The following is a 136,725-nucleotide window of genomic DNA, read 5'->3' on the forward strand; positions in this document are numbered from 1 at the left end:
TATATATATATATATTAAACAGTAACATCGAGACATTTTATTTTTATATTGTTTTACACTATTTTAAATTATTTAAAAGTTTCAGTATGTATGTATTCATTTATTTATGTATTTCCTCATTTTAATAGTTTTAGGTTCAATTTTTGTTAGCATTTTTTTATTATTATTTTTGTTTATTTAATTATATTTTAGTCATTGAACTACATGAATTTCACTATGGGAAACCTACAACGGACTATTTGGTGAAACATGAAAAAGCCTAGATTTCAATAAGTGTGTCTTTTTTAATATGTTATCAGGTGTGTGGCTTTACTCTAACATGTTTATTTATTTATTTTGAGGAATGTTCTACTGTACCTTGATAAGCATCAGGATGTTATTGTAATGAAATACAGCCGTTTACATCTACATCTACTCAAACATCTCCAGGGTTTGATATAGTCTCAAGTGCTTTTCAGGTTCCAAATATAGATTGGACTGAAAATGTCAACCTGCAACTACAAAGCTGCTCTCAAAAGTTGTTGTGTCATGATGAAGAGTGTGTGTGTGCGAGCACTCCATTAAACCAACCCGCAATAATACACACCTGCAACTGTTTAAATATAAATTTAAAGATAAAAGCCTTCAATCAGACTTTAATTAAACAATTTCCACCTTAATCTTCAGTGGAGCCAGTCATCACTGTGTTATTAAATGATATTCTTGTGCCCCACTGACAGATGTTGTGAAATGACATTGACTGCTCTTGAATTATCTGGCAGAACGAGAACAGGGTTTGCCTCGGCAATGACTCAAAAGTAAGGCCTTTAAATGTGACCGCTGATGGAAGATGATTTCTCGTTTTGATCTCATTTATTCAGCTGATCAGATCTGCGTATTACCTTTTGTCTTCTTGTCGCACTTGTCTTTGCATTTCATATACCGGTAAGATTTTATGCATACTTACAGAAATGCAAAATGCACATAGATTTGCATTATGGGTAACAGGATTACTTTGATCCGGGAAGACTTGAGGACATCAACAACAATCTCTCGAGACCCCAATCTTCTCATTGATTATGAGTGAGCGTCTCCACCAATCCTTTAACCTGAATTGAAATGTTGTGTTTGATTGGACCCTGCAGATTGTTAAAGTCTAATTGTAATGGGCAGCAGCATCATTCTCAGGTAATATGTCCATTGTCTGCGGTAATATGGTAGTATATTCTAAAATGCAAGTTGACTCTACTAAAGCATAATATGCTAAGTTAACATACAGTACTTACATACTATACTTGTTTATCTGAAAGACAGTGCTACAGTCAGTTATTCTCCTTTGAAAATGTGTTTCGGGCCAGAATGTCGGTCTCTGTGTAGGTTTGTGAAACCAGCCCACTGCCAGTGTACCCAATTGTATTTCGGCAAGCCGGGTTGCCATTTGGCGGAAAACACAGTGTATTGCACTTCATTCATCGTGAAGTGCCTTTGTTCCTGTTGGTGTCGTCAATCTGGTAACCTGCGTGTGCGTCAAGTTTGAGTAGGAGGGGCCAGGTGAAAAAAAAAACCCTCTCCAATATTTTTAATTTGGACTGCAATACCTTGTTCAACCACTGGGTGTCAAACATTCAAAAGGGTGCTCGTGAGTGCTTCTAGACTTCTACCCGACAGTCAAAGTGACATTACGTCGCAAAAGTGCGGACTCAGAGGAAAACTGTGAGGGTTTAGGGTGCTATTTGGGACAGGAACATATTTTAGCAGTCATTACTACAGCATTCAGTGTCACATGATCGTTCAGAATGTTTTTTTTTTCATGTTTTTTTTTCAGTATTCTATGATTAATAAAATTTTGTAAATAAAATACAATTATATTAGTATGTATATATAATTATAACTTATATATATATATATATATATATATATAATTATACATATATATATATATATATAACTCATAGCTTTGGCACCCATTTGATATGTCAGCCCTACTGGTAGTTGGTTTTCTCCCTCTGACTAATCACTTGAGCTTGTATTATTCACATTTAAGTCACTTGGGATCAAAAGCATCTGCTAAATAAAGAAATGTAAATGAAAACCTCTTATATGTAGGATTTATTCTCTTCCAATGTCTCTGAACTGCTTTATCATTCTAAAAATGATCATTAAAAACAAAGACGTAGAAACAGAAGTGGATCTCTGCAGTGATTTATGAGAGTTTATGAGAAAGAAATAATGAATAAAAACAGAGAAATATGAGATACAAACTAATCCCTGCAATTAACCTTCACCTCATTGGACTTTTACTGCATGCAGTGTGCCTAGAGGAAAGCACAAAACATGGAGAACACTGCATCTCTCTCCCTCTCCCTCTCTCTATCTCTTTCTCTCTGTCACACACACAAGCCGTCAATTCTAACCTACAGTATTCACACATGTAAGACATGCATAGTTCCTTCCATTCTAAACAAAACACACACACACAAGCTTATCATATCCAGCCTCTGCTGTTTCATACCACTCATTTGCTCTGACGTCCTCTCTGAAGATGGGAGGGGTTTAGTGTGTGTGTGTGTGTGTGTTTGTGCATAGCTGAAAGAAAACTAGTGCTTATACACTGGTGTCAGACAAGAGCCACTAGTTACTGTTGCCATCTTAAAGCCACACCTGCTTGAGAGAGAGAGAGAGAGAGAGAGATTGTGGACAAGTGCATTAAAATCCTTGCAGTTACCAGCAGAGCACAGTTCGCCGCTGTCATACATTTGTTTCTCATCTATATTCCTGTCCTTCCCATGATGCTGTGATTTTTCATGTCATGGATTTTCCATTTTGGGGTATGTACTTCAGAAAAACCTGGGGCCGAATAGATTCAAGTACTGAACAGATTCATATTTGCATTTAGAAGAGCGTCTCGGACTGCCCAACTTACAGGTGGATTGTTTTTTTGAAGACTACAGTAGGTACTGTATTGGGAATAATATCTCAAGCACGCTGGATGCTACAGTGTGTGGCGAGATACAGTGGGCTGGTTCTGGGTTCAGGGGAAGATGCCTGCTATCCTGGTGGTCACTAACATGAAGTCTGGACTGCCGAAGCCGATCCACAGTGCCCTCCCCATCCCGCAGGTGCCCACCAGAGCTGTGGCCCCCCGGCCCTGCTTCGCCAGCCACCCACAGAGCAGCGCTCACCTCCACCTCGGGAGCCAAGGCGGGTGGGCAGCAGGCAAAAACTTCCATCCTGCTGACAGTGGAGAGGACACACAGGTTAGAAAGATATGTGTAGGTGTGTTAATAGTGTTTGAGTTTAGGTTGAGTATTCTTTTCCTGTAATAAAGTGATTTATATATATATATATATATATATAAAACCATATTTTTGGTACCCTGGTAATACTTGTTTAAGGCATGGTACATTGTATTGTCATAGACTACTGCATGATTTCAAAAGTTTTCCATCTTATGGCTCTGGAGATACCTTATGTATCAGAATTAAATCTGTGTTTTTACATTATATTGCTCTTACAGAAGGTATTGTAGTAGTACTATGGTATAGTGAGGATATACCAAGGTACTGTTTGATAATCATATCATATAGCATAGTATTTTCAAGGTTCTTCAAAGAGTATCATGATAAATATGCTATAACTGAGCGCTACCTTTGTATGCGTTTAAAAAATATAGTATGACCACGGTATGTTTCTAGAGAAATCATGCTGTCAATAACACTGTAAAGAAATATGTTTTTAAAAAATATCAGATTAAAACATAATAAAATATGACACTAATACCTATATATTATCAATATTTTAACAAAATTCCATATTATTTTATATAAATTTTGAGATTTGTTAAAGATCACATTCAACAGGAATGAAATTATTAGTGTTTTTAAAGAAGAACTTTAGTTAGCGTTAGATGACAGCAAATATAATAGAAATATTTAAAAAAGCACAATTAAATACATGTGTAATATCGGGCCGTTACTGCTAACCGATAACCGATACACTGTAATATGCATCCCTAGTAAACCTTTGCCTTATAAGGTGATATTCAGATGCTCATCTAGATAGATCTAGTAAATCTGTGTGTGTTTTTCTTTCAAAATAGTACTGTGGTTATACACTTTAATATACACCTTAATGCTGAACAATTACTATATCCTTTGCCATTTTACTGTTAAATACTTTCATGATATTCAAATCATGAGAGTGTACAAAAAATGTGGAATGTCCATGGTATATTTTATGGTGACACCATTATTCTGTGAAAGGCTATTTGATGAGTGTTTTGATGAGAGCCTACTGGTTCTGAGCTATTGTGTGTGTGTGTGTGTGTGTGTGTGTGTCTTTGTTCTCATTCATATCTAGGCAAGCCAGGGTGGCTCGGTTTATTTTTGAGTTAGTAAGTCTGCTAGGCAACCCAGGAGACATCTCCCTCTCTCTCTCCCTGCAAACATGTTCAAATGCCATTTAAGGCTTTGTCAATGGAAAGGAGTGTGTGTTCTTGTGTGTGTGTGTGTGTGTGTGTGTCATCTCTGATAGGAGGGTACAGATTGGACACAAACTGATCCAAAAGAACTGAGGAACCAGAGCTTGACCTTTAGATATGCAATGTAATGAATAATAACACAGACGTGGTTTTGAATGTGAATGGTTTGGCCGAATCTGACTGTGGTTAGTATTATTTATCACTGCACAGCATTGCACAATAATTATGTTGACGATTTACATTTAAATCCGCAGCTCTGGCTCACAAACACAGGCTTTAGCAGAATCAGGTGTTATACTGAGAAACAGTAAGTTTAGCCCTGTGTGTGGCGATCAGCTGCGCTGGCAGTCTGTGTTTAGAGATAGTAGATGATGCATGTGTGAGTGTATATATAGTACATGTGTTTGTGATATACAGTCAACGTAGTAGCTGGGTGTTTACTGTACATGCATGTTAAAGTTCTGGGGTGCGTTCTCCGAAACTACCTTAACGCTACGTCGTTCTTAAGTTGTACCTTAAGAAGTACCTTATCGTTAATACGTGGTTTCCGAAACCTTCTTAGTTAAGTATACCTTCTGTAAGTCATGCGTTCGTAAGGTTGGTCTGGAGCGCTCTTAGCTATACCTTATCGCTGCTTACGGTTCATACCGCTAGTGGCCACCACTACGCAAAAAGATTTTTTACATCGCAGTTTAATTACACATAGAAAATTTTATATGAACTTTTAATATAAAATCTGATTTAGAATTAAAATTACATTTTTACTTTACTTTAAAATTATACACATAAAATACTTAAGTTGTTATAGCCTACACCCAGTGTATGGAAGTGTTTTCATTAATAAAGTTTCCATACACTAATGGTTGTTAGCTTTTTTAATTACTATCCTAAGGCACATCAGCTGGCGAACCATTTGACAGAAAAGGCTTAGGAGTCTATATAAAGAAAGATGAGTTTACACAAACTTTATAGCTATGGCAGCGAGACAGCGAGTACTTGTTTTAAATCAAAGACGGCGGCGTCCGCGGAGCCAGTTAGTGTATGTCAACTACTTTATAAGAGAAGCAGCACGGAGCTCGACGGAGCTACCCCCTCAGCCCCGAAATTCAGCTGCTGGCGGCTCTTCGTTTTTATGCCGTGGTGGAGTTTTCTGGAGGTTGTTGGGGATGGATATGGGCTGAGTAAGACCTCAGTGTGGCTGGGCGATCTCTTTTTGCGGACTTTTTTCCCCCACATAGTGAATGTCGGTATGTCTCTCATGCTTGCGCTTTTATTGAGGAAATCATCCAATTACACAAATGAGCGATTTACGCCAATAATGTGATACGGCTGGTGGATAATCAGCATACGTTGTGGAGAACATTAACACACTTATGGCCGTGAGGGTTTGGGATTGTACACTTGCTAAATTATAAACACATACTCGTATTTATTTCTGCATGTACTTATTTCAATAAGCCCCGATAAATGCAGTTTGTACTATTTCTAAAATGCTTCTTTATAAAGAACATTGTTTTCTCAATACTTTACCTTTACCGCTGTGAAGGAAAGAGCGCACAATCGATCATCGAGGCGTCGATATCAACCTATTCAGCGCCTCCACCATGGACAGCAACTGCTAAGGTCGAACTTAAGAAGGTTTACCTTAAGCAACATCCAAAGGTATAGTTCGGAGAACACACGTAGCAAAGGTATACCTGTAGTTAAGGTGTACCTTTTGAGTATTCGTAGCGCGCTAAGAGACAACGTTATCGGAGAACGCACCCCTGGTCTTGCTTTAGCATTTCAGAAAGAAAGATGCTGTTCTTTTGAACTTTATATTAATCAAAGATTCCAGTTTCCATAGAAATATGATGCAGCACAATTGTTTTCAACACTGATAATAAGAAATGTTTCTTAAGCAGCAAATCAGCATATTAGAATGATTTCTGAAGGATCATGGGACACTGAAGACTGGAATAATGATGCTGAAAATTCAGCTTTGCATCACAGGAATAAATTACATTCTAAAATATATGCAAATAGAATAAAAAAAAATGCAGCACTGGTGAGCACATGTATATAAATGTCGGGTATATTCAGGAAATGCGTTCTGTTAATAGATCAGTTTGTCATGGATTATGCGTAAGTCCAATGTAAGTTGCCAATCAAAGTATGATACTAATCCAACCAATTAACTCAAGAGGTTCTTCTGTTCATACTGTTATTCAAAAAGATCTGTGCGTGCAGAAGGCATATTCAGTCCATGAGCAGATGATCATGATGTAGTCTACAGCGCTCTCTAGTGCTTTGAGTATGTACTTCTCTCTATCTCTCTCTCTCTCTCTCTCTCTCTCTCTCTCTCGCTCTCTCTCTCTCTCGTAAGTAATAATTCAGAAAGATATAAATGATTTAATGTAGTCATTATGATCTTGGCTAGATCTTCACAACAAGTACAGCCAAAACAAAAAAAGGGTCATGTCTGGTTTGTGTGCATTTGGATTCAGGGAATCATTGTATGCATCAAATAAACACTGGAAGTGAGAAGTGAATGTGTAAACACATTAAAAACACTGCAGATTTCCACCATTTGTGGCCATCTGGTAAAGAGATTGGATCCATTTATTAAGGATGTAACAACTCTAAGCACCTCTGTGTTATATCTAAATAATGTTATTATGCATCACTGAATCTTTGCCTCTTTCTCCATATTGATTTGCAGGTGAGAGTGCTTTTAATTTGCTAATATAGTGGACTGGCTGTCTGCACTATAGCACTGAACAAGATAAAGGATATTAACATAACAATACAGCCATGAAAATCTCGTCTTGATGCCTTCACCTGATGGTCACTTGCATTTACTGTATTGGTTATATTAAAAAAAGAAAGAGGATATATATATATATATATATATATATATGTGTGTGTGTGTGTGTGTATAATCACAAAAGTAGGACAAATTGAGAGTCTTGATGCATTTCAGAGGATGCATTTTTTTATTTTTATTTGTTATTTTTTTAGCAATCCTAAATTCTGAATGGCATACGTTTGAGTAAACTGATGATTTTGACTGAACTTTTCCTTTAAGGACATCTATAATGCTGTCCAAAATGCATTGCTCTTATGCATAGTATGCTCTCCGTTTTTGCTTGCAGAGTTTCTAGTCAGATTTTTATGAATCAAACACAACGAGCATCCCAATACTGTCAGGATATGCAGAGAGTCAGCTAAAATGAGCAAGATTTGTTCACAGCCTGTCACCATCTGTTTCTACCTCCGTAACACACCACTGTTTCCTAATGGCATGAAGAGTCCTAAGCAGATCTCTGTGTGAGAGTACTTTTAAACACTTTAGAAGCTTGTTTTCACTATGTGTGCACAGCAGGTGTCTTTAATGCATGACAAATGTCCTCCGTTATTGTTTGTTCGATTGTACGTGTGCGAGCTTCCTTTGAGGCCTTCTATCAGAAACGCAAAAGAAAGACTGCAGCCTGTCCTGCTGGATAAAACTCAGCAAACATCTAATCTCAGTGGATGAAATAAAGCATTGATTTTTTCTTCTCCTTAAAGTGTCTTGCAAGAATTTGCATATGAAATAGATGATGTTGGGCATAACGAACAGACAGAGACTGAAATAGATTAAAGAGGAAGATGGTTTAGATGTGTAGATGTTTGCATATCTTAAAACTTTAGATCTTTGATTCCTCTGAGGACATTTACAGCACAAACATGATGCTCATATTGTAGTTTTAAAATAGAAATGCATGCACAAGGACTGTTTTACTTAAGTTGAGCTTTATGCATGTATGTATTTATTATTTTTACTAAACATTTTTTGTGGTACACACTGAAAAACGTGTCGTTATGTGTCCGCATGCTACTTGGTAATTGAACCAGACATATGCTGTGACGTGGGTGAAGTGAACAGTAAAGGTCAGCATGCACTTGTGTACAGGTTGAGGTGAAAGGTCACAACTGATGATGCTTTCAGTGCTTGACCTTTGTCGTTTGATTTTGCCGTATGAAATTATCGGACACTGGCTGCTTTGACAGAAACTTGACTGAAATTATTTAGGTCCTCACTTTGAACAGGTGGATTCTGGGTAGGATCAGTTTCTATGCATTTAGTGTCAGTAACTGACCCAGGCTGGCTTGAAGGTAGCTCAGATTGAACGAGTAGAACAGTAGAACTGGCACACTAAACAGTTTTTTTATTAAAAAGTCTGGGTTAATGGGTAAATGATGGATGCTACATTAATGCTAATTATAATAGCCAATTGGATTGATGCACTTTTTAAAATGTAATTTTTTTTGTTTGTATACACCTTTTCAGAACATATTACCTTATTTATACGCATTTTTTTACCAGTTATTATTTGTATTATTATTACTATTACTGCTGGCTGTGTTGATGTTCATTGCACATGAACTGTAGCAAAAGAGGCTCATTATGATGCAGGAGAAACACTGCAGGAGGATCTTATTCTAACAGCATAGTAACATCTAGATTAAACACTTTCATTAGCCATTTGGTAACTATGGCAACCACCCACAGATGTTACTGTGATGTGGATGTAGGATATCCTAGTCCAACATCACACTAACATTTGGATCATGACGGACTCTCTTTTTTTTGTCTTAAATAATTGTATAAGAAAATATTTTTTTTTTTAAATAATATTCAAATTTATATTATTTTAATCTAGATTAAAATAATATTAATGTAAATAATATTATAATAAAAATGTGTTGATATATTTACATAATTTTTATATTTTATTAAGGTTTGCATGTATGTATTTAATAGATTTCTGCTTTATATTTATCATATGCTTATTATATAAATTATAACTTTACATCATATGTAATTTATATGTTTAGATATTATTTTTATATTTTATTATGTTTAAAATATAAATTATATTTTCTAATTTTATATATATGTATGTGTGTGTAAAATGTTAAATATTTATGTATATATTTAATATGATATACATATTATGTTTATTATAAATTATTTTTGTAATTAATAATATAACTTAACCTTAACCACACTCATCACAAAAACAAGTTTCTGAAATATTTATTTTTAAAATATTATGAAATAATATTATCTTAAAATATTTTTATTTAACATTTATAATATCAGTATTTTACAATTCGTATAATATATTAATAATATTTATAATCATTTTATTTTAATATATCTGTTAAATATTACAACCAAATATTAGGCTATATATTAATCTTAATTTAAAGGTCCTATGACGTGAAAATTTCACTTTCTGAGGTTTTTTAACATTAATATGAGTTCCCCTAGCCTGTATATGGTCCCCAAGTTTCTAGAAATTTTAATCGGTGTAAATCGAGATTTTGCTATCTTGAATCTCCTCTTTGTGACGTTGTAAGGAGAATTGTAAAATATTTACATATAATTCATACATATAATTCAGTTGCAATGTCAGCACAGGCGTTAAAAGCAGACTTTTATGATATGGATTCGACAGCACCGGCACAAACAGTGAGTAACAGTGTTCATTAATGTCTGATCTGTGATCAGTGATTTCTGATGTAGTTAATTATTCAAGTTCACACAGACTTTCTTTCTAACTCGTTTATGCATCAGTGAATCAAGCCAGTGACTAAACGATCAACTTCACGTTGTTTCTCTTAGTAGCATGAAACAAATCTGTTATTTAAATTGTGATTTAACTACAGAGAGCGATCAAAGAACGCTCCCTTTTTTTCGGAGCTGTCACACATTGCGAGTATATCTGCACACTTGCCCAAACTGCCGTTACAATGAATGACACTGTTATGCTGCACAACAAAGCTCTTACTGTATTCATGTGTTTGCTGTTAGTTGTGGTGAAAGCATTTTGTGAGAGAAAACGTGTTGCAATAATGACGAGATGACTGCATTCACCCGATAAACAGACTCTGTCTACTCCATGCTCATCACTGCAGCCTTTCATGTGAAGGGAAAAGAACGAAAAAATAATTATATAATCAACAATTCCACGATTCGTTAATCACGACAGCTGTACAGTCGTGGCCAAAAGTTTTGAGAATTACATAAATATTAGTTTTCAAAAAGTTTGCTGCTAAACTGCTTTTAGATCTTTGTTTCAGTTGTTTCTGTGATGTACTGAAATATAATTACAAGCACTTCATACGTTTCAAAGGCTTTTATCGACAATTACATGACATTTATGCAAAGAGCCAGTATTTGCAGTGTTGGCCCTTCATTTTCAGGACCTCTGCAATTCGACTGGGCATGCTCTCAATCAACTTCTGGGCCAAATCCTGACTGATAGCAACCCATTCTTTCATAATCACTTCTTGGAGTTTGTCAGAATTAGTGGGGTTTTGTTTGTCCACTCGCCTCTTGAGGATTGACCACAAGTTCTCAATGGGATTAAGATCTGGGGAGTTTCCAGCCCATGGACCCAAAATTTCAACATTCTGGTCCCCGAGCCACTTAGTTATCACTTTTGCCTTATGGCACGGTGCTCCATCATGCTGGAAAATGCATTGTTCTTCACCAAACTGTTGTTGGATTGTTGGAAGAAGTTGCTGTTGGAGGGTGTTTTGGTACCATTCTTTATTCATGGCTGTTTTTGGGCAGAATTGTGAGTGAGCCCACTCCATTGGATGAAAAGCAACCCCACAAATGAATGGTGTCAGGATGCTTTACTGTTGGCATGACACAGGACTGATGGTAGCACTCACCTTTTCTTCCCCGGACAAGCCTTTTTCCAGATGCCCCAAACAATCGGAAAGGGGCTTCATCGGAGAATATGACTTTGCCCCAGTCCTCAGCAGTCCATTCACTATACTTTCTGCAGAAGATCAATCTGTCCCTGATGTTTTTTTTGGAGAGAAGTGGCTTCTTTGCTGCCCTTCTTGACACCAGGCCATCTTCCAAAAGTCTTGGCCTCACTGTGCGTGCAGATGCGCTCACACCTGCCTGCTGCCATTCCTGAGCAAGCTCTGCACTGGTGGCAGCTGAATCCTCTTTAGGAGACGATCCTGGCGCTTGCTGGACTTTCTTGGACGCCCTGAAGTCTTCTTTACAAGAATTGAACCTCTTTCCTTGAAGTTCTTGATGATCCTATAAATTGTTGATTTAGGTGCAATCTTAGTAGCCACAATATCCTTGCCTGTGAAGCCATTTTTATGCAACGCAATGATGGCTGCACGCGTTTCTTTGCAGGTCACCATGGTTACCAATGGAAGAACATTGATTTCAAGCATCACCCTCCTTTTAACATGTCAAGTCTGCCATTCTAACCCAATCAGCCTGACATAATGATCTCCAGTCTTGTGCTCGTCAACATTCTCACCTGAGTTAACAAGACGATTACTGAAATGATCTCAGCAGGTCCTTTAATGACAGCAATGAAATGCAGTGGAAAGTTTTTTTGGGGATTAAGTTAATTTTCATGGCAAAGGACTATGCAATTCATCTGATCACTCTTCATAACATTCTGGAGTAAATGCAAATTGCTATTATAAAAACTTAAGCAGCAACTTTTCCAATTTCCAATATTTATGTAATTCTCAAAACTTTTGGCCACGACTGTAATAGTAAATATATATATATGTATATATTTGAGAATGGTTCCACATGTAATACGCATTTCAAATGCAAAGATGTCAGCCAATCACAACAGTTGTCGTTTACTCGGAGTCTCACAGCAGACACGCCCCTTCAAACAGAGCATTCAAGCCAGAGGGCTAATATCAGGATATAAAAATGCTTTTTATTTCTAAATTTTAAATGTAAAAATCATACTAACAATATAAGTACACCTAAGGAAACATTAAAAAGCATTTAAAGAAAAGGAAATAATCCATGTCATGGGACCTTTAAATGTTAAATTTACATTTACATTTTAAAAACTTTTTCTTTTTACTTATTTGCAGTCTCTCCCCCCAGAATTAACCATTTGTGTTGGTATTTCAACAAAACCTGTATCACTGCCATGGTATATTTTTGTAAGATGAGGAAGAATCGAAAGGAAATGCTAAAATGCTAGCTAACAGAAGCATGACATTAGCAGTTGGACATTACTTACAAGTGTCTTTTCATGATTTGAGTTCAAACAACGACTCCAGCCTTTCCACCACAGGCTCTGTTCTCTTTCAGGATATGCAGGGTGCCTCTGAATCCCTCATGATTTTTGGTCAGAGCCCCAGAAAGCCCATATGTCCCACCCACTCCCTAACAGCCTGGCAGTAGGGACCTAAACGTCCCCAAACCCCCTCGAAAAGCAGATGATGGGGGTCTCCAAAAACAAAGAGCCTCTCCACAGGGTGAGCCCCCACATTGTCCTCACATACTTGGATTTATTTTACCATCTATTGACACAATGAATGGCTGTTGTTTTTTTAATGAGCTTGTTCACTATTGCCTGACACATGTAGCGTCTGCCACACATCACTCGCAACTACAGAAGCAAAATAAATCTGCTCAAATGTTCAGTGTGTTTTTCTCATAATTTGATTGAGTTATAAAGAGGCAATTAGCTTTTTAAAAGGCCGATTTAGTGAGAAAACTGTTATATAAGTTATTTGAGATATACAGGAAAGTTGATCCATAATAAAAGCATCCTAAAATCCAGTGTAGAAGAGAAACTAAAATGCTATGGGAAAAAATAGCATAATTGCTATTTATGCATATTATAGCATTTATAGCAATAATAGCATAATGGCAATAAATGTGTTGTTGTTCATTAAAAAAATAATAATTAATAATTTTAATTAATTTTAATTAAGCTGAAATCATAATATAATTACAATATACTATTTTGTGTTATATTGTATCAAAATATATTAAAACATAAACGTTTTAAACAGGAAAAACTTGATCTTAAAAAAATTGCATTGGCCACTGAAATAAATTAGTTTAAATCGAAGTACTTAAATTGCTAAACCTAAAACTGAAATAATAAATGTAATAAGGACGTAATAAGGCTAAAAAGAAATATTGGTGGGGGGGGGGGGGGGGATGGGGGGCTAGTAAAAATCACAAAATCACATAAAATTACTGAAACATAAATGTAAATTTAAAATAAAAAAGAAGAAAAATATAAACAAAAGTTAATTAACCATTTTAATAAATACTATAATAGACATATTTATTTATTTTTTATATTTATTAAAGTTTTGAATTAGCTTTTTCTACTATATCAATAATACTAAAGTAACACTGATTATTATTTGTTTTTAATGTAAATTTTATATTTATATAAAATTGGTTTGACTATCCAGTGTACAATAATTAGATATTTTGTGATATTAACCTGTAGTTTAACTTTCCTTTTTTTTTTTTTTTTACTTTTATTGAATTTATGTTAAATGGTTGTATAATAAATAATAATAACACTGAACGGTAGTTTTGTCAGTTGTACATATTTGGTGTAAATGTGTAGCTCTGATTGTCAAAATAAATTCTTTCACATATAGATTTTGTTTTATAATAAATAAAGTAAAACTTTTTTTAAACCTGTTTTAGCTTTAATTTAACTATATTATGTTAAGTATAGCTTGCTTCAGTTTCACTGTAGCGTTGCCAGCACTGCTAAAATCTCCTCAAGCTCTAGTAGATCCCTTCTGTCTTAGTTGCAAAACATCTGCTTGAGTAAGAACCCCTGTGTGTGTTTGTGTGTTGTATATTTTTAAAACGTGCTTCATTTTTCAGCCTCTAGGGTACTTTAGTGTGGGAATGAGGGCAGTAACTTGGCCGATCCCCAGAAACTGAATTTTGGCTTGTAATTTGTGGTTTGGATTGGTTTTAGCGAGAGCTTGGACATGGGGAGCACCTCGTGTCTCGCGCCGCAGCTCCTGCCAGCAGTCTGTAACACACACTCCAGCACCGCAGCTGTGGAAGAAGGGAAAGGAGGCTCTGACCTCTGTGTTTTCAGACCCTCGGGGTCTACAGGAGGTTGGCGGGGTGCGCTACACCAATGCTGCGCATCAGCACACAGATCTGAAGTGTAGATCGTCATTAGAGCGATCAGCCCTTTTCACACTGAATGCATTAATCATCTTGACAGTTTTAAGACATTTTCTTATTCATAATATGATTGACTGTCCGTAATTTCACTGACGTGAAAGTGTGTTTAATGAAATTGGCTCACCTTGTTACAATCAAATTAGCGGAATTAGACCTTTGAGGATTTTAAAGAAAGTAGTTAGTGAGAAAATCTCGATCAGTGGTTTTGAATCCTGGTCCTGGGGACCCACCACTCTTGCACATTTTGTGTTACTTCATACTTGAGTGAAAAGTTATATCTACATATTTTGCTGAAGCTTTAGGGGCACATTTTAAGTCACCTTTAATTATATAGTGCTTTATCCACTTCTGATTGTATCAAAGAAGCTTTAAGGTGTCAAATAGTGTCAAAATAGTTAGTCAATAATGCAAGAAGACAATAACAGTGAGACATTTTTCCAGCTAAATTCAGTTCATTGATGATTCAGTGATGTCTGTGCAATCAGTCAAGCCAAAGACGACAGTAGCAAGGAAACAAAACTTAATCTGTGACAAACCAGGCTCAGTTGGGGGGCCAGTTCTCCTTTGTCCAAATATTAGGTCAGAAAGCATGTATATACTGTATATTGATGCATACTTACAAAATCCACAGATTATAGCACACTTCCAACTGTTTTCAATGTCCTTTGATCTTGAATGCATTAATCATAACCTGGGATACTATGTAGGATGAAGAGTATGTGGTTTGGGGTTCAGCCTTTACCCACAATATCATTAGAGTGGAGGTTTTCTGGGATCTTTGCAGTTCTTGAGGCAGAGCCCCACCTCAAGAGCATCAAGTTTCTCAGAATACCACTACATCTCGTTTACAGAATACAGAAAATACTGTACTTGTTACTCAAGTCTGTGTATAATTTGTTTTGAGGACAGATTTAATTAATAGTTCTATGTCATTCTCATGTTGTTCCAGACTTTATGTGATATAGATACCCGTTCACAACAGACTATTTATTATTCCATTGAAAATTAAACAGTGTGACCAGAAAGTGTGCATTGTGCATTGAAGCTACTTGTGTTTAGGTGATGCATTTGATTTCACTTGTTGATAATTGTGAGGTGGTTAATAGTTGAATAGTACAAACACAGGTCTCTCATGCTTGGCTAATAAAGAGCCAGAACGGTGTGCTGCCAGGACCTTTCAGGGCAGGGATGGATGAATGGTTGCATGGTTGGAGGGAGAGGGTGTAATGTAGGGGTGGTGTGGGGGAGGTAAAGAGGGATTCCCCCGCGCACTGCCTGTCTATCCAGCTGGTGTCTCCTCCCCACCCCCTTCAGCTGTTTGGTTTGGTTCATGTGAGTGCTGGCTGGTGTCTCCTCCCCTGAGCTTGTGTTTCAGACTCGGAGGCAGCTGCCCTCAGCATGGCACATTAGTGGTGAGAGCTCTGTCTGCTTCACTTTCTCTCGATCTGTGGTACCCATCCACTCTTCTCAAACTCTCTTTCACTCTCTTGCATTCAATCCAGGTTCATTTGAACTTCCTTTTCTCCATTAGCATGGACCTAGCATTCTTCCTTCTCCGTCAGACCTTTCCTCAGCTCTTCTGAATCGCTCTTTCTGTGGATGGTTGTGATAGATGCTTCTGTCCTCTGCTGATGGATTGTAAATGGGATCTGTGTGTCTGGACCGCCGGCATCTGAATTGCAGAAGATGAGTGTAATACTGTGGCGCTGGGATCAAAAAAATCATAGCATGAAACTGGTAAAATAATTGATTTTGGGTTGTGGGGTTCAGTAGCTGTTGGGTATATTGTTTGTCATTTAAGTTTTGAACTACAATTTATTGCTCATTTATTCCACTAGAAAACATACGACTATATATGTGTGTATAAAATAATTTTTTTCATGTTGTATAATTAATGAATAATAATTGTAAATAGTACAATTGAAAAATTTAATTGAAATATATAGATTTTATATTTGGAATTAATACAGTATGTACATACTAACATTTATACTATTATTAGTTATAATTATTATAGTATAATATTATTATAGTATATATATAATTGTTAATTAAAAATACATATTTTAAACAGTGTCAACAATATTTTACTAATATATATTACATTGTTATGTTGTTTACATTATGGTTTCGTTTTTATGAACAATCATGTTATTTAAAATCTTTGTCTAACACGTAGCAAATCATGCATTTTATATGCAAACATTTTGACTTGTGTCAAATGTAAAAAAAATGATTTACCATTTTTGCATATTTTGTGTATTTCCTATGACTGAAAATACTTGATGTACTGTAGGTTTTTGATTTTGTGAAACATTTCTTAAATGTTGGTCAAATTTTGTCTCACCTGATTTTTTTTTTAATGCATTTAAACTTCTTTGGGATTCAAGACTTATTTATATTCTTTTGTGTTGTGCCAGAAAGCTCGTTTGTTGTTGCACATGATGTTTTCCGTTACTAGACTTACCAACTTAGACTGCAAGGGGTCACTTGTTTTTGATTTAAGAGCTATTCAGAGTCACATACTGGACGTTAATGCAGAAGTCTTGTTTCTGGTTGGTTATGATTTTTTTCTGTTAACAGAAAACTGCAGGTCTTTGCTATTATTTGCTATGATTCAGTGTTTATGTTAGACCATCTGACAGATAATAGTAAAGCAACAGCTCTGCTTATAATGAATTTATTTTTATTTCTGAATGCACCCTTTATATTTTCTCTTTATTAATCCATGCACACCCACCGTAGTCTTTCCTGTGGCTTGTGTGGTGGTCTTATCCTCTGCACGTCAAAGGCACAAAGGCAGGCTGCCTTATTGCTTGTCTGGAGATGAGGTGATAAGGGGAGACGTTTAATTATGGATTACATGTGGAGCCCAGCACAAGTGCCAGTGAACTGAATATGTTTAAGGTCGGATGTGTGCATGAGAGAAGGAAAGGAGGTGATGGAGGCTGAAACGTGTCCGTGTGACCCGATAATATCAGCAGGGAATATTGCAGTGACACTACAAGATGAAAGAATCAGAGCGAAGGCTAAAAGCACCTCACATTCATTCATTCACTTCATCATCGGACCTTTAAATATCCTGGTCTGAGAGAGCGAGATACACATCTCGGCTACTTAATTAGAGACGTCCAATCTCAACCAGACTTAATTTCACATACTCCGCAGGAGACTTGCACTTGAGTTATTTATTCAGCTTCATTGTTTATTGATTTTTATGACCTTATGAACTGTTATGTGTATTGCAATATGGGAGATTTTAAAAAGAGCACATGATTTACTGTTGAGAGTCATCAAACATTGACCTCAAAGGGCAGAGATTTCTAAATCATCTCTATTTTTCTTTCACCTTTCTTTCCCCTTACTGCTCATTTTATAGGATTATTTACATTTACTAATTTGCCAGACACTTTTATCCAAAGCTAAGCTTTTGGCAGCATGTATTTTCCTTGGGAATCGAAGCCATGACCTTTGTGTTGTTTGCGCCAACATTTCAGCATCAATATTGAATATCTGCCTTTTCCAATTAGTGTTGAGAGCCTTTTGTCACTTTATTAAGAATAAACAGGAAGGACACACACACAAAAATACCATAGTGCTACATTTTTTTTTCTACATTATATCATGGTCATTTCATTGGTTTTGAGACCTACATGGTGCTATCTAGTTTTGAGACATATACTGTGCTAGTACCATGGTATTATATTAAGTGCTCTGGAGTACTGCTATTTGTAAAAACTACGGTTCATAAATTTCAGTACCACTATATATTTCAAAGTACCATAGTAATGTCATTTGATAACATTACCAATGTACCAACACAGTTGGTTTTTGTAACAGTACTGTGATGATGTTAGCATCTCACAAACCCTCTGAAGTTCCCCTACATCCCGAGTTTAAGAAATCCTGTTGTAAGAATGCGGAATTATGACTTGATGCATTCAAGATTCGAACCCACATTGCCCATTTGAGCACCACAGACCATCTGGAGCATATGTGCCAACCGTTTAGTCTGACTTGTCTTTTTAATCTGCCTGTAAACTAATGTTTCATCAGTACACTAGCACATAGGAAGGTTTATTGAGAGGTTCGACTGTAGTACTCAGAGAAGTTATATTACATTGTGTTCAGAGCTGAAGCAAAATCGACCAATGTTATTATTCATATTTCAGCAGAACAGAAGGGAAACATTCATTTCTATCAAATCACTTATTCATACAGCACAGGCTGAGCAGACTGTCTGTGGTTGAAGGTGAGGAGTAGTTAATGGTTTTTAGGGACAGACCCACATCAACCAGTTTGTTAGAGCTGATGGTGCTTCAGTAGAGCCTGGATGTGTCTCGTAGCCCCGGCCCTGCCGATGGCAGATTGAATGTGTGAATATATGAAATCTAGAAAGCCGAAACATTCCCTGCTTTCTGTTTGGTCTGAATGTGGCTCTTAATCCCGACTGAAGTCTCACAGTCCCAGAGGTCATATTTGGCATATATAATGTTCACGCTTTCATCTCCAAGCCACAGACATGGCAGCAGTCAAGAGCCGCTCTTGGAGCTTGTCATGTTAGCACAACGCCAAAGCCACTTGAAGTGCTTGTGGAGCTCGGCGGACACGACCAAAGCCACACGTGCAAAACACTTGTGGACTCAACTAATGTTTCTAATTTTAACGTAAATTATTTTTAGCTTTTCATTTATTGTTATCATGAATTATTAATTTTAACGAAACAATATTTTATTTGTAAATATGCTGTGCTCTTAGTTGTACTTTTATTATCCTATTAATATTTCCAATGCTAAAATTATGTTATTAACTGTAAAAGTTAGAAGAGCTTTCCTGACCAAAAAAAGCAATATACCGTTTATTATTGATTAGTATTTTTGACAAGAATTATTTTCATGACTAATGACTAGTAATGACTAATAACCTATAAATGGCCAATATTAAAAACCTTTAAATTATTATTATTTTTTCTATTCTATATATATAAATATATATGTAGTTGATGAAAAAGTAAAAATGTGAAAACATCTTTTATTATAAAAAAAAAATGGAATGGTCTTCCAAAAATCTACTGCTAATTAAGCACTAAATTATTACAGAACCCATATAAAATGTAAAAAATAGGTACAAATAAGTATCCACAATAAAATATGCAATATTGGCTAAATGTTATAGTAAATATATATATATAATCATACATTTTTTTTTGTTAGCTAATGCATTATATGTTCCTGGTATTATATCTTGCATGCCTAAAAAGAATAATTCAAAAGAATGATTTGTGTGGGATTCACACATCACCAGTTCAAATCAAGGCCACAATCTCCTACTAGATATTTCACACTGACACCTTACAATCTATCAAATGTCATTTTAAAAATGCTATAATGATACTTTAGGTTGGCCTAGTGTAGGTTAGCACATTTTAAGTTGGCGGAGTGTCTCTTAAGAGTGTCTCTGTTATTTCTGCCATTTCTCTGACTGAGAAACACTCGGGCATGTATTTTTCCTCTCTCGTCTTCATGCTTTTGTGTGGTAACTGTCTAAAATGGTCCATTCTCCTCCAGGAATCGAGGTTTCCTTTCCCTGATGGGTAAGAGGAAGGCTAATTTAACTAGGCAGAAATCTGATCACAGGCTGAGGGAAAACACTTAAAAGCAGGGCACTTTGAGGTCACGCGGGGAGTATAATTACGGTTTAGGGGTCACAGCAGAGATGCAGGGAGCAGGCCATGAGAACTAAGGACAAACCTTTTTCAGTATTTACAAAAGCTCCCAATGTGTGTGACTGAGTTTGATGAAATGCATCTTTTTTAGTAGTCATGTGGGTGAAAGGATGGATGACTTTTAGAAAAAAATCTCCAGTAATATTTGTTTTATTTAAAAATAATTTTCGCAGTGTCTCAATTTTGATCTAATCTACTCTTCTGGATAAAATCAGGCCGCTATTGTTACTAATAATCAGGACAAAAGCAAAGAGGTGGATATTAATTTCCCATAGAGCATCTCTCCTGAGCGGGTTTCTGTCAGTCTTGGGTAATAGATTTCTATTCATCCCAGCTACAATGGTTGTCCTAGTTCTGGATGGTAATGACTAACACTGGTTTGTTCCTGTCCTAAGTGGCTTTACACACATTAGACTCACAATAACAACAGTGTGTGATAATACACAGTTAACACACAGCATCAAACGTAATTTGGTGGAATACAAATCCTCCAGTGTTGGGGAAGCTACTCTTTTTTTTTTTTTAAACTGTTAACAGATTTTACTAATAGACCTAACAATCTCTGTGTGAAAATAAATTAATGATGGTCTCTCTTCTGTAATTTTGACCCAAATCTCAGGTGAAAGTTTTTATTTTGAGTCCCTTTTTAGAAAATAGATTACTCAATAAATATACATTAATGGCATATAATATTTTGGCATTTTGGCATACTATTTATGTTTTTCATTCTTCAGAAAAAAATTAAATAAATAAATCAAACATTTTAGACAGGGATGTTTCTGAAATTTGTATTTTCATTTGAAGAGTTTGGTCCCAAAACACAATAAATCCATTTTGATTAATTTGAGTAAAAATGTGTTTTCTTTAACAAGAAAGTGACAAGATAAAAACCACTGTTTCAAACTTTCACATAGCATCTTTAGGTTACAATAACATTCAAAATTCAAATCCAGGTTTTGATTTTCAAAGATTTATTATTAAAAAAAAAAGATTCCCCAAAATGTAATCAAAGCATGATCCTTTTTTTTCTCTCAAAATGAAATAAATCCATTGAATCAATATGAAACTTATTTTCATATTGAAACTGATGAAAATACACAACACAGTAAGTTGATCCACATCTGAACTTGGTCAATACTAATCTTATATACAGGCACTGGACTAAAAATACATCACTTCTAAATAAATTCAACGGGTCATCTTGTTAATGCTATGAATTAATTACAGCAATAAAATAAAATTTAATCATGAACAAGAACATGAACAACAATATCACATTAGACCACAGAAATTCCAAAACGCCATTTAGAGTAGCGGCCCTAGTACTGAGCCTTGAGGTACTCCATACTGCACTTGTGATCGATAGGATACATCTTCATTCACTGCTACGAACTGATGGCGGTCATATAAGTATGATTTAAACCATGCTAATGCACTTCCACTGATGCCAACAAAGTATTCAAGTCTATGCAAAAGAATGTTGTGGTCAATTGTGTCAAACGCAGCACTAAGATCCAATAAAACTAATAGAGAGATACACCCACGATCAGATGCTAAGAGCAGATCATTTGTAACTCTAAGGAGAGCAGTCTCAGTACTATGATACGGTCTAAATCCTGACTGGAAATCCTCACATATACCATTTTTCTCTAAGAAGGAATATAATTGTGTGGATACCACCTTTTCTAGTATCTTGGACAGAAAAGGGAGATTCGAGATTGGTCTATAATTAACTAGTTCTTTGGGGTCAAGTTGTGGTTTTTTGATGAGAGGCTTAATAACAGCCAATTTGAAGGTTTTGGGGACATATCCTAATGACAATGAGGAATTAATAATAGTCAGAAGAGGATCTATGACTTCTGGAAGCACCTCTTTTAGGAGCTTAGATGGTATAGGGTCTAACATACATGTTGTTGGTTAAGATGATTTAACAAGTTTATACAATTCTTCCTCTCCTATGGTAGAGAATGAGTGGAACTGTTCCTCAGGGGGTCTATAGTGCACTGTCTGATGCGATACTGTAGCTGACGGCTGAATGGTTGCAATTTTATCTCTAATAGTATCGATTTTAGAAGTAAAGTAGTTCATAAAGTCATTACTGCTGTGGTGTTGGGAAATGTCAACACTTGTTGAGGCTTTATTTTTCGTTAATTTAGCCATATTACGCACCATATTACGCTTTACTGACGAGATGCGCATGAGAATCACATGCTTTTTTGTTGATCAAAAAGTACAAAGTAGATGAGGAAAAAACTAGGATGCTGGGGGTATTCATAGCCCCGCCATTTCTTTTTACAGTGCGTGGAATGTTGCGCCGTGATTGGTTGTTACAGTTTGCAGTGCGTGGAATGGTGCGCTGTGATTGGTTGTTACCGTTTACAGTGCGTGGAATGGTGCACTGTGATTGGTTGTTACCGTTTACAGTGCGTGGAATGGTGCACTGTGATTGGTTGTTACCGTTTACAGTGCGTGGAATGGTGCGCTGTGATTCGTTGTTACTGTTTACAGTGCGTAGAATGGTACGCTGTGATTGGTTGTTACTATTTACAGTGCGTAATATGGTGCGCTGTGATTGGTTGAGCGGATGCATCACATTCAGCAAAAAAGGGAGACTGGTGTTTGTCGCCGTTTTTAAAAAAAGGGAGAAAACATTACCTAATATCTCTGCGAATATAGCTTTTTGCGTAAAATAAAAAATGTACTATTCAATACCGACCAGATACAATGCTGATTTTGGCAGAAACTTTTTTTTTTTTTTTAATGGAACCAAACTCTTAGTTTAATCTGTTTAATGCAAGCATTTCCACTTCAAATGATGCATCACTGTTAGACAACAAATACTTGACCATGTAAATAAGCCGAATGAAAGAGGGCGCTCTCTGTTACTATGACGATGTAATTGATTACACTCCTCACCTCAGCTTGACTCTCCTCGTTATAATGCTTGACCTCAAGAATCAATCACTGCTCACTGACTTTCACTGCAGTCCGCCACACCTTACCCCCATCAACCAGAGACATTCACTGCACAGCTCTCAGGAAAGCAGCTCATTATTTCAACATAAAACTTGTAATTATTACATAAAATGCATGTATTTGAAATTCCCTCAAACTATTAAAACACAAAGTAAAAAATGTAATTTAGGATTACACTGACGTTCAAAAGTTTACAAAAAAAAAGTTTAAAAGAAGATGATGAGATGATGATGAGGCTGCATTGATTTGATCATAAATACAGTCATACCTGACCATATCTACTCAATACTGTTCCTATGATAAAGACCACCTTTTGTGTATATGCTAGTGTTCAGCATACAGTCTTATTTGTGAGTAAACTTGGCAGGTCTAGACTGGAGGGTCTTGTATGATCTAGTGCATCTGCTCAATTTTTGAAACCTGCAGAGTGTGTTTGTTTTTGAGTGTGAGCTCAAGTTAAAGAGGGGATGGAGATGTGCAGAGGGGGTTTGTGGACCATCCGTCACCCTTCTCACCACCCCGACACACAAGAAGCTGTCAGATCTCTCACATGCTTTGTTCCTCTCTATACTTGTGTGTGTGTGTGTGTATGTGTGTTTGCATGCATTTGTGTGTATATATATATATATATATATACATTCTGTATGTGTGTGTGAAAGAAAGGTCAGTTTTAACAATCAACAGTAAACCTTTAGAGACCAGCATCAGCAAACGTGATTTCAGTGAATGAGGCAGGAAAAGAATTAAAGCATTAAAGTATTAAAAGAATGCATAAAAGTTTGCACTTGTTGCAATCATTGTTCAGATGAAAGGAAATGGGAAAGATTTGTGAGAAACTAAGGAAAGTTAGTTGCAATCATGAGCAGAACAGATCCTTAGTTAATCTACAGGATTCCTATACAAATTATAATATATTAGAATTGTAGTATAAATTATTACAATAATAATTTTGAATTAATTTCATGCATGCAGACATGCACTGAAATTCTGAAAAAATATTTGATTATTTTTACATTTTAGGATTTTATTTTATTTTATTTTAGAATTTTATATTACTCTGTAGAATCATATTTAATTATTTAGGGACTTTTCAGGATTCTTTAGGATTGGTTACAAATGATGGTTATTCTAATATAATTATAATGTATTATAATTCCAGAAGGAATTCTTAAGAATATATTTTTATTCTATTAGGATTGTTTAGGATTATTTTCAAATTATGATTCAAATGTAATTTAATTTAACCAAAAAAAAAAAACAAAAAAAAAACATTTCAAAAGGAATGCTGTACTCTTTTTTTTTTTTTTAATATATATATATATATATATATATATATATATATATATATATATTCCATATATTAAATCCAAATGTTCTGTGTCATTTCAGTGGCATAATATTTGTATATTTACTTTCTTAGTTAATATTTCTGGTCTCACTGATCTAAAATGTTATCTGACCTTACATTCACCTCAGTTAAATGATCTTTTGTAATTGCCTTAAAGTACCATATTATTTAAAAGCCTCTCTCGTGAACCTAAATGGAAGTTCTGTGGGAACAATTCTGTCTGTGACTAACACCAACGGCCCTGTGATTAGTGTTTGACATGAGAGCCTTTGTAGTCGAACAGTGTTGTACCTCCCCGCTTTGAGCTTAAAGATGAGTCAAAGTGACAGCTGTAGGTAAATTGTTGAAACGGACCACACTCAGGAACTCCCGTTTGATATTTCCCATCTTACTCACACAGGTTAAACGTGCAAATGCATGCAAGAGCCACCTGTTCAGTTCTCCAGAGTTGTTCAGTGACAAATCAGCCCTAAAGGCATGTCTGAACTCAGAGAACAGCTCATGCTCGGGTCAAGAGTGGACTGTACAAAGCCACAAGCTCAGAAGAGTGCAGAAATACTAGATGCTAGTTTGACTACCACACAACGAAGCAGGATTTGTATGGGGGCTATTTTCTAAGTGCTGCTTTTGTGTGAGATGAGGGATTGTCACAATATTCTTACAGCATTGGGACTGAAGCATCATGTCTCACTGACTCAGAATATAAAGGTCAGTGTACTGTATTTCACAGCTTAACTGTCATTGTAAGTGCTGATCCAGATGGCATGTATATGGATATTTCTGAGTAATCAAGTGTTTTTTTTTGTATGAATGCTGCTTTCATACAGCGGGTTTTACTTCAACTTCATAAAGTCAGTTTTAGACATAAATTTTTACAGATACAGAATATATAGTACCTTTGACAAATACACTACTGTTCAAAGGTTGGAGTCAGGAAGATGTTTTGAGATGTTTTAAATGAAGTCTCTATTGCAATATTTTTCTGGAAACAGTTATACATTTTTTGAATGTTCAGTGAATAGAAACATCAAAATAACAGCATTTTGTAACATTATAAATGTCTTTACTGTCACTTTAATGCATCCTTGCTGAATGAAAGTATTCAGTTAAATAACTTTTATGAAAAGCTTGGCACAGTACCTTCAACAAATATATTAAAAATCACAATAATGATTAAAAATATATCAGACATACATAGCTATTTTAGTATTTAAATGGTGTTGAGCAGGTTCAGTCTGACTCAGTCTTTTGTTGCTTGAAGGCATATTTACCCTTACCTTCACTTCAACTCACCTTTAATTGCATCTGACTCATTTAGCCCACAAACCTTCAAAGCACAAGTTGCATTTGTACATTTCTCCACTGACTTTGGTCATTGCTCTCCATAATTATATGGGCTTTGTGTGCTGTTTTAAGTCTAGTGATCGAGGGACAGCGCCTGTTTATTTTGATGGTACAGGGACTCAGACTGCACCTGCTTTTCCCATCTAGAAAACTGATTCCTCACATCAGTAACACTGCAATCATTTATTTACTCATGAAACACGCAACACAAGCTCTTCAACACCCATGTGGGAATGTGTTTGACTGCTACCACATCTAAAAAAATAAAAATACAAATCAATATACGCCTGCAAAAAACTCAGACCTTTGATTATGGTGCTTATGCAATGTTATATAGGCTTTTATTTTATTTCAAATTGTGATATTAAAGTAAAATGGGAAGACACCATAGTATTAACATATAAACGATCATGGTAATATGTAACAAAAAAAAAAATGATAATAGCTATGTATATAATAGCTATCATATTTTTGATAATAAAGGTAATTAAGCTTTATTTTCCAAAATAATGTGACAGTTTGGTGGTTTTTAAAGCTTTGACTGCTTGACTTGTTTCCCGCTTTTTCTTTAATTGTGACGGGACACGGGAATGTTTTTGGACAGACCTGCTCCAAACAGCAAACAAAACATAACTCCTTTCAGAGGTTTAATGTAGGCTCCATCGGGGTCTCCCTCCTCCTTCCCCAGTGAAGGGGCTTTTCTGTGATGTCAGACAGGAGAATTTGAGCATTATTCCTGCTGAATAACTTGAATAAGGCACAATGGAGCGGACTTGAATAGAGAAGCACGGAGCCGTGGACTCACCGGAGAGATGCGTCACACTTACGTGAACGTCGTCAATCCTAGTTGTTTGAAACTTTTTTTATGGATGGATTTATAAACAAGGTTTCTTTTCTCATGTTGACAGATCTACACGGATTGGGCGAATCACTACTTGGCCAAATCGGGACACAAGCGGCTGATTAAAGACCTGCAGCAGGATGTGAGCGACGGCGTGCTGCTGGCTGAGATCATCCAGGTCATCGGTGAGCGATTCGCTCAAGTAAAGTGTCTGCGCTAATGTTTCATATGGGGATATGTTTCATATGTTTAATATGGGTGAAAGTTTTCCATCGTCATTCAGCAAAACAGATATTTATGTTATTAAAAAATGTAAAAGAAAAAAGTGATTATACTTAATTTTTTTTATGTATTTTAAATGATTAAAAGCTTCTTGCTGTCAATTGGTAAAGCCGCTTATTCATTCATCCATTCCTTCATGTAGGTCAGTCGTTTGGTGCAGTAGCGTAGCCAGGAATCACAAAGTAGGTGGGCCCAGAGAAAATCAGGTGGGCACAGCCTAAAATGCATCTGTTATCAAAATAGGCCAACACAACTACAATACACCTGCTTCTTGAATACACCACAGTTTAATGAGAGCACAAGCATGTATCATGTCATCATAAGCAGTGTTAAGAACATAACGATAAGCATTTCCACTGCGCGTGGCCACACCACACACACACACGCATCTGACAAATGCAAAAAACACTATCATCGAATCAGCAGGACAGTAGTGGACAGTGTGTAAAAACAATGCTTGGTCTGGCTCAGCGGCCACATAAACCACGTTATATAACAACATTAACTAGGCAACTAGTGTACATAGTAAACGTAGATTGGCTTACTTTTGATGCGCTTATAACAGGAGACGACGGGGCTTTGAGTTCACAAGCAGAGCTGTTCAGCTCCTTACTACTGACTGATGGCTGAGGCTCCTGAACATCTGCATCATCCTCCTCCTGCGGCCGTGGTCTTTTTGACACAAACTTTAATAAGTTGCTCTGTTTCATTTTTCATACTTAGCTAAACTTCAGTGTCCCTCTGTGAAATGTGCACCACGTCGTTGTGAAGGGGGGATGGGCTGTTCGCAATCTGACGCGGGCATTTCATAATCACCATGACAACCAAACAAGAATCAAGAAACATTAAGATTTATTTTTATAGGTCAAGTATTGTGATAATTGCAACATAATTTACTCCTTCTGTTGCGATTATCACAATACTTGACCTATAAAAATAAATCTTAATGTTTCTTGATTCTTGTTTGGTTGTCATGGTGATGATGAAATGCCCGCATAGCGCATTTCGCAGTCAGATTGCGAACAGCCCATCCCCCCTTCACAACGACGAGCACATTTCACAGAGGGACACTGAAGTTTAGCTAAGTATGTTAAACTAAAATGAAACAGAGCAACTTACTAATGTTCGTGTCAAAAATACATTATTGTTGAATATTGTTAGGCTACATTGTGAGGCCAATGACTGGATGGGCCTGACTGACAGGTGGGTGGGCCAGGCCCACCCGTAGCTACGCGAGTGGTTTGGTGCTCAATTAAACTGAATTGAGATAATAAAATCATAGATAATATAATCAAGCAAATTAATAGAGCACTTTTTTGTTTATATATTGTAGCTCTTTCTCTAGCAAGTTAATGCAGTTCAAAGTGCGTTACAAGCTAGAAGGAACCAAATGCAAAAACAATATAATAAACCAAATACAAAATATAAATAAACCCATAAAAATGTAAGTTTATATTATTAAAATATGAAATATAACACAAAAACATTGAAAACAAAATGCATAAAATATACAAAGACTTTATAGGACATTACAGGAATGCCAGACTAAAAAAATATATGTTTTTAACTTAGATTTAAAACTGTTAATACTTTCAGCACATCTGATGTCTTCTGGAAGGTTGTTCCACAGACGAGGAGCATGACGACTGAAAGCAGCATCACCAAATTATTAAGTTCTATTATGAGGTACAGTTAGAAGAAAAGAATCTGAAGATATGAGAGTCCTTCTGGGTTTAAATACTGTAAGCTTTTTTCAAAGATAGTCTGGAGCAAATCCATGCAATGCCTTATAAACTAATAAAAAATTTCAAATCAATACGAAGACTAACAGGTAACCAGTGTAATGACTTACTGGTGTAATGTGATCTCTCTTTTTGACTTTTGTCACTATTCGAGCAGCAGTATTTTGGATTGATTGTAGTTGATTAATTTTTTGTTCATTGGTAGACCCAAAAGCCTGCTAGTTATACTGTAAATGCATGCATTAATTGTTCTGTATTGCCCAGATAGAGAGAAATGGTCTTACTTTAGCACTGTTCTTCAGATGATAGAATTGGGTTTTTGTAGTTACATACATGAGCTTTAAAGTTAAAATCTAAATATAAGACAACTCCAAAAGTTTTTTCGCCACTTGGCTTGGGTTTAATCCTTGTATATTTAGTTTAGAGGTCAATTTCTTTCTTTGTGCTTTTGATCCAATAATCAAAACTTCAGTTTTGTCTTGGTAAAGTTGTAAGAAATGATGTGACATTCAGTCATTTATGTCCTAAATGTAGTTTGCAAGTTAAGCAAGTTGAACAGGATACATTCATTCATTATAACTTTTTACGTTTCAAAACAGTCTGAATTAATAATGCTATTTTGTACACTAATATTACTAAATACTAGTATGTTAAGAGTGATCGTTTTGTTAAGGCAGACTATTAATTAGCTCAAAGGTGTGTGACCACCCAATTGCAGGAGCTTTTAATGTTTTAATGGTATTTACGTACTTCCGAGTGCCTGGTAAACAAATCAATCCCAGTCAGCAGCTCTTCCCATAGACACACAAAAACAGAGTTTTAATTACCTCTGTCCTCTTAAAAGTGTTGTAAGAGCCGGAAAGCATTTGGTTACCTAATAAGAGCAGAAAGTACAGTGTTCTGGGGTGAAGTGGTGTTAAATGACTCATCATTGTGGTCATCCCACTTTGTCCTCTTGTGTTTTCTACATCTCAAGAGAATCAAACACTGGTCAATTGAAGCTGAAATCTGACCTGTCCTGTCTGACAGATACAAATGCTGCATGCACCCAGTGCTATACTTCACATTTTTAATTTATTTATTTTAATGAGAGACTTTTGCCCTAAAGTTTTGTAAGTAAATTTTGAAATAAGACAATGCTTGAAATGGTGACAACAAGGACATTTAGAGCTTACACCAACCCCCAAAAGTGGCCTTTGTACCGATAAAATAATGATTAAGGAACAAATGATGTGGTAAATTGTAGTCTAAAATTATAATGATAATAATATCTAAAAAAAAAAAAAAGTTATAAATTAATTCTGAGGTCTAGATTTTGTTTGCAGATCCCACATTGATATTTTTGTATATCTAATGCAGTGCAATTAATGCATTCTTACTTGTGGCTTGAATATTTTGTATAAACAAAAATTCAATTTTGGAATCCAATGACTTTTTCTTGCAATAATGAGTCCATGCCCTTGCAACTCCCTTCTTGTGACTTTCAGAATTGCAAGGAAAAAGTAAGAATTGTGAGGTACAAGGTCGCAGTTACCATTTCATTTTTGTTAATACATGGTAGAAATGGGCTTCCATGTTAAATAACATCATAAAATGATAATTAAATCACAAATTATTGAGAAGACATGGCCACCCAAATGGTTCTCCGGTAGTCCGAGAGACTCAGATGTGTCTGTCCTCCATGCTTACTCACCTGACATCTTACACATTCCTGACACATTTTTCCAGCAGCACAGGCGGTAAAGTGATTCCTGCAGGCATGTAGCTGTCATTGTAGCCGTCTGTGTAGTTATCAGCTGTGAGTGAACGGCCCTGTTTCAGCTGCCGTGAGGTGGGGGGTGGGGCTGGGCCCGGGCCCGCTGGGATGCAGGGTGGAGAGCAGTCACCCTCAGGAAAGCCCCAAATCAGTCGCATCCCAGCAGGCCCTGCCACACAGTTGTTCAAACTGGATATAGTTTCCACATTAGGGGTCAAAAATCTGACCAGCACAGAAACAGAAAGGACATGCTGCGCATTTGGCTTACAATTAAGGAAATCTATCACTTATTTTCTTTTTTTAGCAATTAATTTGTCTGTATTTCTCTCTTTTTGGATTTCACAGCAAATGAGAAGATTGGGGACATTAATGGATGCCCTAAGAGTCGTTCTCAAATGGTAAGAACTTGTGTTTTATTGTCTTCTGGTTGTTGTTTTTATAATGACTTTAATGCACTTTTGTCCATTAAAAGACAATGTTCGATCTGTCCAGGGAAACACTACACTCAGAAAAAAGGTAATAAATGTATTTAATATGTACAAAGTTGTACCTTTTAGTTTGTTTTACCTTAGGATACCACCCCTGAGACAGTGTTATTTTTCTGAGAGTGTAATACATTAGATTCTCATTGATGTTGCCAGCAGGCTTATTGACATGCACTTTAATACTGTTATTTTTTCTTCTTTTGTGGTGTCTCTTTATAAACTTCTGGTTTAAAGAGGGGAGTAGTTTGGCAGATTCTATAAAAAACTCTCAAAACCATCAGTAAATGTATAGGTTTGGATGAAGCACAAGCCAGATTACAGACATAAAGAGCTATTTTAGCCAAGCCAATGCTAAGCAAAACAAACCCTAGAAGTCTTGAGTATCTCTGACAGGCGTATCACACATGAACCAGGGGCAGGGGTTGGTTTTGACTTGTCTCGATAACAAAGGTGGCTGTCGAGCCTGATTGGATGCAACAAAGGAATCATTTTCAAAGGGCTTGAGGTCTATACATGCGTTTTGTTGTTATTAGAGATTCCGATTGTAATGGTGGGCTTTTGAGGAATTGCTCATTTTGGCAGTTATGAAACCCAGCTGAAACCATTGCATGTTGGTTTTGGAGACTGCTGTGCTGCGTTCTGTGGCCAACTAGCTTCACTAGAAAGATAATGTTGTTGCAGTTGATACAGATGGGAATCCCGAGGAACTGAAAGATTCTGGTTCTGATTCCAGTTAACAATTCATGTTCCTTAAGGGTTTAAATATGTATACTTTCAGTATTTTTTTTTTTTGGAAAGAAATATAGTAACATATTTAATACATTTTTTATTAAATATGATTACAATAACATAATGTGTATATTTAATTACATAAAAACGTAATGACTTGCGGTTCAATAAGTAAGTCAGAATAATTTGGTAACCACTCTGATTCAATGTACTCATTCACAGTAACCAACTCATAAGTGTCGTTCATACAGTAATTGGGCTTCAGTGGTTGCACTGCATGTTTTTGATTTAATAAAATGAACTGACTCGTAAGAGTCATTCATTTAGCATTGAGACTTTGTAATTGAAATTACATAGTCAGAAAAATATTGCACTAATAAAACCAAATATTGTGAAGATTATTTGATCCTGATTTTTGCTGGCAAACAGCATGACTATGCTGGTGTTTTCAGATGCGAGAGGTAGATTAGGGGTTTGGGGTTAAGTTGGGTGGCAGGGGTCTAATTATTCAACTACAGGAGCTGATCTCTTTTACCCATCTCTCTCATTGCTATCTCTCTGAGTTCTTTTGAATAAGCTTTTCTTCTATAACTCAGCTGGTGGTAACTGTACAAGTGTGTGCATACAGTATATGCATATCTTTTTGTACATCTCAGCAGGCTTTCTGTATTTAGGCATCTGAATGCAGTTTTCCTGTATGTGAGTCACTCCGAAGCTATTTAAATTCCAGCGTGTGTATTTGTTTGTGTGCATGTGTTTTTAGCTAGAAAGCAAAGCACTGCTGGAAGCAGGTACAAGCAAAGCCATTATGTAAATATCATCATTGTGTGTTTTTATGAAGAGCAGGAATTGCACAACCGCTCAGTGGATGGGCCTCTAGCCACAGCTTACACTGGACATACTGTACGAGCACTCTGGTTAATTAGCATAAAGATCCATTGGGCAGAGTAATATCACTGCGACCGCTAATTGCTGACACGATACTTAACCTCAGCATTCAGATGGTTAAATATGTAAACACATTAATATAATCAGAAGAGGGGTTTGGGCTCATATTGTAAACCGAGGAGTAGAATTTGAATGCATTTCTCACAAAAGCCTTGGAGGATCATAATATTGATGCATATGATTAATTGTATTGAACAGTTTTGAGTACTCAGCATTAAATGGGCTACACAACCCATTTTACTTCCATTTTTAAAAAGAAATAAATAAATAAAAAATTGGAATGGGTGTTATATAAGAGGCGTGCTGATGTTGACCAAAGTGTTGGAGCAAATCATTACACTTTGATTAAAAACTAAAGACTTTATTTTTTATTTTTATAACATACACTTAAGAACATCATCCACATTAAGACCAGGAAGATGTATTAGAAACAAAGTGTAGTGCTACATTTATTTGATCAGTGATGTGGTAAAAACTGTTTATTTTCAATTAAAATCAATTCAAAATTCAATTAAAGTTTCCTTTATTGATATATTTAGAAATGTTGCTGAATGTTAACACATTATTCCTGTTTTTAACATCACATGATCATTCTGAAATCATTCTAATATGCCAATTTGGTACATAAAAAAACATCCTTTTGTGGAAACCATGAAAAGAAAAATGATTATTTGATGAATAGAAAATTTAAAATAATTTATTTGAAATGTACAACATTTGTAACAATTTATCACTGTCCCTTTTGGTCAGTTGAAAGCATCTTTGTATAAGTATTACTTATTCATTCATTTATTTATTTATTTAAAATCTTACCCCAAACTTTTGATTGGTAGTGTGTGTGTGTGTGTGTGTGTGTGTGTGTGTCTATATATATATATATATATATATATATATATATATATATATATATATATATATATATATATATATATATATATATATATATATATATATATATATATAAAATAAACATTCGTTATGTCGAGTGTGTTAGTTTCTATAGAAACAATATACAGTAAGTGCTGCCCCTGGATATTTTGTGTTCATTTGATAGCCGTTTCATCAGTCATTCACCTTTGGGCCTGTTTTTACACCTGCTCGTTCTGTCTGATCCCTTTCAGATAATCTCCTCCTGCCCTTTAACCCACCAGCAGTGCAGACAAAGAAAAGCAAGATATGCAGCATTTATGTCAGTGGCTGTTGACACAGTGCTGCTAAAACACACAGGGAAACCTCAGTGTCGTAACTCAAATTCTCCTCCCTAGTGAAGCGTATTGACACAAAGATGGTAGCTTCAGCTGAGTCATTCTCTGGTCACACGTCTGGTGGAAGTTAGCGAAGCATCTAACATGACTTATAGCACCTTAAAGTCATTTACTCTGTCACAAAAGATCATACGCAAAAGATGTAGCATTAACCACTTTCCTGAGCACTCTTGTATTTTGTTTTGTTATTTAAGGGGAATGATTGGCATGTTAATCTAATTTGGCTGTCCGTCGATCATCATGGGACTTTTGTTGTGTGTGATTTGTGCTTACAGTAGGATGTGGAAGTAATCAAAACACGGGCCACATTCTTCTGTAGAAGCGCTTGTTGTTGTTAAATTTCTTTGCTTTAATTTTAATGAGACCTGGAGTAAATAAGTGGTGAGAGTCAAGTTGGACGAAATTCATTGTTTTTGTTGAGTAAGTGTGAGTGCAAATTACTTTTCATAGGTTTGAGGTCAGTAAGAATTCAGCTTTGCAATCTCAGTAATAAATACAATTTTAATATATATAGAAAACTTAATTTGATAGTATGTCTTTCATTCTTTACTTTTTTAACGGTTGTCAGGGTTTTGCACTGTCACTTTGTTTTGTTTCTTGTCTCTATGTCTAGTGTCAGCACATGGCCTTGTTAGTAGTTTTCTCGGCCATGTGCTCCTTTAGCCCTTCCTCGTTTCCTTTCTTACCACACCCTCTTGTTAGCCTGGTTAGTCTAATTGTGCTCACCTGTCCCTCGTGTATTTTCCTGGCTATTTATAGTGCCCCTTACCCTTTTGTGTTTGCTGGTTCGTGGAAATTTTCACCCCCTCTGTCTTGGTCTTGGTCTTGGTCTTGGTCTTGGTCTTGGTCTTGGTCTGTGGATGTGGCTGAATATGTGTCCGTGTCTCCCTGGCTGGTTGGTCTTGTGTTTAGTCTAGTCCTTGTGGTTTCATGTTTTTGTCTTGCTCCTTGTTTTAGTAATATGTTTGTTTGTTTTTTTATTTGTTTTTATTTGTAATGTTTATTTCGTTTTTTTTCTAGTCTTGATTCTTGGTTTTGTTTTATTCTCTAAGTTGGTTAAATTGGTAATTTCTTATTTTGTTGTTTAACCTTTTATTAGTTCATTGTTTTTTTTTTTACATTTTGTGTTTTTGTGGAGCTTTGTCCTGTCTAGTCTTGTGTTCGAGTTCCTGACCTGTCCCCGTGTGTCCTCCCTGGTTCTACCAGCCTGGCACTTGATCTGTTTGAGTCGGTGGTCAACAAGTGTCTGAGCTCTGCTCTATGGTGCCTTGTGTGGTCTTCTCTATCAGCCTGGTCTTGCAGCCCCCTCTGTTGCCAAAGTATTCTGCCAGTTATTTCCTGAAGCTTTCCAAGGGGCCTTCCCTAACTGTTTCTGTTTACTGCGTTCCTGTTGTGGTATCTATTGTGCACGTCACTACCCTCTTGTATCAGTCTGTCTTGTCAATAAAACCTTGTTATTTCTCACTGCAATTGGGTCCACCTTCCAGATCCCTGACAATGGTATTAAAGTTGCTTTATTTTTGGTCATATCTTAAAACGATCACATTAACTGTTCCATGAGTTGCTTTGACCTAGAAATACACATTTAAATTTTTATGCATTAAAATAAAAAATTGAAAAATAAAAATATTTTGTTATATATATTATTATTATTTTTTTATTGAAACTAAGCTTGGTGCAAATTTCTGACATTAGACATTGAATAGAAGAGGATAAAGTTAATTGAACAGAATAATTTAAATCTGATCTGTACACTTTGAGTAGTGCAAATATTTCACAATGATTAATGAAATTAAAATGATTATAAAATAACTAAATTAGGATTGTTATTAGTGTAAAAACACACTTATATGAATAAGTGGACCTTGGAGAAAAAATAATTAAGCCTGATTAGACACCGTTCTACAGTATTTCTATTAATATGCATGCGTCTGTTTTTTTTCATACAGTATTTCATGTCAGTACTCAAAGTGCTTCCAGTCACATGACCAACTCGCCTGTCAATCATCACCTTTAAGTACATGCATTCTCTCTCTCTCCACAACTCTAACCCACTGTCACATAAACACACTTCCACACAAAGAGGAGTTTATTAGGTGGTGAAAAATATAATGACAGAGAGGGGAAAAAAACAACCAGAGGGAGAGATGGAGACTGTGTGTGTGTGTGTGTATGGAGTCTCATATAGAAGGAATGTATCCGGTGTATGTTTACGTGTGTGTGTGTGTGTGTGTAATAGCGAGTTTATGTGCTTGAGACAGACAATAGTTGTGTGTGAAGGTGTTTGTTTAGCAGGCTGTCCCTCTCTTAAACATGATTTTGTTCACTCAGGAATAGATACACTCTCACGGTCTTTTACACTCTCTCAAGGTGAGATACAAATGAAGCGCTCTTTTTTTTCAGGTACAGGCCTCTTGTAGCTTTAAGGGCTTCCTGAATTGATTTTTGACATAGGATAAGCATGGAAGGAGTGAGAACTTAAAATGCTTATTATATTGTTATTTCTAATAGAAACAGTCAAGTTTTGTATAAACTGTGATAATCATACAGCCGCATAAATGTAAAGTAAATATGATTTTAAGTCAATTCAATTGATGTTTAACTTGGTTTAAGCTTCTTTTTGCCTTAATGGTATCAGTATTACGGAAATATTTTTTTTATTGTTTCTTATTACAGTATGTTCGTAAGGTTTTTAGCATATTTGGCCTGTCAACATTGAGCTCATATATGCATTGTGTCATTATTACCGTGTTTTTAGTGAAATAATTGTGTATATTAGACGATATTTGGTAATTTTGAGACAATTTTACTTCATTTTATCACTTCACTTCCTTTTTCCAATATCTGGGTCAATATTTTTGCTTATAAGAGTATTGTAATAATAGTTTAGCAACATGCAATTCTCATTTTTTTAGAAAAAAAATATTGTCTAATATTGTGTAAAATGAAGTGTTTATTCAATTGAATACAATTTTGTGTATTTGCATTCTTAAATTATAGTGTTTTATTTTTGATGAAATCAAATGTAAAAGTTAAATGTTATCCTATTTTATTAATTTTTTATTTAGTTTTTTATTTTTATTTTAAGTCAAATAAACATTACACATTTTATCAGCCAAACTAGATAGCCATTGGTCTTTGAAAAATGCATATTGGTCAATAACTAGTGTTTTTCACTAATACTGTACGTTCATTAGCTTATGTTTGGTTTTGGTGCTTTTTATGGCTCTGCAATCCGTTGTTTGCTTTTATCCCAGTAGCTTCTGATTTCTATTGACCCAGTGAGTTTTTAATGCATCTATTATGAGAATGTCATTCAGAGAGGTATTTGCTGTCGTGCATGACCAGCGGACCAACAATCAGAGAAGACAATGTTGTTATGTTAGCGCTAAATTGCCCCACAACTAATTTTCTAATGCATTCATATTGACTTCAAATATTATTATGCGTTGTAATTCAATTCACAAAGAGAAAGAGGATATAGATTCATTTCAACCCCTCTCTCTGTCTCTGAGATATATATTTTATTTAGAAACATTATTTTTAGTCCTGGATGTCTGGGATGTGGTTCCTTCAAAGGGCCAGAGGAATCTAGAGCAGATTCTTTCCTCACATTTCTAGATCTCCCTTGACCCTAAAGGCCAGCAACTGTTGGCTGCCAGCAACTGGGATACAGTCAGTGGGACAGAAATGTGTTGCTATGGCTGACATAACTCACACTTGTGCTGACTAACCCATGGCAGATGACCAGTTCTTAAATGCAGAACCTGGGCAGTAAATCAAAGCCATGCTCTATTAATTATATAGTGGCCCCCAAAAATATTGGGACACTTGAGCATCAGTTGAAAATGTATGAATTTCAATGCATAACAAAATAAATCAAAGCAAACAACTTCTGCAAACAAATACGTGATACTTGTTGATGATGCAGTGACTTTTAATGATGAAGTTCCACCAATGTTTCAAAACAGGAAAATGTTGTAATACCTTTTAATAGTGAACAAAGTATTATCAAAACAAACAACTTTTGTGAAATGTTTGAAAAGTATACTTGTGCTTTCTTTCTTTAATAGTAATGCGTTTGAAATGTGGTTGTTTAATGCAATAATATTCATACATTTTTTTTCTTGTGGGACCCATATGAAATTACTCACTTGTTTTAATATTTTTAAATATGCTGGTGCTTTCATAAGAGTTGGTAATTTACATTGACATGAATAGATTAATGTTTGCGCTAAATTAAAATGTGTTATTTGAGAAACTAAACATATTAGTCTTAAGTAGGAATATTTGTCACCTTTTTTAATAGACTAGGCAAAAAAAAATTCTAAATTAGATAAAAATCACTGTATTATATTGTATACTATATTATAATGGCAAAATTATTCTGAATAAAATAATTTGTTTTTATTATTATTATTATTATTATTATTATTATTACAATTATTATTATTATTTACCTGAAATATAGATTTTAATGTCTGCTAGTATATATATGTGTGTGTGTGTGTGTGTGTGTGTGTGTGTGTGTGTGTGTGTGTGTGTGTGTGTGTGTGTGTTTGTGTGTGTGGAAGTTTTTTTTTAGTTTTTTAGTTTTTTGTATTTTTTGTATTAATGCCACTTTATTGTCATATCATGAAATATTGGCTTCATAAATAGAACTTGATTTATGGATAACCTTGACCCGAGAGTGTGGTAAATGTCATTAACATATTCCTAGTAGAGTCTACATGATCTTTATGTATAGCCTATTACATCACTCTCCTCTTAGCCAATCAGATACGCTTATGCTCTAAATTGAGTGACACTAGGATACGGCTGGGTCAGCGTCAGGGCCACGGCGACATTTCCTAGCAACAGGGCAAATGTGACGCCCTCGGTGACTGAGAGCAAAGGCTTTGCATACTGCTTTGACTGAGCAGCCAATCTATGCTCTCTGATATCACTGCAGCTCCTAGAGTGAGTGAACGTCCAGTCACGTATTCAGCCACAGAGCAGATGTGAAGCAGCGTCAGTCTAGACTGCATGGACACATACAGCATCTATTCTGAACTTTACCGGCCTGTTTGTTTTAAGTAATAATGGCTCACTTCTGTTTAAATGTGTGGTTCGTAATGATTATTTTAATTTAAATTATCTTTTCATTTCTCTCTAGATCGAGAACATTGATGCCTGTCTGAGCTTCCTAGCAGCCAAAGGTGTGAACATACATGGACTTTCAGCTGAAGGTAAAAACACAGTTTTTAAAATTTGTTTAATGCTTTAAGTATGTTTTTTTTTTTACCATTTGATCTTAGATGATTGCGAAATATGGTATATCTCACTTTAAATTACATTTACACTGTTAATACTTCACTATAGATTAGTATTTAAGCAATTTGGGGTTGCCAGGTTTCAAGAATTTACACGGTACATCTGTAAACTGTGGGTTAATGTTTTAATTTGCATATTTATGAGGTTAAAACATCAATTGGACAAGTACAGCACACAATTTGTTTGCTTTTTCGAGTGCCTCTTCATCACATAATGTGTTTTTCTTCTGTAAAGTCTATCGATTATGAAACGAGTTCAGTTTAACAGCTCTTTAGAAGGAATAGTGTTCTTAATTATTCATTTAACGTAAGTCGGTTCAATTTAGTTAATTCGATAGTATCAGTACAGTTTAATTGATAATATTACTGAATATGAATCATATTTTTAAGTCTCCTAAAAGTGGTGCTATCACCCTTTTGAAACTACAAGCTGCTTGACGTAAAAAGTGACATTAGTGTAAAAGCATGTAATTGAAACAGTAAAATATCAAAGCGGTTGGCTTTATTGTCAGTCACTTGACTGGTGGCTGACAACTGGAAGGTTGTAGGTTCAATTCCCATAAGAAGCAAGAGTGAGGCACTCAACCCCATCATGCTTTACAGGGGACTATGCTTGTGATTAGTGCTTGCCATACTAATTACTTTGAGCAAAAAGTGTCTGCAAAATTATATAGTAAACAGCAAAATGTTTTCCCCTCACAGAGATCCGGAATGGAAATCTGAAAGCCATCTTGGGGCTTTTCTTTAGTCTGTCTCGATACAAGCAACAGCAGCAGACCAACAGACAGACACACACGCAACACACACATTCACACACTCCCTTAAACCAGCAGAGCAGCGCTCCGGCCCAACTGACCTCCACCTCGCATGGGACTCACACACACAACTCACAGCCAGAGATGCAGTCCAGGTAACATCAGTCTGTCTATCTATCTTTGTTTAGGGAAGTCGTGGCCTAATGGTTAGAGAGTCGGACTCCCAATTGAAAGGTTGTGAGTTCGAGTCCCGGGCCGGCAGGAATTGTGGGTGGGGGGAGTGCATGTACAGTTCTCTCTCCACCTTCAATACCACGACTTAGGTGCCCTTGAGCAAGGCATCGAACCCCCAACTGCTCCCCTGGTGCCGCAGCATAAATGGCTGCCCACTGCTCCGGGTGTGTGCTCACAGTGTGTGTGTGTGTTCACTGCTCTGTGTGTGTGCATTTCGGATGGGTTAAACGCAGAGCACAAATTCTGAGTATGGGTCACCATACTTGGCTGAATGTCACGTCACTTTCACTATCTATCTATCTATCTATCTATCTATCTATCTATCTATCTATCTATCTATCTATCTACCTATCTATCTATCTATCTATCTATCTATCTATCTATCTATCTGTGTGTCTGTCTGTCATCCATCTATCTAGTGTTCTTCCTAGTGTTCTATTTAGTATTCCAGCATTCTATCTATATAATCTGTTCTACCGTTCTAATGTACATATGTTATATGGATTGTGGATTGGTTTGAAGCTGTCTTTCTCTCTGAATGTGTCTTCATTCTCTTAGCTTTGTGATTGTGTGATGTTGTGTTAGTCATCACAGTTTGTGTTTGCCTGTGTCTCTCTCTTTATCGCTCTTTCTTCTGTTGTTTCTCTTGTTCTTTCGATCTAGGGATGGCTCTCAGAGTAAACTCAAGTTTTCCATTGGTCAGAAAAAGTCTTCTAGGTAGCGCTCTCATCACTCCCATCCTGTGCGCTGATGCATTTTCTCTCCTGTCAACCTGCTTGTCATCACCCTCCTCTTCCTCACTTATTCTCTGCATGTGATTTTGTGGTCTAATTCTACTGATATCTATTTATTGTATTTAACAGATATATTGTCAGATAGCGATACTATTATACTGGTGAATAAAACCAGTTTTATTTAAAATGTAAAAAAGAAAGAAAGAAAAAATACCTACCCTGGTGAACTTTCCTTTAATTTATTTGGCCAGACAGAATATGTGGACTCTGTCAGGTGACGGTACCCCAAAACATGTCCCAGTGGAAATGTCTGCTCAGTGAGCTGTGATAACCTTAAAATAACCGCTCTGTGTGATGCTCTGCTGGAGTATGAAATGAATTATTAATTGTGGTGTGTGACAGAAAGGTTAAAGTTGCAATTTTGGTTCCAGTGAATGATGTGTTTGTGCCTTAAGTCACCAAGTGTTGTAAATGCATTTCAAATGCACACGTGTAATGTGTTTCAGATAACTACACTTAAAATACCATGAATCACCTTATTCAAAATTCCCAGTTTGAATATTGGCTCAGACTTTAATATTCCATCATTCATTTTTTGCAACATGTGACACAATATTGCCATCTAATGGTGGATAGTTATAATTGCAGCTAGGCCTTCAACAGATGTGAGATGTATTTAGGCGAGAAGGAAAGATATCTCTCTACCGCAAATTTCTAGGAGGCCACACAATAGACAGCAATGTTATTAGCATGGATATCTACAGATATCCCTGTCTTTTGCATTACATTTACCTAGACTTGATTGTTAGGTGATATTAGTCTTTTTGTCTGTCAATCATGAGGGCTTGAAGGCTAGGACTGATGGAGAAATGTCACATTAGAAATAAATACATTGTTGACTTAGGGTTATTAATTGTTGCATTGCTTAGAAGCACAATATACTATTTGCTTAAGTGGTGCTGCTAGAGGGATTCACTACTGATGTATTGAGCAGATCCTCTGTCACTTTGTGTAAACAAAAAAAACACACTAAGGCAATTTAAAGTGCTGTTGGGGAGAGGAGATGTTTTTTCAGCTTCATTAACTGGGAATTAATTGAACAAGCTGATTCTGAGAAATGTACAGAGCCCCGTACATGACATGCAGGAAAAAATAGTGGGCTAAATTGTGCGCACGATTTACTAATTCGTTCCCTCAGTGTACTAAAACATGCACACGATTACTATTGCGTTCCCTCAATTTACTATTTCGTTCACTCCGTTTATAAATTGTGCGCACGATTTACTAATTCGTTCCCTCGATTTGCTAAATCGTGTGCACGATTTAGCAAATCGAGGGAACGCAATAGCAAATCGAGGGAACGTAATAGTAATCGTGTGCACGTTTTAGTACATTGATGGAACGAATTAGTAAATGGTGTGCACAATTTATTTATTTTTGCTTGCATGTCATGTGTGGGGCTCTGTAGAAATGCACAAACATTCAGTTTTTTTTTGTTTTTTTTTAAATAAGAAACTCTTTAGGCATTAAACAACCATCTTGCCACCACTAAGTATGCATTAGCAACCCTATTGCAATCCACTGGCAAGCACCAGCAACACCTGAGCACAAGTTCTGCACCGACAAGACAGAAAATGTACAATTCTGGCTGTTAATATTTCTGCTCTTTCGCTGTGACAGATTACCTGGCCCCACCTCGAGGATGTCCACTGCGGGCAGTGACGGTTCTCCTCGAGGGTCCATCAGTTCAGCAGGGAATCGCCGCAGTCAGGTGTTCAGTGATAAAGCCAAACCTGCAGCAGCTCAGGCCAAAGGTAAGCCCAGCTTCACACTCTTTAAGGTGAAGTGACCTCTGAAACATTACACATAATCTCATCTGAAAATGGCAGGTCATGACTTCATTTCGTGTTACAGTCGGCGCATGAATATAAAACTGTTTCCATCGGACAGTTTTGTACACATTTATCTCTACAGTGTCCTTCCAGTTTATATATTATCTGTGATTTTATCGTGCCAAAGGGAAAAAAAGAAGAGTCAATTTTTCAGATAGACTGGAAGAAAACTGTATCATGTTGTAGCTATGTAAGGCAAGATCTGTGATATGAATGAGGTATTTTTATGGTTTCCAAACAGTAATAGAGCAGTCTTCTTCATTTAAAAGAAAATAATTATGGAGTTAGTCTTTATTTACTCTGTGGACTGTGTGCATGTACACATCCTTTCAAAAGTTTAGGGTATGTTTTTTTTTAATCTTTTTTTTTAATACTTATATTCTGCAAAGATGCAAAGATTAAACTGAAATTGAAGTCACAGTAAAGCCATTTAGAGTATGTGAAACTTTCTGTTCATCATGGAATCCTGAAAAAAAACATGGTATAGATAAAAACTAATAAGCAGCTTAAAAGGTTTTAACATGGATAATAATACGAAATTTTTATTGAGCAGCAAATCAGCATATTAGAATGATATCTAAAGGATCATGTGACACTGAAGACTGGAAAATATAGCTTTGCCATTAGAAGGAATAAAAAATGTTTTAAAATGTATTCAAATATATATATAACAGTCCATAAAAATAAAAAAATATATATTTCATAGTATTCAAGTTTTTACTGTATTTTAGATCAAATAAATGCAGTCTTAGTGAGATTTCAGAAACTTGAATGGTACTCTCAGTTTGTGCATTTACAGGAATGTCTAGATGTAAAATTTGGCTCTTGGTTATCATTATCCGGTAGCCCACATGTCCTAGATGAAGTCAGCAGAAAACATAAGTTGACTTTCTAGAGGAAGTTATTGCATTTGAATCATTTTCTGGAGTAACGTGGGCTGATGAATTATGCACAATAAGATAAACCGAGTCAGTTTTGAGTTCATGTTGACTTCAAGCAATCACTGTATTAAAATGTACCAACCACATTTCAGTGCTCTGTGACGGAGCTGTGCTGAGTTTAGAGTAGTTCATGTAGCAGTCAGTTTTGGAAATAACTGCTTATAAGGACTCTGAGTGAAGCTAGTCAAACGAACCCTAGCTGAGATGTTTGAAAGATGTTGCAAATGTGCCATACTTGTGTGTGTGCATGGTACTGGCTTTCAAAGCAGAGGATTTCTGCATTAATTGAGCTCTAATTAGTGTGTTTTGGCTCTGAGAATGTTGTGGCAGTGAAAGAGAGACAGAGGTTTCCAGAGTGTCATGCTTTAGGTCATTTGTTCTGTTGTTGAGTTTTTGTATGTTGTGTACATACTCTTAAGTTTTAAATTGAGAGAAGTATCTGAAAGAAAAAAAAGAAAAGTGGAACAAATTCTTCTAATGGTGGACTTCGACTTAATGTATTCAAAATGTATGCCCATGTTCACGTTTTAAGAGCATTATCTTGAATAATCTGACTTTTGGAGCAGTTGAAGAGTTCAGATGTTTTGGTCTTGTGAAAGTTAGTAAATTGTGTCAGCCGACTGATTCTCCCATAATGCATTTAGCTCTGTTATGTTGTGTGTGACCTGCTTAATGCAAAGCAGAGTGAGAATGTGAATCACAGCAGAGGAGCACATTTCTTCTGTCTCACTGTTGAAACAGAGACAAACCTCGTCTGAGATGACAGAAGTCAAGAGAGGGTTGGGAAGAGATTTACAGTTTTAAAATTGTAAAGCAGGCAAGAAAAAAACTTGCCGTTTATGTGCTTTTAGAGTTTGAAATCAATTTTTCTGGACCGGTAAGTAAGTTTAAATGTTGTATTTATATAGTTGTAATTTATGCAGTTTTATTTAATTTTTCCATCCATCATTTACTCTCCCTCATGTTGTTCCAAACCTTTCTTTCTTCTGTGGAACATAAAAAAAAAAAAAACGATTTTGAAGAATGTTGGTGACCAAACAGTTCCTGTTGATTTCCACTGACTTTCATGAATTAAAAAAGAAAAAGTACAATGGGAACTGAAACTGTTTTCTTATCAACATTTTTTTTTAAATTTCCTCTTATGTATTCCTTAGATGAAAGAAGGTGAGAGTAAAATGTCTATTTTTGGTGAACTATTGCCTTATGGTCCATATTCTGTTTAAGCCTTTATATACTGCAGTTGCTGTATTTGTGTACTATTGGCTTATTGAAATATTAGCTTAATCAGGCATGTTTACAAGATGATTACAAGATCTAAATTTGACCAATAACAATTAGAATTTTCTTCCTGACTGTATTCAATAACAGAGAAAACAAAAAGTTATCAAGGGTCAATATGAAACAGGCATGATGAGTTTTTTGGTGGGCTCTCGTGGGATGGTCATCTGAGACTAATGATAGCTGTTATTCTACCATAGAGAAATAATCACTTAAATATGGACATTAAGAGGAACTGAGAGGGGCCACAAACCCTAAGGGCAGTAAGTTTCTCTAGAGTTTCCTAATGATATGAGGGTTTGCAGTTCATTGTCATATGGTCTGTTTCTGGAGAGTTACTGCTCAGCTTTTTCTCTCTCTTAACTTTAATCTCTATAAGGTCTTTTTTTTTCTCCCCGAACTATCCCCTTTTCGGCCCCTCTCTTTCCTCTCTCTACCTATTGGAAGTCATTAGTGGTCTGACCCACTTCTCTCTGGCTTGCATGGCTAATTGGACCTTAATCACTTCCTAATTGCCGCTTTGTTTCTGTGCCGCTCATTAAATGCGAAACTGAATGAGATGGGAATGGTGTTTTCCCCTCATGTCAGATTGTTTAATAAAACATACAGATAAAAAAAAAATGAAATAAACGCTTAACCTGAAAAATAATGAAACATTTGAGTGTGATCAACTGATTTTTAGTTAGAATTGGCTAGCAAACCCTTTACATTCAGTCTTAACTTAAATGCTTGACAAAAGTTTGTAGCTGATGTTTTGTCAAATAATAGGCATATTTTCCTCTGTTTAAAATGACGTAAATCTGAATAAACGGTGCATAAAATGTCCATGAGATACATCCGGCACTCCAACTAGGGATAAATCGATAGTTTTTTATATCTGTTCTGCTAGATCTCATATGAAAAGTGCAGCATTTGTAAATGCTCAGATGTTTTTAGGGTTTCGTTCAGAGTTTTTGGGGACTATTTTTCTGGGTCTGGACCACCGGGCGACTGACAGAGTGAATGTGTTGAGCGTGATCTAGAGGCTCAGAGGGAGGGGGCTGGACTCAGACAGCAGGGGTTTCTGTGCGAGAACTCGCCAATGTTTGCAGTGAGCGTTTTATTGCAGTGTATATCCTGCGAGTGAACACGACTACTGAGAAACTACAGGCTGGACTGACACTTTAACAAATGGAGCTGCCAGGTGAATGAGAGACAGATAACATGCTGATTTCATTTGAATTTTTATGTTTTTATTAGATTTTTGTAAACCGATATTTTTTTACTGCAGTGGTGAGGAACATTTTCAGTTATTTTTTTTTTCTGGTTATAATTTACACTTTTGGAATATTTCATGTGAACAATACATGTCATTCTTCAAGGTCTGGCTAAATTTACCATTTGTTTTCAAGGACTTTATAAATCTGTTGTGCTAAAATGCACATCTGGTTATTTAATCACTTTACACTGGCTATTTGTAGATTTTCATTCTTTAGTAATATTTCTGTTTTTGTATGATTGTGTTTGTATCTTCATGTCATTTCTTTAAAGGAAGTTTTTATTGAGAGCACAATAGCTAAATTTGGCCTTCAGTGTTTGAATGGGCATTAAAGTCTTACTCGCTGTGTTAGTGTAAACAGTTTAGAATCGATCTCAGTCGGCTGTGTGCTGCTTACTATAAGAATAGCATTAGCTCAGGAGTAACTAGCCTTTTATGGGCAGGGAGAACACTTTCAACACTTTCAGACCTGTTTTTCTTAGCGTTTGATTTAATCTACTTTAATTTTCACTCTTATTTACCTTACATGTTCTTCTTCCACAACATCTATTTGGTTTTCAGATCCGATTTTTAGGGCTGATTGTTCATCAGTGTTGTTGTTGTTGTATCTGTTACTATAGTAATGATGTACGTGTCATAAGTGATGTTATGTATTCCGTAATGATGAAAAACCACATGAAATCTAATCAGACTATTCGTCTCGCAAAAATGAGATTTCAATAGGATTTCAAAACATATCGATGTGGTGTGTCTGCAAAAATGTAGTAAGACTACTCAAAGTTAAATAAAAATAAACTGAAGTTAAATGCAATGTCAAAAAAAGACAAAAGCACATTAAAAAAAAGAAAACTAAAACATAAACTAAAATTAATACTCTGGAAGAAAAGCTATTTTAATTCAATGGTTCAATAAATGTGAAAAAAAAGAAAAGAAATATATTACTATATAAACTAAAAAAATATTGGACCATTCAAACTGAAATCCATTTCAGATTTCAAAATCTGATTTTAATTCAATTTCAGGTATCAGAAGCATGGTACAGATATGAATGTAGGACGAATTTGATGAGTTCTTGTGTATTTTTCTGTGAACTGCTGTTAACTCCTCCCACATATGCAGTCCAACTTTCTCCATGATTATTTTAACCTGTCTCTCTGATTTTCCTGTGTTTCACTGTCACCTCTCATGTCTTTTCGTCTCCAGAATCATCAGAGAGTGTGACTGAGCACACTCTGTCTTCCCTGGTGTCCGCCTGCACCTCTGTTAGCACCAGCACTGTGGCATCTTCATCTTCATCGTCAGCCATCCCCCAGCCCAACTCAAGTAGCAAACCCTGGAGAAGCAAATCTCAGAGCACCAAGCACACTGCTACCTCCACCGCCCTTTCCATCAAACCAGATCCCCAAGCCAAGCTGGCGGTGCCTGCAGAGCCCCCACCGAAAGCTGTGCCTCAGAAGTCCATGCTGGAAAAACTCAAACTTTTCAACAGCAAAGGTGGCTCCAAGTCATCCACGCCAGAGGGCGCCGTTACGCCAACAGGAGGAAAAGATGCCGGTTTGGTTTTAGAAAGAGTCAAGGCTGGTTCCAATACAGAACCCACTGAGGAAATGGAAGGTAACGTTAGACCCATGAGCGGGTCGAGTGCTGTTACAATGACAACCAGCAGCCCAAAGATTGCACTAAAGGGCATTGCACAGCGGACACTTAGCCGGGCACTCACGGCGAAAAAAGCCTCAACTAAAGCCGTAGAGAAAGAAAAGCAAAAAGAACGTGCTAAGGAGAAAGACAAAAACGGGAAAGAGGGCTCAAAGCGTGTCCCTGCCTTGGAAAAGGTAGAGACCAAAGAGGAAGTTAAGGAGGAAGTTGTTCCCTCAAGCAGAGTTGCTTCCTCCGAGGCAGAGCCCAGGAAATCCTCCAAGATTGCCAGCTTTATGCCCAAAGGCGGCAAGGTGGGAGGTACCAAGAAAGATAGCTCCGCCCCTGTGCAAAGTGGAATTCCAAAACCAGGAAGTAAAAACTCAGGAAATGGAGCGGTGAAGAGTTCAGCGTTGCCCCTCTGTGGGAAAGACAATGAGAGGCCTCGCAGTATGCGTCTGGGAGAGGGTCTGGGGCTTCATAGGGACAGCCGGCATTCCTCGTCCTCTTCCAGCCTGGCTTCCACTGAGGGGAAAAGACACCACAGCGCCGCCCCGGTGGCCAGCGGAACACAATCTACAGCCAGCAACACAGTCAGTGTGCAGCTGCCTCAACCCCAGCAGCAGTATAACCACCCCAACACAGCCACCGTAGCACCCTTCATGTACAGGTGAGACTCTTATTGGGATTTTTAACTGGAGGATGATAAAATGGGTCAAAAACATAGCTTTAGATCAAAGGAGTGGCTCGGGCCAGATCTAGAGATCATAAGGGGCCATAATGGCACTTTCATAAACTTGTGAACGGCTCTAGTAAGTGTGCTTGCATGCTCACATGTGTATGATTCCCCGTCAGGCTCAGCTCTGAAGTGTTTGACTGGTATTTCCTCTGAAACAGACCTGTTGCCCTATGTTTGCTGTCCATAAAGGATTCCTTTAGTCAGGCCATGACTTCTGCTGACTAGAATGTCACAGAAAATATGTGTGCATCTATATGAAGGAGATCTTTTTTTATTTTTAACCCCTGTGTTTTTAGGTCTCAGAATGAAGCAGATGGAAACATTGACACAAACCCAAGCTCTGGATGTCGTAGTAGTGACTCCTGTAGCTTCAGTAAGATCAACCAGTCTTCTACTGAGGACCTGTCAGGTAAGCTGTTCACTTCATATCTGATGAAGTCTAAAACATTGATCTGGTACTTTTCCTGTAGGTAATAATAATAATCAATGCACATTCAATTATATATATATCTTATACTCCCCTAGGCTGCATTTATTTGATCAAAAACAGTAAAAAGTTTGTAGACAGATAATTCAATTATTCATGTGATGGTAAAGCTGAATTTCAGCAGCCATCAATGCTGAAAACATTTGTTAGGATTATTTGATGAATAGAAAGTTCAAAAGGAGAGCATTTATTTGAAATAGAAATCTATTGTAACATTATAAACTCCTTAACTGTTACTTAATAATTAATTTAATGCATACTTGCTGAATAAAAGCATTAATAACTCTATTAAAAACAAAATCTTACCCTAAACTTTTTAACAGTTTTTAAATACTGATATATGATATAAAAAGTGAAAATGAATGCCTTGTTTTCAGGTGAAGATCCAGAGACCAGACGCCTGAGGACTGTCAAAAATATTGCTGACCTGCGACAGAATTTAGAAGAGACCATGTCAAGTTTACGGGGGACACAGATCACACACAGGTAGATGCTTCTGTTTCTTATTTTTCTAACATGGAGAAGAAGACAATTCTTTGGTGAACCATAAAGCCAGTTTTAACAGTTATGAAAAAGCATATTCCCCTAACCCTCCATCCTGATTAAACTGGCAAAGACAGGCCTAATAAAAGGACTTTATTTTTTTCTCACAGTATTTTATCTTTTGAGACAGTAGCCACTCCTCCCTCATCTTGACTCTTTTTACTGTAAATGACTAAATGAAGAGTCTGTCCACCTCTTTCCATCTCTATTCTTAAAACCTTCTTTGTTCCTCTTTTTTGATTATTCATCTAACTGACCCAGACTGCATTGCTATGATGGCATCATGAAGTAATTGTGAATCGCTTAATAAGTCCATTTTGGGGCAAAATACCAGCAATGAGACGTTTTTGTTTCCCTACGGTGTCAGGTGATCGGTTAACAATTCCTCAGTACGACAGTATGAATAAAATCTTTCCTCATATTATAAGTCAAGTAAATATTGTAATTGAATACTGTTTGGTGATAAAATACCATGGTAACTGTAGTTTCCTCGAATTAACTTTACTGCAACAGCCTAGAAATATTGGTATAACTTTAGTAATAAAAATAACTAATACCATGGTATTTTTGCAGAAACTATAGATAGGTACCAAGGTATGACTATTGATGCAATGGTACATTTTAGTTTTAAAATGTCATATGAATTTGATTTGAAATGCTCTTTCCCTCAGTACACTGGAGACCACTTTTGATGGTGGGGTTACTACTGAAATGAGCAGTCGCAGCCTCCTTAGCATGGCATCTCGACCCGCACCACTGTCCTGGGCCAGTCGCATGGGCCAGTCCAGCCCCCGTCTACAAGCAGGAGATGCTCCCTCAGTTGGTAACGGCTATCAGTCCCGAAGCGGAGGTGTGGCATCCGGTCAGGGCCGGTATCTGTATCGGGCTCCTCTCCGGAAGCAGCTGGCAGTGCGCGGCAGCGCCCTCTGTGGCCTGGAGCTCGGAGACAGGATAGAGGATCTGGAGCTGGCAGGTGTGGGGCTGGAAATGAGCGGCTACATGAGTGATGGAGACGTGCTGGCTAAGAACGCACGCGCTGATGAGCTGACCAGCGGGTAAGTGTGGAGGAGGGTTGTCACTGGTTAAGACAGATGACTAATGGGGTTCTTCAGTGGCTGATGATTATGGGCGTCTGAATGTAGTTCAGTGGAGATGAAAGGAAAATTAAAAAATTAAAATGCAGATTAAAGGTGCACATCATTATTTACAAGTGGTGATTCTTAGAAAAGCGTTATTAACCAATTATTGTGTAAATTGTGTCAAAAAAGGGGCCTAAAGGGAGCAGATTGGGTGTAAATATATTTCTATTAAAGGTCAGTTGAGTTTACTGTAATTAGTGTATACAGTTCATAAAGTTGTACATTACCATAAGGCATAAAACTTTGAAACGAATCATGCTTTCTGCGAAGACTAGAGAACTTCTCAAAGTGGATATTTGTAGTCTGGTTTTATTGCAGTGTAGCCACTAGAGGGTGATATGATTCCCTAAATATGAATTCACATGTTCTTTTCTTAGGTCTACTGCATTTTCATATTGTTATTATAAATCAATACATGACTACCAGGGTCAGAAATTTACTTTTCCACTTGGGGGCAATATTTGCCTCCTGGAATTGATTTGAGCTTTCTTTTTTCTTTCTTTCTTTTTTTACTTTTTGTAAGGACAGTTTTTTTGTTTTGTTTACCTTTTTCATTGTATTGGGCAGAGTTAACCAAATGTTACATTTATTCATTGTTTTAGTAAATGTACAAATTCAGACGAGGATATAGAATTTAAAAGTTTGGGGTCATTAGATTTTTGAAATAAGTCTTTTATAATCAACAAGGCTGAATTTATTTTTAAAAAATTAAATAAATAATAAAAATAAATGGGAAAAAAACAATATTGTGACATATTATTAGAATTTAAAAATGCCTTCTGTTTTAATACATTTTAAAAGTAATTTATTCTTGTGATGGCAAACCTGATTTTTTCATTTTTTAGTGCATGTGCTCTTTCTTGTACTGAGTGTACAGATTGAAGAGGCAATGAAACAGATTTAACGCCCCGTTCGTGCTAAAACAAGCTCTCTGCATACCTTGGCTGTGATAATGTGCAATTAAAACCTCTTGTGTTATTTCCCCACAATCACAGTCTTCCTGTGTGGCTTGAACGCTACAAACTGTTCTAGTTCTTCTAACATTACCAGATTATAGAGAACAGACCAGGTGACAGGCTGCAATTACATCTGGCCATAAGTCTGACGTCTCAATACAAAAATCACTTCATAAATAAAACGTCCGACAAAAATCCAGGCATCAAGATCCTGTCAAATTGACTGTTTTGCTCATTTATCTTATCAGTGCTATTGTACTTGTGACATTTTGAATGTGACATCCTTAACACTGACACTGAGGAAGAAAAAAAGGGATTCCCAGTGTGCTTTGATAAATGTCTCTTAAACTAGAGGATCTCCAACACAATAGATGATGTCATGAGCATTGAGGGAAGTGAGATTTATATTGCAGTGCTATGTAGATCTTGAAGTGCGCTAACATGTTTGAACCAGATCCCTCACAGAAAGAGGTTCTCATGATTGCTGGTGTTGGATCTGATTTCCTAGGTCCCAAAGTGGTTATTTTCACAGTCCAATCAGGACTGAGGAGTTAAAAGACTTGCTGTAGAAGTTCACCCCAGGCTGAGCTAATATGATCTCCTTCCTCTGTGTTAATGGAGAGACAGGTTTGTCACATTACATCATATGTATGGTGCTGAACTGAATATGCTCTTTAGTTAAAAGAGGCTTTTATTATTGACATTGTGGTTAGAGCATCTGTGAGGCTACTGAGATTTCTGAAAAGCAAATAATCAACTGAATATTATAATATATAGTCTTGCATAAGCTGAGGGTTTTTAAAGCTTTTAGTTTGTTGGGTCTTTGTGCAGTTGTATTAGTGTTGGTCAGAAAACACATGCTAAGACCTTGATGTTCCTCTCCAAACACAGATTATACACTAGCTGTCAGATCATGAATACTATATATCACCAGGTCTTTTTTACACAGAAACAGACATTCAGTGGTTTTAATCAAGTGTAAATTCATCATCTCAAAATGCGTTTTGCGGTTGTAACAACAACCAATTAGAAAATTGTCTCAAAACTGTTTTATTTATTTATTTATTTTTCATATTCAGGGTTTTGGGGATTTTGTACAAATAATTTTTAATTATTATTATATTTTATATAGGCTGTTATTTTGCATTTTGTCGGTTTTATTTTTAAAAGATTTTTAGTGATTGAAATAATTTTTATTCCTTGATATTTCACCCACTTTTCACAAGAAAAAAAAAAAAGAATTATCTTTAGCGTAGTTTAAGCCTGATTTGGGATCATAGAGATTTTTTCATAGTCATTTTTAGAATTTGAAATTGAATTTGAATTCAAGTTCTTGACTTAATGTTTCATAATATAATATAATATAATATAATAATTATTTTACCTATCTTGGAACAGCAAGAATTTATTAATAATAATAATAATAATAATAATATATAATATATATATATATGTGTGTGTGTGTGTGTGTGTGTGTGTGTGTGTGTGCTCTTGTTTTTGTAACATATCAGGACACAACTTTGTATAATGACATGGGTATGACACAGGTATTACAAGGAGAGGGTGACTTATGAGGACATAACCCATGTTCAAAACGCTTATAAATCATACAGAATGAGTTTTTTTGAGAAAGTAAAAATGCACAAAGTTTCCTGTGAGGGTTAGGTTAGGTCTTAATTTCCTCTTAACTTTCTTTCCTGTTCCCTCTCTTTCTCATCCCCCTCTTTCTTCTCCTCATGTGCTGCCCTTCTCCCAGAACCCCTCCAGGCTCTCTTGGCCAGTCTGTTCATGGGGTGGGGGTTGTGTTTATGTGAGGGTGTGTGTGTGTGTGTGTGTGTGTTGGGCTGGTTGGTTTAGCCTCCTCCCTCTTCACCAAACAGTCCATGTAATAAGGAAGAGCTAGGATCCAAGTGCAATGAAAGAGTTTATTGAGAGAGCGACGACACAAGTGTCTGTAAAACGGGAACACAGGTTGCTGCAGGTTATGCAGGGAAAAGGTCACACTGAGCAGAAACAGCAAATAGCTAAGAACAAAGGATAGAACACGGGACGGTCTCCGTAGAGGGTCCTCGATGAATGGGTAAGGGGCTCTCTCTGAATTAGTGAACGGCAGGAATGCAGCAGGTTAACAGGGGGACTGGCTAGCGGAGCCTTGACCTCTCGTTCCCACGTATTGGGCGGCCGCAATGCTCTGAGCGCTGCTCAGGTAGATCCTCGACAGCGGGAGGGGCTGGACACAGTAGAAGAGAGGTTAATAGGCAGTGATAAGGTGTAGCTGACCTGAACCTGACTGCAGACAGGACAGTGACAGGACAAGACGGAAACAGCTGGGTTTGTAGAAAGCCAACAGCATCATACTCCGATGAAATAATCCGACCACTGGCAAGAAAACAGAGGACATTAAATAGCAAGTGAATTAGAGGGGGGAACAGGTGGAAAAGATCAGCGAAAAGGCTACAAATGAGAAACAGCTGAAGAGGGAAAGGGAAAGAGCGAGGTAATGACCAGCAGAGGGCGGAAAAGGAAAGGAGAGACAGAGAGGAGAACCAGACTCATAACAGTCCAGCACCGGCATAAACTTCAGCCACTCGCACACAAGAGTAGAGATGTAGAATATACTCCAGCACTAGAGGCAACTCCTCCAAAACATGCATAACCTCATGCTAATGCAAACAAACACATCAGAAAGTGTGTGTCTCTCACAGGATCTCTGAGGACCTGTGTTTTGGCAAATTGAACATCTGATGGATTTGTAACACTGAAAGGTATGTCAGTCCTTGTTGTGAACTTGAATTATTGTTATCAAGTAACCATTAATGCTTTTAGAGATTGTAAAAGTAAATATATATTATATCTAGGTTTGGAGGTTTAGGTCTGTTTCTGTTTTAGTATAATCCAGGTTTTCTTAGTAGTACAAAGCTCTAGTTGTGCTAAATCAAGATTCAAGAGAAGTACAGTGATGGTATTTGTTAATGTGTTAAGTTGGATTGTATATATGATGGTATTACCTTGAGTGTAGACTGAGGATTTTATTCCAGTGTCTAGTGGGAACTGACTAAGAGCAGCGAGGAATCTATTAACAGGGCAAATATTTGGAAGAGTATCTGATTTCGTTTTAGCTATGTGAGGGTTTTTATTCTCCAAGTAGCCCTTTCACCCATCTGAATCTTGTAGACGTGTGTGAATGAATGAATGGATAAAGAAATGAGTGATGTTGCTTGAGTGAAAGCTGTGTGCACACATCTGGTATTATTGGACAGCTGCAGTTAGCTGATGGTGTTTGACAGTTGTTACACATTGTTAGATGCTTTTTATTATCTGTTCAATAATATTATGTGTATATGCTTATGGGCGATCATTTGTCTATGTATGTGTGATTATCACGCTTAATTAATGTGAAGTCTTGTTTTAAAACATGATGGATCATCTTTTTTTTTTTGGAGTGAGCTTGAATTATTGACCCCGCTAACCTCATGACACACACACACACACACACACACACACACACACACACACACACACACACACACACACACAAACATGATTATTTTTCTTTGAATATTATATTATATTATATTATATTATATTATATTATATTATATTATATTATATTATATTATATTATATTATATTATATTATATTATATTATATTATATTATATTAATTATATTATATTATATTATATTATATTATATTATATTATATTATATTATATTATATTATATTATATTATATTATATCCTTTTATTCATTTGTTTTGGATTAATGACTGTAGTATTGTTTTTATTTATGAGCAGTTAATTAATTAATTTTACAATTGATATGTCAGGGACGTTATCTAGATCATTTTATTATCTATCATTATATTATATTATATTATATTATTTAATTTAGTCATTTGTTTTGCATTAATGACTGTAGTATTTACTATTTATTTATTTATTAGCAGTTAATTAATTAATTAATTTAATAATTAATATGTCAGAGACATTATATTATATTATATAGTATTGTATTGTATTATATCAGTTAATGACATTTTTTTAGTATTTATTTATTTATTTTAAAAAAAATTCAAATCTGTGAGACTAGAATTTTTTTTTTTTTTTTATATTTTTATTAGTCAATGGTTATTTTGTACAGTGTCTATGAACGCTTTCATTGCATTTGAACGTTCTTTATGTCCACTTCTCATATAACAATTTTAATTGAATAAGTTATGTTGGATCTGTGTGTGTGTGTTTTCTCAGGTACATGACGGATGGGGGATTGAGTCTGTATACGCGGCGATTAAACCGGATGCCGGATGGAATGGCAATGGTACGGGAAAGTCTGCAGCGAAATGCTTCCACAGGCCAGGGAGACGCTGACAGGTACCTAAAACCTCTTTCTCCTCACTCGGATCATGATCAAATCTTGCATTCTCTACATACACAAAATGTGGAGTCACTCCTGCATTGAAATATTATTGTCATTCCTTTAGTGTGAAGTGACATTCAGCCAAGTATGGTGACCCATACTCAGAATTTGTGCTCTGCATTTAACCCATCCGAAGTGCACACACAGAGCAGTGAACACACACACACACACACACACTGTGAGCACACACCCAGAGCAGTGGGCAGCCATTTATGCTGCGGCGCCCGGGGAGCAGTTGGGGGTTCGATGCCTTGCTCAAGGGCACCTAAGTCATGGTATTGAGGGTGGAGAGAGAACTGTACATGCACTCCCCCCACCCACAATTCCTGCCGGACCGGGACTCGAACTCACAACCTTTCGATTGGGAGTCCGACTCTCTAACCATTAGGCCACGACTTCCCTTTAACTGTGCAATTCACAGCTGCATTGGTCTTGTAGGCTGCTCTAGGTCTATATTAAGTTAATTGGGGGAAATCTTGTATGGAGGTGGCTCTGGTTGGTGAAGGACCACAAAACCGAGATTTGGCCAAGATACAACTATTTGAATATGTGGAATCTGAGGGTGCAAAAAGATCTAAATATTGAGAAAATCGCCTTTGAAGTTGTCGAAATGAATTCTTAGCAATGCATATTACTAATTAAAAATTTAGTTTTGATATGTTTATGGTAGGAAATTTACAAAATATCTTCATGGAGCATGATCTTTACTTAATATCCTAATGATTTTTGGCATAAAAGAAAAATCTATAATTTTGACCCATACAGTGTTTTTTTTGGCTATTGCTTAAAATATCCCCCAGCGACATAAGAATGGTTTGTGGTCCAGGGTCATATATTTACATTATTATAAATATGTTTACATGCTGCTGCTAAGTCATGTAAAGAATTTAATTGAATGCAGAATAGCAAATCGAAACCATTGCTTCAATAAGTCGTAAACGAATATGTCAATATTATGTCAATATAATTATTTTTAATAGAAAGAGTTTCATAGAACACCATAACTGTATAGCAACACCCTGGCAACCACCTATATTACATTGTGCTAGCAAGTTTTGAACAGCCTTTTTTGTTGTCCGGAAATGTATAAAAATGAATTTAAAAAGGACAAAAAAAAGAAATAAAATTAAAATTCTGTATTAAATCAAGGCTCCCTAGTTTTAAATATTATTATAATTTTTTTTTTCTGTTTAATGTTGTTTGTAATACTAAAAACTTAAATTAATCTAAATCTTAAAATTTCACACACACACACACACACACATATATATATATATATATATATATATATATATATATATTATGCGAAATATATTTTCAGATTTAGATTAATTTAGATTTTATATATATATAACACCCATAATATACCATTTGAAACATGACATATTTTCTCATTCTACTAGACAAAACACAAATGTGAAAAGAGTCCATCACATCTGATTTGAATTGCCTTCTCTGCACCAGAACAAAAGAGCCTCTAAAAGGCTCTGTTAAAAACAGATGGTTTTGAGTACGATCAAGACTGTCTCGAGACAATTACCTATTATTATAATTGCATTTGACTGTTTTACACTAGATTACTGTCGGCAGTGTTTATAGTTCAGTATTCTGGGATATATTGGGAATGGTTACTTAGAAATGTACCCCCTGTACATATATGCACCCTTCACCCTGACTTAAGTGTGTCATGTTAGGACGATCACATGGGGGAATTCCTCACTATCTCTCCCGTCTCTTCATAGTCCCGTCCCCTTGTTTCCTCCCTGTCCCCCTCAGACTCTGCACATCAGAGGAAATGACAAGCGCAGTGATTAAATGATATAATATGGGTGTTTCATCCCTCTATTTTGGATGGTTCCCCTCCCTCTTCTTCTGAGAACAAGTCCCCTCCACTGTGCTGAGGATGATGTGGTTAACCTCCAGCCTCTAAACATCTACCACTGTCTCTGCTGCCCTCAAACTCATTCATTACTCTATCTTTCTGTTTGTGTCTTTCAGCCAGATCTATCTGTTATCTTCCCCTTTTTGTTCTGCATCCAGATCATCCTTCCTTCTTTCCAACACCCTTTTACCTCACCACATTAGTGCGTTTGCTCCCTTTGCTCAGTGCAGAGCAGACTGTTTAATCACAAGAGATTCTTTATGAATGCAATATCAGAAGTTCCTGTTTTTCCCAGTCTATAATATTGGAAAGACAGCTTTGATATGGCACAGATGTTGTGGATGTTAAAGCAATCAGGGCCCACTTTGACTTGACTTGGCCATTTTCTACACATTCATAGCACTTTATGTATTTTTTCCACTTGTAATGCTAATCAAGATTATTTGCACCAAAAAGTAAATGATGACAGAATTAAAATTTTTGGGTGAACTATCTCTTTTACTAAAACCATTTAAAAATTATTTGTGGTCATTGAAATAAAGCTGAAATAAAATACAATATAAAATTTAGATTAAAAAAAGTAAACCAAAAAAAAAAAAACTTAGAAAATGAAAATGAGAAATATTGCCTTGGCAACTAACTGAAATAAAATACATTTAAGTACTAAAACTGAAACAAAAAGTAATTAAAGTTATATAGAATAAAAAAAAAATAATATAAAAAAAAAAAAAAATATATATATATATATATATATATATATATATATATATATATATAATAATGCTTGCATATTTAAGTTGGTAATATTTACGTCGAAGTGAGTAAAAATCTTTTTTTCCAAGCTTCATATGGAGTTGATAATGACATCAGTTAATCAGATGAGTCATTTTTTCTTTTGTTTGTTTGATTCTTACACTTAGAACACATGATACTCTTTACGATGAAAGGATATTATTTACAGCTCATATAATTAACCATAAATCATCACGTTGTCTTCTAGTGTCCTAATGAGGGGAAACATTTCAAAAGTCCCTGGGGTGTCCTGCTTTAAATAACACTTCTACTGGCAGGAGTGTAGATAAAAGGGAGAGAGATAGCATTAGAGAGGCCCTGGGAACGACACAGCCATGTTCTCCACCACATGTTTGAGAGTAAGAGGTTTAAGGTCAGAGCACTTCAAATGACCCCGTTCTGAACTACGGACAGGCATTCAAACAGCAGTGACCAGCCAAAGCCCCTCAGTCGGGTGTGAACTGTAGTGAACACTTCTTGGGCAGTGAGAAGACTGAAGAATAGGACAAAGAGCGTTGGTATAAAGAGGCAAAGGTGGCTTGCGTTTTCCTGCACAGGTGCAGTGGATCACAGATAGGGATCTGTGTGCTTGTGATCGCCTTGTGCAATGTTGTAGGATCCTTCTTTCCTTTGTTTGCACAGACCCTTCTTCCCTCCAACCGTCCGTCAGTCTGATCTGTCTGCAGCACACCTGTGAGACACCTGGGAGTAAGGGCCTCCCATCTCTCTCATCTGTATGTGGGTGTCCTGGACTGTTTTCAACTGTAAAGACTCGCATTCGTGGGGCTTCTAATATTTTGGTGATATATTGAGAAAAGAGTCTTAAAATGATAACTCCAGTTGGAAGTTTGGACACACATAAATACAGTTTTTCCCATTTTAGAACAATATAAAAATGGAATAATATAATAATAAACATTTTCAACAAGAATAATCATTAATCGAGCACCAAATCAGCAGATTAAAAGGATTTCTGAAGGATCGTGTGACACTGAAGACTGAAGTAATGGTAAAATTACATTTAAAAAAATATATTGTATTAGAAAACAATAATATTTAAATAAATTAAAATAGAATGTTATATTTCTTAATATTGATACTGGCTTCTGATCAAATCAGTAAAATCTTCTTCGAAAAACCTTTAAAAATCATACTGACCCCAAACTTCTGAACTCTAGTGTATTTATTAAAAGACATTTATTTACTGATAAGCTTCTACTCGCATGAAGACATTTTCTCTTGTGGCCCTGAAAAAGAGAGATTCCTCTCTACCAGCCCACATCTGTCGAGATTCCCAGAGCCTTAGAAAACATGGAAAAGCGGGAATCTGGAATTTTAGGTTTAGGATTTGCAGCGTTTAGAAAGCAGAGTGGTGAAGTGAAAGTGGTGAGTGTTGGGTAGGTGCACTTAAATACTCAAACTGATTATATCAGGGTTTGTTTGCTTCTTATTGTTTTTTTTTTAGAAAAAGTCAAAGAAATAGAGCTGGTAGTGCAGAGATTTTGTCTACACACTGTATATGCTGATATAGAGATTGTATGAGATGCATTTAACAGATGGATCGGCCTCTGCTTTTCTCAGTGTAAACTGATACAGCGTAATATAAACTCCAGTTATGGGATCTTCATCGCAGTAGTGTTTCATGTGTGCACGTCGCTGTGTTTATATGCATTAAAACCTGAGAAGCTGCACATTTTAAGTGTGATTACACACACATTACAGGTAACTGGATCAGCATCATCAGCATGTTTAAGCATTTAAAGAAGCCAGACCTTATGACCAGAGACAGAGAAATGCCGGGCATCTCACATACATGATTCTTTCTGGCCACGATGAAAGCTCTGTTGCTAAGGAAAGTCAGGCAGATGAGAGACTATGTGTGTGTGTGTGTGTGTGTGTGTGTTTGTGCGTCAAAGCAACTGAACAACATTCATTAGGAAAACAGTGTGTCAATAATGCAGAAATGACAGTTAAAGGCAGTTCATCATTGAATTCAGTGATGTCATCTCTGTTCAGTTAAATAGTGTCTGTGCTTTTATTTGCAATCAAGTCAACGATATCGCTGTAGATGTAGTGACCCCAACTAAGCAAGCCAGAGGCGACAGCGGCAAGGAACCGAAACTCCATCGGTGACAGAATGGAGAAAAAAACCTTGGGAGAAACCAGGCTCAGTTGGGGGGCCAGTTCTCCTCTGACCAGACGAAACCAGTTGTTCAATTCCAGGCTGCAGCAAAGTCAGATTGTGCAGAAGAATCATCTGTTTCCTGTGGTCTTGTCCTGGTGGTCGTCTGAGACAAGGTCTTTACAGGGGATCTGTATCTGGGGCTCTAGTTGTCCTGGTCTCCGCTGTCTTTCAGGGCAGTAGAGGTCCTTTCTAGGTGCTGATCCACCATCTGGTACTGGATCCGGGTGACTGCAGTGACCCTCTGATCTGGATACAGACTGGATCTGGTGGCTACGGTGACCTCGGAATAAGAGAGAAACAGACAAATATTAGCTTAGATGCCATTCTTCTAATGATGTAGCAAGTACATAGGTTGTTATGGGAAGTGTTTCCGGTTCCGGTTTACCTAATTAATGCAGTCTAAAACTCCTTTAACGGATTTGGATATTAAAAGCATATTAGTATGTTATGTGTAAGCCAGGTTAAAGAGATGGGTCTTTAATCTAGATTTAAACTGCAAGAGTGTGTCTGCCTCCCGAACAATGTTAGGTAGGTTATTCCAGAGTTTAGGCGCCAAATAGGAAAAGTATCTGCCGCCATAGTTGATTTTGATATTCTAGATATTATCAAATTGCCTGAGTTTTGAGAACGCAGTGGACGTGGAGGATTATGATGTCTTAAGTCATTCCTGACCATACAGTGAAATTGAATAATAAGGATATAAAAGCACCAAATATAGAGTTCACAGTCTGTATTCCAAGTCAGGTCGTACCAAGTGTAATGTCAATGATAAGACGGGAAGATCAATTATGTTTAATGCCATTGATGACTTGATGCCTGGTGCTTCTTGAGGAGCCGTGTTTGCATGTAGGAGAACATAAATGAGATTTGAGAGGAAGATTTTCGAGTCACTGAATCAGTTCAAACAGATTCTCCATTTGAACTGATCTGTTCAACTGAATCGGACCAACTCTAAACCAAAGTCTCATGGCAAAAGAGACCTGATGAAGCAAATTGGTTAAATAGTGCATGCAAGAAGGGGGAAAAACAATAACCACAGATGAAAGAATAAAAAGCCTGTTGACCTCTCTTTGTTTTGTGGTCAGAGAGAGCTTTGTCATTCTTCTACCGCAGAGCTGAGCATGGAAAGGTCTGGAATGCCCCGAACTGTTGGGAACGTAACGGTCTTTATAAAAGCCTGCTAGTTAACCTACTCCACACACACACACACACACACACATACACACACTCTCGCCTTGTTTAACCCCAACTCCCGCCTTCCCTGTGCTAAGGTTTATTGCACAGATGCCAGATTGTGAGAGGGGGGATTTTAGAGGTGGTTAAAAGCTGCATAATCAACATCTTAATGTATGTTTTAGTAGAGATTTAGCTCCACATTTTGAGCAAGCACAAAATATAAATTTCTAATGTTCCTTATCTTGATTTGTTTTGTCTTTTTTGCTAGCTATTTGTGCTAGTCTCCTGGTTTGTCAGATATGTATTTTATATGTATAAGGAGGAATGACTGAAAAATGCATCGTGTCATATGATGATATAAAACTATGTCATGTATATAGCTAGGGGATTCAGGGAAAATTTCAGGGAAAACAGACTGAAAATATATAATTAAAAATAAATAAATGATTAAAATTGACCAAATTTAACAATATTGTTTGTTTAATTCTTAAATGCTTTCATTTTAAATAAGACTTAAATCAATTATAAGGTTAATTACAGTTATTTTGTATTATTTTATTTATAATTATTTTTATTTTGACAGTCAGTTTTATGTTTATATATCTAACAGTACACTATTATTAATAGAAAATTAAGATTTTTTAAAATAATTATGAATAATTGTATGAAAAATTTGCAAATATTTTCATATTTTCCAAAAATATTTTACATATTCATAATATTTAAGATTTTCACTTTAAAAACTATTTATGCTATATATATATGTGTGTGTGTGTATGTGCATGTATATATATATATATATATATATATGTATATAGTAAAATATAAATTCTGTATACTATAATCTATATATACTAAATTCTCTACTGTATATATTATAAATTCTTTATACTATAAACATATACTGTACAGTCATATTTTAGCGCAAGAGTATCATTATATTATATGTATGTTATTATATGCTAGTCTCAGACAGAATATGCAGAATTGGGAAATCTGTGTGTTTTTACAGAATTAATTTAAATATGGGAAAAGATGTTTACACTCTTATTAGTATCTGAAAGCTACTAAATTATTTAATAAACGAACATGCAATGCAGGGGTCAACATCTAATTCTTAGTTATTCAGTTTCCTTAATGACCATTATGTCTGTTTAAATGAAAGACAACGGTCATAGATCTGTGTGCGTGCTGAAGTAACTGATGTCACCCCTGCAGGTTTCTGTGGAGGATTGGGTTCTCAGGGAGAAACTGCGGAGCTGCTGTTTAAAGCAGAGCGGCTGGTTAGCCTGCTGGTCCACTGGGGACAGTAATGTTAGGGTTGCGAGCCAGAGAGAAGCCCTCATTCAAGCTACACTCAAAACACCGATCTTTAATTAGCATTCTAGACCCAGTAGGGTGGTTCCTGCATGTGCATGTGTGTGTGAAAGAGAAAAAAAAGAGTGTGTGTTTGGATAAATGTGTGCTGTTTTTATCTTTTGACCTCTATTATCACTCTCTTTTTGTCCTTCTCACGCTCTGTTTGTCTGTGTGTCAATGTGAGTGAGCATTTCTCTGGCTTCTTGGTCTGTGGCGACTCCAGCGATCTGCAGGGTTAGAACGTCACTCTTAAGGATCAAATTACCAGAGAGAAAAAACACAGACAGAGAGAGAGAGTGACAGGAGGCAGAGGTCTGAGGGAATACAGGGATCATCGTGCAAGTAAAGGAAGGAATGAGGAATAAATACAACAGGAAGGAATTTTTTTTTAGTTTACATTTTGAGCATTTAAGATCATGAGGCATCTTTTCACTCCGATCAATCTCATTATTCCCACCCCGGCTATTGGAATCCATGGCAGTCGCGGACATCGAATCAGGTAGACTTATAAAAGAAAAGGACTTATGGATTTATGGAGAAATCAGTGCCTTGTCCTTAAACTTTTTGTCTTGTACTAGAGAAAGTTTACATGATCATTTATACTGAATGCTGAGGCAGAGGTGTCAACGTCTGTACAACTAAGAGAACAGCAAAGCAAAAGATAGCTGTTGCACATTCATGCACTCTTTAGACTAATATACTAGATGGATGGATGGATGGATGGATGGATGGATGGATGGATGGATAGACAGACAGATAGGTAGATAGGTAGATAGATAGGTAGATAGATGGGAGTTAAAGGTCACATAGGTCACTTGTACCGTTGTGTGGCTTGTGTGTTTGAGTTGGTGTGTGTGTGTGTGTGTGTTTGTTTGTGTTTTCTTTTGTTGTCATAGTACGGTCTGAATGATGGTGGCCACCCGTGAGCGAGAGGATGGTGTTAAACACAGTGTTCAGTTACTCCGGTTAGCCACTATGACCCGGAGCAGATCCAAAACTGTACAGTAAATGTACTGCATTAAAAGCCTGTCATGTGTGGGCTTCATAGACCTGTGATGTGGTCAAAAATCACTCAATAACCACAGCGATGCTTTTTTTTTTTTTTTAGTCCAAGATGTTTCTATGTAATGTCTCTACTGAAAACTTAAGTCCCATACCTTTCATATATTTGAAAACAGAGTCTCAGATAATGTCTAAACTTTTCTCTAAACTTTTCTTTTTTTTGTTTCCAGTTGGGATGACAGTAGTTCCGTCAGCAGTGGGATCAGTGATGCTATAGATACCGATGACATCATGAACACCAGCTCCTCCATAAGCTCTTACGCCAACACCCCCGCTGCGTCCCGTAAGGCCCTGAACGGACAGGTATGACCTGCACACATTCACACACACACACACACACACACACACAGACACACACTCTGATTCAGTATGAACCTTTGGGTAAGACCTGAAATTTGGAGCTCATAAGCATCCTAACATACTAATATACTAGTACTTCTATCTATCACTATCACATCACTGTGGAAAATATGTGAATACTTGCTGATATGACTATATTACTCAATTCTAAAATTAAGGAATATTTGGACTTTGAAATTTGATACATTCATAATGTTGATTTGAAAGCCTGTGTTGTTCTCCGTAGCCTCAGACAGATGCAGAGAAGCATTCAGCAGGCGAACACAACACTGCTTGGTCCAGTGATGAAGTTAAGAATGCAGACGGGGGTTTGGATTGCGACATTAAATTGGAAGCAGGTCTGAAGTGGCGGCGGACCCCTTCAGATGTTTCAGAGGAGTCCGATAAGAGCACCTCTGGGCGGAAAACAGCACCTATCACTCAGACGGGCTCCTGGAGGAGGGGCATGAGTGCACAGGTGGGCGTGACTGTACCGCAGACGAAAAGTACAACAGTAATCACAGGAACCGGCATGATTAAGACACAAGGGACAGGTACGTGTTCTCTATCTAAGAGCATTTTGAAAACATTTCAACTTGACTGGTCAGTGACATTTGTTTTTAGGCTCGGAATTCAGAAAATGTAAAATACAATGAAATGACAGTTTGGCTCAGTGTGATCCCTTCATCTGTCCTGACTTTGAGTGGCTTGTAACGTGCAATTGGGGACAAAAAAGGCATCAACTATCTTCCAAAATGTGTAATTAAAAACACTTATAAACCAGCTGTTGACAACAAAAGAGAAGCTTTAAGGACTCTCTATAGGTTTCTGCCAAAATAAAAGCTTGATGGTTTAATATTTAAAAATGCATAATTGTAGAAATGAAAAAATATATGAACATTTGAAAGTTATTTTATTCTATAGTATATTATATAATTATTTTAAGCATTGTAATTAATAGCAATTAAATTTTACAGTTGTACTTGAAATTGTTTTCTTAAAAAAAATGTTTTTTTACAATAGCAATGTTAGTTTTTTTTTATATCTTTATATTTTAATATATGTAATCAAAAAGAATCTGGCCAAATTTTGCAGCCCTAAAGACATCCAGAACATGTATTTATTTATCTTTTTGATTGTATGCACACTTTTTTATCTGATGGACTGCAAAATACCTTTTTTTAATAATTTACGATTATTAAAATTAAATTATTTATAATTCAATACATAATGTATAAATTATTACAAATATTATTATTATGGTTGCTGTTTGTGTTGTTCAGTGTTGCTTTGACACAATCTTTCTTGTTTAAAATGCTATATAAATAAAGGTGACTTGACTTGTTGTATAGTCATATTGGTAAACAATGAAAAAAAATGACCTGACTGAGCAACCCCAGAGTGTTTTTTTTTTTTTTTTTTTTTTTAGAAAAATCTCAATTTTTTCCACAAGTCATGCAGCCTAGTTTCATTTAATCCCACACGGACATCCTACAAACAGTGTAGGAGTTTTATGCATTATCAACTCGTCCAGCTGTAACATTCTTTTGTTTAATAGGTAAAACAGATGATGCTAAGGTCTCCGAAAAAGGCCGCATGTCTCCCAGTTCCAGCATCGTCCAGCATTCCTCCTCCGACGCCGGTCGAAGCAGCGGAGACGAAGCCAAGAAAACACCTGCAGGCCGAGTCCCCACAAGCACATTTGGTTTCAAAAAGCCCAACGGCGTGCACGGCCCGGCCACTGTGGTAACCACCTCCAGCATCCCTCTGGTGACAGCAAGCGGTGCCACCATCACCAGCGGCTCTGCCACCCTGGGTAAGATTCCCAAGTCCTCCGCCCTTCTGGTGGGTGGGAGAGGGTCGATAAAAGGGGCTGCGGATGGTTTATTGCCTCCTCAGGAGGATGGCTACCTGTCCCCCAGTGCTCGTTCAACACTGCAGTACAGAAGTCTACCTCGACCCTCTCGTTCTGGAGCCACGGCCCGTAACGGAAACCGATCGTCCACAAGCAGCATCGAGTCAAGCTTGATCTCCCGGACACCTGTCCTTACTGCCGTCACATCCGGCAAACTGAAAGATTCTGCCACTAAAACCAACGGGCACATAGTCCAAGCCAATCAGATGGACAAAGAGAAGGGCGTGGCCTCAGAGATAGACACTCTGAGAACCAATCCGATTGTTTCGGGAGGAGGGGCGGCAACTATCCCACAGACAGCGAGACAGGGAAACAAGTATAGCGAGGTCTCGTCTCCAACATTGCGAAGGTACGTAATGGCAACTTACCACACACAGAATTTCACCCTCATAAATCAGAGCTTCCATTGACGTTTCCTCGATTAATAACTCCATTCATCTTCTCGGGCCCCTCTTACACAGCCAAACATGTGAAAGAAGGAATGAGTTTTCGTAACCTCCTCCAGCTCTGTGATTAGGGTCCATCTGAAGCTGTTTACATAGCCTGCTTTATGAAGGTCATAGATCACGACTCTCCAGGGTGGCTCACGTTTCCCTCTGAGCTGCTTGTGTTATTGATGAGAAAAGTTCTTTTAATCTCTTCCAACTATTTTTAATGATTGAACCATGTTTTTTTCCTCAGCTTCAGGGGTTAAAAAGGGACAAAGTGAACATTAAAGGTTGAAAATAAAGAGAAATAGAAATTAGTATGCATCACTCTCACTTAGTATGCATATTGCTCATACTTGAAACATATAACTCTTTGTATTAAACTTCAGTATTTAACTTGTCCTGTATGTTTGCGTTATATACTTGATCACACTTTTTTCAATATTATTTTTGGAAAGATTATTTATTATGAAAGAAGTCAATGCTTTTATTCAGAATTGGTATAAATGCGACAGTAAAGATATGTATAATGTTGCAAAATATTTTTTTATTCAAAATAAGTGCTAAACTTTATATTCATCGAAGAATACAGAAAAAATGTAAATAAAAATTATCATAGTTTCCACAAAAATATTAAGCAGCACAACTGTTTTCAACATTAATGGTAATAAGAACTGTTTTATTTTTATATATATATATATATATATATATATATATATATATATATATATATATATATATAAATATATATATTTAGCACCATATCAGCATATTACAATTATTTGAGGATTCGAGTAACGGCTGCTGAAAATTCAACCTGCTTATCACTGGAATAATTGACATTTTAAATTAGAATAAATAAGAAAATTAGGTTATTTTAAACTCTAAAAATAGGTTATTTTAAAACTCAAAAAATATGTCATACAATACTGTTTTACAGTATTTTTGTTCAAACTGGTGAGCAGGTGACTTCTTTCAAAATCATTTTTAGAAATATTACCAACTTTTTTTTTTTAATGTTTTAAAGTGTATACAGTATGTACACTAGCTTCTTAGAGTAAAGAAACTAAAATGCCTTTCCATTTTACTTTCATTTTATGCTACCTTGAGAACCCACTCCTTCAGAAATGAAAGAATCTAGATATTAAGTTTACTCATGATTTCTGATTCTCTCTTTTGCTGTTATTTTCAGATTTACTGAATGTTCCGTTTTATTATATTCTCTTTCTCTTTCTTCAACTCTCAGACTTTTTGGAGGTAAGGCTGCTAAACAAGCCTCGGGCACCACTGCAGAGAGCATGAAAAACTCAGTTGTCATTTCCAACCCCCACGCTACCCTTGGGCACACCCAGTCCTCCGGTGGGCCCTTGGACTCCCCCTCCACAATACCAGGCAGCGGCGGCAGCAGTCCTCTGTACGGGGGTCGTGGTGCCAGCATCGGGGGCAGTGAACAGGCTTCGAGCCCTGGTTCGGTGTACTCAATGGGCACTGGGACCTGGGGCACCACCATCAGCAGCTCTTCGGCTCTCGGCTACCCCTCCGTCAGCAGCATGCACACCAGCAGCGAGTCCATCGACATGTCAGTGGGCAGCGGGCATCACCGTGATGATGTTCACCCGGTGCTGATGAGAACGGGCAGTGCTAAGATAGGCATGTCAGAGAGGTGAGTCTGGGAGTTAGAAGGAAATTCATGGTACTTTTTTATCTGTGAGACCAGTCTGGGTTAACACTGAACTATTGTGATTTATAATTCACAATTTTAGTGCTAATCTGAATTGGATTTTGATTCGGAATTAGAACTGTTGTTGATTCTGAAAAACATTTTCCCTTTGGGGTAGCCGAATCTCCTTAAGGATTTTTCCTATGTCCATGGAATACAGGAGTCACTTCTGAACTCACACTCACATGGTGAAGATGACCATGGCAGAAGAGACATGATAGCCGTAGTGTCATAATCATAACTCTGAATTGGAATCTACAGTAATCTCAAACTAGTATTCAGATTTTGATTCAGATTCGGAATGGCAATTCAGTTCATAAGTTATTTGGTTTTTTAAAACACCTGAAGACTCTAGGTTTACAAATTTGAATTAAATCACATCGCAAATCAGGAAACCAATTTCGATTCAGTTTTATATTTGTATTATTTTTATACGATGATAATATTTATTAATGTTTTTGATAATCTTTTATTTGTAGGTTTTCATGTGTCTAAGTTTATTTTTTTATTATTTCTTTTTTTTGTCTTTTATATTTAACTTTATCTTTAGTTTTAGAAATGTTAGTACTTTGACATGCATTTCAGGTAGTTGCCAAGGCAGCATTTCTAACTTTATTTGTGAAGGGTAATTTTCATATAATTATTTGTAATGTGTTTTAAGTTATAGTTTACAATACAAAACCTTTTCAACTCAGATTCTGTTATTTGTTTATATTTTAATTTAGAGTTCTAATTTGAAATTATTTTTTTACATTTTATTCTGAATATCTTAGCACAATAATTTACAACAGCTTCAAACGTGGCTCAGCAAATCAGAATGATCGGAATTCTCCGTTTTAGGTGATCTACTGAATTGGAATCTGAAACAGAATTCGGATTTTGATTCGGATTTTGATTTAGTTTAAACGTGTACTAAAGTCAGTTGTTGTTTGTTGAAAAACCAGATTGATGGATAAACTGTAGGTTTATAAATTTAAATTGCACCATTCTGTCACAGTGCTCAGAATAACTTGCTTAACACACTTTATCAGGTTGAAGAACATGATACTGCAGTTTGGAAGCCTCTTTTGTGTCTCTAATTCTGTATTCATCTCTTCTCCAATGCTTTTTCTGTCTATCAACCCTCTCCTCTCCCCTCTACTTCCCCCAAGTCCCCTCTCCTCTCCCTCTGCGAGTCCTAAATTCAGCCGTAACACATTGCCACGGAAGCAAGACAGGTAAAATGTCTGACAGGTCCGCCTGTGCTGCTTTTTAATACTGACATGGCTTTGTGTCTTATGTTTGCATAATTTTATAGTTATTAAGACCCCGTGTGAGCAAAACTTTTGGCTTTTAGTCCATGTCTTTTAGTTTTGAGGCCATTTATATGATAGCGAACTTCTTTCTCTTTCGGAAAAATTGACCAAACAATTTACTCCAGCGACACCTAGTGGTAAAATCCATAACTTTCCACAATCAAAGCCAGAGCTTTGATTACAGTGATGGTTTGTTGGGTTTATGATTAATGTGACGACACAAATCAAGACTCTTATGAGTTCTAGTTAAGTCAAAGGACAGATTAAATGATAATCACCTTGAAATTATAATTAAATTAAACCTTATTATCTGTCTGGACCAACCCCTTATGATTGAGTAAGATCTTCCTCTCCTCTCTTGTTGTTTTTATTTCATCCATCTCTCAGTGATTCCTGCAGTGATAGAAACACACTTCCCAAGCTGGGACTCAAGTACAGGTGCATTGTGGGAATGTGCAGACTGTGCTTTGGCACTCATGTTCTCCTTCTTTCTATTCTATCTCTTTTTCTCTTGCACATGCTTCAGTTTTAATATGCATCGTGGCCACAGTTTTATTTTAGAGCACTGTTTTCTGTTGCAGTTTTGGTGTGAGTGCATGGCACTTGTCACTTTTTGTACAGAGTTTGTTTCACATTATGGAGTACTGTAAGTGAATTAGCATTTTTTGTAAATTTCTGTTGTTCTTTCCACAGTTTTTCTATTGTTTTCTGTCTGTGTGTGAGCATTTTAAACTTGTACCCAGACTTTTATTCGTAATTCTGTTTAAACTCATGTTATTGCAAGTTAGTGATTAATTGTAAATAATTATTCACATTAATATTTATTTGTTTTTAGTTTTTTTGTAAATGCAATATATATATATTACACATTAATGTTAGTAATTGATGTCCTAAAATGTCAAATATAAATATATTTTCATATGCACTACAATTCGAAGGTTTGGGGTCGGTGAGATTTCTTAAAATATTTAGATTAAATGTTTAAAAAGTCTTTTATGCTCACCATGGCTGATTTATATATATAGTAAAAACAGTAATATTCTGAAAATTTTTACAATTAAAGATAACTGTTTTATGTTTTAATAGATTTTAAGTTAAAGTAATTTATTAAAGAAAATGAAAGACGTAATTTATTCCTGATGACAAAGCTGAATTTTCAGCATCATTCCTCCAGTCTTTAGTGTCACATGATCCTTCAGAAATTACTCTAATATGCTGATCTACTGCTCAAGAAACATTTTTTTATTATTAATGTTAAAAACAGTTGTGCTTGATTAATATGTTTGTGGAAACCAAACAGATTCGGGATTATTTGATGAATAGAAAGATTTTAAACTTTTAATCTTATAATTTTATAAATGATTTAATGTCACTTTTGATCGATTTAATGTTTCCTTGGTGAATATTAGTGTTCACATTTTTCAAATAAACTTTTGAACAGTAGTGTCAACATGTCATGTTTAAAATAAAATACTATAATATTAGAAATATCAGAAAAAAAAAAAAAAAAAAAAAAAAAAAATATATATATATATATATATATATATATATATATATATATATATAAATTAGAATAAATAAGATATCTTTATATGTACTAAAATTACTTTATTTCCAATCAAATTGGTCAGGTATCAGATCACAATATTTGTGACATTTGAATGCCGGCATCTGATTGGTTGGTCCTGTTGTTGCAGGTACGCCCCTTCACCACAGCTGCGTCAGGAAGAGGCACGTGATTGGCTGCGCTCACATTCGGCTGGTGGTTTACAGGACTCAGCCACTAACTCTCCCTTCTCCACCGGCTCCAGCTTGACGTCACCATCTGGAACGCGATTTAACTTTGCTCAACTTGGTAAACCAAATGCTTTTACTGATATAATATGTAATACTTGCTATAATACATTTTCTCTCCATAGTCTGTGAAGTCTATTTGAATATTTCTGAAATGCGCATATATGTTACTTTTCACTTGCATGCCAATAAATCAGAAATAATAGAAAAATAGACTTTACCTAAGCGTGCATTTTGCTTTAAAACATAATTTGTCTTTCCCTACATGATTAAGTGCCATTGTGTGTTATTTACAGGAAGCCCCACCACAGGTGCTCAGATTAACCTGGCCAGCCTGCGCAACAACAGCTTGACCAATCAGGACATCACGCTGGACAGCCATGGTGATTCCCGTCTGCGCAACTCCTGCATGTCGTTGGACGAGAAGACGCGCACCATGAGCCGGTCGGGATCCTTCAGGGACGGGTTCGAGGAAGGTGAGAAAAATAAATGCAAGAGATGGAGGGTTTATTCATGCTCTTCTCTACTTTGGAAAGGTTTCATTCCATTCATGCACTCATAATCCTCAAATCTGCCACATTAGCTCTTCTGAAACAAAGTGAGAGAACTGTTCTGATTGCTCTCTGTGTAGTCAGCTACCTCTTAAGACGGTATCCTAACTGAAAAAGGAACCCCATAAGTGATTGATTTGGAAATTGCAATGGCATTAATGCTCCACAAAATAGCACAACTCATATAAATCACAATAGTTTCCATTATAGTTGATGTAAACACAGAAAAATAGGGTGAAATGGTCAATTTATAATAAGGCTGAAGTATTTATGGCAATTCTTTCCAGTATTAAACCATCTTGAATTATTTTTTTCCATTGCAGTGCATTGTTGGATTACTTTATCCCCAAATGATTACTGCAGTTTATAATTTGGCCAAAACAAGGTATCTTAGAAGGCAGCATGAAGTATTTGTCTATTTTGGAAATATCGCCCCTGTTTAACGCTTAAAATTGTTGTCTAGAATGGCAGCTAATTCATTGTTGTTCTTAAAGACAATAGAAGATAGGCTTTTATAAGAAGAAGGTCAATATCTGCAGCAGCTTGTCAGCTTGAACCCTGTGCTGAAATACAACTGAATACAGCATAAGCTTATATGTCTATCTTCAGTCTATTCACACATTTGACTTAATCAACAGTCTCTGTTCTCCTCTCCTTGACTTTTTGAATAATCATTGTGTACATAAAGCTTTATGTTACATTTTAAGTCATTCCAGTTTTTTCACTCAGCCCAGACACCCGTTCACGCACTTACCTGTTACGAGTCTATCCTTTAAGAACAGGAAGATGTTTGCCAAAGACAGTTAAGCCATAAACTGTCCCCTGTAGAAAAGTGTTATAATGACACTCACAGCACACTAACCCAGTATTACCCAACTGTGCCTTTTGTGACATCTGAAACCAAATCCAGGTTTCAAAGCCATGCACGTTCTCTTCAGAATCAAAATATGATACAGTATGTGTGGCACGGACAGGGGACTGAACACTGCAACATGAGTGTTGTAAACGTCCCAGAGGGATTGTGGGAACAGGTTTAAGAGAGGACTTGATCCACACACAGGAAGTAAATAAGATACATTTCATATCCTCAGCCTCTGGCAGTAGTGATCTATGTATGTATCTATCTGTCTATCCACCTTTGAAATATCTTGTAGTAACATGTAAATACCATTGTAAATAACTACCTTCAGAAATCAGAAAGTGCTTTCTTGACCAGGTATACATAGAATTAAATTATGCTCACATTTAACTTAAATGGTAATAGTGTATTTCAAAGTGTAGTGGACTACAGTACCATGTTTGTTACAGACTCATGTAGGTAATACGGTGCAAGAGACATTTAATTTTTTATCCAAAGTGACTTACAGTGCATTCAGACTAACATTTTCTTTTTTACCTAACTTGTTGAACCCACAACCTTGCGCTGCTAATGCAATGCTCTACCACTTGAGCCACAGGAAGACATAATGCATTTCTCCGTCCCTGAACCATCCGCCCTCTCTCACACACATTATCTCTGTTTTGGTTTTCTGGGTGGTCCTTAGCTGAGTTTATAAGCATCACTGCTCTTTCATTTTCACATCTTTAACTCCGCCCACATCACGCCCAGCCAGCCGTTTGGCTTTTCCTCAGGGCTGATCTGGCATCATGAGGAAGTACCAGGCGAGCCGTGGGTGGACTGTGGTTGGGCTGGTGTCTGTGATTTCTTTGGGAAATGATTTGAAGTCACACCCCTGAGCTCACAGTCACGATTAACGTTACTGTTTGTGACTGAAGTTATTATTACCTCTGATGATGAGTCACATCTTGTCGGGGCAGGTGAAAGTTTAATGAAAGGTTTTAGTTGTTAGACACAGTGTGTGTGGGTTGATGCTTTTGTCTGTGTGTGTCTGTTTTTCTGTGGAGATTAGCTGGTGGTTAACATAGCATTTAGGTGTTTTGAAAAGCAAACAGTAATACACTTTGCTGGATGTAATCTGTTCTGTGTACTTTAAAATCTACTACTTCCATTAAGCAGTAACTGTAGTGTTAAAATACACTGATTTTCTCTGCTGCGTGATATGATGTACTTACTTTTGATCTGTGGTTTTTGTTTTGTTGCCTAACAACAGTCTGTCACACCCCAATGCAGTAAAATAAGAACAGTTACATACAAGAATAAGCCTTAATTTCTAGAAATGTATGTTTCTCTCTTTAGTTCATGGATCGTCTCTCTCGCTGGTGTCCAGCACCTCTTCTGTCTATTCAACGGTGAGTTTTCAGTCCCTTTTAAAGTGTTTAAAAAAATTTTTTTTTTCAAATGGTCATTTGTGTTTTCTTTGATTCGTACAGTCACTTTCATAATAAATAAACATTTATGAACATTGCAGATTATACAATCTGAACACCAAATTGTTGCATGAGAGACACAGACAGACAGATAGACAGATAAATAGATAGATTTTAAGCTTTATTATAATGTATTTCATTATAGGCTAAGTGTAAATTTCAGCCAGTGATTATATAGGTTGATTTGGACTGTGCCACACCTCCAGATGGGCGGCTCTACTTACCTGCAGAGGTGTTTTAACAACAGTCTCACTCTAGCACATGTGTGGTGAGTCTTTAGTTCAAATGAGGTTGATTTCAGGAACTTAGGGGGCAGAGATTTGTTTAGAGTGGATCAGATTCAGTGAAGTAGAAAGAGTGGAACATCATGATGATGGCGACTCTCTCTATGGGGACAGCTGTGACTTCTTGGGGATACACGGTAGGAACCTTAGTTTTTAGATTGCTCCTATTCTATATTTATACATTTATGTGACATATTATTACAGTGCATTCATTCTTAGTTAAGTACCAGTAAATAGGAAACTAATGATCTGTACTGACTTGGAAAGTGTCTCTTGTTGGACTTCGCTAAATAGCGAATTGACTCTTTAGTGTGTATTAATGCTGATCCAAAATCAACATTCAGGTCATTTGTCTGAAGTTGGAGGCTGTGAGGTGTGTTTGTTTGTGTATGTGGGTAACAGCTGCCATGCAGAAACATAGTGTCTCTTAGACACTAACATGAAATCTCTGTGGTGCTTTTGAAGATACTGATTCATTCTGTACTACAGAGTACTGAATGTTCATCAAAAGACTGATATAATGGCATGGTAATCCTCCGTCTCAAAGACAACAAAAGCTTAGAGATTTCCAACAAAGCTCTTCTGATCAGAGTTGCATTGACAAGTCAACATGTTGAGTCTGTATGATCAGACACATTTACACAGAGCAAGACTTGACTGAACCAGACCAGCTAGACGCATCTGGGTTTGTCCCACATGTCACATGATGCCGTGACAGACAGACAATGCTGCTATTTTAATGCCACTGTCAGTCTAGCTGTTGGACAGGTGTCAACGGCGAAGAAAATCATTAGAGTGGGTGTCATTACATGCATGTTTGCCAGACGACATACAAAGGGCCCTAGTATGCTATTATGATCTAAAGCATTCCGTTGTCAGCAAGCATGCATATTCACCCGAACATTTCAAAATCTGCATTCAAAATATGATTAAAAAAAAAGTTATGATATGAGTCAAATATTTAACATTGGACATTATTTCTATATCACTATTCAAATAAGCTAATTTGTGACTTTTTTTGGCACAAGAGGTCAGATGTGCTTCTTTGCACTGAACTGTATACAGTACATTTTAATACATTTAATGCATTATGAAATGAAATTAAATATTAGTAGTAAATTGGGAAAAACAAGCATCTTTACTAGTGCTCTCACACTTGTGTATTTCAACTAGGCTTTTACGTATTATGTTTATGTCAGTATCATTCAAGTGCTTCTAGGTGATTCCCATTGACTAGTTACCAACTTCCCCGCAAATCCATGTGTTCAGTGATATTTGAAATATATATCACTGAACACCAACTTCCTGTTTATGTCCAACTTCCTGTTTATCTGCTAGTGTGCCAGTAGACACACTAGCTCATAAATGATAGGAAAAGGAAAAGTCCCTCTTTAGAGCTTTAGGGTTAGCTTTCTGTTCACTTTCAGGTGTGTGTTGCTGTCTCTTGTGTTCATTTTATACCCTCAGGAGAGAAAGAAGCTCATTTTTCAACTGTTACACAAGAGAAGTTGTGCAAATAGGCTGTTTAAATATGCCAGTAACGACTCTGTCTTTTCATTTTAACAGACAGAGGAGAAATCACAGTCAGAGGTGAGGACATGTTTTTTAACTTTGGTAAAAACACCACACACGCAGACCCCACATACCTGTGGACCGCATTGCTGTCACCTGCAGTGTGTTTATTCACCACCATTGACCTGTTGTGAACACAAACTGTGGGTGGATTCACGGCCGGTGGATCTTTACATCCACCTGTGCAACACACACATCCACCTGCAAACTGTTTCCCCCCTTTGATACCAATTCACAAAGTTCTGTTTCTACGACACACCTGGATCCCTTGTGTGCCTCCTTTTCATCTTTGTTTTTTTCTTCCTCTTTTCATCCTGTTTCTCTTCTGCATTTTTCTCTCCAGATCCGCAAGCTGCGTCGAGAACTGGACGCCTCCCAGGAAAAGGTGTCCGCCCTGACAACGCAACTCAGTGCTAATGTAGGTGGACACAGATTGACTCTTTATTCTTTTATTATATCTACAGGGCATAATTAATTCCCAATTCTGCATCTAGTGTCGGTTGTCATCCTGAGGCATCTTATAAATGGTGTTATCCTAATCTCAGTGACGCCTGTGTGGGTTGTGAATTTGATTAATGTCATCATGACCTCATTGGAGTTTCCATTAGTCGTTACCTGACCATACAATATCGCTACGTCTTAGGCAACACTTGTTATTGCAAAACTTTTTCTCATACTTAACATGTACTTACTCATGAAGTTGAACCTGTCAAGTAAAAAAATGTAACTTGTTTTCAGCTTTTAGAGATCGCTCTACTATATAAGATTGCATTTGCGAGAAATAGTCATAATGCGAGATGTACAGTTATAATTGCAAGAAAGTCACAATTTTGTAAGATACAAAATTACATTTGCTAGAAATGGTTGCAAGTTTGAGATATACTGTTAAAGTTGTCATTTAAAAAATCCAACTGTGAGATATTAAATTCAAACTGTGAGAAGTAGTCGCAATTTTGTGATATAAAGGTCACAATTATGCCAAGAAGTTCATAGTATAGTATATATACCATAGTAGTGTTTAAAAGTTGCAAGTATCAAAAACAGACACGATTGTGATATATGAAGTCATATTGATAGATAAAAAATTTCTGCGATACAACATCTGAGAAATGTTGAGTCGCATATAAAAGTTGCAGTCATCAGAAAAAAAGTTGCAATAATCAGTCACATCTGTAAGATTAAATTACATTTGTGAGATATATTCACAATTTTGAGGTAGAAAATTCCAAATTATTAGAAAAAAGTAACGTACAACAGAAAAAGTCACAATTTTGAGAAATAAAGTCACAACTATGAAATAAAACTCATGATGTGAGATATAAAATCAAAATTATATATATAAAAAAATATTATTTGGGGCCACTGTATATTTATAATATTAACATACTAGACTAAATTATAATATACTGTGAGAGTATGCAGAATATCCACGTCATTTCCACAGGAGAAATGGGCTGTGTTTGATTTGATGTTTTATGGCCATAGAGAAAGGCGAGTACAGACCATGTTCAGCGTTTTTGATATGTCCTCCTAAAGATAAATGCATGTGTGAATCATAAAGGCATGTCTGTTATGCCTAAGGCAAAGGAAGCCTGTGTTGTAAGTACAACCTAGACAAGATTTTTTTGAGATACTACCAAAAGGGGAGTTTAAATGTGTAATAATAAGACAAGATTTTCAATTTTTTTCTGCATTGTTGTCATTTCTTCTATTTCAGGCTTGTACGTAATGGTTTTTGACATAATGTAGTACACCATGAACATGTTTGACTGGCATGAAATGAGGTGAAGGATTATTTATCCGAGTAAGATGTATATAGAACATTCTTTCGGTTTTATGATCATATGGTATGCAGACAAAACACTTTAGTGGGTGTTCAGCTACAGAACAGTGAGAAATGTCCAAATAGGAAGAAAAAGAATGGTAAAAAACACAACAGGGCCATTGAGACGTCAGTAAAACAAGTCAAGGCCCCAGGTGACCTCATTGCTTTTGTCTGTCTCATTTATCAGTGTTAGGAGGAGCTATGCAGTTTCTTAATATATCACTGTAGTTTAGTTATCAGAATCTGAGCTATCTATGGAACAGCAGAAGAGCTCTAGTGCTTGTTCTGTCGGGACCAGCCCTCTGATCTGGCTCCCTTTGAACCGCTACCCTTCCCATGGGTGCTCAGCGAAACACTCTCCCTCTCAGGAAGAAAAATATAGACAGAGAGGCTTTACGGAGACAACTGACAGCTCCCAGTTCCCTCTTGGATGTGAGGTGAGGCGACGACCCAGAAGAAAATTGTATGTTTGGTGATAGCTTTTTCATAGTTTAGGAATATTAGCTTCGAAAGTTTTATCTTTGACTCTCGTATTTTCTTGAAAATATCTCGTGAGAAATACAACGAATAAGACAATTGTTCGTATATGTTAAAAAGTTGCATTCAGAAAATGTTCTCTGGCTTTTAGAGGATGCATTTGTAAATATTCAGGTTTTATTCAAGTCTGACGATCAAGAGACTTTAACAGAGCTCTCCAGTTGATCTCCGTTAATTCTCATTGCAGTCTGGGGGAAACACTCGAGATATTTAAGAAATCAATTGTAATTGTTTTCATTCCCATGGGGAAGATTAGATTAAGAAGGAAAGGCAAGCTGTAATGAGAGGGTAAATTAGGTTTCTGTTGTCGCATGTCAGTCTGGGATATGGGCCAAAGTTTAGATTGCACGTCTAAGTGTTTGTTTAAAGGCAAAGAGTGTTATTAATAATTTTAAGCTTTTCTGCTTCTGTTGATCATTTCTATATCCAGGCAGCTCTCACACATGTCATGCAGTTCATGCAGCTTTTAACAAGTGCATTTGTGAAACTTATTATCATCTCAAAGAGAAAGCTTTGCTCAGATTTAATGTAACCACTTTGAAGTTAGATTGCACAATGTCTGTGTATTGTGTGAATAGTGTATCATGGTGCAACTATGATGCATGCATGCATGTCATTTTGAATTTGAATGAACCGGCTTTCCTCATTTTACTTGTTCTTATTTTCAGGCCCACCTGGTGGCAGCGTTTGAGCAGAGTTTGGGCAACATGACCATCCGACTGAAGAGCATCACCATGACCGCAGAACAGAAGGTAAATGTCAACAAGCTTGCATTTGAGTAAATCGCATTTGTTCATTAATAAACTTAAACAGAGCATGATTTTGTAGATGTGTTGTCAATTAATATATATTTGTGTGTTAGGACTCTGAGCTGAATGAGTTGAGGAAAACCATCGAGCTGCTAAAGAAGCAAAACGCAGTGGCTCAAGCGGCAATCAACGGCGTCATCAATACTCCAGAACTCACCTGCAAGAGTGAACGCACAGGTGAGCAAAAGAAAAGAATCATTATTTTTTCCAAATTTGACTTCATCTTTGAAATCTCTGAGATTTGATTTCAAATTTTTGTTCTGTGTCTTCTCCTTTAACGTGATTACATTTCTGTTCTAGTAACATTATGTGTTTTGAGCATTCTTTTTATGTACTTCCCAGACATCGTTGTGTTCTGATTGGTTGATGTATTGTACTGTATTGTTAAGTTTTGCACTCTGAACACTAAAGGGCACACTTGATGTCAATTAAAATCTATCTCTGTTCATCAGGTAATAATGGAGCGAAGCCGGACCTGCGCATGCGCAGACAGCACTCATCTGACAGCGTCTCCAGCATCAACAGCGCCACCAGCCACTCCAGCCTGGGCTCCAACATGGACAACCCCGACTCCAACAGTAAGAAGAAGAAGAAGAACTGGGTGAGCACACACTCCTCTCATCATGACAATTCTGTCATCATTTAACCACTCGCTTGTTGTTGCAAACCTGTATGAGTTTCTTTCTTCTGCTGAATACAAAAGAAGATATTTTGAAGAATGTTGGTTACAGAGCAGTTTCCAGTCCCCATCTATACTATGGAAGTCAGTGACATTCTTCAAAATATCTATCTTCTCATACAGGTTTGGAACAACTAGATGCCGAACCTGTCATTTCTGGGTGAACTATCCCTTTAAAGAAATGTTTAACGGTGTTTCTTCATTCTGCATTTTATTTGTGTCTAATGTTTGTCTGAAATGTTTTTGTCTGAAGTTGCTAAAGCTTAAAAAATGAATAGACTCTACTAACAAACATCTGGTGTTATATTTACTATTATGCTTTTCCTGTAAACAGAGTTTAATATCGTACTTCCTGTTTTGCTGTGTCATGCTATGGCTGTAGCTGGTGACGTGTTGGAGGTGATGTGTCAGATGATGAATATGAATATGTATGTTAAAGTAGCATAAGTCACCCTGTTATATTTGGTCAAGTGTAACATTGATAGGCCAGCAGTCCTTATAGATTTATATACACTACTGTTCAAAAGGTTGGGGTTGGTAAGATTTTTTCCCCTTGTTTTTCAAAGAAATGAATTCCATAAGTATACATGAAATTGATTAAAGGTAACAGGAAAGACATTTACATTGTTAAAAATAAATAAATCTTAAGCATGAATTCTGTATGAATTCTTATGCAGCTTATCAGGATATTAGAATGATTTCTGAAAGATCATGTGACACACTGAAGACTGGAGTAATGATGAAAATAATCGCAGGAATTAATTATATTTTTAAATATATTCAAATAAAAGAAAAAACTGTTATTTGCAATTTTAATACTTTTTCACTATTTTACTGTTTTTACTATGCTTCTGATCAAATAAATGCAGACTTCTTTAAAAATAATAAATCTTAGCAGCCTCAAACTTTTGAATGACAATGTACACCACAGTTGTTGTTTAGTGTCCCAGTTTGTGGTGTTTTCTAGTTAATGATTATTCTTAGACTGAGTTAAGTTGTGATATTTAGCTTTGTAGGTGGGTCACTGTACTTTACGCAAAAAAAAACCTGCTCATTTAGGCCTGGTGATCATCTAGTGTTTTGGAGAATTGTAACCACCAGCTTAACTACAGTAGGTCCCTATTCCTGCAGTTGATTTGTGTTATTGCGTACGCATTAGTCCTGGGTTTATGTTGGTCTTGAGAGGTCTTGAAATGAAATGTAGTTTATTTCTCTCAACTCTCAACTTAGTAGTTTTCCTGCAGATTTAGTGGTAGACATGCAGCTTGTGCTTCAGAGCCCTGTGCAGGACACAAACACACACGGCTGAATGTGCTTTTCTGTGTGTCTCTCTGTTTTTCGCTGTGCTGTCGCTTCATATGGCAGGTGCATGAGGTAAGAGTGTGTGTTCAGAGAATCCTGCACACCTGTCTTTGGTTAACCCAGCTCCACTAACACCACTAACCCTGCTAACCGTAGATGTACTGCTCCTCAGCCTGCTGTCTCTCTCACCTTTACACTGTCCTTCTGACCTCCTTTCCCTTCTTTTTCCTATTTGAAATGATGGCTTATAGTGATCTATGAGTCATTATATTTATTTATACAGTTAAGCTGATATTTATTTTAGTGTATACTGTTACACAGAAGAGCAAAGTCTGCAGAAATGTTTCTTGGAATCATGAGTTCCTGATGTTTGAATTCCTGATTTTATATTGAGATCTTGATTATGAACTTCTTGGCTTTGAGTTCTTGGTTTTGAATGCAATTTATAAATTGTATTGTCAATTTATTTAACTTTCTTATTTGTTTGTTTTTTTATTTTAAACTTGGTTTTACATTTCTTGACTATAAACATTCTGATTCTAAACTTGATTTTTTAATTTTGCTTTTTTTTTCATTTTAAACCTCTTGATTATGAACTTACTTATTTAGATTTGTTTTATTTTAAACTACAAGTGTGAACTTTTTGATTTTTTACATTTCTTTATTACAAAATCTTATTTTAAATTTGTTTTTATTTTAAACTTTTTTTTATTTAAATGTTTTGTATTTTCCTTTTTATGTTTTAAACATATTAATAATAAAAAAAAAAATCCTATAGACAAATAGATGTAATAATTGAAATCTGTCAGGATTAACTGAAATAACAGTTCTCAAAACATTCAAATCCATACATAAAAACACAGATAAAAGGCTATCTTTTTATTTTGCACTGTTTTTCCCTTCTTTCCTTTTCTAGCAGTTTCTAGCAGTTACTCCCCTGTGTTTACTGTATTGCTTCTCCTGCACATATTTAATTGCTGCGTAATCTAATCATTTTCCAGGAACTCACAGCTTAATTATCTTCTCTCTGTTTTCCCTATTGTCATTGCAGCTGCGGAGCTCCTTCAAACAGGCCTTCAGTAAGAAGAAATCACCTAAATCAGCCTCGTCCCACTCAGACATTGAGGAGATGACGGATTCCTCTCTCCCTTCCTCTCCCAAACTCCCTCACAACGGCACCAGCACCTCGGCACTGCTGCTCCGCAACACACACTCCAGCTCAATGTGAGTGTGTTTGTGTTAACTTTTTCTGTTTTATCTTCGTGCTCTTTTCATCTAACATCATGTGTGTTGTCACGTAGTCTGTCCGACTGTCTGGATGGGGAGGCGGAGACTGTGATGCAGCTGCGTAGCGAGCTACGAGAGAAGGAGATGAAGCTGACGGACATTCGCTTGGAAGCCCTAAGCTCCGCCCACCAGCTGGACCAGCTGCGGGAGGCTATGAACCACATGCAGGTGTGAGACTGACCTTCACGTTACCTTCTTGGAGTCCCACAAATCAGATTTATTGGAACAATTATATGAGATGCTTCATTTTGCAATAGTGTTTTTCACTGTTTTTTTAGTACAAAAAAGAGGAATGTTATATATTTTATCATTATGTGGGTGGTCTGATAAGGTGGAGATTGAGAAGTTAAAGGTGGAAAATGATCGCCTTAAATTGGAAAGCCAAGCCAGTGGGAGCAGGGCGTCTTCTAAAGTGTCTGTCTATAACCCGAGCTCGACCGCAACGCCTGGCTTGTCTGAACACAGCCTCAACCACACAGAGTCCAGCAGCTTCGGTATGAGCAGTTTCTTGGGTTTATTTTTCCCTAAAGGTAGTTTTGTAGCTGTATGTGAGAAACAATCATAAAAGCACATTAAAGATCTAGTCTGTCTGCTTTTAGACATGTTGTTGGACGACTCTGGTGGAGACGGAAGCTCTCGTAAAGAGAGCAGACATGTGAAAATAGTTGTCAGTCTTCAAGAGGACATCACGTGGAAAGAGGTCAGTACTCCCGCCTTTTTTTTTTTACAGGAAGATCTTAAAACATGCCCCATTTGGGAGAGTTTTGTTTGAATGATTTGTCTTCTGTCTCTCACAGGACTGTAGGACTCGAGACTATCTGATTGGCTGCATCGGTGTCAGTGGAAAAACCAAGTGGGATGTTCTGGATGGAGTTGTGCGGCGCTTGTTTAAGGTACATTCATTCACATGCATCGCTCTGACCTTTTTGTTGACAATGAGTGGTGTACATTCAGAAACATTAGACAGTGGTTTATTGCATTCATTTTTGGGGGTTGATTGATCTGTTGCAGTCATAAAGACTTTTTCATTGAGGTGTTTAACATGAAGTGGTTTGTGAAAAGTGCTCTAGTTTCATTTCTGAAAGATATGATATCAACACACAGTATTATTAAACCGTGTGAAAGCAACCTGTAAGACAGATGAATCTCATGATGCAATGTTCAGGTCCTATTTTAATCCAAAAGCGAATTACATTTGGCTTAATTAAAATGATTTTGTGAATAAAATATGCACAAATTCAGTACAACAGTTACTACCATTTTTGCACTTAAAATAGTACTCCATAAAGGAATTTTACAATTTTCTTTTTTAAAAAGTAATATTAATATGATTTGTTTGTGTTACAGTACAGCTACTGACTTTCTCTTGTATTGTAAATGCCCTTAGTTGTTTGGAAATAATGCTAAAAATGAATGGGGAAAAACAATTGCTAATTATTTTAGGGTGAAATATGGATATTTTTTGACAGCAGATGTATAATCACATGCAAATGATTTGAATTTATTGATGTTTGCTATATGAAAGAAGGCAACCATCCTGAGAAGACTGTGTGCATTATTGTGTGTATATTTAAAAATGAGTGGAGACCTGTTGGATTTGATTACCTGGTGGTCTCTCTGTAGGAGTACATCAGGCATGTAGATCCGGTCAGTCATCTGGGTCTGGGTTCAGACAGTGTGGAGGGATATCGTATTGGAGACGTGATCCGGACCGGCGGAGCAGACACACCTGAACTCCTGCCTTGTGGATACCTTGTGGGAGAGAATGACACAATCAACATCTCACTGAAAGGTTCACACAATCAACTAAAGTTTTATTCATCATTGGTTCTAATTGCTCCATATTTCTGTAGTTGTTAACATTGTTTATGTTGCTCTCATTTCAGGTGTGAACACTCAGTCCGAGGATTCTCTGGTCTTCGAGACATTGATTCCCAAACCCATGCTTCAGCGTTACGTGTCTTTGCTCCAGGAGCATCGCAGGATCATCCTTTCAGGCCCCAGTGGTACTGGAAAATCTTACCTGGCCCACAGACTGGCGGAGCATCTGGCACAGCGAGAGGGCAAACTGCCCGATGAGAGCAACATCGTCACCTTCAATGTCGACCATAAATCCAGCAAGGTGAGAATTATCTATTTTCCTTAGTTTGTGAGCAATTGTTTGTATCAGCTCTACATCTTTTAAAATCTATTTTATGTAACATATATGTCAAAAGAGCAAGGAAAACCCATTTAGAAACTAAGTTTTTCATCTCCAAAATGTAAAAGAAAAATGCTAAAATGAACTAGAAATCCTTGTACATTAGAAAGTAAGGATGCATATATTTATTTTCCAGGAGTTGCGTCAGTACTTAGCAAACATAGTGGAGCAGTGCAGCGCTGACGGGCAGGAGACTGAAGCCCCTCTTGTGCTCATTCTGGACAACCTTCATCACATCAGCTCACTGGGAGAGATCTTCAACGGCCTGCTTAACTGCAAATACCAGCGCTGGTGAGCCTGCCTTTCATACTCTTTCGGAAATATATGACTGTTCAAATTTGTGTGGTTAGTATGATTTCTTTTTAAATACTTAAGTAGGAACACATTAAAGTGATCGAAAGTGAAAGTAATGGAAATGTATAATGTTATAAAATATTCTATTCATCAAAGAAACTTGAAATAAAAAAGCATCGTCATTTCGGTAGCACTTTATTTTACAGTCCTGTTCCTCATGTACATACTATGTACTTATTAATGTTATTACAATAACTAGGTAATAACTAGGTACTGACCCTGAACCTAACCCTAAACCTAACCCTACCCCATTTAGTTACCTTATATTACCAGTACTTTCTTAGGTAAGTACACTTTAGGTACACTGTAAGTACATGTAAGTGCATGTACTGTAAAATAAAGTGCAACCACAGTTTCTTCCAAAATATGAAGCAGCACAACTGTTTTCAACATTGGTAATTATAAGAAATGTTTCTTGAGCAGCAAATCAGCATATTAAAATGATTTCTGAAGGATCATGTGACAATGAAGACTGGAGTAATGATGCTGAAGACTGAAGCTTTGCATCACATAAATTACACTTAAAAATATATTGGAATATATAAAACGTATAAAATTGTAATATTTCAAAACATTACTGTTTTTACTGTATTTTTCATCAAATTAATGCAGTCTTGGTGAGCATAAGAGGCTTTCAGGAGCATTAACATATTGAAAAATTGCGTATATTTATATGACAATTAGTTCACAATTAATTTTATCTCTCTGTATTTGCAGCCCGTATATAATCGGCACGATGAGTCAGGCGACATCTTCTGCTCCAAACCTGCAGCTCCATCATAACTTCAGGTACAAAACTATCCTTTTTTTTGTTCTTTAATTAACTAAAATGATACCTAAACAGGGAAACTTCTACAGAGTGACCTCAAGGTGGCACCATTGCCCTGTTGTTGGCAGCAATGATGAGATTTCTTTCTTTTTATTTTTTTAATCTATGTTTCTTTCTTTCTTTCTATTTATATTTAATTTGAGTTGAGTTGAGTTGGCAGGAGTGGAATTGAATATGTATATGTTTATATATATGAGAGATGCTAACACAAGGAACATGTGATTTCCGTCCCAGATGGGTGCTGTGCGCTAACCACATGGAGCCGGTAAAAGGTTTCCTGAGCCGGTTTCTGAGGAGGAAGCTGATCGAGACAGAGATCGGCAGCCGAGCACGTAACCCTGAGCTGGTGAAGATCATAGACTGGATCCCTCAGGTCTGGCACCACCTCAACCGCTTCCTGGAGGCCCACAGCTCCTCTGATGTGACCATTGGTACGGAGATAAACCACTGTACTGAAGCCAGATATTAACAGACCCTTCCAAGGCTTACTAATATGCTCTACAAGTGTTAAATGAGAGTCTCATGTCTCCTCGTCCAGGTCCACGTTTGCTCCTGTCATGTCCGATGGATGTGGACGGTTGCCGTGTTTGGTTCACTGACCTGTGGAACTACTCCATCATCCCCTACATGCTGGAGGCTGTGAGAGAAGGCTTACAGGTAACATTTGCCCTCGTTTATAGTCAAAACTACCTTTTTCACTGGTATCTTTTTTAATGATTACATTTCATTGTAAAAGTGACCTTGCACAGCATTATAAGTCCATTATCAAATGGCATAGTTCTTTCATCCTTCTACTTATCTCTCAGTATCTGGAACAAAATTTTGATTCAGTGTTTATTAGTTGTCGTTTTTTTTTTTTTTAGCTATATGGTCGCAGAGCTGCCTGGGAGGATCCTGCGCTGTGGGTACTGGAGACTTTTCCATGGGCAGCTTCTCATCAGCACCCTGATTGGCCAGCTCTATTGCAGCTCCGCCCAGAGGACGTGGGTTTCGATGGATACTCCGCCTCCAGAGAGGGCCTTAACAAACAGAGTACTCAGAGTGACATTGATGCCGACCCACTGGTGAGAAACACAGACAGATTAAAGTATTAGTGTAGTGTGGCCATAAACTCTGTTCTGGTGGTTTTATGTTTAAAAAAATATACTCTTTGCTGCACTAGTTGATTAATAAAAATGCTAAACTCTTCAAGTTGGGAACATTGTAAAGACAAAAATTGATTTTGGAAAGACTGCTTAAAAAATCCTAAAATAAACAATGATTGAAAATTATTAATACACATAATAGTTGATGCAAATTCAAATAAAATGAGGACTCCAGGCTGATCATTGGTGGAGAAACACTTTTTTATTCTAAATAAGCCCCCCCCCCCCCAGGTTGAGATCACATGACCTGTCAAATATAATTTAATAATTTATTAATTTATTATTACTGAGATGAAATTAGAATAAATTAATTATGGGTGATACTGTATGCCTGCAAACAGAGTATGGCACATAGGCTTATTTTAGTATTATACATACATACTATTGTAGTATTTATTAATATTTCAAATTTAGTTCAAATCTCCAGTTTTCATTTAAAATTTAGTTTAAGTTTTAGTAATTTTATGTGCATTTTTCCTTAGGCTTAAAATATTATCTATATTTTTTATATTGTATTTCTATTTAGCTTTCATTTGTTTTTGTGTCAGTTTAATTTTTATTAGTTTAATTATTTCAGCTTGAACATACTCATTTCAGTTAGTTAGCAATAATATATAATATTTATATTGTATTTTATTTCAGCATTTTAATGAATTAAAATTAGTTTTAGTTTAATAAAAGGTAGCAACACTAATCACACTGTATCACACTGCCAATAATGTTCTAGATTTAGTCTTTTCTAAATACTTACATTTTGAAAAACGTGTATAATAGCTCAGATTTCTTCTGGAATATATATTAAGACATCTGCCTGACTGTTATTTTTGTGTATTGTGTGAACAGATGAACATGCTCCTGCGTCTGAAAGAGGCGGCCAGCTGCTCCGGCCCACAGAGTTATGACAGTGACTCCAATAGTAACAGTCATCATGATGATATCCTGGACTCTTCGCTGGAGTCCACACTGTGATCCGACCTGATCCCTTCTGCCATTTAATTCCTCAACTCTAATGCCAGCCGAGGCAGCAAAATCAAGTCATTACATCACATCTACGGGTGCAGGTAACCCAAATAAAGAATGATGCTTTATATATAAAAATATATATTTAAAAATATAAATAAATATACGCTAAAACTCAGCGGTACTTATGGACGTGAAATCGTCAACAAAATCAGAAGAAAGTGCTTTGTCCCGATTTGTACCTCAAAAATAAAAGTGCGGTCACATTAGCCAAATTTTATGGACAGAAAAAAGGTTCATTATCCGTCGTCAATAATGTAGCAATGTATGAAACACAGCTCACACAATTCAACCTGAAGCTACTGCAAAAACATTTTTCGCCCTAACACGAAATTCCCGATTTCATGGATTTCTATTGAACTGACAGGATTATTTCACCTACAAAATATTCACAGAGCTTCTCTAAATGTGATCGCACCTTAACTGTCGACGAAACTTTTGCAAACAATGCAATGCTGGTTTGTCTTACCCTCTACTGGTGAAATGGAGGAATTACATCTTGAATCTGAGACTGCCATCTTGGCGTCAGCATCTACTTCCTCGTTGACTTTCCCTGTTTTGATGGACTTGCTTTACAAAACCAGCTTGATCGAATGCTGACCATCGTTTCATGTTTTACATAAGGATACAGATGAAGTAGCATGTTGCTACACTTATGATTTTGGACTTATTTATTGTGAGGATAGGAAAAAAAATACATTGTTTGCCATCTGGGACGTGCTTTTGTTTTGCCCATTTTTTGTTAAACCACCTGTTTCTTTTCTGCTGACCACATGTTTCAGTGTTTTACTGTAGCACAAAGCCTATCTATCTATTTTTTACACTCGATCGCACACGATTTTTGGTGCTGAATGGAATCTGGTGCCTTACTCCATTTTGTAAAGAATAAATAAACGGCACTATGTTTTATACTTCCGTAAAATGCTGATTTTATTACAGTTCGTAATTGAACTACAGGGCTCTGCACTAGTCCTTTGAGTTTGCCTAAAATAAACAGCCTCAGTCACCATATCTTACGATATGTGTGGTTTAGATAAGAGGAGGTGGATAAAGGGAGTGACTGTAACCTCCATCCGTTTTGAAATTACATTTTGTTTAAGCGAAGTTGTGACACAGTTAAAGGGACGTTTTACACACTCTTGAAAACTTTCAAACATGTATGAGAAAAATGATCCATTTTATATACGTGAAATACATGTGATCACTCCTGGCACAGTTCATCTTAAGTGGATCTTCTGTGAGGCTTTATGTGGAGCTTAAAGACCGTCTCAACACATCTTGGCAAAAGCACAGTGAGAAATTGTTCATAATTTGGTGTATGAGTATACCTCATTGACCATTTAGGCCTTTTTCATGTACATATCAATGCATTCAATGTGAAAGAGTAAGAAACGTCCACATAGTCATTGGATTAATAATATACTGTATTTGCTGCTTTGTAATGTAAGGATGCTTCTGGAGGATTTGTACATAAAATTTTATCTTGGATTGTCTATAAAGGAACGTTATTTGGATGGATAGTGAGTTTCACTGCATGGGAAAGCATACTATATAGGGCTATTCAGTGTTTTCACCTTCTTTATGTTGTCGAATGCTGTTTGTATGGCACTGCAGGGTTTTAGTTACACCATTGCTTCCATTCACTCCAGTTTGATTCCTGTCGGTCATCGCTCCTATGCAACATCATCCTGGATTTCAAATGGAAGTCAAATATCGTAGCTCTGTAATGCTGTCAGCACTGCCAATAAATTGTGTATATAATTTGTGAATAATTTGTGGATATGTGCCTACTAATCATTTTCTTTGATGGATTATGATGATGATGTTGAAGTCATTTTAAGCACAAATGTTGTATGTGATTGTTATAATTGGATTTCATGTCACTGAATGTATATGTCATTTCTGGCTGTAATATATCCATGTAAATATTTGACTCTTTACCGGCTGCATTTTGATGAATGATCTTTTTCTAGCCATTTATAACAGTGCTTGGAAATATGGAATATTTTGTGTACAGTGTCTTTTTCATTTTAACAGTCCCACGGATGGTCTGTGAAACACAGACGAGTCCTAAAGATTTATTGTCCACTTTACCAGTTTTAAATTATTTGTAATTCAATAAACCTAATAATTATTTATAAATTGTTTGTGCATTTGTTTTCATGACTTCATGCATGCACAATAATGGAAAGACAGAAGAAATATATTCACATCATTTCTACTGTATAATATCAACTTGTAATCATAACACAAACTAAAAATAAACGACTAATACAATAAAAGCAACACTTTAACTATTTAAAACACAACCAATATTCATTTTTAGTTAAACACTGACTAAAGTATTCTCATGTTTAAACGAAAGGATAAATGTTTCAATCCTTAGCATGCACAATAAAATGAACACATTGTTAAATTCAAGGATTGGTGTGACAACTTTTCCAGAGCATCTTTCATTCTACCTTTGTTAAGATACTTCCATTTACAATATTTAAACCACACTGACTAGTATACATGAATTAGCTAATCTTGCAAGAGTTTATATTAGCTTTGAGATCATTTTAATACAAATGAGGAATCATGTAAATGCATTTTCAAATGCAATAAAACAATCACAGCATAATGAGAATAAATCAATCGAAGGGTCTAGAAAACAGGTTAATGTATTGTATCTCATAAAGTGTGAGAGAGATGAAGTCAAAATCTCCTGAATAGCTTCAATTCAACTTGAGTATGTCTTCATTTTCTTTGTTTTGCGTATTTAGCAAGTCCATACCAGGGACCTGTTGGGTTTCTTTCCAGACCGTTTTCTCCTAGAAAAACTGCCTGAGACAGTTCTGCGCATGTGGAAATCTGACAGGGTCTACTAAATATCCTCTGCCTTTTAATTTGCTTTCCCAAAAGGGTTCATCAACAAACATGAGGTAACTCCGAAGAGCCTGATTAAGAAGCACACTAAATTTCAAATGCAACTTTTTTCCCTCTTCTTCCAGAAAGGCAGGTGCTGTATTATTGATTTTGTCATCACACGCCATCCTTACTCCATTTGATCCTGGATCAAAGTTATTGCATTGATAAGAACTAGGTAAATACCAGATAATTTGTTTACCCCTGAGATCCATTTTCTGAATTGCAAGTTTCAGCATATTTAAAAGAGGCTCATTATAGTCTTTGTAGCTTTCGGTATTTAGAAACCACCCTTCGAAGTTTAATTGCATGGCATAATATTCCATTTTGTTTTGTTTATCTTGTGCACGAAACATATACCAGCGGACACACTTTAGCTCCTCACTCTCCCACACTGGAATTATGTAATCATCACTCTTGTTTCTAAAATGTTCTTCTTTCATCGCATTGTAAGCCCCGAGGCAATAAACTTCGGAGAGCAAGTATACATCCCACGAATTAAGAAATCTGTCTGGTTTTGGAGGCTCTGCGCCTTGATTCATACTATCCATCACTTTTTTAGCTATTCTAAAGCCAAATATATCTATGCTTTCTTCTGTGAAATGCCGGTTTACACATTGGATAATCTCAGTGAGCTCACGCCTGTAGCAATTTATGAATTCAGTAGATGTTCGTTGCTCCCCTTTCAGATATTGAATGGCTTTGAGGAAAGCTTGGAGAGCCTCTTCATCAGAAGCATTGTAATGTTTGTTTCGAAGCATGAAAGTTTGAGCTGCAAGTAGTACCACATCAGCGGTTAATGTTGAGATGTCACAATCATCTCTTGATTTAGCAGCTTTCACATAATCTATATTTCCTTTTATAGTTTCAAGCAATTCATTTACAATTCGATGTGGAGGAATCAAGGGAGTAGGAACGTAACAGTGAAAAGTTCTTGAAAAGAACTTAAAAGTGGTGCCTCACTTCTTTCTGAGATTTTCAAGATAAATAACCAAATTGCCTATCACAGCTATGCGGATGATACCCAGATATACCTAGCCTTATTGCCAAATGACTACAGCCCAGTTGAATCCCTCTGCCAATGCACTGATGAAATTAATATTTGGATGTGCCAGAACGTTCTTCAGTTAAACAAGGAAAAAAACTTTTTTTTTTTTTTTGCCAAATGTCATTGCATTTGGAAACAAAGATGAAGTTCTCAAGGTGAATGCATACCTTGACTTTAGGGGTCAAACTAAACTAAAAATCAAGTCAGGAATCTTGGTGTGATTCTGGAGACAGATCTTAGTTTCAATAGTCATGTCAAAGCAGTAACTAAATCAGCATACTATCATTTAAAAAACATTGCAAGAATGAGATGTTTTGTTTCCAGCCAAGACTTGGAGAAACTTGTTCATGCCTTTATCACCAGCAAGGTGGACTATTGTAATGGGCTCCTCATTGGCCTTTCCAAAAAAAACCTTGAGCTTGGTTTGGGTAGCAGACCTCAACACTGTGCTACAACAGCTTGTCAGAAGTTTTTAATCAAAATGAAGAGACAACTAATTCTTACAATTATAGCAATTTAAATCTAAATAGCTTTTTGAAGATGCTGATTTCATTTTCCAGCAGTGTTGGTGTGCTTGACTGGCCACCAAACTCACCAGACCTGAGAATCTATGGGGTATTGTCAAGAGGAAAATGAGAAACAAGAGACCAAAAAATGCAGATGAGCTGAAGGCCAATGTCGAAAAAAACTGGGCTTCCAGACCGCCTCAGCAGAGCCACAAACTGATCACCTCCATGCCATGCTGAATTGAGGCAGTAATTAAAGCAAAAGGACTCCCTGCCAAGTATTGAGTACATTTACAGTAAATGAACATACTTTCCAGAAGGCCAACAATTCACTAAAAAAAATCACTAAAAAAAATCACTTTTTTTATTAGTCTTATGAAGTATTCTAATTTGATGAATTGGTGGGTTTTTGTTAAATGTGAGCCAAAATCACCACAATTAAAAGAACCAAAGACTTAAACTACTTCAGTATGTGAGCACTGAATTTATTTAATACACAAGTTTCATAATTTGAGTTGAATTACTGAAATAAGTGAACTTTTCACGACATTCTAATTTATTGAGATGCACCTGTAAGGGAACAATAAGGTCAGTGGATATCATTTGAATTCATTCATGTTTTGTTCTACAACAAATTTTAAGAAACACAAGTTTATTCCACTATGCAACTGAGCCCACGTGCGTGCTGTGCCGTGGTGTATGACGCGTTGATTTTGTTGAAGAGTTAACGAAACAGACTAAAAAAAGATTAGAGGCTACTAATGTTTCTTTAGTGTAATGGCAGCTTTTTCAGTAGCAAGCTACATTTTGCAACAATTATCAGTATACATAAACTACTTAATTGCCGTCTTTATGTCACAGTTTTAATAAAGCAGCGCGAGCAGGAGCAATAAAAGTTAGCAATGTTCGATTCGTTTTAGTGAATCGGTTCGTTCGGAAGATTTGTTTAAATCAACTGATTGATCCTTTACAGAATTATTTAAATTAAAGCCTTAGTTCATACATTTTCTATTTTCGTTTCAGTCATATTCTATTTTGGAAAAAAAATAGATTTCATGCACTAATCTATAATAGAGAACACCAGTGGTTTAATGTATTCAGTATTTTTTATGCTGACATTTTAATCGATAATTATTTATTTATTTAAAACGTATTTATATAAGTTTATATATATATATATATATATATATATATATATGTGTGTGATTTGTTTGTATATTTAGTAAAATGGCAAGAAAGGATTAACAATAAAAAATAATTAAAAATAAAACTTTACCTGTTTGCACAATATCTTACCGAACCAAATTATTATTTTTTCACTACAAGACTGGGCTTATCAACAGAGATTTTACGATATTTAGAGGTTACGTTCCATAATTAAAACCTAAATACTGTATTCAGCGGTGCCTGTTGCGCTTGTATAGCTATCTTACATGCATTTGGTGCGTATTATTTCGTGTTCTTTGTTTTCCTTTTGCAAATTATTCATAATTCTTTGTAATCAACCACCCAAAACAAAGATGAAATTTACAATTTATTGCAAACAATACAAAACATTTTCAACATATACATATGCATACAATGTGGCACAAAGAGATAAATTCGTATAAATTATACATACGTCTACAACTTTAATAAAGAATCTAAAACTCAAAATTCTTGTTATAAAATATCCATACAAAAATATTTGTACAAAATACTGTACAGATCTCCCCCAAAAAAGCTGTGCGACACAGCAAAATCATTTTGCGAAGAATTTTCAAATAAGTAATCATAAAGTGATGTGGAAAAGATTTACAACAAACACTCATTCCAACGTAGTAGGCTAGTAAAATTATACGCCAATAAAACCACAGGATGGTTTTGGCGTACACGTGTGCTTGAATACATACATCATACAGCTGATTAGGTAAGGTTGCTTATGAAACTGTTATTTCATCCTCTGATTCAGAGAAGTCCGAGTGTTTGAATGAAAGGCTGGAATCAGTGCTGTTTGAAAGTTGACAGAAATGTGATGCAGCGCACGCGTCATCTTCCTCATCCTCAGAAGACTTTTTCCCCACGTCGCTGAGATCTGGGTGAGGATTTGTTTTGGTCGGCAGGGTTTGTTCTCTGCATCCTCCTGCAGACAGCAGCTCCCTCTCCTTGGAGTTTCTCCATTTCATTCGCCGGTTCTGGAACCAGATTTTGACCTGTTTGAAGAGATTCTGTCGTTAATAACTGAAGCCAACGGAGAAGTTGAAATATATAGTGTATTAAATGTGCCTATAATTTATTTAAATGTAAGTTTAATGGTAAAAAATTGTGAATTAGCTATATCATATGCCTATTTTTATTTAAATTAGTCTATTTAATAATATTTTTCCAGTCTTATATTCACCTGTGAATCTTTTAGTCCGAGTTTGCCTGCGAGTTTTTTCCTATCTGGCTTGCTGATGTATTTTTGCTTTTGGAACATTTTCTCCAGAGCTTTGCGCTGCACATCAGAAAACACAGCCCGACGGAGCATCCCTCTTCTGGGCTTCCCTCTCGCAGCAAGAGGCCAGGAAAAAGTTCCAGGAATGGGCACAACCGATGAAGGAGCTGTTACAAGAGACAAGTGCATAAAGTAAATAATGCATTCATGCACACATTCATGGGTACCACAACGCTTTCAATGAGTTTTATTTTGTTTCTCCCAGGAGGCTAAAAGTTAACGTTGCGTTACTAAGGGCAATTGGGTGTTGCTTTTCCCAGGGACAGTCTAGAGTGCTGAATGATCATGGAGAAAGAAACCTTTTCTTCATTATAATCATTATTTTGAATTTATTCTCTTGGAATGTTTTGAGTGAAATGGCACGAGGTGACTAATTAGCACATGGGCCGGATCCACGCTGCATTGGTATGGTAAAAAGGCAGAGTATCCTTTTCTACGAGCCTCCCGGTGAAGGACAGAGGAGTTAATATACCGTGAACGGTAATTGTGCAGTAATGAACTGGCTGAGAAAAGACTCCTTACTGACGGCTAAGGCCATATATTATTGCCACAAAAGAGAGATTTACACTTTCAAACTGAACGCAACTGCATGCCAGAATACTGATGACCGGGGACCGCGTTTTCTGCCCTCAAATAATTTTCATTAAATGAACACGAAAAGCAGTTGAGAGCGCTCAAGTTATTTTGTTAAGGTATTCAGCACGCGCAGTGAAAAGAGTCGTGCTCAATTATCATTTGGCGTCGATAAAATAATATGCTATAGACATTTGATGCATGCAAAGAGCATTTAAGCTCGTATTTTAAATAGCCTGCTATGTCGAGCACGTCCAAACCGAAGTGTGTCTCGAGCGCAGTGAGCTGAAGTTAATGTTTGGCAACTGCAACTACGTTTTCAATGCTTTTTTTCTGATTTCCCGCTCTCCATTCTAAACGCACAGCTTTCGATATTGTTCTTTTGAAACTTTTTCCGCAAACACCAATCACACTCTATGCGGTCTTGTGAGAATATTGAAACCGCTCAATGGCTCCTAATGGGCAAATTAGTCCATGACTGGTAAACGCCCCTCTGTCGCTGGTTAAAAGTCTATCTTTGGCGGGTTTGTGGGCGGTTTGCCCCGGAGGGAGCTGACCAAATTGGTCATGGTGCTGACAGCATTGTTGGCAGTCAGCAGGCCGAAATGCCCCCTCACTGTGGGAAAGACCTGCGCCAAAAGTGCTTGTAGTTTGAGGACTTAAAGAGGAGAAGAACCTCACGTTGGCAGTCGATTAATCTAAATTCTAATTATTTTGCCTCTCTCTCTCTCTCTACCCGCAGCGTTAATTGAATTCAAACCACTTAAGTTAACTCTACAAGCATTTAAATCTGAATACGCACCAGGGAAGTATGAGGAACGGACGAAAGGGCAGAATGAACCATCAAAATAAGGCACCGAGAATCCTTTGGGAAGCATGCCGTGAACGGATGGTGGGGATGTGGCTAAAACAGAGAAGCAAACAGAAGTTAGTTTGCTGTATTAACTTTGTCATTATTATTTGAAGGATAAGGTTCATTTAAAACGCTCACCTTTCTTTGGTGACGGTGCCAAGATGGCATTCACCCCAAACTTGAGGTAGGTTGGATCCTTGCTAGACACTGGCGTTTTTGGGGAGCAAGATCCATGTTTCTCAGTGATGCTGGGGCTGACTCTGTCCAATAGCCTGGAGTGATCCGGGATAGAAAGAGGTGTTGAAGTAGGAGGAGAGGCGCATGGCGAGTGCGCGTCCTGGTTCAGGTAACCGCTGGGTCTGTTGATGCGCAGGAGGTCCTCCACCAGAAAGCTCGGGTGAGCCGGGAAAGTTGAATGCAACGATGCTGCAGGATGCATAAATGCTGGATAAATTGCAGGTGGTGCAATAACACTGGGGATCATCATTGTCCCGGCTATTTTAATGCGAAAACACGGCTACTCCTGTTAGGATTAGAAAAGTCTCTTCTGCCAAGCTCTGAACTGAACGAGAGGTGATTTTCTTCTGGACGTCTCCGTTTGGGAAGGGGTCCTTTATATCTAGGCCCCTGTAAAGGTCCTTTGAGGACCGACAGCCACAACAATGAGACTCAATAAAGTCCTCCGCTTGAGTCCCATTGAATGATTCCTCGGAGGTGCCTGATTGGCCCGACAGAGCAATTTATGATTGGATTAGACTTCATAAGATTTGAATGACCGGAGCACGCCGCTTAACAAAGAAAATGTGGTCATAAATTTTGCATATCGACAAATATTTACTTATTTATTTATTTAAAGCACAAACCGAGATGATGTAGCCAATTTACTCGTGTCGTAAATATATAGGCTGGGCTACTCTTTTGAAAATGTATTTTTAATTTACGACACACAATATGAATACAGAGTAAAATTGTTTATTTTTTTTAACGTGAGCATTGTTGTCGGATTCATATCAGTGACTAAATATACATATATAATGCATTTTTTACAGATAGAATTGCTAGAGTCTGAAACGTGCTAGTAGATACTTTATACTTAAATATGTAAAATGTAAAATAAAATTGGCACATGCTCTTTAGGCTATGCGTATAGCCTGTGTGCTATATGCACAGTTCTTATCCTGTACTATGTCTTTCCTTTGACTCTCAACAACCTCCCGATTAAATCCCCATTTAATAATCATTTATGCTATATGCTGTATACTTCTACTGAAATCCAATCTGGGCTCTGTCACGGAGTACAGCTTTAAATGGATTTGTGGTTGAATCGCCATGACAGATGTGTTAGATATATCCCCCGTGTTTGAAACCGGGCAAGTCTTCATTCACGTTTGCTGGGGCCTCACTTTACACACGCTCGCGAGACGTGTGCAGCCCCGTTTGAACCGTGAACTGTCACCCACAGCTGCTCGCGCCTCGCTTTCTTTTACCCTGACAAAGATCTCGGACACAAAAACACACCGATCTCTGTTTTTATAGACGACTAGGCTTATTCTGCCAGTTTAACCGCTTGAATAAAAGTGCATATGTGATTTGAAACGCATGCGTAAGAGGTGCGTTTAAATTCGTATTTAACTGATGTGGGGGACAGGACACACGCAAGTTCTTCTCGTGAAAGGATGAGTCAAAGCTTCGTATTTTAGGATTGGTCCTGTCGGTTAATTAAGACAAAATAATATAATAAAAAAAGAAACAATAATAAAATAAAATAGTTAAAACACAACAACACACTGCTGCGCAGTGACTGGAAACCTTTCGATTATCTTTTTTTTTTTTACTACGTGTTTCAAAAGTCTTGAAAGTTTCATATGGAGGTGTCCCTCCTCCAAGCATAAACTATTTTTAAAGCACCCATAGTCCTCCTTGCCTCTCATAGATATTATTTTAAATGTATTTCGTATTTATTACAACTCTCACCTTTTATTCTTCATCGTAATTTTTTTCTTTTTAAACTTTAACAGTTCACACGTAAATATAACAGTATACGGACAATATCAAATGGACTAAATAAGCTAAATGGGTATAAAAAAAATAAAGCTTCTCTATACCTTACATTAATAATGTTTAGCATGCTCAGTTTAACTATATCAAACTTTATTAAAAGAATCCAAATTGCCACCAAGATCATATTTATCCCTTAAAGTTGTATTTTCCATTTACATTTTTGTGGCGGTATCCTTTTACCATAGGATACTTTTTTGTAAATCATGTTATCTTTATCTGTCAGGATGTCCGCATTTGTCAGTTAAATATAAATATATATATATATATATATATATATATATAAGTACTTAAATTAATATATATATATATATATATTGTACTTAAATTAAGCTAATTATAATTACTAGACCAACTCTATCCCTACAGCAGGACTTTTAGCATTTTAAGAAGTGTATATAGACATTATTTACTCTCCTTAAAAAATAATTAGGGTAAAAAGAGTTTATTTGAGATTTAGCAAACTTGTCTGGACCAGTTTTTTTATTTTATTTTTTTAGACACACACACACACACACACACACACACACACACATTGTGTAAATACAAGTACATTGTGTAAATGAAACTTAAGCAAAAGTGATGAAGCAAATTACCAAAACAAAGCTTTTTTCCATTATGTTTAATTTTTTTTATATAACTCCATATTTCTTTGCTCAGGAAAATCCTTCTATTGTCGTGGACTAGCAGATGGTTAGCTGGAAACATGGCTTAGTCTCGATGACCGAAGCTAATTTCTAATAGCTGTGGAAGCTTGGCACATTTTTTTCCTTTTAGCAAAGGCTAAAAACAGCTGGTGGGATTTGATTAAACCCATTAAATGCACATTTCCAAGACATTATGCCCCTCCGGAACACCTTAAGTGCAGACAGTGGAGAGGGGCGCAGCTACGGTGCCGTCTAGATTCTTTACACAGTTCCCTTATTTCACAACAATATACTAAATAGATTAACTTGTGCATTATCTGGTGTCAATATTGCCTAGTTAAGAGAAGAGCTGAGTAAATATATACACATGCATGAAGGGTTCTTTTGGGATAGTTTACTGGGTGTTGTGTCTGGCAGGTGGTTAAGGTGAGACACTGCAGGCAAAAACACTGTTTTTTCAAGCACCTGTCAATTTTGAGATTTTGGGCTTTTTTGTTTTTCATAAAGTGCTTTTTCAAACTAGTGCAAGGAAAACATCCAAGAAACACTGTTAAGTGTTTCTTTTATAGCACTTTATCTGTTTGTGTCAATAGATTTCAATTACAATACATATTTTTATATTTTTTTTCTTCAACACTGAGCCTTAAATCTCCACTTCAGTAGCACTTACACACACCAAACTTGACATTTTTATTCCTGTCTATATTCTGAAGATTTTTACAGAGGGATTTGTTCATATACATTTTCCTTGATTATATACAACATTTTATTCCCCCCAAAATTGTGAAAATATATTGTTTTCTGGCTGTTCAAAGTATTTTCTGAATTATGGAGTGACAAAAAAAGATAACCAGAATTCCCTCTGTAAAAACATTTGACTCTAATATGTCAAAAAAATTAAACAAAAAATTTGGAACTGACTTCATCTAGTGTTCAGATTTTTGTACTAGACTTTTATGCAAATTAGCACATATTTCATTAAATAATGCCTCATTTGCATATTTAAACATAACATTTTTGAAAACTTGTAATACAAAAAATGTTTGCAATAATCAATGTAATCAATCAACTGGGTAAGTAAGGTGATTACTATTAGTTATTTTTTTTGCCCTATTCACCTGCAGTGTCTCGCCTTAAGGGTTTACTCCTTTTTATTAGATTGGCTTAGACAAACAGGAAGTCTTCCATTTTTGTGCTTTGTAAGTGCAATTATTCTTTATATTGTTTAAATCTATAGCAGGACAAATAAATTGAAATTAAATTCTGGAGTTACATTCCATACAAGCTGGTTTCATATATTGTGAATAATCAGATGACATAGCAGGCCATTTCTACCAAAGCATGATTTTTTTCCCCCTTATTTTTCTAAGCGTTCAGGGGATTTGCATTGCCAAAAAATATATAGAACTGCTGACAAGCATTAAATTGATATTAACTCGCCATTTAACATAACCCCACAAAACCCGCACATCTATTGAACAAAGCCTTTAGTACGCCTGGTCTCAGTCCACCTGTTCTTTGATATGTCAGGCAGCCAACCCACGTTTGGTCACAGCAGGGATTAAGGTTTTTCTTTGGCCTCAGTCTTGAACCCTCCATTGGTTGTGACCGTTGAACGTGTCTGCAGGTTTGGACGAAGAAAGGACTGGAATGGCAGAGACAATTTTTCTGAGATTACTAAATTCAGATGTCCCTCCTGTTTGGCTGGCTGCATAACAGGTGCTGTTATAATCCTCTTTACATGGAGGTATTGTTCCCCAGTCTCCAAAACAGGAACAAGCCAGGCTATTCACTGTTCTACAGGCCAGTTTTTTTAAATTTCACTGAGAGCTTAGGCCTTCCCTGAAGCAGATCTTTTGTGCATAACTTCTGTCCATGACTGAATGCAAATTTAATTGCTCTTTGATGACAAAATGTTCCTGATAGAGTTTGACTTAGATTTTTTTTTCACATTATGTAACTTAACTTAATTGTTTATCAATATAGAAACATATAGCATATAAACATATAGCATAGAAACATGTTTTATTGTGTTAAGTGGCTACAGTACTGAAAAACGTCTCATCACAAGCCATACACACTGTAAAAATAACTTTTCAAAGTTTTAAATAAAACAGAAATGATTAAATCTGCTACATTTTACATTTTTTTCTTCAATTTTTTAAATATTTAATTCTATGTGTTACTTGCTGTTTCTTGTATCAGTTGTAAAATTTACCAGGAATTTCTAACTGAAAACTCTTCTATACCAGAATGTTTTTTTTTCAGTGCATAAGAGTCTGATGTGCTCCAGTGTAGACTTTGTGAATGATATTTCAATATTATAATAGTTGCTTTATTTAATGCTTGTGGTGACTGCTGAGGCAATAATGATGATTGCGTCCCAGTAGAATAACTGGAGAATTGATGACTGAACAGAGCAGGATTTATAAGACAACATCTGCCAAATACATTTCAATCTCAAACAGTTTCCTGTTTTAACTTATGAACTTTGTCCAAGTAGGTGGTAATGTTAGTGTGGATGTGTCTGTATGGATGAGGCCCAGGAGAAATGGAAAGTCACTTAAGAGAAGGACAGAGGGACTCCAGCGCCTGTTGCCTGGTCTGCGGTCTGGTCTGACACATTTAATCGGATTTTGAGTGAGTGTGGGTACTTATGTCAGTCTGCGTTTTGTCAGAGCCGCAGAGTGCTGGCTGGTCACAGTGCCCTAATCTCCCCTGCTTTACCTTCCAAAGGGGGAAAAAAAACCAGAAAGCCTCATTTAATTCACATATAATTCTCACTGAGGCACTCTGAGGCATTAGCTTAACAGCAGGAAAGTATTGCCTTTTCAGTGCTTTTTGTGAATGTGTGCTTGACTGTCCTTTCTAGTAATGCTAGGTGAATGTAAGTTTTACTTAATAGTATAGAATTTAGCATGTACTGAAAAAAAGGGTAAGTGGTTGTTAGGGTGTTGCTAGAGTGATCTGGGTGGTTGCTAAGTTGTTGCTTATTGACCCAAATCAAAAAGCCCACCTCTTAAAGACATTTTAATTTTAGGGTGGAGTATCCCTTTAAGTCATATATCTATCTATCCTTGTCAGCTGAAACATTCAAGTATCTATCTAGATTTTGCCTAATTGTGGCTTTGTGTAGTGAAAGCCGCTCTATCTGAAAGCAGGTGATGGTGATTTACTACTAATCATGTGACCGGCTTTACTGACGAGATGCACATGACAATCAGGCCTGCCTGCCTGTATCCATCCATCCATCTGCCTGTCTGCTGTCTCTCCGTCCGTTTGTTTGAATTCACTGAAAAATATTTGGTGTAGGATTTGCATCTTTTCACTCAGAAATATCTTGTAAATTTCAAAAATAAGGACAAAAAAATCAGCAAGTAACATTTTTACATAGAGTTTTTCTCAGTCACTTTGGTGCATTTCTCAAATCAGAAATTAAATTCTCAAAAGTACTTGTACAACCTCCACATCATCTAGTTATTTATACACATCATAAAACAGTTTCTCATTCTTTTGAAGAAGTTGCGATTGCTAGTTGTCATAAATGGCTTTTTTTTTTTGCACATTATTATTAGACTTTTTGTAAATTTGGCATGAACTGTGCAAGTGAATCTTGACTAATGAAAAGAATGCTGATCAACAAATGATAAACCATTTCTCTGAAATAGCTCAAAGGTTCATCTCATGAATCTTCAGTTGGAAAGCATGGACTTATTTTTTATTTTCATCTTTGATGTTTTCTTTTTTTTTAAAATTTTTTTTGGTCAGACCACCAGTAAAAGTGTAACTGGGAATTCTATCCAGTCTCTTTCAAACAATATCCCACATACAGTGTTGTGTAAATGTGTACTTTTGAAATGGATATGGCATACATAAGCATATGGCATACTATTAAATACAATAACTGCCATCCAAAATGTTGCTATAGTTTACATCAGAACATCTCTCCAGAGTACTCTGTTATATTGACAACATGACTAAGCAATTTGAATGTCTTATACATAAACTATGACACAAGGACTTGTCATTCTGATGGCACTGACATGTTCATTGACACAGATTTATTTTTTGAGAGATGAACTAAGGATTTAAGCAAGAGCCTGGCTTTTGCAGGTAATCCATGGTGTTTTTCTATTTGTACGAGTTGTTTTGAGAAATTTTTGTCCTTACTATTTTGCAAATGTCAAGGATGATTCGAAAAATGTACCAAAGCGACTGAGAAAAACTGTAAACATGAACATTTGAAGTAGAAGGATTGATATAAAATTTTCATGTTAAGTGTACTCCAATAATCTTTGTTTAAAATCATTCCATCAGTAAATTTGGAAAACAGCATTATTTACAAGTAGCAAGCTTCAGATCTTCTTTTTTTATACGCCATCAATATTCATCTAACCTGAACCACAAAAGAAGAAAAGTGCAATACACAAAATCTGTCTATTTTCAAATGATCAATATCTATTTTTTGAGTGGAAGAGGATATGAACTTTTGAACCAGGATATGGACAATTTCAGGTTAAAAGCTATGAGCCGTAATGAACCCTGCGGTCACTGAGCATTAGATTCATGGGCGGGTACTTTAGTCAGGCAAACGGTACTAATGAGCTCTGACTGACTTTGCACTCGGGCACAGCAGTGGGCAGCCTTGATCTTTAGTTTTTAAGTCCATTTCCACCACACAATAAAAAAAAGATTATTATGACTTATATCACAATTCAGACTTTAAAAAGAAAGAGAGTGAGAAGGAGAGAGAGAGAGAGAGAATCTCTGAATATTATATTTTAGGTTGTGCACATTGTGTGTGATGTTTCTTACATATACTGTTTATGTTACTCCACGTGACCTTGTGAACTGTCCTTAGGGGACAAATAAACTGTTTGAAATTAATTCTGGAGTCCAATTTTGACTTTTTTTTTCTTTGTATTCTTTTCTTCTTAGTTTATATCTTGCAATTATGTTTTTTTTTGTTTTGTGTGTGCATTTTTTTTCTGCCACAAAATACTACTACTACTACTACTACTAATAATAAAGTATTTATTAAAAAAAAAACTTTAACACATGGACGAAACAAGCTTCCATAATTTTTGATCTTTCATTATTTGCACAAGCTAGTTTTCTTGCTACATTAGGCTGCGCTTTGCTTTAACCGGTCACCAATAACCTTAATAAGAATTTTTTTTGTATTAATATTATTATTATTATTATTTTAAAGTTATCTTTTACATTTCTTGTACTAGGAATCTTCTAACATATGCCATGACTCTAAAGCATTGTCACTTGCATGACTTCTAATAATACATACAATAAAAACATATCACTGCATGAATGAAGCATAAACATTGCTATATGCATAAAACAGTTTTTATGTTCAGATAGGTTTTAAGTGTACCTGGCCCAAAGTCAGACATTTTTGACATGCATATGTCACATGTCTACAATGTGTGACTCTATAGAAAGTATTGTAGTTATTTACTTTATTGTGACCCACTTCATAAATATTTTAATTGCTTTCCTTTTTTTTTTTTTTTTTTTTTTACATATCTGCTCATTATCAGTTCCAGTTTGCTTTTTTCGGGGCTTTTTTAATTCACTTTATCCCAATAGGTAAATTGTTTTAAAAATCAGTTAAGTTTCAAAAGGTCAGTGGTGTTTTTTTCCCGCAAATCAACATGTGTCCTGATCCTGGACCTCGGCTCACCCCAAATACTTTCCCATTGGCATCTCTAAACACACAGGGAAGGAGATTTCATGGAGCTTGAAATTCACAGAAGTTTGGAAGCGACCCTGATCTGAGACAGGCAAGCTGACTATTGTGTCACAGTTCAGTCTTTGAGAAACTTAGTTAACTTTATGAGCTGTAACCAATGTTCTCATCACACAACAATACGGTGTAATCACCTGTCAGGAACATGACATTGTTTACCGAAGTCAATCAAACAATGTTACTTTATGTTAAACTATATGACTTCTGCCAAAATAACCAGCACAATCTGCATTTCCTTCAGGAAATGTGAAAAAGTAGTTCAAATGATAATTATGGAATAAACATAAAACAATATAAATTCATATAAATGCATAATAAATTATAAATAATGAACAGAAAATAAGTTTACCAGCTCAACACTGTTAGTTCGGTTTTGTGTGTGTGTGGGTGTGTCTCAATTTCTAATTTTATTGTGCCATTTTATTTATTTCTTTATAAAAATAATAGAACATCCGTTCTCCACATGCTACAGGATAGTCCATCAAAAAATTAAATAAATAAAATAAATCTGTCATCATTTACAGAATTTATTTCAGGGTGAACTACCATTAAAGGTGTGATTTATACGCTAAGTCTTCAACCTTAATTTGATTTTCTCATATTTCTAGCAGCAGATTCTTTCAACAGAGTGTCTGTCTCCCTGTTCTTTGTCACTCGGCCTCATTGAACAGATTTTTATAGGCTGTGTGTGTGTGTGTGTGTGTGGCATGGGGGGATTGTAGGGTTGTATCAAAGTATCCAAACACTTCCCTGCTTTTGCATTAGAATGTGAGCCTGGTGCCTCCGATTTCTCTTAAGATGCCCGTGGCACTGACATCTCTAATCCCTGAAATATTGTCCGGCTTGCCTGAATGGCAGTGCATCAGAGCACAAGTGTAATTATTCTCTAATACGTCGGAGGCTATTGGATGTTCTCACACATTTACTGAGAGGATCGACAGCCTCTCTGTAGAGATGAATGGTGCTACACAAGAACAACCTGCTACACTCGCACGCTACACACTTAGCCTTTGTAAACTTTGTAAACTTGCACGTCGAGCACTTTCAAGTTGCTGTTCTGATACCAAGAAAGCATCTTGAAAATGATTTTACTTAACACAGACTCAGATAAATATGCTTCAAAGCACAAGAAGTGAAAGCTTTGTGTTTCTTTTCATTTACAACTGCTTGATTTTATTGAGATTTTCCTTTCAGCAAGAAGTTTTGTTAGCTTTATCTCCCAGAGGATGTTTTTTTTTTTAAAGTTAACAGAAATTATATATTTTTTTGTTATATGAAGATCACATTAGAACTGAAATTTTCTAAAATTATGACCGTCCCAACAAGTTTGATCCTCATACAGTTTTTTTCTAGTTTTTAAAAATAAGTCTGTCAGTTTATATATATATATATGTAACCCTTTCGAATTTAACATTCAGAGTTTTCCTTTATTTCTAGTCCTAAAGTATATTTATTTGTAACTACAGTTGATTTATATACCTTAAAAGGAAGTTTCTGTGTTTTAGGCGCAGTACTGTCATTAACCTCTAGATGGCGGTTAACGCTGTGTCATGTTGAGAGTCAACGTATGTTGAAAATCAGATGAAGAAGCCTGCTGAATATGTACGCACGAGGTTAGCGTGTAGCAGCAAAAAGACGATCTAATTTTCATTTGTTTTTCAGTTCAATGTGCATATTCTTTTATAAAGAGTAACATTAGTCATTGAGGTCGTTTATTTACCCAGTTGCTGAGGAAAACAACCGGTCAAAGTTTTTGTTTACTGGGTTTTCTTTTACACGAACTCTGATTGGTTTTTTTTGAATGCTGATTCAATTTGAGTGATCTACCATTTGAACGGCGAGCCAGACCCTGATCTACCATTCAAAGAATCATCGTGGTCCATCACGGATGCACACAAGAGAGCTAAGCACATCCATACTACCCGGGTAGCAACACACAAGGCCTTTACACACAAATACATTGAAGCTCTTTACACACAAAGACATTGAAGCTCTTTACACACACACATGACCATTGGAGCTTAACATATGGACATTTGAGTTTTTTCATATGGACATTTGAGCACTTTATATTCTACAAAGGATCCAGAACAAATTGAGACTGTGTTTTATTTTGTTTTATTTCATTTTAATTAATTTTTGGTATTTACATTCAACTACGGGTTTGATATGAATCATTTTGTTGTTGGTTCATAGTGTTGAGTGGAAACCAGACAAAGAGTCAACTGTGAGAATACTGTTTACATTGAATGTGAATTATTGTAAATAAATTGCCGGCTGGTAATTACTCACAATTGATTTGGTCCACCCTTTTACTTTTAAATCCTCCCAGAGCCGAACCTAGGCTGAATATAACTTCTGTAGAGTAACTAACATAGAATACTACATTCGTCGTCCCTGTTACATCCCTTTTTTGTGGCGAGCCAGCCAGGAGGATTTTTATTTATTAGCCGGTTACAAGCATATTGAGAGAGTAGTGAAAAGTTTTATTTTCGGACGTCATTTTTTTGGAAAATTAGCACAATGAGTATGTCTGACATTGAGAAGTCCTACAATGTGACATTCGTTATGTGTGTTAGGCATTACTGTAAATGACACAGATGATGATATTATAACCACTTTTGAGAGTTTTGGGGTCATTGTGAAAGTAGTGAGAGTAGCCGCCTCTACTGAGCAGACGGGACAGCCCATCATCATAGTCGAGTTTGATACACACACTCCTGTCACACTTCTTGAGCCTAAGTTTCCCCTAGAAATTAAGAGTGTGCGAAACCCAGCAGTCACATGGTATGCAGATAGTGTCAAAGTGCTAGCACAGCCCTTAGCACAGTCCCTTACCCAAGCACAAAGTTCATCCGTGGAGTCAAGTGATGACAGTGATAATGCTGTTCCCGAAGACGTCTCTTCTCATAGCAGTGCCTTTATTCCAAAGAGGTATCTAAAAAGACAACCACTTAGGAAGCCAAAATCAAAGTCAAGTGCCCGTAGCTCAGACACCAAGCCTGATCCTGCTGTGAGGAAAAAAACACCAAAGCCTGCCTTTAACACATTTACCAATGATGACATAAACCCTCCTGAGATTCAGCGCATTGTTGTTGAGCATGTCATTAAAAATGATGCTTTTTCTGCACAGACACACTCCAAGTGGCTGCGTTCCTTCTCAGGAAAAGTGCCTAAACCCCCAGGTGAAGCTGACTTTGATACCTGGTGTCTCCATGTTGACCTTCTGTTGCAGGATTCTCTTCCAATAGATATCCAGCGAAGGAAAATCTTAGAAAGCCTCTTGCCACCAGCTTCAGATGTGGTTAAGCAGCTTGGTTCTACAGCTCCTCCTAGAGACTATGTGAAGCTTCTAGACTCTGCATACGGCTTAGTTGAAGATGGTGATGAAATCTTCGCTCGTTTCCTGAACACCAACCAAGATCCTGGTGAGAAAGCATCTGATTACTTACAAAGACTGCAAACACTGCTTAGTACTGCGGTTAGGAGAAATGGTGTAAAGCAATCATCTGCAGATCGTCAGTTGTTGAAACAATTTCAGCGTGGCTGCTGGGACCATTCATTAATACTTACCCTTCAGCTGGAAGCCAAAGCCAAGACACCACCTGACTTTGCAGAGCTTTTGTTGCTGCTCAGAACTGAGGAAGACAGACGTGCAGCAAAACTGGACAGAATGCAACGACACTTAGGCAGTTCAAAGCACAAAGCTGCAATTCACAAACAATCTGTTGTTGACATGTCTTCTTACAGTGACTCAAGTGTGTTGCAGACCTACATTTCAGAAACCGAGGCTTTGAGAAAACAGGTGGCTGATCTCCAGATGCAGCTTAGATCATCCAAATCTGAGAAAAAGAAGAAACATGAGTCCAAATTGACAGAATACCCAAACACGATGACACCTAAAGTGGAGATGCAAGCTCAACAGGTAACAGCTAAAACACCAAAACCGTGGTTTTGTTTCAGATGTGGTGAAGATGGCCACATAGCTAGGACGTGTGAAGGTTCCATCAACAAAGCGCTTGTGGACCGAAAGTACAAAGAGCTCAAAGTGAAACAAGATGAATGGAAAGTGAAAAACGGAGTGCCGTTAAACTGGACGGGGTTTCAGTAACGGGACATACTGGGGCCCATAGCAGCAAAGAATGTTCCAACGAATTGAACCAAAGAGAAGCAAGATGTCAAGCTCACTCAAGTCTTCCTTCTCATGAAAGTGAGTTAATCTCTGGCATAATTGGTCCTAAATGCACAGCCGAAATCATCATTGAGGGACAAGTTTGCAACTCTCTTCTTGATTCAGGGTCACAAGTAACCACTGTGTCCAAGTCCTTTTATGATACACATCTGTCATCCTCTCCAATCCTCTCTCTTGATGATCTTATTGAAGTTGAAGGAGCTGGGGGTCAGACTGTACCATACTTGGGCTATACTGAAGTTAGCATACATTTCCCAGAGAGAATTGCTGGAAAAGCTGAAACTGTTTCCACCCTTGCACTTGTCATACCTGACTACAAATTCAATGCTGAAGTCCCAGTACTGGTTGGCACCAACACCCTTGACATATTGTTTAAATCCTGTGTTGCAAACGACAGCAGTTATGCTGCTCCCAAGGACAAATTCCAACATGCACCCCTTTTGAAAACTCTGTTGCGCAGATACATGCTGGGACAAAGCGATGGTAAAGTGGGCCAAGTCAAACTACAGGGTCAGAAATGTGTCACTATTCCAGCGGGTCAAAAGATGGTCCTGGATGGGTACGCTAGGAATGTGGCAACGGTTGCTGATGCTCCCCTTGTAGTAGAGCCATCCACTCACTCCAGTCTCCCTGGTGGTCTACTTTTGTGTAGTTACGTCCTGACCAGTCCCAGACGTACTTCATTTAAAGTCCCCATTATCCTACAGAATGAAACAGCACACGAAATCACACTCCCTGCTAACTGTTGTTTAGCTGAGCTCTATGCTCCATCAGCTCTGTCCTCACTAAGGGATACCTCAGCTAAAGAGAAAAAACCAAGTGTTGTGCCTTCCACTATTAAAGTCGGTTGCAATGCAGCATGTTCCACCAATCCTGAAAATAAGATCACATTCGACTTCACAGACTCATCTCTCTCAGAAGAGTGGAAAGATAGAATCACGACCAGGCTCAACTCCATTCCTGAAGTATTTGCAATGGGTGACCTTGACTATGGGCACACTTCAGCTGTCAAGCACAGAATTCGACTTTCAGATCCAACCCCTTTTAAGCAGAGAGTGAGGCCTATCCATCCCTCAGATTATGAAGCTGTTAGGTTTCATCTCCAGGAGCTTAAAGATGCAAACATAATTCGTGAGTCGGAAAGTCCTTTCGCTTCGCCAATAGTTGTTGTAAAGAAGAAGAACGGTGCTATCCGCCTGTGTGTAGACTACAGAAAACTAAATAGTCAGACGATCAAAGATGCCTACGCACTGCCTAACATTGAGGAAACGTTTTCTGCATTGACAGGATCTAAATGGTTCTCTGTCATGGATCTTAAGTCAGGTTACTATCAGGTAGAGGTTGAAGAGGAGGATAAGTACAAGACGGCATTCGTAACACCTATGGGATTCTGGGAATTTAATAGGATGCCTCAGGGAGTGACTAATGCACCTAGTACATTTCAGCGTGTCATGGAAAAGTGTATGGGCACCTTGCATCTCAAAGAAGTCCTTGTATTTCTCGACGATCTCATCGTTTTCTCTAAAAGCCTGGAGGAACATGAAGAATGCCTGACGAAAGTCCTGAACCAGCTGAAAGAGTTTGGCTTAAAACTATCTCCAAGCAAATGCCATTTTTTCATGAAATCTGTGAAATATCTGGGACATATTGTTTCAGAGAAAGGCGTAGAAACAGACCCTGAGAAAATCTCTGCACTCACCACCTGGCCAAAGCCGACAAATATCAGTGAGCTAAAGTCCTTTCTGGGTTTCACTGGGTATTATCGGAGGTTTGTCAGAGACTACTCCAAAATTGCCAAACCATTGAATGCACTAACAGTTGGCTATTGTCCACCTCGAAGGAATGCAAAGGGTTTTAAGCCTGCCTCCAATTCTGATTTCAAGAAACCTTTTGGTGGTAGATGGACGCCTGAGTGTGACACCGCATTCCAGACACTAATTCAAAATCTCACTACAGCCCCTGTGTTAGGATTTGCAAATCCAAAACTGCCGTATATCTTACATACTGATGCCAGCCTCCATGGACTTGGAGCTGCCTTGTATCAGGAACAAGATGGTCACATGAGGGTAATTTCATTTGCCAGCAGAGGATTGTCCAACTGTGAAAAGCGCTATCCCACCCACAAGCTGGAATTCTTAGCCTTAAAGTGGGCAGTGACGGATAAGTTTTACGACTATCTGTATGGAGTCGAGTTTACCATCATGACCGACAATAATCCTCTCACATATATATTGACGTCTGCCAAGCTTGACGCTGCAGGACATCGATGGCTTGCAGCTCTGTCTACTTTCAATTTCAGCATTAAATACAGAGCTGGAAAGAAAAACCAAGATGCTGACGGTCTTTCCAGGCGACCACATGAGCTGGTCAATCCTGATAACAGCGCCCAGGTCGAAGATGACCGCATCAGTCAGTTCATCTCCCGGTTTCTGAATGAAGAAAATGGGATTTCCTTTCCTAAGGAAGCAGTGGAAGCTGTTTGTCAAAAGCATCAACTGTATGGACGCACTGCGGCAGACAAAGATACCAATTTACCTGTTGCTCTGGAGTGTCTTGCCATTGATGTCAATGCCATCCCAGTTGAATTCTCCCAAGCTGAATTTCTTCATGGTTCCAGTACCCTTCCTAGGATGTCGCAACAGGATTGGGCTGCAGAGCAAGCAAATGATCCTGTCATTAGCAGAATAACTCACCTCTTGAACACTGGCAAGCGTCTTTCTTACCGTGTCAGACAGCAAGAAAACCGAGAGGTCCAACTCATGCTTCGACTGATTCACCAACTTGTAGTTCTCGATGGAGTCCTCTACAGGAAGCGTATGAATAGAGGAGAGCCCTTCTATCAGCTAGTTCTACCACAGAAGTATAAGGAAGTTGTCTTGGAAGTTTTGCACGACTCAGTAGGTCATATGGGAGTGGAGCGGACTTTGGATTTAGTTCGTACACGTTTCTATTGGCCAAGGATGTCATTGGATGTCGAAAACAAAGTCAGTACCTGTGAAAGGTGTGTCAGAAGAAAGGCAAAAGCAGAAAAAGCATTTCCCCTTGTTAACATCGAAACAAGCCGACCTTTAGAACTAGTCTGCATGGACTACCTTTCTCTTGAGCCGGATGGTAAAGGTACGAAGAACATTCTAGTCATTACTGATCATTTCACGAAGTATGCTGTGGCAATTCCGACATCTGATCAGAAAGCAAAGACAGTTGCTAAAGCACTTTGGAGTAACTTTTTCATCCATTATGGCATACCAGAACGCCTGCACAGCGACCAAGGTCGAGATTTCGAATCTGCTGTGATCAAAGACCTTTGTCAACTACTGGGTATAAAGAAGACTAGGACTACTCCTTACCACCCACGTGGAAATCCCGTGGAGCGGTTTAACCGAACTCTTCTGCAGATGCTCGGAACTCTTCAAGAAGAAGACAAGACCAAATGGCGTGAGTTTGTACAGCCTCTGGTACATGCCTATAACTGTACGAAAAATGACACTACTGGATTTTCTCCTTACCAGCTAATGTTCGGGAGACAGCCAAGCCTTCCCATAGATGTAGCCTTTGGTATCAAGCCTGAAGGAGAAAAGAGAATTAGTCATGTTGAGTATGTCAAAAAGCTTCAAGAGAGTCTGCAAGAAAGCTACAAGATTGCTGTTGAATACAGTAAGAAGACAGCTCTTCGCAACAAGCAACGATATGATCTGAAAGTGAGAGAATCCACTTTACAAGCTGGAGACCGTGTTCTTGTCATGTTGGCATAAGAGGCAAGCACAAGATAGCTGACCGATGGAGCAAGACCATCTACCAAGTAGTCAAGCAAATAACTGAATCTCCAGTTTATGTTGTAAAGCCTCTTACGACTGACGGACCTGAAAGAACCCTTCATCGAGATTTACTCTTGCCTTGTGGTTTCTTAACCCCCACCAATTCAAGTGAAGAAGACAGAAGGGTGGAGGAAAAGGAAAAAACAACTTGTTCTAAGGAATCACCAACAGTTCCAGAGGAAGATGGTGAACAAGCGTATGATAGTGATGAAGAACCAGATTTCTACTTTCCTCAAATAATGCATGATGAGACATATCCTACCATAACAATTGTCAAGAAAGTACCCTACATACGAGGAATGGAAGAAAGTTCCTGTGGGACAACACTTAATCCAAATGCACGGTCATTTGAACCTTCTGAGGATGTGGAAAGTCAGGATATTGAACTTGAGCATGTGCAATTTGATGAGGAAAATGTAGAGGAAGAAGTAACTTTAGCTGAAAAGAAAGAAACAAACTTACCTGAGGATACTCTGGAAGAAAATGTGAGAAACTTACCTGTCAAGGAACTGAATTCTGAAGCTGTTGAAGTTATCAATGATGTGTCAACTGAGGAGTTTATCAGGTACAGAATGGAACCTGTTGAGGGAAAATATGTGGAAAGGAAAGAAGACAACGACAGTGAAATACTGATTGAGGAGAATGTTGAAAGAAATGGAAATACCCCTGTGGAAGAAATACCTGAGCAGGAGTTCAGACGTTCTACCAGAGTCAGGGAGCCACCTGATAGGCTAACTTACACTTCATTAGGTAATCCCTTAGTGTTAGTCATGACATCCCTGTTCAGTGGTTTAAACAAAGCTTTTACACAAGCCCTTGAGCCAGATAATTTCCCTGAAGTTAGGATACTTACCCCTGATAGATCAATTATTTTATAGGTACACTACATGCAGAGACGCATGCAGGTTTAGGAGGGGAGGATGTAACCCTTTCGAATTTAACATTCAGAGTTTTCCTTTATTTCTAGTCCTAAAGTATATTTATTTGTAACTACAGTTGATTTATATACCTTAAAAGGAAGTTTCTGTGTTTTAGGCGCAGTACTGTCATTAACCTCTAGATGGCGGTTAACGCTGTGTCATGTTGAGAGTCAACGTATGTTGAAAATCAGATGAAGAAGCCTGCTGAATATGTACGCACGAGGTTAGCGTGTAGCAGCAAAAAGACGATCTAATTTTCATTTGTTTTTCAGTTCAATGTGCATATTCTTTTATAAAGAGTAACATTAGTCATTGAGGTCGTTTATTTACCCAGTTGCTGAGGAAAACAACCGGTCAAAGTTTTTGTTTACTGGGTTTTCTTTTACACGAACTCTGATTGGTTTTTTTTGAATGCTGATTCAATTTGAGTGATCTACCATTTGAACGGCGAGCCAGACCCTGATCTACCATTCAAAGAATCATCGTGGTCCATCACGGATGCACACAAGAGAGCTAAGCACATCCATACTACCCGGGTAGCAACACACAAGGCCTTTACACACAAATACATTGAAGCTCTTTACACACAAAGACATTGAAGCTCTTTACACACACACATGACCATTGGAGCTTAACATATGGACATTTGAGTTTTTTCATATGGACATTTGAGCACTTTATATTCTACAAAGGATCCAGAACAAATTGAGACTGTGTTTTATTTTGTTTTATTTCATTTTATTTAATTTTTGGTATTTACATTCAACTACGGGTTTGATATGAATCATTTTGTTGTTGGTTCATAGTGTTGAGTGGAAACCAGACAAAGAGTCAACTGTGAGAATACTGTTTACATTGAATGTGAATTATTGTAAATAAATTGCCGGCTGGTAATTACTCACAATTGATTTGGTCCACCCTTTTACTTTTAAATCCTCCCAGAGCCGAACCTAGGCTGAATATAACTTCTGTAGAGTAACTAACATAGAATACTACATTCGTCGTCCCTGTTACATATATATATATATATATATATATATATATATATATATATATATATATATATATATATATATATATATATATATTTGCATGCATATTGTAGTTTCAAAACTGAAATAGCTGAAGAAACACCCTTATATACCATGAAAAGGTCTGAGTATAAATTGTTTATTGCTATAAACATAAGAGTATATTTATTTAGAATTTACATTTCCAGAAAGAAAGAAAATTTAATATTTAATCATGAAATGATCAACAAAAATCATATAAATTATAAATTCTATAATTTGTGCTCCATTATATTTACACAGAACTAAACCAGTACTTAATATTCCCCATAACAACAGTTAACAAATCAACCCTAAATAAATGCAACGCTGAGCTATTATTGTCCATCAGCTTCTATTAGTAATAGTAGCAAGATTGTGTTGCGATCTTATATAAACGGCAGCATTGGAGGGGTTTTCAGGGCAGTTTTTTCCAGCCAATCCTTCTTCTAGAAGCACTCTCTTTTTTTCCCTGGTCTCTGAACCCAATAATAAACCCAACACCGCACAAAGAGCCTCAGTTCATTACACTGACATAGAGCCCTGAGGAGTCTACAGCTGACTCCGGCCATTCTTCCACACAGAGTGGAAACTAATGACAGTGAGCCTGTCCTGATTAGACAAAGAAGGCGACTTTAAAATTGGCTTCTGTCCCATTATAAAGCTCACCGTCATTGTATCTAATGGAATCCTTCCTATGACACCAGGACTGTGAGTATAGAGGCTTTCCAACATGCAAGTCAATGGTGACACTCATCACACTGAGGTTGTTGATTGGAATTGTTCAGGGGTTAATCTGCAGGAGAAGAGCATGCTGGGAAAGTGAGGTTTCTAATTAAGGCCCGTCATTACCTCTATGAACACTTTCACAGGCTTTATTTTCGGCACAATTGTGCTGAAGTGGATTTGAAGTTGGGTAATCTACGTTTTATTGAACACAGACACTGCAAACGTTCTTCTTGGCTCTTCTTCTAATTAAAAATTCCAAGAACTTACATTTGCAACATTACGCTGATAACTTTTGCTTCTTCTTGAAACGAGATAACTTATGAAAACCTTGTTTACGTGATATTTGAAATGTTCTTTTTATTCCTGGTGTCACAAAAAAATCAGTTTGTGATAGTTTTTTTATAACATTACATTGATGTGCATATTTTATTTTTATTTTTTTTAAATGAAAACCACCATGTATAGTTGACAATTGAGGTTTAATGCTATAGAAAAGCAATACAAGTTTTTCAGTAGTGTTATTAGTTTATTTTCATCTAAAAATTTGGCATGCAGGTATAAAGATATTTAAAACATCATTCAACATAAATTGTGATAATCGTCATCAATAATCGCAATTACAATTTCAAAGGAACAATGGACAATTATGACTTTTGTCATAATCTCGCAGCCCTAACTTTGGTTACAATTATTCATGAGATCATACAATTGCATTACAAGGCATAATTAATGCATCAATGCATTAAAACAACTTTTATAATGCATTATATAGGCTAAGTAAGTCAACTGTAACCAACACTAATCCATGTACATAATGATTTCCAACACCAAGTTGGTTTCAGAAAGTCCTTTTGAACTTTGAATTATTAATTTATTTATTTTTCACCTTTAAAGAAATATCTCCCACAATTTTTGTTCTGATTGTGATTGCATAAGTCAGATAGATATAATCCACAGAAGAACAAGGGGTCTCTGGGACATTTTTGGCTCAGTTGTGCAGGTTGGGGGATTGGATTAGGACAAGAGTGGCTGGGAGGTGGGCCGTCAGGAGAGGACTGCTATTGTGGACTTGAGAGTGAGTGTCAATAAGGGGGCAATCAAGCATGGGGGCAAGGGTTTTTCAGAGGAGCCATCCCTATTCTCATGTGCCTTCCTCAAGCCTTGAGGAGGACAAAAAGAGAGAATAACAATCCTGCTATGGGCCGCTCAACTTAAAGGATGTCCGTGGAGAATGTGACCTCCCTCACATTTATACAATAAACATATATGCTCATTACAAAACACAGCCAAAATTCATCAAAATAAGCTGTTGTTTATTTTGCACAACAGTTTATTCTCTCTTTCCTACTGTTTTAGTTCATTTTAAATACAATAATCTAGATTTGTATTTTTTTCTGAGGAAAATGTGAGTGGCACTTGCTAGTATGCATGACTATGCATAAATAATAATAATAATAATAATAATAATAATATTTTTTATTATTTTCTATTCATGAGAATCCTGAAAAACATGTATGATGGTTTCCACAAAAATATGTTTTTTAACATTGATAATAATTATGATTCTTTAGCAGTAAATCAGCATATTAGAATGATTTCTGAAGGATGATGTGAAACTGAAGACTGAAGAGTTATTCAGCTTTGCATCACAGGAGTAAATAAATCTTTTTAGAAAAATATATTAACATAGTAAACATTAGTTTTAAATTGTAATACTATTTTATTATGCTACTGTTTTCTGTATTTTTGATCAAATAAATGCAGCCTTGGAGAACATAAGAGATTTCTTTTAAAAACATAAAAATATCTTACCGTCCCCAAACCTTTGAATGGTAGTACTATATGTCCTCTTTCAAAACTTGATTGATTGCTGAGCAGATAACAGCTCCTCAACAAGTTGCATGATTTAAGTTACCATTCATGTCTGTTACACGAATGGTACAAGTTTCAAACAAATCCCAGAATCTATAATAAACAAATATAAACAAGTTCGACAAACTGCGTTTATACCAATTGTCCAATTTTCTGCATGTTAAATTACTCAGTTGCACAGTTTTCACTGTTAATGCTGGTAGGTTTTGAGTGTGATATAATATCTGAATGATACTGAAAGATATTGTTATTATATTGTTTCATAAATATGAGCTCTCCAAAAAAAGAGTGCTAAACTTACAACTTACAACAATTTCTTGATTATGTTTTCATACATGTGTGCAAACACGAGGCATTCCATGAAATGTATCTTTGATAAATGTGCAATTATTCAGAGGACAGCGTGAGAGAAAGTTTTACACACCTGTGCATATGGCTTGATTCCTCTTAGTTGTGTTACATCTGGTGTTGAGACGGAACCAGTTAAACTGTGTCAAAGCAAGCGAATCATAACACACACACACACACACACACACACACACGCATTTCTCTTTGCCCCATTACTCTCAAGCCAGCGTGACCAATCCTGCTTTGTCACCAGTGGTCAGGTCATTCAGTGCCAGGGTGTATTTCTCTTTCCCTCTCTTTCTCTTTTTTCCACACACTCACTCGTTCAGCTGTCGCATGAGAGGAACGTTAAGGGGGGAAAAACGTAGCTTCTCTCCCTTTGAGTCGGGTCACCGAAAAGAGTCACTGAGACCAGAGCGAAAGAAAGAAATGTGCGATTTAAAAGAGATTTAGAATTTAAAAGAAACTGTTGAAAAGTGTGTGTGTGTGTGTGTGTGTGTGTGTGTGTGTGTGTGAGGGGAGGGGGCCTCATTTATATCGCCTCAAGAAGCAGATAGTTATAATCTTATCAAATATTTATAATCTCAAATTTCATGGTTTGCGATCTGAAGATCTCAGAGTTCACAGTTCTGCTTCGTTGAACAAAACTTATTTATATGCATTTATGTGCACCCCCCCCCCCCCCAACTGATATATAGATTTAATCATGCCAAAAGAATTAAGTAGATTGTAAAATTTAAAAAGTGTGTTGTTTCTACCTTTAACCTGAACCTTAACAATTTATTTTGTTGATGTAAACTAATTAATACAGTGTTATTGATTAAGACATAATTGATTTTGAACAAAACCAGTTCAGATACAACATTTTTGTTACCTGACCATCTTTTTTTATATATTTATTGATTGACTGATTTACTTACTTATTTACTTGAATGAATGATCTCACTAAACTGTTTTATCTAAAACAACCTAAAATGTATTTAATGTGACAAAAGCTGTCAAAATTAGCATTTAATATGACTGAATCAATCTGAATCCATTGCATTCAATACAATTATTTTTAAGAGCCAGGTCAGGTAGAAACCTTAAACAGCTCTCAGTATGTATTTTTCACAGTCTAGTCTCCTTATCTCTTCTCCATATGTCGTGTCCCCTGTTATTGGGACGAATGGACATCTTGCCACCAAGCTGGTTCTTAATTCTCCATGTCAAATACAATGGCAGCAATTATATGCTAATCAGCGCTGGCCTGCCGTAGCCCTCTCGCTGCAATGTGCCTCTCTGTGTGTCTGAGCTGGTACTCGTGAGCGTGTTTAGTCATGGCCTATTACAGCAGCAATACCACGGTCACGCTTTAAATCAGGCTTTCTCCACGCAGACGCTAGGCGCTTTCAGCCTCTGTGTTCAAAATCATATTAATGATAATGATATGTAGTAATGATAGGTAATAGTCATTATTAGGATGATTGTGAATGTAATTGTATGTAATGAATATGATTTTTACAAAAATAGTTTTGGCTTTTTTGTCATCCTGTATCTGTTTTTTCATGTATTGTTGTTGCATGCACACAGATTGATAGCTTAGCACGTCAAAAAATTATGTGCATTGATGTTTCACATTTAGTTTCATACCATGAGTTTTCAATTCTAAAATATTCCATATTTTTGTAAAAAACAAATTTGAATGGCTTTTAAGTTTTTAATATCCTTGTATTTGAAATGTGTTTAATGAAGCTCACATGACTGTGTTTTGGGATGTTAGGTAAATGCATATTTTTATTCTTTATCTAAATGGGCAACAATAGCACATTTTCACTGGGACATATATACCTTAAACTTTGCATGACTCTTCTCGAGTAGAGTAGACTTAAAATACTGAGGATTTAATTCATTTAGAGGAATACTGATATACAATTGCAATAGAATTCAATTAATTACTTAATATGTTATTTAAAAAAATGAACATTGATGTTTGAAATAACATTTCAGTAGTGTATATTTATTTTATATTTCATGTACATCCAGGTTATTATATTTAACTAAACTAAAAAAAATAAAAAATAATAATAAATAGAAATAGAAAGACTGAAATAGTATTTTCTTAAATTTAAATTTAGTAAATTTACTCCAGTAATCTTTGTTTTATTAATTGAAAAATGTTTTTTACAGTGTAGTAGTAGACCAACAAGTGACTGAATAGTATAATGCCTTTGAGGTCACATTTGGTTACCATGTGTCCATGATAATATAAATCCTTCCCAGAAAGAGCCCCGTTTCAAGCCACCAAGAGGGTTTTGCTGAAAACTGTATGTTCTATCAGTCTTTCTAATTTTGATGGTAATAAGGGGAGAAAATGGCTGTTCTCACAAAATGCAGGAAACCCAAAAGTTTGCCGATTAGCATGTGTGCTGCATGCTGGCATCTCCTTCGCTCTCTTCAGTCATCGAAACAGCGCAGGCTGGCCCCGCTTTTAGCCCGACACACACCCACAAGCGTTTCAAATGCACAAAGCAGAGCCCGAGCTGAATGGCCACTTTGACAAATGAATTGTTTTAAAATGAAGCTCCCTGTCTGTCTGTTGACTGCACCTACGCCCCGATCTCCCCAGCACCCCCTGCAAAAAAACTTTAACACACCCCCAGTGGCCGCACCTCCCACCCCCTAAAAGCAAAGGCCCCTTTTGTTAACCTAATGTGCATTTACCAGTTGCTTTAGCTGGAGACATCTGCTGTGTGCAACCAGTCAATATTGTGAGGCCAGTTCAAAGCAGCCAGTTCATTATTCCTGTCAGCTTAACAGGCAAAAAGTGGCAGACTGCGGGAGTGCTGGAGCACAATGCCAGGCACAATGAAGGGCTCATTACGCCATGATTTATCAGGACAAGATGCCCGTTTTCACCTCGGGTCGGCACCGGTCTTTAGGTCTGCCCCTTTCCGCATCGCCACCCCTCACAGTGAGATCTTCAGAGAGAGATGATATTGTAAAAGGTCACACTGACGTGGAGAGTGCAGTGGCTATGGTGAAGTGTGTCCGCCGAGGGTGGCAGCTCGGTTGGAGGCATTGTCACTCTTCAGGGCTTTTATATCGGGCCTGTGATTTTAAAAGTCTTTTTATGACATCTTTGTACACGAATGGCCTGGTGTTTCTAAGCATTAGCTGCACATGTTTGTCTTATGAACTTAGACTGTTTACTTTTGTTTTGTAAAGTAGCCAACAAACTTTTGTCTTTGACAGGTATCTTAAATGATGTGGTAACTAAATCTAAATTAACTGGTTTGGGTTTATCAGAAATTATTTAATGTTTCAGATTCAACATTCTGAAGGCTCAGATTGGGCAAAAATAACTCCTTAGAGTAACATTATTGGAAATTTGTCTTTTGACAATAAAGTTCAATTAAATAACATTTTCTAAGGCCTTTCAATTTTCAGCATGATCAAAATACCATTGAAAAACAGGCTGAACGTCTTCTACATGCCTTATTTCATCTGATTGATAGTTCATACTTTTTAGAAAAGTAAAATGCCTTAATTGTAAAAATTCTTATTGTTATGAAATCTTTACAGATTTTTTTTGTAAGTAAACCAAAGAATAACTCTTATATTGTAAGTAATATTTCAAGATGAACACCATCTGAACTGAATCAAGTTTTTCTTGATTTTTCATTCATAATTTTTTCAAATTACTTATTTCATATGTCAGGCTTTACAGGGTTAAATATATAATAATTTTCAAGGCCGACAAATGTAAATATTTCAATTAAAAAATTATTCATAAAGAATTTTCATTTTTTAAAATTTTTTTTTTTTTACGTTAGTGATATATTCTATTTATTATTTATAAACATCTGTTTTGTAAAATAGGTTTAAGCAGTAGGAAAAAAATCATTTTTTTTAAGATAATCATATTTATATGATGATTTTAAAAATGAATATGTCACTGGATTAAAGCAAGTCAATGATTTTATCAGACAGGACAAAGTCAACTTCTACTTCACTATCATTTTGACTCTCTAACACATTATTTTTATTTTCATACATTGGGTGAACCATAGAAATTATGGTATTTAAAAGACATGATCCACCCCTGCCCTCTATGAAAGCCAAGTATAGGTCTCCTAATGCTCAGAGGAGATCATGTGAGGTGCTGAGTATGGCTCATTCATGCATATGCAGTGAGATCATAGCTTCAGCACACTGCACACATACAGAGCCTAATTGCTATTTAATGTATGGAGGAGACTAAATAGGGCAGAAGAGAGAAGATTCAGTCTCAGCTCATGTGGCGTTTTGTTAAGACCCCGTGGCCACACCTCTCTCTGAAAGCATTTGCCTAAATCACAGCGTCTCCAGAGGCCCGCTGGATAATGTACCAGCCAAGCCTGGTAAACAGTTTTGTTAACAATGCATTATGAAGCCAAGAAAGGGAGGACTAAAAGAAAGGATAGAAGCAAAAAAAGGAGGTGGACACTTCTGAATGCCAAACAGTTGGATGAGTGTGTTGGGCCTCTCTATTCGGAGGAGCAAGAGGTGACACCCCTGTCTCATCACGCCACACACACACACACACACACACACACACACACACACACACACACACACACACACACATATACGCACGGCCCATTTGCGCCAGGCTCTGCTTAGTCACACCACCTGCTCTACCCATTTTTCAAATACACACTCGTTCACAACCACGATGGCAGTGACAGACGGTGTCCCACTCGACCACAAACCCCCACCCCGCCTGCCGGGACCCGGCTCTCTGTCCTGTTTTTACCCATCTGAGCGCAGAGTTCAATAGAAGATGACAGCAAAGACTGAATGGCCGTCACAGAAAAAGCAAAAAGACATAATGACATGATCAATAACTCTGAGATCAGAGGACTGTTTCAAGTCTGTATGTGTGTGTGTGTGTTTGAGTCCTTATGGGTCATCCGTCATGGTTAGTGTTTCCTTGTCATGACAGGTTATAATAAACACCCTTTATTTGCAGCATCTTACCTCTGCTTCAAAGAGGGATTAAATGTATCCCAATTTGACACAGGGTCATATTAATTTTATGAGTGCCAGCAGAGCCCGAGGTTTCTAATGACTGTGTTTTTGACTTTCATTTAATTTGAGTAATTTATTATTATGTATTATTATTATTATTTTTGTTTTTTTAATAATAATATTAAGCAAGTATGCATCGCTAAAATGTGAGAGTAAAGACTTTTACATTGTAACAAAAATAGCATTTCAAATAAATGTTGTTCTTTCGTTTACACAAAATTATATTTGAAAATGAAAAATAGAACATTGTAATTTTAAATTGTAAACATACTTTATTATTTATTATTTAATGTATTTATTATACATCAAATAACTACCTTGGTGAGCATAAGAGAATTCTTTAAAAAAACAAACGTTTTTTTTTTTTGGGGGATGGTAGTGTAAATTATACCCTGATTTTGTTTCAGGAACCAGAATTTTTATTGGCCATCATGTGGTGACACAGTACCAAATAAAATGTTCAAATATAAAATCTATTAATATTACATATTAATATTAATATTACATATCTATTAATATTACACACACACACACACACACACACATCCACATATATATATATATATATATATATATATATATATATATATATATATATATATATATATATCATTAAAGATGACAAAATTGGACATCATCAACAAAATATATGGGAATTATTTTTTCCTTAATTTATTTGATATCTTAACATGATTCATGATTATATAGTTAGTTGCATTTTATTAGTTACTATTGTTTATTATTTATATTAGTTTATATTGTTTATATATTTATATTTTTTCCCCCTGCTGCTATTGACTCTAAACCAACCTGCAATCCAATTTATGGACTGCAACCCACCATTTGAGGACCACTGTCCTAGACAGCATACTGCATAATATATATCCTTGTCCTGTCAAAACTCTGGCTGATCTCTCCCAATATCAGTCCAATATCTAATTCAACAGCCACCATTTAGCATCTCACCATGTTCCACACTTGCACTCTCCCAGGACAGCTATCCCCAAAAGGACTCGATCCTCTATGAGGAGAGTAAGTCTCTCTCTGATTAGCCATTAGCCATTATCTATCTATCTAGGGTTTAGTGCCCCAGCAGTGCAGCTTCTGCCCCCCTCCCATGCCTGTCTTTGCCTTTCGTCCTTTCTCTTGACTAATTGGCACAGAGGGGTATCAGACAGGGTTGCAGCCTGTGGGAATAGCCATTGATATCTGATCTGTTGCTCACTTAAAATCAAAATTAGACTTAACCGCACTGTTGGGCCGTATGAGCTCCCGTGAGGATGGAGATCTTGAAGGTTTGGGACACTGATGTTAACACTGCAGACAGCTCATGAGAGATGAAAGCATGAGGACGGACCATTTTCTTCACTTTTATTAGTTGGTCACATATCAATGTCCAGATGATGACTAAGTGATGATGACTATATGCTCACTATAACGCTGCATTTATTTGATAAAAATACAGTAAAATAAGCCTATTGTGAAAAACCACTACCATTTAGAATAACTATTTTCTATTTTCAGATATTTTAAAATGTAATTTATTCTTGTGATGGCAAAGATACATTTTCATCATCATTACTCAAGTCTTCAGTGTCACATGATCCTTGAGAAATCAGTCTCACAGTCTCACTACTATCACAGTAATATACTGATTTTATGCTCAAGAAATGTTTCCTCTTATTATCAATGTTGAAAACAGTTGCTTGATATTTTTTATGAAAAAAAAAAATCAGGATTTCAATATTCTATTCATTGACAGACAGAAAGTTCAAAACAAAAGCTTTTTTTTTTTAAATACAAATCTTTTTTAAGATTATAAATGTCTTTACTGTCACTTTTCAATTTTATTAACAGTACAGCTTATGTAGGCGAAGCTGTGTTTGTGTTCATTATTTCTTTTTAAGGATTAAACCCTTGTATGTACCATCTGTCAAATCAAGTAATTGTTCTAAAGTACTCTATTACAGTCAGATTTAAGGCTTATTTGTATTAGATTGCTGAAATTTATTTAATCATTTATTCATGTCGTTCCAAACATTTTTTATATGTTTTATCTGAACATGAAAAATATATTTGAAAAAATGTCTTAGTATTTGTTTGTCAATAAAATACAAGTCAGTGAAATCCATTGTAATTTTAATGTATCAACAGTTAGTAAACATTTACATTACATTTAATCATTTAGCAGACGCTTTTATCCAAAGCGACTTACAAATGAGAACAACAGAAGCAGTCAGGTCAATAAGAGAACAACAACAGTATACAAGTGCCATGACAAGTCTCAGTTAGTATAGTATAGAACGCATAGGTAGGGTATTTTTATTTATTTATTTATTTTTTTTATAAACTTAAAAGACAAGAAAAGGAAAAGTGCTAATGTTAGTTGGTTAAGTGCAGGCGAAAAAGATGAGTCTTTAGCTGTTTCTTGAAAATGAGTAAAGACTCAGCTGTACAAATTGAGATTGGGAGGTCATTCCACCAGCTGGACAAAGTCCAGGAAAAGGTCCGTGAGAGTGATTTTGAACTTCTTTGGGAAGTAAATACAGAACTATTTACAGTATATTGCACTTTTAGAACAAAAGGCACAAACGCTGTCACTGGGGCAGTACCTTTTCAAAATGTACACTTTTGTACTTTATTTACCCCTAAAAGGTGCATATTAATTCATTAAAAGTACATATTAGTACCTTTAGAAATGGAACTGCACCAATGACAACTTTTGTACCTTTATTTTCTAAAAGCGTGGTATATTCTGTTATTCATTCAACATAATGTCTTCAAATCAAACTTGAATAATTTCTGAACTTTCAGTAATTTTTTTTTAACTATCATGTGGAATTTAGTGCAGATCTACAACTTTGATGATAGTTTTATGGTGCTTTTTGGTTTGACAGACCCAGTCCCCATTTATTTTGACCACATAGCAAAGAGCGTTCTTAATTCTTTGGCGATTCAGAATAAAAGCAATTTACATATTTGAAATGACTAATTATGATTAATTATTTGATTTTTTATGACCGAACTGAGTGAACAATCATTGCTGCTGTCCTGATATTGATCTAGGAACAATGTAAAGGTTGCAGATTCAGTCTCAGTTAAGGGATGAACCAGGTCTCATAGATTTCTGAAATCACAAAACTTTTTATGGCTTTTACACGTTTCTAAAGTTTTATCATGTGCATGTATTTCTTCCAACTTTTGGTAGGCTTATGCAGTAAATAATGTGGTCAAAAGTGTATGCCCAATGAGCTCATTCACCCATTTTTGTCCATCATCCAAAGAGACCAAGTGGCCTCATTTTTCCCCTAGCAGCCCAACATCTTCCTCTTTTCATCTGAATCGTATCCATCCAAATAAAATTGGTTAAAAAGGTTCCATCCCACCATTCTTGCTGTGGCATCTCTCTTTCATCTGTTCTGAAAAGAAACGGAGAACAGTAACCATCGTGGGACTGAACATCACAGTCGTTCGACTCCTAAGCAAACATCTCAGGCCCAATGACTTGCCCATCTTCTCCACCTCTCCAATTAGGTTCAGTCGCGGGGGTGAGAGAATGTTTTAAAGCCTGCTAATCTCTAACACACACACAGCTCTGACTCTCACTAACACGGGCTGGAGATAATCATGGAACCACCCAGGCAGCGATAGTCAGAGTCTGGAGGAATGAAACGAGCCCAATCCCTGCAAACCTTCCTCATCAACCAATAAATGGGGAATATGCAAATGCTGATTTGGTAGGAGGAGTAATGTAGGGTTTATAGGGATTAGTGCTTGTTCAGCTCAGCTCCCTGCAGAGATTTCACACTAATACAGCTGTTGGAAAATTGTTGTTAGCCTCTAGCTAATTTGGCTCCTGTCACTGTGGCATTGTGCAAGCAGTCTGGCCATTTGTAGTTGTGTTTGCTCTTTGGCAGGGAAAAATCTCAGGGCTGTGGTGGGTCTGATATGATCCTCCATTTGGTTCAGAGTCCACACTCTCAATCTTAATGCCAAAGTCTTGCTGAGAGGCCATTGCAAGACCTGTAAGATGCTGAAAAAACTGAGAAAACATTCTTACTCAAATCAGTCGTGACTGATGTGGGAAAGAGTGTAGAGGTTAGCGACTTAGCATGTTTCCAGACGAGAGGTTGAGCTGCACACAAAGCTGATCCTAAGAGAACATCAGCAGTTCAAAGAAGTCATTAGGATAGACCAGACGTGCGACAAAAGGGAGATTTGAAGTCTACAAACAGGACTGATGGACAAAACCCAAATCAAACATAGATATCCTATAAGAAGCTTTCTTTTATTATAGTATTTCAGAGAAAACAAAAGGCTCAGCGCTTATTTTTCACTTGGGAAAATCTGGGAATCTCCCAAGCCCTAAAAAGAAGAAAATATTCAGCTTCTCTGCTATCTATCTATCTATCTATCTATCTATCTATCTATCTATCTATCTATCTATCTATCTATCTATCTATCTATCTATCTATCTATCTATCTATCTATCTATCTATCTATCTATCTATCTATCTATCTATCTATCTGTCTGTCTGTCTGTCTGTCTGTCTGTCTGTCTGTCTGTCTGTCTGTCTGTCTGTCTGTCTGTCTGTCTGTCTGTCTATGCAAATACAAATAAATTGTAGGTTAAACTTCACCATGATTACAATAATGTACCAGTGAGATCATACAATTTCATATGAATTTGCAGCTTTGTAATCATAAAATACAATATAGAAACTGATTCCATTGAAGAAAATGTTTTCATTTGTATAGTTAATTAAAAAAAGCATATTTTTACTGGTGTTTCAAATAACCTACACACACACACACACACACAAAAACTTACAAAAGCTGTCATTGGTGTGGTACCCTTTCAAAAGGTACTGATATGTACCATTAGGATACTAATAATATGTACACTTCAGGTACTACTATGTACCTATGAGGTACCAATATGCACATTTGAGGGGAATTAAGGTACAAATGTGAACTGCTCCAGAGTCTAAGGGAGCTTAATTTTTTTCTCTAGTAACATAGCCATAGTTCTTTTGTTACATGAACAACTTTTCTCCAAATAATCCAACCACCATAGATGGCTCTTGTTAGAATACCACAGAATAACAGTGAAAAAAATGTATCTAAACTGATGAGTGTTTTAACAAATGGCTTATATTGGACACGGACCATGCATTCCCTCATTACTGATTCAGCTGATATCAGTGGCATATCAGATCGCTTGATTCCTATGTGATGCATTTGCATGGTATGCATACTATATATATCACTATGAGTCTTTTGTAAAATTAGGGTTTGCTTTTTATCTATTTGTATGTATTTTTCAAAATGCTTTCAGAAAAAAAAACTGCTCTCAATTCATTACCTCCCCCATAGCAGAAAATAACTTCATGTAAATTCAATTGATGAAGCCGCCCCTACAAGAAAACTTGGCCAGCCCTGTGCTGTAATACACTTCACCCCACTCCTCCCATTGTAAGCTAACGTATCTGTGCTTAACACAGCATGCCGGACAGATGTGCTAATGTATTTTCAAGTATTAGCTGAACCTGCTGTGGCCTGGCAGGGCCTCATCTACGCTCCCATCTCCCTCTGTGTCGAGCTGCTCTAATCTGTTTGCTCATTTAATTACGCCATTGTTTTGGATAAATTGGCTGGAAGCCTGGTCAAAGCAGGTCTGAGACCAGCTTAGCTGATGGCATTTGGGCCACAAAGGCGAGCTGAGCTGCACTGATGATAAGCCTGAATCGGCCACTCTGCCAGCACAGAGACTCAGTCCTAGACGAAGCTACCTGTTTAATGAGTAATGGTGAGGTTTCTTATTTATGCAATTAACTTCACAAAAACTGTGCAAAGGAGCCAATTTTTTTTCCCCTTAAACCTAAATGATGTCCATATTAAAAATCGATGAGTAAGGATAAATACAGTAGATGGGATGTTTTAACTATATATATATATATATATATATATATATATATATATATATATATATATATATATATAGGTAAAATGTCCCATGTACCTTTTACCTATATATTTACCTATATATGTATAGGTAAAATGTCCCATGTACCTTTTACCTATATATTTACCTATATATGTATAGGTAAAATGTCCCATGTACCGTATTTATCCTTTTAAATAATCCTTATAAAAAGTTTATAAATAAGTTTTTTAATAATACCGAAATTAGCATTATTAATAGAATAAGCATTATTACAAATTGTTTATAAGTACATACATTGTTTCATATTTATTATAATATATTACAAGCAAATATACACTATTATAATATATTACAAGCAAAGAAATACATTCATTTATATGTATATATTTATTAATTCCTCTCGTAGGAATATATGTAATAAAATATAAAAAATGATCATAATAATATAATTTATTATAATAAATTAATGTTTAAATGAAAGTTTTTGAATAAATATACATTTAAATGACATCAGTTAAAGTGCAAAATGAATAATACAAAACACTACTCACTACCTGTTCTGTTTTGCTGAATATTCTTTTACTGATTATTCTTATCAAGTCAAAATATGATGTAAAATACAGCATTCTGCTAAATAAATACATACATACATAAAAATTGACAAATATATAAAAATCCTTAGCAGATCTTGGTTTGAAATGGCTCATAGGGCTTTATTCCAGCCGCTGTTAAGATTATCTGACATGCAAATGAAAAATATAACAAGGCAAACAGTCAAGTCTAATGATGTCACTCCTGTTCAGCTCTGGGATTGTGAAGCCTGTGATTCCTGCACCTCTGGGACCACTGAAGAATTAAGCCCACATTATTGGACAGTCCTTGTTGACAGTTACTGACAGTTGCTTTTGACTGTAAAGGATATTTAGCTCTAATTAAGCTAATCCTCACATGGGGATCAGCTGGGATCGCCCTGCAATCCGCGGTCCCTCTGTGGCAGCTTCCCAGCTCTGTTCTTGAAACCTCCCCGTCCCTGCGCAACCACTTGCCACTTGATTCGTCCTGACGTCCCCAGCCTCCCACCTCCTCTTTGGCCCCTTGCAAGCTGCAGATCCTGCAAAGGTGCTACAAAGAGGAGCAGATTGTGCTGTCAGGCCCCATTAATGGCCATCATTAGCATCACACTCAAGAGTCAGTGGCTCAACTGGCTAAGCCCTCTGTGTCGTTGGGCAGGTTTCAATTGGCCAGGATATGGGGCATATTGCACTGCAGTGAGGCATTAGGCCTCCTGGTTCTGTGTATTCTGGACCTCCATTTTTTTAACAAATTATATATATATGGCATGCTTTGTTGTCAAAGAAATATATTGCTTTTTAAATAAATTTTAATTTAAATGTATGTAAAATGTGTTATACTGTGGGTTCTAAAAGTTAATGATCATGAGTAATATATATATATATATATATATATATATATATAATTTGTTCCCTCTTTTGCTTTTGCTATTTGCTATTTGCTTTTGCTATTGATTTAAATAATTAATAAATGTTTGCATTTTTACTCATGATCATTAACTTTTAGAACCCACAGTATAACACATTTTATATACATTTAAATTAAAATTTATTTAAAAAGCAAAATATTTCTTTGACAACAAAGCATGCCAAAATTTACCTACAGACCCACTTTTTCATTTTAATAATTTATTTATTTATTTTCTTACCCACTGTATAAAAGACATTCAAACTTTATGTTGTAATTTAAATACATTTTAGTTTAAATTCTAGTTTGAAAAAATGTGAAATGTAATTTTAATTTCATTTTAGTTTGTAAAATTGAAAAAAAAATTAAATTCTAGTTTTTCAACATCAAGGTCAACATCAAAACATTTAAAATCAATAAAATCAAAATCAATTCATTTGTTTGTTTGTTGAACAGTCTTATTCATTTGTTCATTCATTTACTTGTTTGTTTGTTTACTTGTCTTATTCCTTCCTTCATTCATTATTCATTCATTCATTTGTTGTTTTTTGTTTTTGTTTAAGAGTCTTATTAATTAATTCATTCACTATTTACTTACGTACTTACATATTTGTAAATATGGTTGGCACTACTGACTTTATAACCTTTTTGAATGTGCCTCCTGTAAAGAAAGTCGTCAATCAAAAATATTAAATTGTTTAATACACTTACCTCCACTTAACAGTTACCACTGGCTGGTGTTTATCTGTAGCCTTCTGTTTCTAAGAATTATTGATTGTGAAGTGTAGTGAAAGATCTGGTTTTGCTGAGTTATAATTATAAATCAAATGTATGACTTCAAGAATTCAAGTCCACATATCATGCTGTTTTGACATTTAACACTATGCCTTTAAAAAGTGTTTTTAATGACAACCCTCCCCTGAAACTCAGCATGGCCTCAATCACATTTCCTACATACGTTTATCCGATCGAAGTCAGACCACAATGACTCAACATGTGTGTATGACAGTGGCCTACAGAAAGCCATCTCTCCTCCGCAGGCTGCCTTTAAACCCCCACTAAGACGGGACAATAGGTGGCTCTTTTGATTCCACTCAGTGGAAATTAACAGACTATACTCCGCCGGCATCTCTGGAGCTCACCGCGGTCGCCCTGTTACAGACAGGACAGGAAGATCGAAGGCTTTTGTCTTAAGTTGCGAGGGGGATGTGGATTCCTTCATGATGCATTTTGTGATTCTTTGATTGGTTTAAGCTCAATAATAGAAAAAGAGCAGCTTTTCAGAGGGAGGTTTAAAGTTAAAGAACCAGCAGGGAAAATTAATTCATTGCGCGGGCAGATCCAGATGCACTGAGGGTTGCTTTCTGAATAACACTTTCTTATTTGTGCTTTACAGTCATTTAATTCTGCAAGAATAGTTGAAGAATGAACTCTATGGCTGCATATTAAAATATGGTTTATTAGACTTGACAAGCTTATGCAAAAACATTCTTCTGTCTTTAAGAAAGAGTTATTCTGTTTCCCTAATCATTTTAAAGAAGGAATACTGAAAGCTGATATCAATAGCCTTCCATAAATCTCCACTGCATTTGTTCAGTAACATCTGAAAGAGGCTTGTCAGCTCAGCTGACATATGGGTCTATTCATACTAGCGGCCAACAAGCGTTTGAACAAGAGGTGGAATTTAAACAGTTGGACAATAAAATCTGCTTTAAAGGATCGGAGCATATGGTGTGGCCTCATCGGCCGTAGAGGAAAATGGTTTCATTTACAATTTTGATATGTTTAATGATACTGTATGGTGCAATTTTGCTCCATTTGAAGACTTGAAGACTAGTGATATTATAAAATGTGTTCATGTGTGAATTGCACTTTCTGGTATGAAAGCGTTTCCACAGCTTTACAGAAATTAAGCACAAACAAAACAATGAACAGAAGGAGGTAACATTACTAAATGTATTTCACCATCAAAACCAGCAGTATTGGCAAAGTGGCATCTTTTCCATGCACGAGCCCCCAAACCCGAGTTCATTCACAGTGATCTTGGATTTATACTGGCACCTGCTGGTGAGAATAGAGCACCACACAGAAGCGGGTTTGGTTACAAATGCGATTGTAGAAATAGCACATGAAACATTCACTTATTCCGAAAACACAGCGAAAAAGTAAGATGGATATTGGCTGGTCATGTGATTTAAAAATATTGGCTGTCAAGCATTAGGCAACATTTCATGTGGAGCTAAACTAATTCGTTAATCTAGGCCAGTAATATGACAACTCTATACAGTATATATATATATTTTTATATAATTATATATAATATATATAATTTTATTTTTTCATAAAGGAGGAGTTATGACATTTCTGCAGGTGACTGGGTGTTTTCAGTAAAAGTGAAACTAAACTGATAGAACAACCTGGAGGGTCTTTTGAAGCAAGATGATTCTGGACAGTAAAAGTGAGCGCATTTATAGTCGCTGCCAGGTACGTGATGAAAACAGAGTTTCATTAAACATGTCTGACTGATCTTGATTTTTAAACAGTACAAAACCCATACCACAAGGCATACAAAGAAATCTTCAGATTATGAGAACTCTAAAGAAAGAAGTGATCCGGACAAGTCAGACCAGACTCTTCAACTGAAATAGAATTGCACTGATTTGACTGAACAACTTGAGGACTTTAATAAACCAAATATTTTACATTTAGATGTAAAACTTTTGCCATTTGATGCAAAACAATGCAGAAATCTTAAATTTCTATAAGTTTCATGCTGGGAAATGAGATATGTGCCGACCTTTTTTTTTTTTTTTTTTTAGAAAGAGAAGAACACCAAAACCAGGAAACACCAGGAGACAGAGTCTGAATGAGCCTCCAAGTCAGTAACCCATAGAATGAATAAGTGAATTAACAAATGCTTACAGCAAGTAATAATAGTTTTTCTTCCCCCTCTGCTGTATAAATCAATCAAAACCAGATAGTGTTGTTTTACAACATCTTACACAACATCTTGAAAATCATGTACGAGACGACTGAACCATCAATGAGTTGAAAGGCCATCTAGCCCATGTTTGTATAGGAAAATAATCTAAAAGCACAGAAATGTTCCACGACAAAATATAAACCATTGTGATTCAAGGTGCTTATATGATAGAACTGTGATATAAAATGTAGTACTCTAATTCAGTATTAGAACAAATATATATTTAGTTTTTATTATAATTCCAGCTCTGACATCCTCCAGTGGTGCTGTAGACGAGGAGTCTCCGAGTTCTGTGGATCTGGAAGTATTGACGGATCCAGTCTCGACTGACAAATGCCTGAAAGAAAGCCAGCTTTTTCATCAGAAACTGCATTTAAAGAAAAACAAACTGATGGACCCTGTGGAGAACATAAAGGACTATATATGCCAGAAACACGAGAGACCTCTGGAGCTGTTCTGTAGAGATGATCAGATGTATGTGTGTGTGTTTTGCACTGATGGAGACCACAAGACTCACAACACTGTTCCTCTAGAGGTGGAGAAAGAGGAAAAGGCATGAGTTACTAACAACATAAAACATACTTTAATAATCTGATTTTAAATATCTAGCAAGTAATTAAATGTGTCTGTGTTCCTGTTTTTTATAGACTCTTTTGATGAAGACACAGAAAGACGTGCAGCAGATGATCCAGGACAGATCAAGAAGATTCAAAACATCAAACACTCAGCAGAACTCAGAAAAGTGAGAGGAGGTTGATAATATTTAATGGGTAATGTTAAGATTTGCCTTAAAAATAAATCTGATTATTAAAATAAAACTATGTTTTGTAGAAAAAACACTGAGCAGGAGAAAGCAGCCAGTTCTGAGCTCTTCTGCGATCTGATGCGCTCCATTGAGAGATGTCAGGCTGAGCTGCTAAAGATGATGGAGGAGAAGCAGAAAGCAGCAGAGACACATGATGAAGAGCTCATTCAAGAGCTGCAGCAGGAACTCACTGAGCTCAAGATGAGAAACACTGAGCTGGATCGTCTCTTACACACTGAGGATCACCTCCAGCTCCTACAGGTCAGTGTCTCTCTGTCTGCTCACATCACAGGACTACACTCACACTCCTCAAGCTGAGGGATTTCTCCTCTCTCCTGTTGTAGATTGATCCATCCCTGTACAGTCCTTCACACACCAGGAGCTGGCCTGAGATCAGTATGAACACTGATGTGAGTGTGGAGACTCTGAGGAGAGCTCTGACTCAACTTCAGGAAACTCTAGACGAGAAACTCAATGAATCTGATAGGTCAAAATAAATACAGCACACAAAATGCTTTATCTAGGGAAATATTGTGGCTGAAGAAGGACACAAATGCTCACCAAGGATGCAAGAACAAATCACCAATACAGTTAAGCATAATATTGTGGAGTGTTATTATAAATTAAAATGACTACTTTCTTTTTTGATATATTTCATTTATTCTTGTGACAAAGCTGAATTTTCAGCAGCCATTACTCCAATCATTAGAGAAACACGGTCCTTAATAATGCATTGTATAATATAATATCTCATCATTCTTATATGATGTTTTGGTGCTCAATAAACATTTCTAATCATTATCAATGTTGAAAACAGTTTTGCTTCTTTTTTCCCTCAGGATTTTTATTTTTTTCCCTTTGTTAAATAAAAGTATTAATGACTTATACGACAACAAATTAGCATCTTGGATGTTAGTTTGACCACACTTGTTGATGTTTTATTATTTGCCTCCACAGTGTTGAGAGTGATGCAGCATTATACAGGTAAAATTCAGAGATGAAAGCCTAACATATAATCACTTTTACCAACTATTTATTGTTAAACATTTAACACATCTAAATCTTTGTACTGTTAAGATTCACATGCTCTGATCTCTCTCTCTCAGTGGATGTGACTCTGGATCCTGATACAGCTCATCCATATCTCATCCTGTCTGATGATGGGAAACAAGTGAGACATGGAGACATTAAACAGAAGCTCCCAAACAACCCAGAGAGGTTTGATCACTATCCTGGTGTCCTGGGAAAAGAGGGATTCTCCTCAGGGAGATTTTATTTTGAGGTTCAAGTGGAGGGTAAAACTGACTGGAATTTAGGAGTGGCCAGAGAATCTATTAACAGGAAGGGACAGATCACAATGTGTCCCCAGAATGGATTCTAGGCTGTGGCACTGAGGAATGGAAATGAATATTGGGCTTGTGCTGGCCCATCTGTCTGTCTATATCTGAGAGTGAAGCCGCAGAAGGTGGGGGTGTTTGTGGATTATGAGGAGGGTCTGGTCTCCTTCTATGATGTGGAGTCCAGATCTCAGATCCGCTCTTTCACTGGTCAGTCTTTCACTGAGAAACTCTATCTCTATCTATATTTTTGTCTCTTTAGTAAAGGTGATAAAGATCAAAACTCTCCCCCCGTAATCATCTCACCTGTTATCTATACTTAATTAACACTGCAGTTTAACATCACATGAAGAAACCATTGTGTTGATGATATTCTTGTGTCTAGAAATTATAAAGTTATGTATCACATGATTATGTACTTTTGTTGTCCCACAAAGTCAATTTTATTGTATTATTATTATTATTATTTTTTT

At 36.6% G+C, this 136,725-nt stretch overlaps 2 protein-coding genes across 4 annotated transcripts; one reads left to right on the forward strand and one right to left on the reverse strand.

The window, feature by feature from the left end:
* The first annotated feature begins 2,671 nt into the window (after window positions 1-2,671).
* Window positions 2,672-90,074, forward strand: LOC132101837 (neuron navigator 2-like). Of its 3 annotated transcripts, none has more exons than XM_059507055.1 (39): window positions 2,672-3,236; window positions 26,761-26,878; window positions 30,819-30,871; window positions 39,056-39,128; window positions 39,915-40,122; window positions 40,865-40,918; window positions 42,616-42,749; window positions 47,508-48,609; window positions 48,975-49,087; window positions 49,543-49,651; window positions 50,380-50,763; window positions 56,055-56,177; window positions 64,850-64,982; window positions 65,266-65,572; window positions 66,577-67,282; window positions 68,608-69,024; window positions 70,233-70,298; window positions 70,764-70,814; window positions 72,074-72,231; window positions 72,467-72,646; window positions 74,919-74,971; window positions 76,900-76,923; window positions 77,249-77,323; window positions 79,936-80,019; window positions 80,130-80,253; window positions 80,529-80,677; window positions 83,109-83,281; window positions 83,359-83,512; window positions 83,676-83,838; window positions 83,944-84,044; window positions 84,142-84,237; window positions 84,968-85,136; window positions 85,231-85,466; window positions 85,681-85,835; window positions 86,616-86,687; window positions 86,962-87,158; window positions 87,266-87,384; window positions 87,591-87,791; window positions 88,716-90,074. In XM_059507055.1, exons 1-39 carry the CDS (start codon window positions 3,021-3,023, stop codon window positions 88,839-88,841), a joined length of 7,176 nt encoding a protein of 2,391 aa, XP_059363038.1. In that variant the 5' UTR covers window positions 2,672-3,020; the 3' UTR covers window positions 88,842-90,074. The 3 variants fall into 3 exon arrangements, with proteins under 3 accessions (XP_059363038.1, XP_059363044.1, XP_059363051.1); XM_059507061.1 differs by lacking the exon at window positions 2,672-3,236 and adding an exon at window positions 15,864-16,196; XM_059507068.1 differs by lacking the exons at window positions 2,672-3,236; window positions 26,761-26,878; window positions 30,819-30,871; ... (6 more) ...; window positions 49,543-49,651; window positions 50,380-50,763 and adding an exon at window positions 54,466-54,568.
* Window positions 90,075-94,885: 4,811 nt separating this feature from the next.
* LOC132101965 (homeobox protein DBX1-A) lies at window positions 94,886-97,771 on the reverse strand. The gene is made up of 4 exons (XM_059507176.1): window positions 97,394-97,771; window positions 97,205-97,306; window positions 95,734-95,936; window positions 94,886-95,545 (listed from the first exon to the last, which is right to left on the reverse strand). The coding sequence occupies exons 1-4, from the start codon at window positions 97,740-97,742 to the stop codon at window positions 95,273-95,275; spliced, it is 927 nt and encodes a 308-aa protein (XP_059363159.1). The 5' UTR covers window positions 97,743-97,771; the 3' UTR covers window positions 94,886-95,272.
* Between the last annotated feature and the right edge of the window lie 38,954 nt (window positions 97,772-136,725).

Source organism: Carassius carassius, chromosome 2 (genome assembly GCF_963082965.1).
Source record: "Carassius carassius chromosome 2, fCarCar2.1, whole genome shotgun sequence".
NCBI lineage: Eukaryota > Metazoa > Chordata > Actinopteri > Cypriniformes > Cyprinidae > Carassius > Carassius carassius.

Coding starts and splice junctions, on each gene's coding strand:
- LOC132101837 (XM_059507055.1), top strand. CDS start 3,021: ATGCCTGCTATCCTGGTGGTCACTAACATGAAGTCTGGACTGCCGAAG. Junction 40,919..42,615: donor GGTCAGAAAAAGTCTTCTAG/GTAGCGCTCTCA, acceptor TCGCTGTGACAG/ATTACCTGGCCCCACCTCGA. Junction 72,647..74,918: donor CAGGGACGGGTTCGAGGAAG/GTGAGAAAAATA, acceptor TTCTCTCTTTAG/TTCATGGATCGTCTCTCTCG.
- LOC132101965 (XM_059507176.1), bottom strand. CDS start 97,742: ATGATGATCCCCAGTGTTATTGCACCACCTGCAATTTATCCAGCATTT. Junction 97,307..97,393: donor GGCACCGTCACCAAAGAAAG/GTGAGCGTTTTA, acceptor TCTCTGTTTTAG/CCACATCCCCACCATCCGTT. Junction 95,546..95,733: donor TCGGACTAAAAGATTCACAG/GTGAATATAAGA, acceptor CTCTTCAAACAG/GTCAAAATCTGGTTCCAGAA.